At 31.5% G+C, this 113,279-nt stretch overlaps 16 protein-coding genes, 2 long non-coding RNA genes and 2 pseudogenes across 36 annotated transcripts; 15 read left to right on the top strand and 5 right to left on the bottom strand.

The window, feature by feature from the left end:
* Window positions 1-8,326: 8,326 nt before the first annotated feature.
* LOC110010508 (probably inactive leucine-rich repeat receptor-like protein kinase At5g48380) lies at window positions 8,327-9,858 on the bottom strand. Of its 4 annotated transcripts, none has more exons than XM_020683145.3 (2): window positions 9,708-9,858; window positions 8,327-9,423 (listed from the first exon to the last, which is right to left on the bottom strand). In XM_020683145.3, the coding sequence occupies exon 2, from the start codon at window positions 9,319-9,321 to the stop codon at window positions 8,644-8,646; it is 678 nt and encodes a 225-aa protein (XP_020538804.1). In that variant the 5' UTR covers window positions 9,322-9,423; window positions 9,708-9,858; the 3' UTR covers window positions 8,327-8,643. The 4 variants fall into 4 exon arrangements, with proteins under 4 accessions (XP_020538804.1, XP_020538807.1, XP_020538801.1 ...); XM_020683148.3 differs by having other exon boundaries at window positions 9,729-9,843; XM_020683142.3 differs by having other exon boundaries at window positions 9,671-9,805.
* Window positions 9,859-15,307: 5,449 nt separating this feature from the next.
* LOC149497380 (uncharacterized) lies at window positions 15,308-16,485 on the bottom strand (annotated as a pseudogene).
* A 1,290-nt stretch (window positions 16,486-17,775) lies between these two features.
* Window positions 17,776-22,798, top strand: LOC105643868 (FRIGIDA-like protein). Of its 2 annotated transcripts, XM_089718919.1 has the most exons (5): window positions 17,776-17,951; window positions 18,231-18,302; window positions 20,098-21,149; window positions 21,340-21,512; window positions 22,171-22,798. In XM_089718919.1, the coding sequence occupies exons 3-5, from the start codon at window positions 20,108-20,110 to the stop codon at window positions 22,570-22,572; spliced, it is 1,617 nt and encodes a 538-aa protein (XP_089575045.1). In that variant the 5' UTR covers window positions 17,776-17,951; window positions 18,231-18,302; window positions 20,098-20,107; the 3' UTR covers window positions 22,573-22,798. The 2 variants fall into 2 exon arrangements, with proteins under 2 accessions (XP_089575045.1, XP_089575044.1); XM_089718918.1 differs by lacking the exon at window positions 18,231-18,302 and having other exon boundaries at window positions 17,777-17,951.
* Window positions 22,799-23,556: 758 nt separating this feature from the next.
* ATSPO22 (Tetratricopeptide repeat (TPR)-like superfamily protein) lies at window positions 23,557-28,470 on the top strand. Of its 2 annotated transcripts, XM_012229121.4 has the most exons (6): window positions 23,557-25,186; window positions 26,470-26,659; window positions 26,772-26,804; window positions 26,920-27,540; window positions 27,711-27,944; window positions 28,048-28,249. In XM_012229121.4, exons 1-6 carry the CDS (start codon window positions 23,835-23,837, stop codon window positions 28,114-28,116), a joined length of 2,499 nt encoding a protein of 832 aa, XP_012084511.1. In that variant the 5' UTR covers window positions 23,557-23,834; the 3' UTR covers window positions 28,117-28,249. The 2 variants fall into 2 exon arrangements, with proteins under 2 accessions (XP_012084511.1, XP_012084506.1); XM_012229116.4 differs by having other exon boundaries at window positions 23,560-25,186; window positions 27,711-28,470.
* A 431-nt stretch (window positions 28,471-28,901) lies between these two features.
* LOC105643887 (Rhodanese/Cell cycle control phosphatase superfamily protein) lies at window positions 28,902-32,631 on the top strand. Its single transcript, XM_012229130.4, has 4 exons — window positions 28,902-29,574; window positions 29,952-30,054; window positions 31,328-31,573; window positions 32,329-32,631. Exons 1-4 carry the CDS (start codon window positions 28,952-28,954, stop codon window positions 32,374-32,376), a joined length of 1,020 nt encoding a protein of 339 aa, XP_012084520.1. The 5' UTR covers window positions 28,902-28,951; the 3' UTR covers window positions 32,377-32,631.
* Window positions 32,632-32,894: 263 nt separating this feature from the next.
* ATG10 (autophagocytosis-associated family protein) lies at window positions 32,895-35,366 on the top strand. 3 transcript variants are annotated; one of them, XM_020683424.3, is made up of 7 exons: window positions 32,895-33,144; window positions 33,469-33,639; window positions 33,734-33,784; window positions 34,208-34,285; window positions 34,459-34,558; window positions 34,745-34,842; window positions 34,992-35,366. In XM_020683424.3, exons 1-7 carry the CDS (start codon window positions 33,064-33,066, stop codon window positions 35,193-35,195), a joined length of 783 nt encoding a protein of 260 aa, XP_020539083.1. In that variant the 5' UTR covers window positions 32,895-33,063; the 3' UTR covers window positions 35,196-35,366. The 3 variants fall into 3 exon arrangements, with proteins under 3 accessions (XP_020539083.1, XP_012084529.1, XP_089575184.1); XM_012229139.4 differs by having other exon boundaries at window positions 33,460-33,639; XM_089719058.1 differs by lacking the exon at window positions 33,469-33,639.
* A 32-nt stretch (window positions 35,367-35,398) lies between these two features.
* On the bottom strand, window positions 35,399-39,243 carry LOC105643912 (bacterial hemolysin-like protein). 3 transcript variants are annotated; one of them, XM_012229158.4, is made up of 9 exons: window positions 39,071-39,243; window positions 38,796-38,877; window positions 38,283-38,362; window positions 37,648-37,750; window positions 37,388-37,544; window positions 37,098-37,226; window positions 36,819-36,905; window positions 36,131-36,175; window positions 35,399-35,867 (listed from the first exon to the last, which is right to left on the bottom strand). In XM_012229158.4, the coding sequence occupies exons 1-9, from the start codon at window positions 39,180-39,182 to the stop codon at window positions 35,694-35,696; spliced, it is 969 nt and encodes a 322-aa protein (XP_012084548.1). In that variant the 5' UTR covers window positions 39,183-39,243; the 3' UTR covers window positions 35,399-35,693. The 3 variants fall into 3 exon arrangements, with proteins under 3 accessions (XP_012084548.1, XP_089575182.1, XP_037496064.1); XM_089719056.1 differs by lacking the exon at window positions 38,283-38,362 and having other exon boundaries at window positions 38,796-38,873; XM_037640136.2 differs by lacking the exon at window positions 38,283-38,362 and having other exon boundaries at window positions 38,956-39,096.
* Window positions 39,244-40,290: 1,047 nt separating this feature from the next.
* Window positions 40,291-41,614, top strand: PSAL (photosystem I subunit l). Its single transcript, XM_012229165.4, has 2 exons — window positions 40,291-40,524; window positions 41,029-41,614. Exons 1-2 carry the CDS (start codon window positions 40,357-40,359, stop codon window positions 41,518-41,520), a joined length of 660 nt encoding a protein of 219 aa, XP_012084555.1. The 5' UTR covers window positions 40,291-40,356; the 3' UTR covers window positions 41,521-41,614.
* A 772-nt stretch (window positions 41,615-42,386) lies between these two features.
* On the top strand, window positions 42,387-48,083 carry LOC105643929 (alpha/beta-Hydrolases superfamily protein). Of its 3 annotated transcripts, none has more exons than XM_037640155.2 (14): window positions 42,390-42,702; window positions 42,785-42,839; window positions 42,919-42,974; window positions 43,222-43,322; window positions 43,481-43,550; window positions 44,323-44,392; window positions 45,111-45,167; window positions 45,302-45,369; window positions 45,475-45,555; window positions 46,098-46,175; window positions 46,283-46,438; window positions 47,266-47,418; window positions 47,658-47,753; window positions 47,893-48,083. In XM_037640155.2, exons 1-14 carry the CDS (start codon window positions 42,544-42,546, stop codon window positions 47,902-47,904), a joined length of 1,212 nt encoding a protein of 403 aa, XP_037496083.1. In that variant the 5' UTR covers window positions 42,390-42,543; the 3' UTR covers window positions 47,905-48,083. The 3 variants fall into 3 exon arrangements, with proteins under 3 accessions (XP_037496084.1, XP_037496083.1, XP_020538729.1); XM_020683070.3 differs by having other exon boundaries at window positions 42,397-42,702; window positions 47,654-47,753; XM_037640156.2 differs by lacking the exon at window positions 45,111-45,167 and having other exon boundaries at window positions 42,387-42,702.
* A 1,166-nt stretch (window positions 48,084-49,249) lies between these two features.
* LOC105644787 (major allergen Pru ar 1-like) lies at window positions 49,250-50,207 on the top strand (annotated as a pseudogene). Its single transcript, XR_016320161.1, has 2 exons — window positions 49,250-49,683; window positions 49,768-50,207. The product of XR_016320161.1 is annotated as a major allergen Pru ar 1-like (transcript).
* Window positions 50,208-54,536: 4,329 nt separating this feature from the next.
* On the top strand, window positions 54,537-55,440 carry LOC105643937 (major allergen Pru ar 1). Its single transcript, XM_012229183.4, has 2 exons — window positions 54,537-54,823; window positions 54,940-55,440. Exons 1-2 carry the CDS (start codon window positions 54,640-54,642, stop codon window positions 55,230-55,232), a joined length of 477 nt encoding a protein of 158 aa, XP_012084573.1. The 5' UTR covers window positions 54,537-54,639; the 3' UTR covers window positions 55,233-55,440.
* Window positions 55,441-59,080: 3,640 nt separating this feature from the next.
* On the top strand, window positions 59,081-60,034 carry LOC105643946 (major allergen Pru ar 1-like). The gene is made up of 2 exons (XM_012229194.4): window positions 59,081-59,369; window positions 59,488-60,034. Exons 1-2 carry the CDS (start codon window positions 59,186-59,188, stop codon window positions 59,778-59,780), a joined length of 477 nt encoding a protein of 158 aa, XP_012084584.2. The 5' UTR covers window positions 59,081-59,185; the 3' UTR covers window positions 59,781-60,034.
* Window positions 60,035-61,294: 1,260 nt separating this feature from the next.
* Window positions 61,295-64,038, top strand: LOC105644796 (GTPase Der (DUF707)). The gene is made up of 14 exons (XM_012230274.4): window positions 61,295-61,488; window positions 61,575-61,697; window positions 61,774-61,833; window positions 61,922-62,020; window positions 62,113-62,193; window positions 62,274-62,392; window positions 62,545-62,646; window positions 62,728-62,844; window positions 62,940-63,005; window positions 63,094-63,160; window positions 63,297-63,350; window positions 63,443-63,532; window positions 63,627-63,665; window positions 63,752-64,038. The coding sequence occupies exons 1-14, from the start codon at window positions 61,477-61,479 to the stop codon at window positions 63,869-63,871; spliced, it is 1,149 nt and encodes a 382-aa protein (XP_012085664.2). The 5' UTR covers window positions 61,295-61,476; the 3' UTR covers window positions 63,872-64,038.
* Window positions 64,039-65,401: 1,363 nt separating this feature from the next.
* LOC110010572 (uncharacterized) lies at window positions 65,402-71,804 on the top strand. The gene is made up of 2 exons (XR_016320017.1): window positions 65,402-66,688; window positions 66,763-71,804. It is a non-coding gene; the product is annotated as an uncharacterized LOC110010572 (long non-coding RNA).
* Window positions 71,805-72,478: 674 nt separating this feature from the next.
* Window positions 72,479-78,978, top strand: LOC105643952 (uncharacterized). 4 transcript variants are annotated; one of them, XR_016320015.1, is made up of 4 exons: window positions 72,479-72,936; window positions 74,046-74,108; window positions 74,191-78,551; window positions 78,669-78,978. It is a non-coding gene; the product is annotated as an uncharacterized LOC105643952 (long non-coding RNA). The 4 variants fall into 4 exon arrangements; XR_005178505.2 differs by having other exon boundaries at window positions 72,485-72,936; window positions 74,191-74,394; window positions 77,978-78,978; XR_016320016.1 differs by having other exon boundaries at window positions 72,482-72,936; window positions 74,361-78,978.
* A 913-nt stretch (window positions 78,979-79,891) lies between these two features.
* Window positions 79,892-81,993, top strand: OTP80 (Tetratricopeptide repeat (TPR)-like superfamily protein). The gene has a single exon (XM_012229205.4). The coding sequence runs from the start codon at window positions 80,014-80,016 to the stop codon at window positions 81,904-81,906; it is 1,893 nt and encodes a 630-aa protein (XP_012084595.1). The 5' UTR covers window positions 79,892-80,013; the 3' UTR covers window positions 81,907-81,993.
* A 2,446-nt stretch (window positions 81,994-84,439) lies between these two features.
* LOC105643970 (uncharacterized) lies at window positions 84,440-85,415 on the top strand. Its single transcript, XM_012229216.4, has 2 exons — window positions 84,440-84,580; window positions 84,705-85,415. Exons 1-2 carry the CDS (start codon window positions 84,573-84,575, stop codon window positions 85,285-85,287), a joined length of 591 nt encoding a protein of 196 aa, XP_012084606.1. The 5' UTR covers window positions 84,440-84,572; the 3' UTR covers window positions 85,288-85,415.
* A 3,115-nt stretch (window positions 85,416-88,530) lies between these two features.
* On the bottom strand, window positions 88,531-89,357 carry LOC105644806 (uncharacterized). Of its 2 annotated transcripts, none has more exons than XM_089719596.1 (2): window positions 89,248-89,357; window positions 88,531-89,154 (listed from the first exon to the last, which is right to left on the bottom strand). In XM_089719596.1, exon 2 carries the CDS (start codon window positions 89,133-89,135, stop codon window positions 88,590-88,592), a length of 546 nt encoding a protein of 181 aa, XP_089575722.1. In that variant the 5' UTR covers window positions 89,136-89,154; window positions 89,248-89,357; the 3' UTR covers window positions 88,531-88,589. The 2 variants fall into 2 exon arrangements, with proteins under 2 accessions (XP_089575722.1, XP_089575723.1); XM_089719597.1 differs by having other exon boundaries at window positions 88,531-89,143; window positions 89,248-89,351.
* Window positions 89,358-96,629: 7,272 nt separating this feature from the next.
* On the top strand, window positions 96,630-101,388 carry LOC105643984 (uncharacterized). Of its 2 annotated transcripts, none has more exons than XM_012229240.4 (11): window positions 96,630-96,939; window positions 97,024-97,124; window positions 97,219-97,333; window positions 97,442-97,527; window positions 97,742-97,790; window positions 98,492-98,545; window positions 99,472-99,602; window positions 100,413-100,533; window positions 100,633-100,700; window positions 100,844-100,879; window positions 101,111-101,388. In XM_012229240.4, exons 1-11 carry the CDS (start codon window positions 96,774-96,776, stop codon window positions 101,219-101,221), a joined length of 1,038 nt encoding a protein of 345 aa, XP_012084630.1. In that variant the 5' UTR covers window positions 96,630-96,773; the 3' UTR covers window positions 101,222-101,388. The 2 variants fall into 2 exon arrangements, with proteins under 2 accessions (XP_012084630.1, XP_012084624.1); XM_012229234.4 differs by having other exon boundaries at window positions 96,631-96,939; window positions 97,736-97,790.
* Window positions 101,389-110,045: 8,657 nt separating this feature from the next.
* Window positions 110,046-110,881, bottom strand: LOC110010602 (uncharacterized). 2 transcript variants are annotated; one of them, XM_089719681.1, is made up of 2 exons: window positions 110,758-110,881; window positions 110,046-110,666 (listed from the first exon to the last, which is right to left on the bottom strand). In XM_089719681.1, the coding sequence occupies exon 2, from the start codon at window positions 110,645-110,647 to the stop codon at window positions 110,102-110,104; it is 546 nt and encodes a 181-aa protein (XP_089575807.1). In that variant the 5' UTR covers window positions 110,648-110,666; window positions 110,758-110,881; the 3' UTR covers window positions 110,046-110,101. The 2 variants fall into 2 exon arrangements, with proteins under 2 accessions (XP_089575807.1, XP_089575808.1); XM_089719682.1 differs by having other exon boundaries at window positions 110,046-110,655; window positions 110,760-110,874.
* Window positions 110,882-113,279: the final 2,398 nt, after the last annotated feature.

Below are 113,279 nucleotides of genomic sequence, written 5' to 3'. Positions count from 1 at the left end.
CAGAGTATAATATTTGTGTCATAAGCGATTGCTTGTTCAACTTGCTGGCTATTCATGGTCACTGTTAGACATTCATGGTCTTTCTAAAAATTCGATCTGATTAACTTAACTGCATATCTAAATAATAAAAGACATTAGATAAAATTATCTTATTGATGGTGATAGCAATAATTCAGAACTAGATCTAAGGACAAAATCTCAATATATGGGTAACAATAGATCCCGATATATGGGCGACAATAACTCAAAACTTTAAACAAATCTGAGGATTATTTGCGAAATACCAAACAAAAAAGGAAAAAGGTTACCACCAGTGACTGCCTGTGGAAAAAGAGGAAAAGAGATGATTTAAGTTTTTAGAGAAAGAGGAAAATTAGCTTTCTATTACTTTAACACTTTTGAATTTATTGTAATTAACACTTTTAATCTCGGAGTTAATTGAAGTAGAAATGTAAATTTTAAAATATTTCTATATTATATATTTCCTACATTATATATTTCTATAATTTCTTATGAATTTTATATTAATTTAATATATTACTACAAGTTTTTTTTATCGGCAAAAATTTCTATCAATATATTACTACAAATAAAAGGAAAAATGTAAAGACTACCGTTAAAAGGAGAGCGAGAAGTATTTCATATTCTAAAAACTTTCATATAAATAAATATGTCATGAAAATTTATAGTTTTAAGATTATAACTAACATATTAATTTTTTTAATAAATCTAAGAAATTAAAATTTAATTTTAAACAATAAAGACCAAAGCATTCATTATGGTATATCTAAATCTAAAACGTTATAGTAATTTATTTGAAATTAAAATAATTAGGTGTTTAATTATTTTTTAGAATGATATTGACATTTGCCATAATATTTTTATATTGTTTAGAATCGGAATGTATTACCCTTTCGAACCATAAAGTATAAAACTTTTTGGCTCTTTATAAGTATGCTTCTTGCACATTGATCGACTTTATATTCTTATCTTCACGAGATTGAAGTATTTTTTCAGAACTGAAATGTTACCTTCGAACCATAAAGTATAAACTTAGAATCTATTGTTAAGCCATATGTGCACTTACTACTAAGCTTTGTCTTCGTGTGCAAATAAATAAAAGTTATTAAGCATATTGAATTTGAAGACTTCACGAAAACCGAGGCTCTACGGTCCTTCAATTTTCTTTTAAGGGTAATTATTATGTAATATTTAAGTTTTACTTAAATACAACAGTAAAGATTTCAGTTTTCAGAATTACACTATATAGTTCTTGCATCATAATTTCGTTAAAACCGTTAATATTTTCATTAAGTAACTATGAAATGTTAAAATATCCTCGAAGATAATTATTATATAGTCATTATGATTTAGTGAAATGCATTGATAAGAACCTTAATTTCCACAATCTTATATTATTTGGTAATTATTTTTAAGGGTATTTTTTATATATTATAATCATTTGATGGTAAAAACTAAGTATAACAGAATTATAATTCATGACTAACAGCGTAATTTTGAAAACTAAAGTCCTTATTGGTGTATAATAAGGATTTTTATTTAATAAAAACTTAAGAAAATGTATAATAATTACCTCTTCTTTTAATTTCTACAAAGGAAAAACAATTAATAAATAATTATTCCTAATTACCACAAAACTCGAAAGTCATCGACTCATAGTCATTGCACTTCGGAGATGAAAATGGTAAAATACATAAATTTATCTTTGAATTTTATAACTTAAATACTGTGATACCCTCAACTTTTATTTTAACTCGTCTAACAGTTCAATTTATAAAATTACATCTATTAAAGACTTCAAGTTTCAAAATTATTATATTGAACACTTCAACTTGCAAAATTTAAATAAATTAAACACTCATTAAAAATTAAAAATTTATGAAAATCATTATTGCAAAAGTCATGCTAACTACATATCAAATCGATATTTTACATATAAAGCCAAAAATCATAAAAATTATTGATATTAGTAACAAAAACAAAGTGATATTACCAAAATTTACAAGTTTAAATGTATAATAGGTCATTCCCAAAGTTCAAAATGCTATAAAGTCAAAATTGTAAAATTCAAGAGTGAAATTATATATTCAGCCAGATGGAAATACTACATCAAACTTCTAAGACCTATTAATTTCACCCAATTTGTCACACATGTTTTTTTTTTTAATTTTAATAATTATATAAATAAAATCTTGGAAAAACTTAGCATTTCAACTCCATCTAAATCCAACCATCAAATCCTCTCTTACGTACACTCAATCTAGGGCTAAAAATGCAACGTGAAAAAATTTGGAAGATGAACATCGGAAATTAAGGTAACATCAAGAAAATGAAGAGAACTCCTCCAAACAAATTGGCAATTTGAGAGGCTGCCGTCCTTGCAAGGAAGTGAGCTTCCATATTATTCATGTATGTTATCCCCTCCGACCGGTGAAATAAATATTTGATTTTTACACATAATAAAATAAAATAAAAATATATTATATTTAACTTATTAATACTTATTTATTTTTCAAATTTATCTCTATCTTAATATTAAATGTTTTATATTGCTCCTTTAAAATTAAATAACTCATACTAAATTAGATTAGTGAATATATACGTTTGGACGTCTACATCTTTCTGTCTTTCTTCTTGAGCACCCAATCGTTTCTTGCTTTCACACTAATGCTTGCTAGCTCTTTTTTTTTTTTTTTTTTTTTTTTTTTTTTTGTCCTTTCTTTATATTTGTTTTCACACGAAGAGTTTTGTGTATTTTAGTGTTCACATGTAAAAATTATGACTTACGAGTAAGTACTCACATTGAACAAGTCAAGACTAAAAAAGGAAAGAGACTTCAATTCTTATTATAAGACCATTTGGTTGACCCTAGTAAACAAATGAAAATGAATAATTAAATTTACATAAATTTATTCTAAGTTTTATTTTTTAAAAAAATCCAAATATAATTGAATATTCACTCTAAAATTTATACTTATATTTATATAATATATAAAAGTACGAACGGAGAACGTTGGGTTCTTAAAATGCCCCTATGGACTTTTAATTTTATCAATTGATTAAAAATATAATTAAGGATAATTTAGTCATATTTTAATTAAAAAAATTTTAACTTTATTGTATTTTATTAGTTGATTTAGTCCCATTTTAATTAGAAAACTTTTAATTTATTGATTTATATATTATAATAAAAATATCATTAAGTATAATTTAGTCCTATTTTAATTAGGAAAAAATTTTATTGACTAAAAAATTAAAATAAGATATAATAATATAAAATATTTTTTAGATGTTTAAATCTACTCGTATTAGTACACTAGAAAACGAAAAAATAAAAAATAAAAATCTTTTAATTCATTTATATTGATCCTAATTGTTAAATTATACAAGAAGCGGAAAAAAGTTATTACTTGATTATAAATTATTTATTTTAAAGAAAATCATTAAGAAATATTAAATATCAACTAAATATACAGGAATATTAAATCAATTAGGAATTCTAATATTAATCTAATTAACCTAAAGTCTCACTATAAATAGGCTTTTTAGAATTAATTGAGAGAAAGCAAACGTTACCTCCAGAGAATCAAAGAGTACAAGAGTAAAATGATAGTGTGATTTTCTCAAATTAGTTGGATTTTTAGTTAATAAATTTCAATAATGTAAGTGTATTTCATATCTTGGAATTCTAATGATTCACAATTTTTGATTTGTTTTATTTTATTTTATTAATTGATTTTCTTCTTCAATTTTTCACATTATAAATTTGTTATTGTTTGTGAAAAAATTTAGAATTAGCTTCAACTATAGGAATAATTTTATTAATGTGTTTACGTATATTAATTTAAAACCTACTAATTTAATATAAACTACACTTCAAAAATAAAGATATGATGAAATACACTATTATTTACTAAATAATTTTATTATTTAATATAAACTAACGATTATTATTGTTTTTGTTTGCTACACTAATTTTTTAAAAATTTATGCATTTTATAGAAACTAAAAAAGGATATTTTGGCTTCAATGAATTTATCATCATTTGACAGTTTTAATTAATAATACTTTTTATTTTTGAAGCGTAGTTTATATTGAAAATATTTGATTTTACTATATGATTTATTATTAGACTAATTAAGGTTTGTAGTCGAATAAAGTATATCAGAAATCAATTATTGCAGCTTAAAAGACTAAATATTCTTCTAAATACATATTTGTGACATGTTAGCTTTTACCATTTTATTATATTCATAACTTTTATAGTGAATTTTGATATTTTTTAAGTCCAATATTCATCATAATCGTAGAAGTATTAATTATTCTCAGAAGTATTAATTATTTTACTCCTAATATTTTAATTAAATTTTATAGTTTAGTAATAAATATAAGTTTACTAGTTTCTTATAGATTATCTTTAGTTCATGGTTGTAAATTTATTTTTTTCTCAAGTTTTTACATATTTTTAAATTAGAGGACCTAATGATTATTATTTTTTAGTTTTAACATTGCAATAGTGTTTTGATACCTTTTAGATTCATAAAGGACAAATATTAAATAATAATAAAATTAATTTAAGCACATAAAATAAATGTATTTTGTTTCATATATTCTATTTAACATTTTAATTAATTAATTAAATTTAATTTTGATTGGTTACATTAATTTTCTATTTGAATCTAAATTCTATTAGGAAGAATGGAGGAGAGGGAACACTAGGTTCCTAAACATTCTTATCAAGTTTATACATTGACAAAAATATCATTAAGGACTTTAATTTTATTGGTAGAAAAATAAAGGTAGTTTAATCTTAATTGGTTATGTTAATTTACTAAATTTTCATAGGGAAATATTATAAACAACCTTATTCGATTTATGATATTTTACTTAATAATAATAATAATAATAATAATAATAATAATAATTATTATTATTATTATTATTATTATGTGAATGTTATTTTTTATCAAATTAAACTGATAACAATCAGTAGTATCGATAGCAAATTTAGAGGCTGCAAATCAAATCATATAAAATAAAATCATAAAGCAAAGGATAATGTAGCTTTCTTTTATTTTTTACAACAAATACACATAAGTTCAAAATAAAAATTCTTTTTCCTGAATAGCAAATACTAGAAAAGAAAAATTCCAACATGACACACTGTATGAAAAAAATGGAACTTTTTTTAATCACTCGTTTATATTCATAATCAAATATCTTTCTATTGGGTAGAAGACATCTAGAAGATTGCATTCAGTACAAATTTTCCAATCCTTAGGGCAGAAATATGAAAACTGACAAAAATTAACCTTAAATAAGAAAGCATTTTTATTTATTTTGTAAGCAAAAACTAACGTAAGAAATACCAATTTACATAAGAAAAACCCTAAGTTCTTAATATTCTTAGGGCAAAAATATGAAAACCGACAAAAATTAGATAAAAATAAAGGAAATATGCAGTCCTAATTTCTAAAATTTACATATACAAACATAGATTTATATATAGCAAAACTATAGATTCTAGAGTTTGGGATACTAACCGGAAAAAGCAAAAGAATCAGAACAAAGAAGATAAGTTACAAATAATTTTACAAAGACCAGTCCCGATAATGTTATTAATAATAATTTTTATTATATATTTTATTTTTTTAGAATAATATATCTTGTTAATTTTTCAATTATAATTTTTCTAAAAGTTATATAATTATTAAACTTTTTTATTTTATTATTTCATAAATACTCTTAGATTTTTAGTAATATAAAATATTCATAATTTATAATATAAATTAATAAAATACATATAAATTAATAAAAAAATTATATATAGAAACTAAATTATTACTAAAAACGAGTAAAAATCAAGAGTATATACACACGAATATAAATAACAAGTACAAATAACGTGCAACGCACGTTCACAAAAACTAATATATATATATAATTTCAATATGAATTCATGTTATTTAAATATAAAAATATCAAATGTAGAAGTAGCAATATTTTACTCTATTTTCTTTTGCAATAGCTAATGTGATTTTTGTTATTACCCTATTTTAATTTTTCTAAAGAAGTTTTTTCTTTTAGTCTTTCCTATTTTTGTTAACTACCGTACCAAGACTATGGCATTATTTCACATCAGTTACTAAAGTGAACCAAATTGAAAATCGAAGTGAGGAAAAAACAAATAACTGAAATCAAATTGATTAATAGAATAATTGAATTCAGTCATGAACCAAAGTGTTTTAATTCAATCGAGGAATTTTAACTATTTTCTGACAGAAAAAAAAAAAAATTGATTAGCCTGAATTTGAAACGAAAACCATTTGATTACTTATATTAAAACCAAATTAAAATGGAACTATTGAAACATCAAATCAATCCAAACTAAATCGATCATTTCAGGTTGATTTTTCATTAGTTTCAACTTGTACTCAACCATGTCCAAGACTCATTACTCTATTTCTTTCCTCTTGATTATTAAGATATTAATTGCGCTACTCTTAATATCTCCCAATTAAATTTATGAATTAATTTTGAATTAGTACAAGTTTCCTAGTTTTTTAAGAATTTAATTTATTTAATGATTGTAATTATTTTTTATCCTTTACTGCTTTTTTTTGCAAGAGTTATAAAAATATCGCTCTTTAAAGTTCACAGCAAGAAAATAGTGGAATAGCAACGAACTTTTAGGAACAAACCAGTCAGTTTCTAATTTGCAACCATTAGAAATTGCATTCAAAATCTTTTACTAAATTTATAAATGGATTAGACACGATTTTATAAAAACAAGACTGGTTACAAATGGAATATTCTGTTGCCAAGGGTTGCCGGAAAAATGACACGGGTAATTTAGAAACGGAGCAACAGCAAATTAGAAACGAATATTGAAAATGAAAAGTAATTCATTTTTAAATTTAACAGAAAGTGTTAGAATAATTAGAAATAGATTTAGAAATTAATTATTAAAAATGGATTATAGAATCCATTCCCAAATTATATTTTTCAATATTTATTTTTATTTTTATTATTGTATTTGTTTTATTCTACCTTATAGAAAACAAAAAAAGAATATTTAATAAAAATATTATATTTCCATTTATTTGGAAAAAATATTTCAAAACAGTTTACTAAAATGATATTTTCTTAATGAAATATGTGCTCTAGTTAGAAAATAATAACCATTATTGTTTTACTTATTATTTTACAAGAAGGACTTAGAAATTCAAGCTCATGGATGGATATATGCACCCAATTTTCATACGTGGACAACAATGTAACTATCCCATGACCACACATTATAGCATTCAAACCACATTCTTTAAATACTCATAATGATAACGATGGTGATGCTACTAGTAAAGATAGATTTTAGCTCTTTTATATTTGTGACCCATAAACTTACTATCTGTGAGATAAATTTTGTATCTGAGAAATATGTTTGTAGTTGCAAAGATATTACTTTTGTATTAGTGAGATTTTGAATATAAATTTAATATACATATCTCTATTTAAAGTTCCACAATTTTATATTTATTTTTTTTAATTTTAAATTAGTTCATGAAAAATATAAATAAAGATTTGAAAATGGACTAGAAATGAAATAATAAAACATACCTAAAGATTTAGAAATTGATTATAAAGATTTTTTTTAATTTAATAACTTATTTAGAAATGATTTAGCAATGTAAAATGCGTCAAATTACAGTTTTTAAAGAAATTAGAAACGGATAGTAATGCAAAAAATGGATTTAGAAATGGAACAACGGATTTAGAGATGGAACAGAAACATACCCGAAACAAAATTTGTTCCCGACGACATCAAAAATTAGAAACGGATTGTGAAAATATTAGCATATATCCATTTTCTAACTTAGATCGTAAAACCGTATTAGAAACGAGCCAAGTTGGTTGGGATTTGTTACATATCTAATCTGTTTCTAAGCTGAATTAGCAACCGAGTTTGCACTTAGAAACGGAAATAATCCATTGCTAATTTTCGAATTTCCCGTAGTGCGAGTAAGTTCTCGATCGAGGAGGCCTCTTACTCTTGCTTACTGAATTATAAAGGAAATTAATTAAAATTAACAAATCTATAATCAGATAAATATCATTAAAAAAGAAAAAAACAAAACAAAAACCAGTAATTAAAATTCGAATATCTTCTTATTTTTAAATTTAAGAATTGTAAATTAACTGAAAAATATAAGCAGTGGGTTAAATTATCATTGTAACTATAAAAAATAAATTTAGCAGCATTCTATAATAATTAAATCAAACAAAATTACAGTATTTCAAAAGAATATAAAAACTGTTACTACATCTGTTCCTTTATTCATTAATATTAATATTAGAAGTACAAGTAATGACGAAATACAAGTAATATAACCACAACGTACGAGAAATCACAGTAACGGAATGGAATAACAATTTCTTTACAGAATGTCAAAAAAAAAAAAAAAAAAACAATTTCTTTACAGAATCATATGTTTTCTGTCTTCTCTCACCCCACTTTCTCTCTCATTTTTTGACCTAAGCCTAGATTTTCTATCCCCCTTTCTCCACCAATTTCTTCTTCTCTTTCCCTTAGAACTAATTTTCTGGTCTTTTGAATTTGATGATCTAGTCTTTTCTTCCCTTTGGAGTCCCAGGACAATCATCTAAAGGCTTTCCGCATAATCCCGTATTATTTGCATAAACATCTGCCCCGAAGCTGCTGGTGGTAAAATTTGGCACTGGTCCTGTCAAGAGATTATTAGCTACATTAAATGTTTTCAACCGTTTGAGCAAGGAAAGTTCTGCAGGAATTTGACCCGTAAACCGATTACGGTCTAGCTTGAGAACATTCAAATAGCTACAGTTTACGAGATCTGCTGGAATTGTTCCTGAGAAACTGTTGGATGACAGATCAAGTGATGTCAAAAATGGAGTGATATTAGAGATATTGGTTGGAATAGTTCCAACCAGGTCGTTGTTTGAAAGATCTACACCAGTTATACTTGTGCAGTTCCTGAGGCCAAGAGGGAACTGACCCTTCAGCTCCATGTCCGAAAGCCGGAGATTCAAGACCTTGTTCTCATCAGGATGCCAACAGTCAACCCCAGTAAATCTACAAATAAAACCTTCAGTATTGTTGTTAAAGTTCCATGAAGACTTCAAGTAACCAAAAGGGTCTTCAAGTGAAGCTTTTATACTCTTCAAGCAAGCAATATCAGTCTCAGTACCGTAGCTCAAACTACAGCTAAGCAATAACCAGAGGCAACTACTCATTAAAATCTTAACAACCCGTCCACCCAACATCGTTTTAACTATAAAAAGACCCACAAAGTTTGCTAGAAGAACCCCTTTAATTGCTATCTGTTGCGCATTCAAGCTTGGAAATATCTGTATTCACAGCAGAACCTGAAACAAATTCCAAAACAAGAAACAAAAGAACTAAAATTCAGCATCATACACAAAGATTTATTATACCCACGTGAATTATATATACTCGGACACAATTAAAGACAACAGTAACCAAAATAACTAAAGGAACATATAAAGCTATAAATAAACAAAGAAATGCAAAAACAAGGTGACCCAGGTGACTAAAGTAAATGAAATAAAATCAAGAAACAAAAAACCAACGTGAGATTTCAAGAACCCAAACCCAAGAGACAAAGGAGAAGTGGAAGCGAGTTACAGACACGATGGGGGAGAAGATTTGCCTTTCTTTTTATAGAGAGAAATGGAAGAGAAGACGCCCTTGCTATCCCAACACCAAAGGAAATAAAGTCTACGGTGTTGTTTGAATATTCAAAGCTATAATTAAAATGCAAACTAACCAAAGTAAACGATAGGTATTGTGAATAAAAATAAAAAGACGGGTATGAAAGTGAGAAGTAGAAGAAGTAGAGGGTTTTGAAGTTTGGTTCATTTGTTCATCGGGTCAAACAAGGAAGGCCATTTTTTCCACAGCTACGAATGGACTGCAAGGGAGAGACAAAGACCACTTCATTGGGTCATACTTACCTATTATCCTATTGTTTCTTATATGTTTAAGTTATAAATTTTAGTATACAAATACCTTTATAAAAAAAAAAAATAGTTTTACTATTTTTATTTTTAATTTAAATATTAATTGAAGTGTAATCAGTAATATTTTTAAGTATCTAATAAGTATTTAATATATCCAATTTTATAAATCGGAACATTAAATATAATGATTTTTGTAAATTAAAGTATTTTATAAATGTAATTTTACAAATTTTATTTTATGAGTAAAGTAAAAGTTGAAAGTGTTGAAATTTTTTTTAAATATTATAAGGGAAAATTTACAAATTTGACTGTTTTTGCTTGACTTGCTTTTTTATTAGTTGTAATTTAAAGAATGAATTACTGTAACATTTTTGAATTTATTGTAATTAAACACTTTGTTTTCTATGGTTTTGAAATTACCACTTCAAATCTCTGAGTTAATTAGCAATTAAAATGTTTCATTTGTACTCCTAAAAAAATGTTTTATTTGTAATTTTAAATTTCTAAATATCAAAGTGACATATAAATTAAAATTTGAAATATTAAAATGCAAGAGAAAATTTATAATTTTAAAAATTGGAACTCAAATATTAATTATTAAGAAATCTAAGAGAATTATACATATAATTTGTTGAACATTAAGTATTTTTAAATTTCAAAATTCTTATAAATTAAAATGTAAATTAATTAAAATTTAAGGCTCCGTTTGTTTCTGTAAAATAACTTACAGGAAAATATTTTTCACAATTTTTCATTGTTTGGAGCGTTCAGGAAAATAAGTCAATAGAAAATATTTTCTTAGTTAAAGGAAAATTATGTCACTTTTTAAGGAAAATAATTTTCCATTTTCGAGAGAGTAAAATATTTTCCGGACATTGACAAACCTTATAAATTCATATTTTTTAATTTATTAATTATTATAATCACTACCACTAGTCACCATTTATTACCGGCAGCCACCAGCAGCAGCCACCGACGGCTTTCATAATTTACTTTTTTTTTTTTTTTTGCATTCTTCTCATATTTAACAATAAATTTTTTAAATTATAAAATTTCTATTATTATTAATATTTTTAAAGGTATTATGAGATAAAGACGTTAATATTTTTAACTACTTTTCAATATTACAACCAAACAACAGAAAATAAGTCATTTGAAAAATATTTTTTAAGGAAAATATTTTCTATATTTTTCAGTAAGTCATTTTTCGGAGCATAAGAGTGTAAATTTTTAATCTTGAATCGAGGTTAAGCTTGAGTTTAAGTTAATAAAAATATGTTTTTATGTATTTTTTTTAAACAATAAACTACAAATAAATATAATTCAAGTTAGAGCCGAGCTCAGTTTTTTGAAATTCAAATCGAGTTTCAGCCAAATTTAAGTAATTTTAATAAAATTAATTCGAGCTCAATAAAATTAAATTCAATCCTCAAACCAATTTTACAAGCATTCAATTCAAATGATTTTATTTTGATAACTTTAATATTTAAAAATAAAGAATTAACTTATAGACAAATAAATTTTAAAATAATAGAAATAAAGTTATTTTAATTTTTAATATTATAATATTTGATTTATTCACATTAATTTTATAATTAAATTATACAAATATAATTATGATTTGATATGTAACGTTAGAAAGTTGGTTGAATTTCACTTGGCGTCTCTAAACTGTAGTACCTATCCCATTGTCCTCCTTGAATTTAATTTGTTCCATAAATATTCCTGGACTCTTATTTCTGTACCGAAAAAATGATTTTAAAGCTTTTTTTTCAGCCAGACCACAGCAAAGTGCGCACATGGACTTCCATGTCATTCAAAAAAACTTTTTTAAAATCCACATTGACATATAATCACGTTTTAGGAGAGAGGAATCAATGACCGGCTTTTTTCTCTTCTGCCCATTGTTTTGTTATATATATCTGCTGCAATCCATATATCCTTTCCACTCTACTTCAATTTTTTCTTGTTTCTCTTTCTCTCTCTTTCATAAGATTTGCTTCAACAGCTTGGCAATGGATGACCCATCGTCGTCGAGCGTAATGAGGAACATTGTGTGTGTTAAACTATATATGCTTATATAGTAAAGAAGAAACAAAAGAGTATGAAAGCTTGAATATTTTTCTCATGTTAAACTTACATTCATAAGCTCATTAAATAGAGCATAACATAACAAAGTGCTGCTAGAAAATAGGAACTTAAGCTATCAATCACTAAAGATATGGTAGATATTTTAACAGCAAAAGTATGAGAGATATGCTGTCAACAAACTCCTTATAACTAGGAATAAGAAAAACAAACAAATAAACTTATTTCTTAACATTATTCCTCCCTTAAACTGATGTTCTTAAACAATCAGTTTATACAGGTTTAATCTTCCATAGTGCAGACACCAAGTAACTTTCTGAGCTTGACAAAAGGAACTGCTTTGAGAAACTTAGTAAATATATCAGCAAACTGATCTTCACTTCTACAGTACACCGTTTGAATTATTCCTTCTTTGCTGAGATCTCTTAAAAAATGAAATTTCACATCAATATGTTTGCTTCTCCCATGCAAAACTGGATTTTTAGACAACTTTATGGCAGAACTATTGTCACAATAAATCATAGTTCCTTCTTGTTGCTTAAAATTCAGCTCAGCAAGAATATTTCTCAACCTAATAGCTTGTGAAGCACAAGAAGTAGCAGCCACGAATTCAGCTTCAGTTGTTGATAATGTGACAATTAGTTGTTTCTTTGTTGACCAAGAGACTACGCCTGAACTCAGTATAAAAACATAACTCGAAGTACTCTTTCGATCATCCAAATCTCCAGCATAATCACTATTAGTGAATCCAATCAATTCTGATTTTCCTCCCTTTTTGTAAAACACCCCAAAATCAACTATACCTTTTAGGTAGCGTAAGATCCTCTTTGCCGCTAGAAGATGTAATTCTATGGGGTTTTCCATGTATCTGCTAATAAGACTTACAACATGCATAATGTCTGGTCTTGTTGCTGTCAAATACATCAAACTTCCAATGATTTGTTTGAAAAGAGTGCTGTCAATCTTCTTTCCATCTTGATCTTTTGTGAGCTTCAACCCAACATCTAATGGTGTGGTGACAGGATTGCAATTTCCCATTTGAAATCTTTCTAATATCTCTCAAACATACTTCTTTTGAGAAATAAATATTCCTGCTGCAGATTGCACTACTTCTATGCCAAGAAAATAATGCAACTTTCCAAGATCAGACATGTCAAACTCAAGCATTATGGACCTTTTAAAATTCTCAAACATATCACCATCATTTCCAGTATAAATTAAATCATCTACACATAAGCATACAAATAACATTTTTCCTTCATCTCCACACTTTATGCAAAGAGTATGCTCATTTGGGCATTTTCGAAAACCTTCCCTTTGAAAATATGCATCTATACGACTATACCAAGCTCTAGGTGCTTGCTTAAGTCCATATAAAGCCTTTTTTAATCTGTAAATTGTATGCTCTTAACCAACTTTAATGTCACCAGGTGTTTGTTCGATAAATACCTGTTCTTATAAGTCTCCATACAAAAAAGCTGACTTTACATCTAACTGGTAAATGGGCCCTGAGTTTTGAGCAGCCATTGCAATCACTAATCTGATTGTATCAAGTCTTGCTATAGGAGCAAAGACTTCTTTATAATCTACACCAAATTCTTGCTTGTAGCCTTCGCCACGAGCCGTGCTTTATATTTATCAACTTCTCCGTTCTCCTTCAATTTGGTTTTATAAACCCATTTGACACCAATTTTTTTGTGTCCAGTAGGAAGATAAAAAATTTCCCATGTATCATTTTTTTTCAATTGCAGCTATTTCATGATCCATTGCTTCTCGCCATTTTTCATCTTTGACAGCACTTTCAAAATTTGTTGGATCACAATCTGAAAATAGAGCAAGATAGGTGAGAGGATCTTCAGAATTATCAATTCATGTTACCTCATAGTCTGACATCCAAGATGGCCTTTTTCGAACACATTGAGAACGTGAATTTGTTAGAGTTTCAGTTTCCTCCTCCATAATTGGCGCAACATCAGAATTTGGAGCATTGTCATTTTGGGAATTTCCAGAAACAGCAGTAGGAACTTCTTCATCATTTTCTCCATCAAAGTTGGTTGGAATTTGTACTTGAGTGGCACCTTTGTCCCATGACCAGAAACTATTTTCATCAAAAACTACATCTCGGCTAATGATTATTTTCTTAGTTTTAGGATTATAAAGTTTATAGGCTTTTGATTGATCACTAAAATACATTTCTCCCCTTTGTCATCTAGCATCTTTCTCTTTTGATCAGGAATATTTGCATATGCAATGCACCCAAATATTTTAAAATGATCTACAGATGGTCTTTGTCCACTCCAAGCTTCTTCCGGAGTCATGTTTTTAACTGCAAAAGTGGGACTTCTATTCAGAATGTGAATGCTCCAATTGACGGCTTCAGGCCAGAAATTCTTGGGAACACAACCTCTTTTTAGAAGACTTCGCACCATATTCATAATCGTGCGATTTTTCCTTTCACAAACTCCATTTTGCTGAGGTGAATAGGCTGCTGTTAGTTGTCTCTTTATTCCATGAAGCTCACAAAAATTTACAAATTCATGTGAGTTATATTCACCACCGCGGTCTGTTCGAAGAGCTTTCATTGGACTTCCAACCTCCTTCTCAATAAGAACTTTAAAGCTTTTAAAAGCTTCAAGAGCTTCAGATTTTCTTGCAAAAAATACACCCAGATTTTCCGTGTATTATCATCGATGAAGGTAATTACGTAACGTTTACCTCCATTGGAACATGGTGTTATTGGACCACAAATGTCGGAGTGAACAAGTTCCAGAACAGCTTTTGCTCTCTTTGATTTTCCTTGTGGAAATGAATTACGACGTTGTTTGCTCATGACACAGTCTTCACAAGTTTGAGAAGGTGGTGAAATTTGAGGAAGGCCAATCACCATGTTCTTTTGCTGCATGGTCTTTAATCCACCAAAATTTAGATGTCTGTAGCGAAAATGCCACAACCAAGCTTCATCTCCTTGTTTCACAAAAAAACATGAAAGAATAACATGATTCAAATGAAGAGGAAACATTCTATTTGCTATCATTTTAACCTCAGCAATTAAGCCCAAATTATCATCAAGAAGTTGGCATACTCCATTCTTAATTTGAATCTCATACCCCTTCTCTTGCAATTGACCAATATTGGGAAGATTAATATTTAAATTTGGAACATAAATGACATTAGAGATTTTTTAAGTAACATTCCTTCTAGTTTGAATAGTTGCCTGACCCTTTCCCATGATTGAGACTCTAGAATTATTTCCAAATTTCACCAATTCTCGATATGTTTCATCCAAAATGGAGAATGCAGACTTGTTCCCACTCATATGATTGCTGCATGCAGTATCAAGATACCAAATATTTTGTTTAGTATCCTCCTCTGTCTGATTTGATGCTTGGTAGGCCATTAGAAGAGTGATTTCAAATTCCTCTTCCTTTTTTGCAAAATTAGACTGCCTTCCACCATCTCTATTCAAATTGGTTCGACATTCCGATTGATAATGGCCATACCTATGACATCTATAGCATTCAACTTTAGATTTGTCGACGAACTTTGACTTTAAATGGTCATCATCTCTCCCTCTTTCTTGAAAAGAATTATCTTTAAATTTTTTATACGAGTGCCGCCCTCTGCCATTGTTGTAGCTTCTGCCTCTTCCTTTGGCTCGACCTCGGCCTCTACCTCTTCCTCGAGCACCTCCTCTTGATGCTGAAGAGTGATTGTTGGATGAGACGTGTAAAGCTTGCTCCTCAGTGTGTTGACGATTCATTTTTTGCTCATGAACTAGCAATGAGCTTTGTAATTCATCAATAGAAAGATCACTGGCATTTTTGGATTCCTCAATTGAACAAACAACATAGTTGAATTTTGAAGTCATAGTGCATAGAATTTTCTCAACAATGGTGACATCTTCCATCTCTTCACCATGTATACGCATCTTATTTGCTATTGCCATAGTCTGTGAGAAGTAATCTGAAACAGATTCTCCTGTTATCATTTTTAATGTTTCAAAATCTGCACGAAGTGCTTACAACTGTGCCTTCTTTGCCTTTGATGTCCCTTGATACTTCTTTTTCATAGAATCCCAAATTTGCTTGGAAGTGTCTTTACTAAGAATGGTTTCAAGGATTGAGCGATCAATAGCTTGGAAAAGATAATTTTTTGCCTTGAGATCTTTCAATTCAGTGCCTCAAGCTCTGTCTTTTGAGCATATGTTAGCACAAAACCTGTTGCTGGTTCTGCTACCCCAGACTCAACAACTGCCCAATATTCTTTGGACCTTACGAAATTTTCCATAAGCATGCTCTAGTGATCATAGTGACCATGAAAGCAAGGAATGGCCGGTTGAACAAAATTTTCTGCAGCCATGTGTTATCTCCTTTGTTACTGCAAATTCTCTAATTTCACTCCCTTACGTGTTTCACTCGAACCTCACGTATTTAACTCAAGCTCTGATACCACTGTTAAACTATATATGCTTATATAGTAAAGAAGAAACAAAAGAGTATGAAAGCTTGAATATTTTTCTCATGTTAAACTTACATTCATAAGCTCATTAAATAGAGCATAACATAATAGAGTGCTGCTAGAAAATAGGAACTTAAGCTATCAATCACTAAAGATATGGTAGATATATTAACAGCAAAAGTATGAGAGATATGCTGTCAACAAACTCCTTATAACTAGGAACAAGAAAAACAAACAAATAAACTTATTTCTTAACAGTGTGGTGCATCAATTGTAGATGCAGGCAAGCAGCCATCGTGAAGACTGCATGTATTGAGAATAATCTTGGTAAGAGATTCTTCTGAGCGTAATGATTTCCCTCTTTTTGCTCAATAAAGCAACAAGCGACACCATTTATGAAACTTTCGCTTTTCTTTTTCTCAATAATAGAAATCCTAACTATATCACCACCTCTAAACGCTCTCAAAAGGGAATGCATCTGATTGGTAGGAAAAAGATAGGAAATAAACATCTCATAAGCAAATTTTTTCAATCCAAATGAAGAGAAAAGAGAGAGAAAAATAAAGAAATTGAAAGAAAAAGGAAGAAACGCTCTTGATGAAAGATAAATGTTTGGGTTTCATTCTCAATCTTAGAGAAAGGGTTGAATAGGAGAGGAAAACATGTGTTTAACTTTGAATATCCCATTTTTCAAGATTGACGTGAAAAAAAATCAATAAAAATCAGTGATATGGAAGTCCACGTGCGCATTTTGCCATGGTTTGGCCGAAAAAAATATTAAAAATCACTTTCTTATTACAGAAATAGGAGTCCAGAAATATTTAAGAGATGAATTGAATTCAAGATATAGCAATGGAATAGATGCTACAGTTGAGGGACGTCAAGTGAAATTAAGCCTTAGAAAATTCTAATTTCTTAATTATGATTTTCTTCCTGATAGACGACAAGAGACGTGAGGGAAACTTTTCCCTCTAGATTAACGGTGTCTGCTTTGCACGGAGCATTAATAAACGGGTCGGGCCAAATAGTGGCTAATAGGCTTCAAAAGCCCACGTTAGATAACGTTGCGAGCACTCTTCGTTTTAACTTAAGTCACTCCAAGCAAGGAAGGGAATCCAAGAAACGACAGTTGATTTGTCAAATAGCAAAAACGAGAGTGCCCATAAAAAAGCAAAAGAAAGAGGGGCTGCGATGTCACTCTCTTTTGCCTCCCCTTAACTTTCCCTTCTATCCCTCTTTCTCTTTCTCTAGGGGTTGCAGAGCAGCAGCCACACACACACACACACAATCTCAATCCGCCATGGATTGATCATTTTGCTGCTGAAATTTCGACGTTTTCGTCTTCTATTTTGCTTTTAATTGCTTAGGTAACTTAATCTCACTCATTTCTTTAAATTTCTTTATGTTCTTTCCAGATCGGCTTTGTGTGCTTATCTCTACAATTAACTCTCATTTTGTTAGAATTTCTCCAATTTTTTGCTCTTGAAGCTTTGATGCAGTTGCTTGGAGCTTGTTATATGGAAATACTTCCCTTGAAAGCAAATTCAATTTTTCGTGTTTTAGATTGCTGGTTTTAGTTGCTTCTTTATGTGTGTTTGTTTTTTCTTCAACTTTGTTTTTCTGATGGTTTAGCTTTCTTTCTTCAGGGTTTCTAGACTTCCTCTCAGTCTAATTTACTAGATCTAGGTTTTGGTGAAATCAAGCTAGTCAAAGCTGTGGTAAGATGTTGTCTTTTGTAACAAAAAACTTGAATTGCCTTGTCATGCATTTGTATGTACCACTAGAGTTTGTGTGCTTCTGAGTTCTATAATGGGTCTTTGTGCTTGGATTATGCTAAACTTGGTATTATTATCTTAAGAAATTATAGTGGGCTAAATATTCAGACTAGTTGAGGTTCTGAAGTAAGGAGTCTGCCGGTTGGTATAAATGTTTAATTACCACCTATTTTACTACTAAAGGTGGTAGAGAAGGATCACGTTGGAAGCCTTTTTCAACATAAAGAAGTTTTTTTCTAGTTGTAAGTGCATTACAATTGGTACAGACATAGTTTTAAATGAAGTACTTAGCAGTCATATTGAGGATAACAGGAGCAAAATTTGAGTTCATAATTCATTATTCCTCAGACCAGCAATAAGGACAAATCATTACATCAACTATTGATGTGGTAAGTGACTGTTGGACCTCTTAACTTACAATAATTTCTTATAAAGGGAACTATTATGGAGAGTGTTTTACTTTCATATCTTATATTAGAATTTCTAAATGAGATAAAGTGGTTGCTGTTTCGTAACTGAAACTAGATGGGCATATCATTCTTTATGCCAGCTTCTTTGCTGGAAATATAAAACCTATGCCCAGTTTTGGTTGACTTATATTCCCAAACTAAATCTGAAAAAGCTAGTAGAAATTTGAGTACTTGTTGGTTTGCCGTCTTGTTGACAGTTGGCACTCACTGACACTAAAGCTAGATGGTTTTGGTCATCTCAGTTCAGTTATTTCTTGGAGTTCAGAAGACAAGAAAAGTAGGATTTGGAAAAGTGCTATACATGACTGAGCTCTCCTTCTCTTCCTTGGTGCTTTAACTGAGTTAAAAAGCATATTGTTTCAGATCTTGAAGAGTTATTAGCTAGAGTTTGATGCTTGCTTCTACTTCTCTAGGTTAGTCTCTGATTGAGAAAAAGCATTGCGGCTGAGATATTGGATCTCCTCCCTCTTTGTGAACTTCATGTGGGCATTAGATAATCCCCAAGACCACCTTTTTGTTTTATCTTTTGTATTTAATTTGCTTTTGGATTCTAAGGCATTGAGCATTTGCAAAATTGTTGTGAACCTAACAGGTGCTTAACTCTCCTCCTCCCCCCCCCCCCCCCCCCCTTGGGCCAGCCATTAGGGGAAGAAAGCAAAGTACTTATCTTCTTACATTTCTTCAGCATATAGCCAAATGTGGAAACTGTAATCATAAGGAAACCCTTAGTTCTCATAGTTTCATTTCATAAAAAAGAGTGGCGAGGAGGGAAAACGTTGCAAAAAGCTTAGTTCTGCACAATTTATCTAGAAGCCATGGCGTGCTCACAACGCAGTGTACATGTTATGTGTCTACCTTTGAGCCATTGCCTTGTCATTATTTTGGTGTTGGATAATGATTCTAACTTCATGTTTGATGTCTTTAGGTTTGCACGTGGCATGAAACTTAAGCTTTCAGGCTACGGGTTTTTGTGATGTATGATGTGATTTTGGACTTTGGTCTTGAGATTTTACAATACATGCTGTTGCTGTTGTCTAATGATGAGCATCTTTATTCAGATAGCTGAGTTGTCAGCTATATTTAGCCTTAATTTCACTGGTTGTTCAGTTTATTATCACACACTGTAATTGATGATGCCATGGCATTGCTTTCTTGCATTGTGCATGCCAGAAAGGCCATCTGATTTATCTAAAGCATTTCATAGGTCATTATATTTATTCTTTTTTTCTGCCTTATGTAATTCCCTCTATCCTTTTTATGGTCGCCAGCTTTCCTGCCATGGAAAATACAGAATCAGTTGCAACACTCATAGACTCCACAACCTCAAAGATACAACAACTTCAGAAAGCATTCGCTGAACTTGAAAGTCATCGGGCAGTAACACTCAACTTGAAATGGAAAGAACTTGAAGAACATTTCCATGGACTTGAAAGGTCCTTGAAAAGACGTTTTCATGAGTTGGAAGACCAGGAAAAGGAGTACGAAACCAAAACCAGAAAAGCCCAAGAAGTATTGGAGAAGCGGGAAGCTGCTGTTTTGGCCAAAGAACAAGCTTCATTGGGGAGACTCCAAGAGAAAAGAGATGCTGCTGTCTTTGCCATTACTAATGCTTTACAGAAGCACAGGAAGGTGTCGATTGTGGAACCTGCTGTTGTGACTAGTGATCTCCAAGGTGAGCTCTCAACAATTGAAGACCAACCACCTGAAACCTTGGCTGCTGAAAGTAACTTGGGAGAGACTAATAATAATGGAAATGTGGAGGCGATGTCTTATCCAGAGTTATTCAAACTATGTGAAGCAATGGACTCAGAAGGGCTGCACAAATTTATCTCAGACAATCGGAAGAACCTTGCTGTTCTAAGGGAGGAAATTCCACTTGCTTTAAAAGCTGCAGAAAACCCAGCTCAATTGGTTTTGAACTCTTTGGAAGATTTCTATCCCATAGAATTGCCAAGCATTGATGGAAAGAAGGATTCAGCTCTACTGGGTCTCCGTCGAACCTGTATCATGTTGATGGAGTGCCTTAGCATTTTGCTCGTTTATACAGACCTTGTTTCTATTTCTGATGTAATATCAGAAGACATTAAGGAGCAAGCAAAGGCAATCGCTGAAGAATGGAAACCCAAGTTGGATGCCCTTGATGTGGATGCTAGCAATGGAAACTCCTTGGAGGCACATGCTTTCTTGCAACTTTTGGCCACCTTTGGCATTGCTTCTGATTTTGATGAGGAAGAACTATCCAGGCTAATTCCAATGGTTTCTCGTCGTCGCCAAGCTGCTGAACTCTGTCGTTTTCTTGGCTTGTCAGAGAAGATGCCAGGTTTGTTATTCTATTTGCATGTGTTCCCAAGGCTTTGAACTTCTATTGTAATTTGGTAATATTGGCAGGAAATTTACTAGGAAGAAAATTTGTTATGTGAAGTATCACCTATCATTATTGAAATTAACCATGTTGCTAGTTTTCTAACATTCTGTTTCTTATTATATTTTCTTTCTCAATATTTCTTCAGGTGTGATTGAAGTACTAATAAATAGCGGAAGGCAAATTGATGCAGTTAACTTGGCTTTTGCTTTTGAGTTAACAGAGCAGTTCTCACCTGTACCTTTACTGAAATCATATTTGAAGGAGGCAAAAAAAACTTCACCTGTCAAGTCTGGAAATGCATCACCCACCGCTGTGCAGGTATACATTGCTGTCTCAACTGCATTACAATCTATTGTCCTCTTCTTACAACTTGCTTTTGATGCATTGTGCAGGTGTATAATTTGCCACAACTGCCGACTATAGTATACATTGTTTCCATATAATTTGCCTTTTTTTTAAAAAAATTTATCTTTGAAGTTAAGCTACAGTTGATGCTAGTCCCAGTCAACAAAATGAATTGTGAGGACATTGAACTATGATGCATATTATGGATGTGAGTGAGCCCGGTATTATATGCGGATAAGATAGAAGGCTAATATAGGTTTCCCACCTAGTATAGTTTCTGCTCATATCCAATCCTTTTTATTACATATGCACAAACAGGTTGACATTAGCACACACGCAGAGTCTTGTGCATTGAACACAAATATCCAGCATGCTTCTGATCATCAGCATTAGATTGCCTGTGAGACCTTTGTTTCTGTGGCCTAAACCCTAAACTGTTTATATTTCCCATAGATTTTCTGTTTCTTCCTCCATGATTATGCATTTGCTTCCTTGTGTGAACAGTATTCTATAAGAAAAGAGAGGTGTTAGAATGTTGGCTGTTGTTGATTTTGAATGAGGTTGTGTGAATAACAATTTGTTCTCAATGAATGCATTTACATGTTGATTGATGAAGTTGATATTGTTTCAGCATGAGGTCAATGAACGAGAACTGGCTGCACTGAAGGCTGTCATAAAATGCATTGAAGAGCATAAGCTTGAGGAGCAGTATCCTATTGATCCAGTCCAGAAACGCCTTAGTCAGCTTGAGAAAGCCAAGGCAGACAAGAAAAGGGCGACTGAAGTTGCAAAGCCTCAATGCAAGAGACCACGTGCCAATGGTGCTGGATGTGCACCCCGTGTCACTAACGTTGCTGTTGACAAAACCTTCTACCCTAGAATCACTGATAGGTACCCACAGTACGTGTACGACAGACCTTATGTTTACACTGGACCTACCGATCTTATGGGTTCTGCTACTTACAACTTCTCTCCCAATCATGGCAACTACTTCGGAAACGGCTATCAGTACCAGGCCCCATATCTCCACTAGTTAGTAAAGATGGCAAAAAAAGAAAAAAAAAAAAAAAAAGGTGACTGATCTGATTTTAACTGCTAGCCTTAACCCTTCAGTCCGTTGATGTTGTATGAATGAATTTAATTATCTAAGAACACCAGAAAAAAAATTCAAAAAAAAAAAAAAAATGTCCTGTTAATTTTTAATCTTCTGTACAAGAGATAATTTGATCCTCTAATATATGTACTCTGTTTTCTGTGTATTTGCTGATTTAGAATTTGTTCTTTATTTTCTCTTTTCTCTGTACACTGTTGCCCTGGTAAGTTTTTGAATGATCTTTGATCCTCCTATGCACTTTTCTCATAGTTCATATTGAGGTTCATTTGTTGAAACTTGAAAAATGAAGTTTTATTGCAGCAGATGAGATGAATTTATCTTGTAATTAATTGTTCAGCTTGCTGAATATCTTCTGCGGAAACCAGCACAGCCGTCAACTGATGCTGATCCTGCTACTGAATGATGGTGAAAGAACTCGTGTTGCTTCCATTTAATCAGAAAACAATTAAAGCAGGCTTTGCTTTATTTGCAGTCAATTTAATCTTATTGTTTTTTCGCATTGAACTGATGATGTTCAGTTATTTGGTACAGTTTTGGCAAAAAAAATTTTGGTTAACTGAACTGAAGATTTCATACGGTGTCGTTTTGCAGTGAGCCGGACCGAACTGTGTCCGGTTCTTATTCTAAATGGTTTGCATCAGTTACTAATAATACAGAACTTCGATTATTCAGTTTTGTATTTCAGAACTGAATTGCTTGAATGAAACAAAATTCAATAACTGTATTTTTATTGTCAACATAATCTAAAATTATTCTGTTGAAACGCAATTTCAACCTAACACCAAATATTATTTTATTGATTAAAATATTTTTAAAGTGAATCTCATATATTTTAATCGTGAAAACTATAAAATAAAAACAATGCACAATTGCTTGTTCTCAGTAATATTCAAAATAATTTTAACTATAATGCAAATAGGCTCTAGTAATGGGACCAAGTCTGCATTGGCCCAATAAATGAGCATTGGGCCGTTTTTATCAAGTTCGACTTGTGACCGAATATAATAAATAAATATAATGTCGATTTGGTACCAATGTTCTCAAAAATCCCCATCTTGTCCTCTTGGCAGGACAAACAAAATCTTTCCCTCCAAAGCCCATAACGATTCACACTTTCGCTCCTTCCTATTCAAAAATTTCAAATTTCTCTCTCTATCTCTGCAAACAATTTACCGTGGAAAATGAGGATTTCAGAGATATCTTCGCCGGACCTCCGGCGATCCAACCAAGATGGTCAATCCAATCACAATGAGAATCACCATCACCATCACTTCGTCTCTCAAATCGAGTCCCTAATCAAACAGACCGAAAACACCTCTCCTTCCAACCCCCTCCCAGAAGCCATCTCTTCTGATCTCCGTCGAATCCTTTCTGAGCTGAGTCAATTCGGTCCTTTCCCTAACTCGCTTAAGCTCCAAATCTGGAAGCTCAGCTATCGTTTATGGAATGCCTGTGTCGACATTTCCAACGCGGCTTCCATCAAGCCTTCATCCTCCGCATCCATCACCGAACACCACGCAGTTCTTCGACATATCGCAGCCGACATGCTCTCCCTTGCTGGCGACGTCGTAGGTGTTCCATCTCCAGCAATCAAGTCCACCTCGTTCTACTATAAGACTGGCCTTGTTTGGCATGATCTAAGAAAGTTTGATCTCGCTTCCACTTGCTTTGAAAGAGCTACAGATATTGTTTCAAAGATCGATATAGCAAGAATATCGGATTCAGGAGAGAGAAAATTACTCTTAGATTTGAACCTCGCGCGATCTCGAACTGCTTGGGAAGTATCGGACCGAAATCTTGCGATTACGTTATTAAATCGGTCAAAAACTCTGCTTTTCGGGTCGTCGGATCACTACAAGCTGCTAGCAGTTCAGTACTTGTCATTTGGCAAGAGCGTGTTATCCAAGAACGAGAGTAATGCTTTCAGTGAAGCGTTGAAGCTCCTGAACGAAGCTCTAGATCTATGCGAGAAGGGATGCAATGCATCGAGAAGACGAGAACAAACAATGGAGCTCAAGGAATTGAAGTCCAAAGCACTCCGGTTCATCTCAGCGGTACACTTGCAAAAAGGAGAGTGTGAGAGTGTGATTAAATGCGTTAGGATATTGAGAGAAGGCAGTGACGGTGGTGAACAACACGCTAGTCTCCCTGTATTGGCGATGAAGGCATGGTTGGGATTAGGGAGATTTGAAGAGGCGGAAAAGGAGCTGAGGGGCATGGTTGTGAATAAGGGAATTCCTGAAAGCGTTTGGGTTTCGGCAGTGGAGGCATACTTTGAGGCGGCGGGTACAGCAGGGGCGGAGACCACTAAGGGATTGTTTTTGGGTCTTTTAGGAAGATGCCACGTAAGCGCTAGCGCCGCAGTTAGGGTTGCTCACAGGGTAACTGGAGATGGGTTTGGTGGTGGAGAAGGGTCAAGAGTGAGGGCCAAGGTGGTGACGGAACTGGCGTCTGATGAGAGAGTGCTAGCGCTTTTTGCAGGCGAGGCAGCGGCCAAAGAAAGGAAAGCAATGCATGCTGTTCTTTGGAATTGGTAAGCCACAAGTCTCCTCCAAAAAGTATACATGCTTTTTTTTTTTTTTTTTTCTGTTGCTTCGCCATTCCAATTTATCCACTGTGGAACCTCATGATATTTGTTTTTCCTCTCAATATATTATTTTATTTAGCAAGATGTGCGTCATATCCTGTTTATTAAGCTTTAAGGTACTAGAGGCATCCGATATATGAATCAGATATCGCAAAATAAATGTAATTTAACCTAAAATATGATCAATGGCTGTGATTTTTCTAAAAACAAAAGAATAATAAAAATAAATCTTTTTTTGGTGGTAGCAAAAGCAATTTCAAATTGCTTTCACGGCACGAATGAAATAAAATCTTGCACAGGTACGGCAGAGGTACTTTTCGTGCTTAGTGGCATAAAAATAGCCTGGGATAATGTAATCAAGCTTCCATCTGCATCCTAAATCAGATATTTGAATTCTGAAATTATTGCTTCTTGGTGGAAGTCCCATGAGGAGTTTGCACAAATTTTCCATTGGTTGGCTTCCTTTTTGGTTTATCCTTATCAATTAACTTCTGACATTTGGCTAGTGACTTCGTCCCATTAGTGTTGGTACTCAAGTTGGTTCCTGTGCTAGCAGCTCGCGACTTTATTGGTTTCAATGTGGATGGTAGCCATTGATAAGATTGGGAGAAAGATTTGGTACTGTGCACAAAATTTGTTTTGTAATACTTGTTCTTTATGAAATGTTTCCTGTCATCAGTAACCCACTTATAAAAAGACTAACGATGTTAAAACCTGGAAGACTGTCGATTCATCCTATATTTTGATGGGATCATAAAATCATTATTGGCTTCATTCTCTACAGGTTTATTTCTGTTTTTGTGGTCTCATATGCTAGTCTAGCTGTGTGCATGTGGATTAATGTCCAACGACCTTCATAATCCGTTTGAGTGATATTGTGACTTAAAACCTGTCTAGAACCCTTCGCTAATTAACCAAGCATAGGTTACACCACACTTTTTGACTTCTCAAAATCTTCTGACTTTTGCCTGACCAAAAACTGTTCATGCCTAGATCTTAACTCATGCTGGTGCTGTTGGGAATAATGGTGCACTTCTTATTGATTTTATTAAATTGATGTGATGGACTTTGTTCAGATATATAATGTTTACTATGGGATAAGATGTTAAATGGGATAAGATGTTAAATTGGTTTATTTCACTATAAAATTGATCATTGAGAGGAATAATTTTTATTTAGAAGGCCTTGTAGAATCAGATGTTTTAACCATTTTCTAACTGTCTTCACAGCGCTTCAGAGCATTTCAGATCAAAAGATTACAAGATGAGTGCAGATTTGTTCGAGAAGTCAATCCTTTACATTCCACATGACATAGAGAACAGAGTTCTCCGAGCCAAGGGCTTTAGAGTTTTGTGTCTCTGCTACCTTGCACTCAATCAGCTTGATAGAGCCCTGGAATACATCAATGAAGCTGAAAAGGTATCTTGAACAATGGCAAACTGGAGTTGTCTCTACGCTCACTAAGACTAGACCTTAACATTGCAAAAATTGAGTAACATGTCATCATTTTAACGCTTTTCTGTTATTGCAGCTTGAACCCAATACTGCCAGTGCTTTTCTCAAGGTGCTCTTTTGTCTCTTTTTGCGTGTGTGTGTGTGTATATATATCATAACAGACATGGACACACATCTACAAATGCATTGATGGTTGCAACTTGATATTTCTTTTTGTTATGCAGTTCAAGATCTTCCTGCAACAAAACAACTATACCGGTGCTATCAATCAGATACAGGCAATGAAAACTTGCCTTGATTTCACTCCAGACTTTCTTTCCCTTTCAGCCCATGAAGCTATTGCTTGTCATGCTCTTTCCGTTGCAGTTGCCTCTTTATCCAATCTCCTGAATTTCTACAACTCAGGAAATCCCATGCCAACAACAGAGGTTGAAGTGTTTCGAACTTTAATCACAATCCTCTCTAAGGAACCTGATAATGAATCAGAAGTGCTCAAGTTCATGAAATGGGCTCATGCCAGAGCATCTGAGCTTGGGAATGAATGCTTTTTTGGAAAAGGAGAAGTTGGCAGACGAGAACAAAATTGGTTTGCAGTAACTTCATGGAATTTTGGTATAACTTGTGGGAAGGAGAAGAAGTATGAATTATGTACAGAATTTTTAATACTGATATCAGAATTCAGCGCTGGTCTTATTGATGGAAAAATGGAGGAAAACAGTGTTATGGTCTGTAAATCACTGATATTGACAGTATCTGCCATGATAGCATCGGAGAATCAAAAGAAAGTTGCATTGATGGACAGTGAAGTTAAACATGCTGTTCAACTGTTAGATAAAGCAGGGAAGGTATGTTCTGTCAGTTCAATTTCTCAAATGATGTTTGTACAGTGATTCATAAAAATATAAACAACAGGTGCTGTTGGTTGCTTGTTGAAAATGGAAGATGCCCAAATGAATATTTTCTGCTTCTGAATATTTCTCTTTAACCCTGTTTAATGCTTTGTGCGTGGATGCAGATGCTAACTTCATTGGGAGCTGGATTTACTGACGATAAAATTACTACAATCGAACCAAAGTTTTACTTCATGTACACCTTCAATGCTTATAATATACATGGAAGACTCGACAATTCAGGGTCGCAACAACAACTCCACCTTGTAAAGAGTTTTGCCAACTCAAAGGCTTGCAATCCAAAGTATCTTCTCCAGATTGGCCTTAATGCTTCACAGGGTCCACAGTCTAACCCTGAGGTAGCCATCTTTGCTCTAAATGAGTGCCTTTCAGCTCTACTTTCGTCTCCCTCAACAGATTATCAAGACATTGCTCTTATAGTTCGAACACTAATTGTTGTAGCAAGCATTCACAAGGGTGATTCAGATGATGATGTTGTGTATAATATGTACAAGCAAGCATATAGGATAATGGTCGGGTTGAAGGAAGGTGAGTATCCAATCGAGGAAAGAAAATGGCTTGCAATGACTGCATGGAATCGAGCAGCAGTGCCAGTGAGGCTGGGGCTTGTTGATGCTGCAAAAAAATGGATGAATGTTGCACTGGAGCTTACCAGGAAGGTTTTAGGAATGGAGACTTACATGGCATGTATGGAGGATTTTGTTGCTGCTTTTGGAAAGAAATTTCATTTGCAGAATAAAGATTAACATACTTGCCTACTAGTATAATGTGTACATCTTGTAAAGATTATTGACAATATATTGCAGGCAGAAGTACTGAAGAGTACTATTTGTATAAGATGAACTTTACAAATTGGAAAGCCAATGTTATTAGGGTCTATCTGCAAAATTAACTATTTTGATGAGGTTTAACGATAACGGTTCGAGTAACTTTTTAATGAAATGTTAAAAGCTAAATATTGTATGAGTTAACTTTTTTATAAAAGACTATTTTAATTTTTAAAAGTTAATTTAACGTTTTAATTTCTATATTTAAATTATAAAAATGTTTAAAGAGAAAAATATTCTTTGAAAAAATTATTAAAAAAGTTAAATTAAAACTCTTTAAATTTATTTTTTTTATTCACTGAAAAATACAATAGGCCGAAATAACTTTATTCAATTTGAGACTTTCCATTTCTCATATTATCCGAAGGAACAATCAAACTAGACTTGATCAGTTATATCCCTTCATTTTACACATTAGCTTTTTGCAATTTGAGATTTATAATTTCCAGCCCAGCCAAGCCCAAATCAGCCCAACACATTAGCGGTAATGATTATCGTCCCTTTCTTCCACTCTTTCTATGTCTCACTTTCATATCATGGATTCTCTTTCCATCATCCTGTCTTCTTCTCCTCCCATCCGAATCCAAAACTGCTTCAAAACTCTTAAATTCTCCACTTCTAAACCTTGTTCTTCGTCTTCTCTTCCAATTCAAAACCATCTCCCAAATATCAGACCCTCTCTCTCAGCTAAAAACAGTTTTCTCTCTTTAACTACACTTCACCTCCTCACTTCTCTTCCTTCTCTAGCCTCTGAATCTTTAGCAACTCCAACAACTGACAAAATAAACTTGGAATCAATTTTAGTCTCAATTGATGACTTCTTCAATAGATACCCATTTTTCGTTGCTGGGTGTACTTTCATTTGGCTTGTTGTTATACCTGTAACCAAACAGTTATTGAGGAAATACAATTTCATTTCTGCAATTGATGCGTTTCGAAAACTGAAGGATGATAAAAATGCTCAGCTTTTGGATATTAGGGAAAAGAAGAGTATGGTGGCTCTGGAGTCTCCAAATTTAAAGATTTTGGATAAAACTGCTTGTCAGGTTGAATTCTCTGAAGAAGATGAAGATGGGTTTGTAAAGAATGTGTTGGAGAAGTTTCCAGATCCTGCAAATACCATTTTGTGTATTTTGGACAAGTAAGTGCAAGAGTCAGTGCCCCTATCTAGTTCTTTACTTGAATTTTACTGTTAATGTTTGCTTCAATTAGGAAAATAGGAGTTGGGCGGTAATCGTGCAATTCCTGAAGAATGAAAGTAGTGAAAATTGATGGCATTTATATTTCATGTAATTATTAAGAACTAAAATCCCTGAAGAAACAAACATCATTTTGAGCTAGCTAACCTACTCTTCATTTTGTATCATTGTAAAATCCCTGAAGAAAGAATTGGTTAGTTTCAGTTTTCTTTTTTTCTTGTAAAAGTATGTCGAATTGGTTAGTCAGTTTCCTTTTTTTCTTGTAAAAGTATGTCTCTTTAATTTTTTTCCTTGTTTTCTCCTTTTGTGTGTAAGGTAGTTTTGATGGTAATTCGATGAGAGCGGCAGAGTTATTGTTCAAGAATGGATTCAAAGAGGCCTATGCAATAAGGGGCGGGGTCAGGGGCAAAAAGGGGTGGTTGGTATGGTTATTTTCTTTATGTTTTACTAATTTCTTTTCTAATATCAGTAATTTAACATGTGAAGGCCTTTACTGATCCATAGAATATAAAATGAATAAAGGTGGAATATTTGAGCTTAAGCTTGAGAAAGCCTTATATTTCAGTTTATAATCTGGAAAGGAAAATCTTGCTAAATTGAAGTTTGGAGAAGAGTTGCCCTGATTGGCATCTTAAAATATTATCATGTTTGTTGGCTGATAATTTATTGAAAATGGTCCCAATTTATAGACTAGTTTTTGGTCCTGATTGGCAACAGATTTTAAGGTATGAAAACACTGCCTTTGTTATTCAATAGTGTTCCGAGGTGCAATGCTTATACTAGTTTTTAGAGGTTGAGAAAGTTTATTATGAAACATTACTCACTTTAACATTTGACGAAACACTCATAAAATAGTTAATAGCTACTAGGATAACTAATAGCTATTAAAACAGTTAATTTTGCTGAATAGGGCCTTCAACTATTTGAGAGGAGAGAGGAAAAAATAATCACCTGAGATTAGCGGTTTACTTTCATGATTGAGGTTATAACATTAACTGTCATCCTATACGCTACATAGCTTTTCAGAATTGAACTCGGCTTACAATAAATAGTAGCTTTCCCCTTCCCATAACTCCTCCCACCTCACCAAGATTTGAACTTGGGACCTTCTAATAGGAATCTCAAGTCTTAACCATTGAGGTGTCCCTTTAGGGACTTGCAATATAACTTCTGAACATATAAAATTCATATTCATTTTGCTGAGGTTGTTTGTTCTTTTGATGATAAACTTATGGATTTACTTTACATAAGATGTGATGCTAATAGCAAAATCCACACAGCAATAAAATCCCATACCTTGTGAGGTCATGAAAGAGGGTGACAGAAAGCATTTGTCTTTGACCCATCTTTCTGGGTTTGATTCTATTTCTTGTGAAATTAGTTTAAAGGTTGTCTTTTGCACTATGAATTATTATTGGTAATTCTGAAGGCTATTTGGGGTGGGGGGGAGGGGTTGTGTGTTATGTGTGTGTTTCTTTTTCAATGGGCTCCAAAAATGTCATACTTATGCTGCCTAGCAGTACATATTATGTGTATACAGGATTTTTCTTTTCTTAATTTCTAAAGTGAAGCCAGTTTGCTCTTATTTGTTTATTCCCCAAAGAGAAGAAAAGAAAATAAAAGACAGGAGAGAAGATGCTTCCAGCAGCTTTTGTAATTTTTAATTTGTTATTATTTGTATTTGCATTACTGCAGGCAATTCAAGAAACTCTTCTACCGCCTTCCGTCAATATGTACCCCAAGAAGAAGAAGAAGAAGGATAAAATCTCACAACTGGGAACTAATGGAGGAGTTGGTATGCAGAGTGAAGAAAAGAATAACAGTGTCTCTTCTGCTGCTCCTTCCATAGAAGAAAACCAAAGAGCAGACAACAGACACATAACCAAGTTCATAAAATCCACATCTCATATGAAGATTGATTCCAGATCTCCTTACCCTCGTGTATCTCTCTCTCTCTCTCTCTCTCTCTCTCTCTCTCTCTCTTGTGCGTGTGGATGAATAAGCATGTCTCCTATTAGTTTGTAATTTGTAGATGTTAGTCTGGTGTTTGTGTTCTAGCTGTTCGCGCTGTCTAATACATCATAAATCGTGATTACAGTGGACTGAGCATAGTGGAGTGGAATAAAATTTATCTTGGCCTCAAATGACTATAAGTTCAGGTGGTTGTGGTGGGGCAAGGGTGTGTACGTTCTAGTGTTATTTTCACTCTAGGCCGGAAGCTCAAACTGATTGTTGGAATTTTCAGAAAATTTAGGAGAGAATCCAAATCAGTGGATTTTTATGTGAAGTGCCTTTATTGTAAAGGAGCTTAGAATAACAAATTACGTCAATATAGAGAGTAGTATTAAGAATAATTGCCATTATTGCTGATTAGTATCATTTCTGAACCTTATATGAAGTGCTTTTAGGTTTCAACATGGTATGTTCATGTTTGGTAATAACACAGATGAATGATTTCAAATAAAAGAAGAGAAACTATCAAAAATAAATAAATAAATAAAATAAAATAAAAGAAGAGAAAATGAAAAGAAGGGTTGATAATTGAAATGATTGGTGGTGCTGTATTATGTTTTTATGCTTATCAAAACAATGTTAACAGCCCAGAAGCATATTTTATTACTGCAATTTGCACATAGACTGCACTTGAAACAAAGTGCTAACTTTTTTTTTTTTTTTTCTCTAAATGGTTTATGCAGTACCCAGATTTGAAACCTCCTTCTTCTCCAACCCCATCAAAGCCATAGCTGCAAGCCGACTGCTTTGAAGTATCTTCTTTTGGATTGAAGCTCCTGCTTTTTCATGATGCAGCTTTAGTTTGTGTATTGTAATTGGTTTATTTTTCAATTTCGATAGTTGTTTCTATAATCCGAGTTCATGAATTAGAAGTAGAAATGCCAGTTGTTTCTCCTTTGTAGGAATTTGGTAAGCAAATGGTTTGGTTAATCAAAATTTGAATCAAACCAATTTATTTCAATATTTCAATTTTCAATTTTATTAAATTTTCGGTCATTTCAGTTTTAATATTAAAAAGAAAATAATCAAATTGAAATAAATATTTATGTTTTTGGAAATATACTTATATAAAAATTTTTCGTCTCTTTCAAAAAAAAAAAAAAATGTCAACTTTAAGTGTTTAATTGCCATGGCTTCAATCACGCGATGAGATTATTTACTTGAGCTTGTAATTTAAGTGGGATCTTAAGTAATTATAACAAAAATTAAAAAATGATATTTTTTCCAAAATAAATAAATAAAATCCTATTTGTTATCTTTCCTTGCGTTGCTGTCGCTTCTAATTCATCCCTCTCCCTCCGCCTCCCTCTCTCTCTGCGGACTCTAGCCGGAAATTTGACGCTGTCGCCGTTAAAATCTTGCATAACTGGAAAGGCAAACATTTGAAGACAGAAAAGACGCCTCTTGTATTCTCCACTATGTTAACGTTGAACACTGACTTGCAGCAAATAAGAAAGAGAAACCGAATCCAAGTATTATTCTATTCAATTCAATTACTGGTACGTAATTTCACTAAAATCGATCTAATTAATTAGTTGTAATGAGATTACGCTATTCAGAGCTTTCAATAAACCAACCAGATGTTCCATTTGACCGTCTATGCCTGTGCTTGGATTGCTGAAGGTTAAAGATACTGCTTTTAATTGCATTCAATTTCCCTAAAAGGGCAAATTAGAAGTATATGGACGGAATCGCAAATGCGTGCAAAACTTGGACTTCTTTTGCCATTTAGCTTTATGTATATATAATCTGATAGTATTGTATTTTTATTTTTATTTTTTTTCATTTAGGTTTAACAGTTGAATTTTCTTCAGCTATAACAGATTTCTGAGAGGGCATTAATGGATGTTTCATCTTGGGATGGAACACTATCACTGAATGATTTTTCTATTGCTGCCTCTGCCTTTGTGGAGAAGTGGAAAAAGACCAACTCTGCTTTCCCTCCTTGGTTATGGGTTGATGGCCCAAAACCACCATTTATTGCTTCTCAACAAGTTATTAAACATTTTTACCTGTTGCAGTTCTCATATTTTATAGGCTCTCTAATTGTTTGTTTTATTCATCTTCTCTTTTTCTTTGTCTTGCTAGGTTGAGGGATTCTTGTCATTGGAGAATATATGTCTTTTCGGATCAAGTGAGGTACAATCTTGATGTTGTAATAAATCTCTTGCCTCTCATCTAGTATAAATGCATTTGAAGTATACAGGGATGAAATGAACGTTTTCATTCATACCATATATGCAAAGATGAAATTATAAATAAATTCCACAAAATTTTGTGGACTTCATTCATGCCAAATCGTATGTTTTTTGTTTCTCAAATACAAATGACTCTGTTATTAAAATATATATTTTATTTCTTATTTGGTGTCTCAAAACAGAAAATCAGGTTTGCACAACAAAGAAAAAACCGCCAAAAAGTGGTTTTTGCTTGTTTTATGAATTCCGTTTTCAAGATACAAGCTTTTATCGTAAGAAAACAGAAACGAAAATTCAAAAACAGAAATGATATCAAACACCTCATTAATGATTTTGTTACATGTATTGTTAATGTTTTTCACAGGACAATGAAGTGAGTACCGCTGGGGAAGAAGAGGCTGGTTTTTTTGAGAGAGAGGAGGCAATTGATGATGCCACATTGGTAGTCCCTGCTTTTCACATATCCTTTAGTGGGTTTCTAGGTCTCAAGACATTTTAGCTTGTGTGACTAGAATACTAGAAATAGATCTTAATCATGCAATCGAAGTCATATATTTCAATTCATTCTCATTTTCATTAACATATCATCTGATTTTTTTTTTTTCCCATTGCAAGGAACGTCGCGATAATAATGAAGTGCATTACTACGATTTCCATATAATCTACAGTGCTTCATATAGAGTTCCAGTGCTATATTTCCGCGGGTATTGCAGCAGTATGTTCATCTCTGCACATTTTCTAACATTTGTCGATTGGTGTTCTATTTTGCAAGTTTTGATGTTTTAAATTTCTCACATCATCTAACTAAATGATAACTGCACAATTAGATTAAGTCTTAACATTGCATTGTGTAAATTTGTCGTTTTAAGTATTTGCTGACCTCAATTTATTTATTTTACAGATGGCCAGCCTTTGCAGTTGAATAAAATTGAGCAGGACCTTCCTGCTTGTTCTGCAAATGTGTTGCTACAGTCAAAATGGACTTTTATAACTCAGGAAGTATGTTTTTCCTTGAATGATGAGTTGGAATTCCTTTCTGCTTTCTTTTCATTATTGCATTACTGCATTACTTCGGAACTATATAGCAGATAGTAATTGAATTCATGATAAGAACTTCGAGTACTAACTAATAATGCATTTGAATGTAGGAGCATCCATACTTAAACAGGCCATGGTATAAGTTACATCCATGTGGGACCAATGAATGGATGAAGTTACTTTTCCGTGGCGAAGCTGCAACTGCAAAAAATAGAGTGCTGATTGAACTATATCTGGTATCTTGGTTCTCAGTTGTTGGACAGGTGATTGGTCTTAAGGTTCCTATAGAGATGGTGAATGATCATACTGTTTAATAGCTTCGCTTTGGAGAAAGAAGCCGACGAAACCTGACATGAAATGTTCAAGGAATTGAACTAGCCTCCTCGACAAAGAGACTTGCTGTAAAGAAAAATTGAATTCTGTATTTTTTTGGGAAATAAATCTCATTGATATATATTTAATGCATGGATGAAATGGTTCCAACAGCTAATTATGTATTATCCTCTAGTCATTAATATTATATTAACTGCAATAATATCTAATTTTTCATAAAATTGTTATGCGTAGACACTGTCTGTAGGCATATAAGCAAGTCAGATGTTCAAAAAGTAACAACATTGATTTCTCGTTGAGTGGGCTCAGGTTGCTCATATTTCATTTCTCAGTGTCTTCAACTATACAGCAAATTACAGTCTGGCTGAAATTTACACACAGTAGAAGCAACCAAGCTTTCTTCTGTTAAGATGCATGCCGAACTGCACATAACATATGATCCATCCATTCGCTGGCTTGAGTGAAGTTTTTCATCCAGCCTAATGCGGAGCCTCTTCCTTCACTGGAATATGTGGTTCTGTACTTTTCTCCAGCATTCGACTAAAGTAAACCAGAAACTCTATATTACCTTCAGCACCTTTTAAAGGAGACTGAATCCACCCTTTGCTGTAGAATCCGAAATTCTCCACACCCTTTATAATCTTGTCCAGAACCTACATAACATAATACCAAAGTTATAACAAACTGTCATTCGTAAAGTATAAAGTTTAAAATAATATATGCAACAGTCTTCATTTCCCTCTACAATAATTATGGATAATCAGCAAATCTAGTACAGCATAACATGCTCATATTTGTTAATCAAAGTAATTTTGAATAGAAAAAAATCCATAATTATCTTAAAATAGCACAAAGTTTGGTCAGGGTTGACCAAAACTGCTTGACATTATTGGAAAGAGGGGAGAAAAATGCATACCTCTTGGTGAACTAGCGGATCTCTTACTATGCCACCACCTCCTACCTGAAATGAAGAACATGGGTCTAAATTTGTATTTTTGTTATAATGCACCCGTGCTTAGGTAACAGCATTTGCCAACAGGCAGCAGAGCCAAGTTGCATATTACTAGCCATACAAGTACAAAGAGATATTGACAATGCATAGCTGAGTCAGTTTGCAAGTACTAACTTTTAGGCATCTTTAACAATAACTATAATGACAGCCCCACCAAGAGATGATGAATTACTATTTGACTAGGGCACTTATAGTTCAGCGTGAGCAGTGAAAAGCATACTGTACATAGAATATCTGGTGTCTCCCCATGCTATCCAAAAGCCCATTATTATAATATTATAGATTCATTATTATAATTGAGAAAATCTCAAGACAAAACCAGCATAACTCCATATTTGTGTACACTTCAGTATTAAAAAAAAAAAAAAAAAAAGAAAAAAGAAACAGACGTGTCTCAAATTCTATTTTTTATGTATCTTTTTACAGACAAGTGGTAAAACTTTCTCTTTTGCTTAGCTAGAATGTCACGAACATGCAAAAGATGGTACCTATTATGAATTATTCACAGTTTTACAGTGCTACATCCAAAATAGGAAAGAAAGGGAAGAAGCGCGGGGCAGGGAGGAAGGAAAGAAAAGTATTGGTTTCCTACTTGTGATCTGCGAGCTTCAAACTGGGGTTTAACCAGGGTGACTAATGCTGCATCTTCCTTCATAACATTGACTACAGCAGGCATGACCTGCATAGAAGAAATAGATGAAGAATGTTAACCACCGCAAAGCACAAACCTAGGAACATTACAAGATGCTGAATTAGGATAAAGTGACATCAAGAATGTAAGAAGAAAAAGCCATAGAAATTGTTGAAAGTAAGCAAGCCGAAGTTCGTAAATGAGGCACCATAAAAACTTTACCTATAAGTGAAGGCTTACCGTGAGAATAGAGATGAATGAAAGGTCTAGAGTCACCAAATCAACTTTTTGGGGGAGTTCAGATAGGTATCTTAGGTTAGTTCTTTCTACCACGAAAACACGATCATCTCGGCGAATTTTGTCTGCCACCTGATGAATTCATTGCCTAAATTCCATCAACAACCACTCTAAAACCAACAACTAAGACATTACTGTCTGGCCTCTACATTATCATTTTCTAAAGCAACCAGAATAATCATGATTATGCAAAACATGAATTTGTCAAATAAAAAAATGAAGATTAAGCATACCTGTCCATAACCTACATCGACTCCATAAACAAACGACGCACCGTGCTGAAGCAGGCAGTCAGTAAATCCTCCAGTTGACAGCCCTGAATCAAGAGCTACTTTGCCAGCTACATCAATACCCAATTGTTCGATGGCAGCTTCTAACTTATATCCTGCTCTGAATTAGCAGACAAATAAAGTCAACATTTCTAGATCACCAAAGCAGCAGAGACAGATTGAGATTTCATTCAGCAACAAGTTCGTTCAGGGGAAGTAATCACCTACATACATATTTTGGAATTTCAGCCATTATCTCTACAACAGCTTTGTCGGAGACAGGTGTGCCTGCTTTGTTCACCATCTTTCCATCCACAAATACTTTGCCTATGCAAGAAGTGTCCAACAACTACATCAGTTTCAAATATACTTACGAGTACACTTTGATGAAGAAAATTGACAGTTGATGGTACAGGTTGTTCAAGCTGATACTGTTACACAATAGCATATACACAAAGTATTGATTATGTTCAAACTTGTACACACACAGAGAACCAAAGAAGTCAGAACAACACATGGAAAATGTACAATTGTTAAATGCCACCGGCTATGGGCCATGGCCATGTTTTCCAAAACATCTATGGGAGAAAAATAAGATTGTTTAGATATCATTGTCAAAGTGACCTTCTGAACGTAGCAATTTTCACCGAAATTTTGCCAACCATTTTTAATACCAACCTAGTTTGTCCGAAGAAAATCTCCTAATAAACAACAAAACCAAAAAGTTGAACGATTCTAAAGGAGAAAAAATGTTGAAATATAATTATGCTACCTTAACATTGAGTATACAGGTAAATTGTGTAGCAGGCAGCAAAGTAGGAAAAGGAGAGGCCGTTTGCAATTGAAGAATACAGCTAACCTTGTAAAATCCATGACTGTATGAATGTTCGGCTGTATTGCTGGAACCTTTCAAGACATATTTCATCCAGTCTTCTTTTTCTAAAAAAGGTTCAATGGTAGAATAAAATAAGATAATAGGAACATACCTAAAGAGCTAAATGCACTGTTAACACCAATTCTAGATGATTTTCAAACAAATAATCTTGTTTTTTTTAATTTTATTATATGATTTAGAGCGTCATTCAAATTTGAGATTAAACGCTAATTTATTATAAATGTTTGTGGGCAATTTTATTATTTCTAAGCTGCAACTGATTATATTTCAAAATCTTAGGATATTAGTCAACATTGCTAAACTAGTACTATAGTAGCGATTAAATGTTATTTCTAAGTTTAAACATATTATAATGAAATTGTGATAGCTATTCTAGCTGCTTAAAACTCAATAAATTAATATTCAAACAAAACTGATGGAATAAGCAAGGAAAGGCAAAAACTTTAACAAAGTTACAAACTGAAAGGAGTAACTTACTTTTTAGGTATTTGAATCTTTCCTGCCTTAGCAACACCAAAACTCCTGAAAGAACAAGGCGTTTCCAGTTTGACCCATCTAACTAAAAATTTCAATGATTAGAACACTGTAATAGGTAAATGAAAAATACATTGAAAATGGACTATTCTATTATACCCACCAACTGTTTATGAAAAATACGCAATGAATTCTTCACCATTGAAGAAAACAATGAATTGAAAGCCAACCAAGGCCTTATACATATATTAGTGGAGAATGAGAGAAAGACAGTATACCGGTAAGATTAGAAGGGTAGGATTTGGATAATAGCGAGAAGCTGTGATTGATAATATTGCAATGTCTACAATAGCAAGAGATGATGGGAAGCTTAAGAAACTGAGGCGCCATTTTTAGGGTTCTTTTTTGTATATCTGCGCAGCAGTGCCAATGAAAGCTGAGAACCCGAAACCCTTTTACCCGCGTAGACCAGAGTCAGTTCTATATAGGGGTGTTCAAAAACCGAACCAAACCGGCCAATCAGAACCAAACCGACAAAAATAGTGTTTTAAAAATTGCATGGTTTTATTTCATTTGAAAAAATTGAAAACAAAACCATCAAAAAATATTATGTCAGCTCCATAATTTACTTTTCATATTTTTTTCTCTCTCATATTTTCTTCATTCACAACTAAATAAAAAAAAGAAAATTCATTTATTTTCAATCTTAATTTTCATTCTTCTCAGATTTTCTATCAATCCAAACATAATGTTAATTCGCATCAAACAATAAAAAAAAAAAATACTCAAATTAATTTAGTTTATTGGGTAAATAGAAACTCACACGTATGGGTTAGGGATAGAACACACTTTCATAAAACCATGACAATTTTATAAAAATATACTAATCTATTTATCCTCCCCTTCATGGACTTTTCATAACTAATGAGGGCAAAATTGTCAATTTAGTTTGAATGGTTTGACAGTCTATAAACATATTGCATATTTTTTCCCTTGAAAATAAAATTAAAAACTATTTTTATTTAATTATCCAATTTTGACCGGGTCATTAAATTAAGCAATTTGTTGATTTAACATTCAAATGTTAACATTGCTAGCCATTTCTTTATATGGACCATAAAAAAATTATATAATTTATTTAAATAATCTGAAACTATAGTTGAATTATATTTTTCAAACTTTATAAATTAAAATAAACCCACTCAATTCTTAAAAATTATAATTTTAGATCGGTTTACATGGATTAACCTTTGCTTGATTTGGACAAGTGTATCAATTGAAATTATAAACTTATGAAGGTCTTAATTAAATCAAATATCATCTTCAATCTGCTTAGATTGGAGCCTTACACATACATCAAAAAAATTAGCACATATGGATAAGCTGAGGATAAGGTTACTCAACTACCAAACAACAACTATCCAATGAAAATCTCACAAATTGGACACCTCATCAATCACAACCACAAGTTAGCAAGCAATAGATACTCTTTTAGCTTTAGCTTTACACACAGAATCTTAAATTCCTCAGCCTTGTACAAGGCCATTTTACCAAAAGAAACCAAATGGCAGCTGCTTCTGCTTCTCCAATGGCTAGCCAGCTCAAAAGCCGCTTTTCATCATCCATCACTAGAGGACTTGTTATTCCTAGAGGCATTTCTGGTGCTCCATTTAGAGTTTCTCCTACCAAGAGGAGTTCTTGTTTTACTGTCAAGGCCATTCAATCAGAAAAGGTAAGAAATATATATTTCTTTCTTTGTCTTGCTTATTTCAAGAACTTGTCAGTTTGGTTAGTTGGACTCCGATTGATTTATTTTAGCTTTTTCTTTCTTTGTATGCTTGTTTATTTTGACACAATTTTCTTTAGGTATAATAAATAATTTAAATTAGCTTTTAGATGTTAAATTATTCTTTTATAAAAGATTAGCTCTGTAACCATTAGTTTTTAGCATTTTATAAAAACCAATTCAAACACCTGAACACAGTTAAAACAGCTACTAAAACATTTAATTTTACCAAATAAATTCTAAGAAACATTGATGAGCTAAACTTGGGATCAGGACAATATCTATTGATCATTTAAGCTAATGAAATGAATAGTGGAGAAAAGATTTGAATTATGGGATTGAACATTCTAATACATAAAGCAATGAATACGAAATTTCCCTTTACATATTGGAATTTTGAATGAGCTTCATAAAAATAATGTTCCTATCTTGTTTGGGGGAATATTGCAGCCAACCTTCCAAGTGATTCAACCAATCAACGGTGACCCATTCATTGGAAGCCTTGAGACTCCAGTAACATCAAGCCCATTGATAGCCTGGTACCTCTCCAACTTACCTGCCTACAGAACAGCAGTTAGTCCACTTCTTCGCGGTGTCGAGGTCGGGTTAGCCCATGGGCTACTCCTAGTAGGCCCATTTGTGAAGGCAGGTCCATTAAGAAACACAGAGTATGCAGGAGCAGCAGGGTCACTGGCAGCTGGAGGTCTTGTTGCGATACTAAGCATTTGCTTGACAATGTATGGAGTTGCACAATTCAATGAAGGAGAACCATCAACAGCTCCAAGCCTAACTTTGACCGGAAGGAAAAAGGTGCCTGACCAGTTGCAAACTGCTGATGGATGGGCTAAGTTCACTGGAGGGTTCTTTTTTGGTGGAATTTCTGGTGTCATTTGGGCTTATTTCCTTCTCTATGTTCTTAATCTTCCTTACTTTGTAAAGTAGAAGGTTTTTGTATTTTTTATTATCACCCTCTCTCAAACCTCTTGTCAATTTGTATCTACTATTTCGCTATGAAAACTGCATATTTCTGTCTCTATTGCATATTTACATGTCAATTACCATTTTTCTATAACAATATAAACTTCTTTTGCCAATCAAATAATTGCCTTCCCACTAATAATCAGAAAAAAAAAAAAAAGAACTCACATATTTAGTTAAATGATGGTATATTCTTCGAGTTGGAAATAAATTTTGTTTCAATTTCCTGTCCAAAATAATTAAAAATATAAAATAAACAGGATAATGCTTGGCCTTTGCTAGAAGCAAAATTGCATGTATGATATCTTAATATAGTTCTAAAAATGAAGTATAATTTCGTCCCTCAACTTCTAATTCATATGCATTTTGTCCTATAAACTCTAAATTCTCACAAGAATTTAGAATTTTGGTAAATTGCAATAGGGGCCTTGCAAATCAGCAGTTTGGTAAAAACTGAAAATAGTTTTTTCTTGAAACCCAATCAAATTTACATTGGTTTGAAAATTGAATCAAACCGATCGGTGCAGTTTGATTTATTTGGAAAATAAACGTTTTGTAATAATCAATTTAAAGACTGAAAATCAAAATTATAAAAGATTGAAAACGGAAGTCAAAATTAGAAATCAAATAACTAATCTAAAAATAGAAAATAATTCAGTTCGATTGATTTTCGGATTTTTTTTTTTTTTTAAAAGTTTGCTGAGCTTAAATGGCATGAGAATTTGAGTTATAGCTTTTTTTTCAAAGGTGCAAATTAGACTTTATTTCTATTTTCTATTAATTTCCTAAAAGCCGAAGAAATAATTTAAGCCCATCCTCAGCTAAAGGCCGTAACTTGTAAATTTCCCCTTAATCTGCAGAAAGCATGAAATGAGGAGAGCCAGAGGATGGCTATCCTCAGCAAACCATATTTAACGGTTATAACGGTCTCATTTGTTTAGCACAACTTCTCTCTCTCTCACTTTTCCAAGCTACAGTAATAAACCAATGGCAGTTCAAGCTAAAACCCTTTCCTCTCTTCACTCTCACCATTTCCAATTCCCTTTTCGCTCTCTAAATACGCCTCCATCATCCATTCTTCGAACGCGGGCCCGAAACTTCCCGAGAAAATCTCTCAGGCTCACCTGCAGATCCAATGCCGATGACGTAAGCTTCCAATTTTGATTTCATTGATGATTTGTGGTTTTATACCTACGTATAAATGATCGGTTCCTTGAAATTTGAGCAGGAATATTTGATAGATGCTCCGGTTTCTGCTGGAGATGGCTTTTCATTCAGCGGAGGTATAATATTGACTTTATTTTTCATATGTTTAGTGAAATATTAGAGCTTTAAGAAGTTGTGGTGGTTTAATTTGGACAGGGAAATATTCAGATGAGCCTAGCCCAGCGGATGAATGGTTTAAGCAAGGAAAGATAGTAAGTTTTGTTCCTTAATTTCATTACTACTAGTTTAGCGGTATGCTAATTATCAATTGAAATTGGGTTCACTAATATATTTTTGCTCAAAGTTTTAAGTATTTAACATTGTTTATCTTCAAATTCAGAATTTCAACTATTAGTTTTTGGATAAAAAAAGCCACCATGAGGAAAGAGCGCATGCTAGATTTTTAAATTATTGGTTGCTTAGGATTAGGTTTGATCCCAAGGTTTTTCTTTCTTCCAGGTGAAAGCTCACCCTGTTATGGGTTCTGGTGGGAAGGCAAAAGATCCAATATTTGGACTTAAGATGGGTGCTGGTTCTCAGGCCTCAGATGATGTTTTCAGGTGCAAATTTGGCTATAAGTTTTGGTTTGACTACCAATCCTAGTTCATCTGGTTATTACGGTTCTTTTAAGGTTAATAAAATATGCTGGAATTGAGATTTGATTATTTGCAGGGTTTCCGAATGAAACATGCTCTATCTATTTGATTTTGTGCAATAGATGGTTTTGTGTTGAAAGTGGAAATGCCAATAACCCCACAGTCGTGTTAGTCCACGGTTTCCCTTCACAGGTAAATTTCTTATTCAATGCTAGACATTCTATGTGATACTCTTGCTTTTCGTTTCATTTTCATAAAATATCCTAGAATAACTTGTGCCTCTATTTGATAAGTAATATATTTTCCCTTTTCTTATGGACATGCAATTGTAATCTGCTTTCCAAACTATCAAATATTATATGGCAGTTCAGCTAACTATCTTAGTAGGTTTGCAAACCATGATGGTATTTCCAGTAAGCTGCTATATGGGAAATAGAGATTGAGACTAAATTGGTGCTTTGTTTTTAACATTTGAGCTTCATGGGTATTTTAGCATTCAATGTCACATGTTAAATGGACAAGATACATCTTCATGTTTATCTTTCACAATTTGATAAACATTGTAATTCAATATATATTTTATAAAATAGAAGCCATTGCCAAGGTTTTTGTCATTTATGATGTTATAAAAGCATCTAGCCCTTAATTCTCTTCTATCCAAAATGCTGTTATGCTATTCAATGTATTTTTTAATTTATTTTAAAATATCTAGTTCCATGATGTTTATGAAAGGCTTTTATATGAAGCTATCCTGTATAATTTTTAAACCTGCTTTACGTCATGCAGCTATTTGTCTTGCGGATTTCACCTAATTGCCAACTTCACTCATTAGCTTATTGTTCTTGAAGCATATATCAAAACTTTTTCAACATTGACATTATTAACTTTATTGATGAATGTAATATCATTGACTAATCACTGTTTATGGACTTGATATATAAAATAAGTTTTAATTCTGTCACAGGCATATTCATATCGCAAAGTTCTTCCCATACTATCCAAAAACTATCATGCAATTGCTTTTGATTGGCTAGGTAAGCTCATAATTTTGTTCTGTTGCAAATTTGTTGTTATTAGTTCATTGCAAGTTTCTGTTTTTTGTGTTCATTTTTTGGAAAATTATGGACTAAATTTTTCCATCATCTGATTATCAATAGTGTAAATTATCAATAGTGTAAGTTGATTAGGAATATATAAATGAGTACACAAGGGAACAGCACAGTGGTTAAAACTGGAACTTCCAAGTTCTATGAAATAACAAATAAGAGGTAGGTTTATGAAATAAAGAAGGGCTTCCTTTTGTTGTATGGCTCAAGGTTGAATAAGTCCCTTGATGAATGACAAGAGCGGAGCCCAAAATAGGTTATCAACTTGAAATTGAAAGTAAGGTAACAGAATGCATAGGTTTTCCCATTGTCAGTGATATTTGGGAAACAAAAATAATGACTTTGATGCTTGAGTTTACTTTAATGAGGTTCCCCTTGAAAGGCAAGTAGCCAAGTACACATGACGAAAAGTTTGTTTAACTATTGTACAAGAACATTACAGATTTATTCTATGAGCAGCTTTAGGGAGTTATATACTTCTAAAGGTGGTTCAGTTTGGCAACTTTTTAAACATTCTTGAGCTCCATGTGATTTTTCATTCTTCAGGAGTCATTGAATCTTCTCACCATAATTGCTATTGAGTACAAACTAACATGGGAAACTTTTCTGCCTCGTTGCCCCCCCCCCCCCCCCCCCTATTTTGCAGGCTTTGGATTTTCAGATAAGCCTCAACCTGGATATGGATTTGACTATACTCTAGATGGTAATTGTTTTAGCTTAATGATGCACCAAAAAGTTTAATGGTTGAGTCCTATATTACAATAGCTTACTTCTAAAGATGTTGTTGGAAAAAGGAAATGAATGAGCTATGGTGTGTTTTTTTGTGATGATTCGCAGAATATGTATCTTCCTTGGACTCCCTTATTAATGAAATTGCTACTGATAAGGTCTCACTCGTTGTGCAGGTACCGTTGCCTACTCTCAATCTACAAAAGCATCATTATATACAAAAATATATTTATCATTTGACATATATATTAAGTACGCCTAATCTTTGATCTACTTCTCAGGGCTACTTTTCGCCAGTTGTTGTTAAATATGCTAGCAAGCATCAGGAAAAACTTAAGGACCTTGTACTCCTTAATCCTCCTGTATGTATTTCTTTAACCTTTATTTAACTCTTTTAAGTTGCTCTTCACCATAGTTTTTCTATCATTTTCATCATATTAGCATTTTAATTATATCAATTCACTGCTTTTTCAAATGGCCAAATTGTAGATCTCTCTTTGAAATATTAAATATTGGCAATTTCCCATGAGGTTTGAAGCAACACTGAAATTTTTGTCTTCTGGTCCAAGTACTTTGGCTAAACAATTGGGATAATCCTCCCTGTCCTGCTATCCATCCCCTCTTAAATTTCTCTTGGTGAGAACGTGACTTGATCCCATATACTAAAAGACTTTACCAGCCAAGTGTTCACCTCTTTATTCTGTTTATTGACCAAATACTTGTTTTCTCTTTCTTCAACTTTTGTGTGAAAGAGGGACATTAGTTTTGTTTGCTTGAAAACGGAGAAATATGTAAGAATGTCAAGTTTTGCTGTATGTACATCATAACAATAGAATGATGAAAGAAAAGTTGTTTTCTGGATGATAATAACTTACATGCTTTTCTTTTTCCTGTTTCACTTAAGCTAATTGCCAGACATGCCAATCTTCCATCAACATTATCTATATTCAGCAACTTCTTACTGGGTGAAATTTTTTCTCAGGTAGGAAAGATTTGTTTTGGATGTTTACAAGTGATATGGGATGTTTGTTTTTGTTTTGTGTTTCTATTTGCTATGTTCTCAGTTTGGTTTTTCCAATGACAAAATAGGATCCTTTAAGGGCCAGTGACAAAGCCTTGACAAGCTGTGGTCCTTATCAAATTAAGGAAGATGATGCAATGGTATATAGAAGACCATATCTCACATCTGGTTCTGCAGGATTTGCGCTGAATGCAATCAGTAGGGCCATGAAGAAGGAGCTAAAGGTGAATTCCATTTATTTTTCCTTTTCTGTACTTTTCTATTTGTCAACTAGTTTTATGAGAAAAGGAGGTATATTTGACTATTTATTTTCTCATATTCTCTTGAGTGAGGCAGCTTTTTACCATTCCTCCTCATACAAATTGGCAGTTGCTTCTTGGATGTGAATTTGGTCTCAATTTGCCATAAGTTCTTTTACTAAGAAATCGATGCCCTCTTATTTTAATGTTTAATTTAATCTGGTGAACTAAACTGAATTTCTATTCTCAAGTCTACTCAACAAAAGCAATTTGTTACCTAGCTCAAATGGGATGGGCTGTTTGTGCTACTTTTTTTTTTTTTCTTTTTTCAATTTTGTTTACTTAGGTAGTGGGAGTTTTTTTCCTAGCCTTGAGTATCCCACATTCCTTGTACCGTTGCATGGATAAAAATTGTGCAATTACAGGCAATGATCTTTATATATGAAGAATCGATGTTATTAACTAACTCAATGTTGAATCTGCAAATTCTTGGCACCGTACCATAAAAAGAACTTTCTTTGGTGGACAATGTGAAAATCTCTTGGACCAAATTTGTTTACATTACAGTAAGAGTTTAGCATAGGAATTTCAATGGCAGAAAATAAGTTATGGTTTATGCTTCAAACAACCGCACTTTAACACTTTCAGAATAATAGATGGAGGAAAAATTGTCCATGCTTCATTTTCAGTTTTGTTCATATCCATGAAGAACTTTTTTGTCGCTGCCTATTAATTCTTGTCATGAGAAGAGCTTTTAAGTTGCAATGTTTGTTATATTCATTCGTTATTCTGCTTTCAAATTTATTGTATAGGCCTATGTGGAAGAGATGAGATCAATACTTCTAGACAAAAACTGGAACGTTAAAACCACTGTGTGCTGGGGCCAGAGAGATCGTTGGCTGAGCTACGATGGAGTTGAAGAATTCTGCAAGGAATCAAAATACAACCTGATTGAGCTTCCCATGGTAGCAACTGTTCTCTCTTTGCATTTACGGAGTAGCTTAAAACTTCTTAACATTTTGCCCAAGGAAACATTTTAATTGTAAAAATTTTTTTTTGTGAAGAAATTTTTGGTTTTTTTCAGTAACGGTTCAGGGCAATAACTTTCTTGTCATCACCTTTTAGCTCACTTTCTATAATTATGCTTCTTATGCTGGTGATAATTGCAATCAACTTGTTGCATTTTTTTCCTTTTTGAAGGCAGGCCATCATGTACAGGAGGATCGCGGTGAAGAACTTGGAGGAATCATTTCCGGAGTTCTTAGCAGGAGCTGAAGTTGATGATGCAACGATATACACGGTAGTTAATGATCTAAAGACCTATGTCATGACATACTTGTAATCATATGCATCTTCGTGTAAATTTTGGTGTTTTGAGACATGCTTCAGGTGCATTTTCACCCTTTAATAATGTATTCTTTTTTTTTTTTTTTTTACAGGACATGTTATAACTGTACAAGCCAAATGAGCCGAGTTTATTAAATTGTAAGACCAATGGTGATTCTGTTCCTTTGGCAAGTTGAGTTGTCAAACTGTAAAACTGCCTTTTACCTTGTTAAACATACACAATGTGAAGTCCTTATTAGCCTCAGGGCTTCAATCCTAAGTTAGGATGAGACATTTTGGGGCCTCTATTTCTTTCAAGTATAATTTCTGGTAGAGGTACTAGAGTGAATGTAGGGAAGTGATTTTGCAAACAACAAATGGAAAAGACTTTGTTCCCGGAACAAACTGCAAACGACAATAAATATCAAGCAAATGAATAAGAAGTGGCTTTTTTCAGTCAAACGGAAATGACTGATGATATCTCTCCTTTTTAAACATCTTCCAAATATAATATAAAAAAGAAAAAATAATAAAAAGGAAATTTGATTGGTTGGCAGAAAGATTTGTTAATTGAAAAAAAAAAAACAACAGGAAGTTTTTCTCTAGGACGGAAAATTTTCCTTATGATTAGAACCAGTGGAGGGAGGACAAAACCGGATGGGTAAAATTTATCAAGGTTTCCTATATTTTTTATTAAATTATTTTTTGACTAAGAAAGATAAATCGATATAGTTATCAATTGCAAGCAAATAATTTTTAAACAAAAGAAAAATAAAATCAAACAATTTCAATTGCTAATTCACTAATAAACTCATAATAAAAGATTTGTATGTTGTTATTTGGTGGTAAGAGCAGTAAATATGATTAAATAAAATAATTTCAAATACTCAACAAATGAATTAAGAATATTCAATTTTTTAGATGGAATGGGATATCGAATCAATATGAATTGGCTTTAATCAAAGAACCATTCCAATTCTAAAATTAGCTAGAAATAAAATTCCAAATAGGGCTATTAAATTTTTTTTTTTTCGAAATGAAAATTTTACGACGATTTTCAAGAACTGAGTCAAGATTTTCATAATCTCATGCACACAGCTGTTTCTGACCAGTGGAATGAAACAACTGTTTAAGCCCATGCCTACATTGAACAGTATGTTTGAAAGAAAAAAGAATGACATCGTTTACATCGTCTTCTATATTTACTTGTCATTGTCAAAATGTTTGAATATTGGAGCAGTTTTGCCGTTGAATATGTATTAAACATTTTCAAATTAGTTAATTATCGGTTTCTTTTAACTAATTAATAAGTTTCTCCGATACTCTTTGTCCAACACTACAAAGCTAATTGTTGTTAAGTCAAAATAAGGTTATTGTTCTAGTTCAGTGGTTGTTCTAAACTTCCACTGCGTCAAGAAAGAAGAGCAACTTTAATTCATAAAATGATAATACATATATATGTTTATATTTTGTTATGTAGTCAAGGTAAACAATATCTAGAAGGCAAAGACCATATCTCGAAGGTAAGAAAATTCTATCCATTGCTTGCTTTCTTTAACCTTTAAAATGTAAATATACTTTTCTACTAAATCTTGACAGCTCAGTTTATCAATAAATACCTTCCTTAGCTCCTGCATTTTGCAAACACACACCAAAGAAATATACTAGCTGATATCTTCATATCTTGTTCATCGTTTAGATTTTTTCCAACTTATTAAGAAATGGGTGTTTTGATTACTGAGTCTGAGCATGTTAGTTCAGTCCCTGCACCAAGTTGTTCAAGGTTGCTCTCTCTGAATCTCACATCTATGCCCCTAAGATTCTGCCTCAAACCTTCAAGAGCATTGAGATTCTGCAAGGAGATGGAGGAGTTGGAAGCATTAAGCAGACAAACTTCGCAGATGGTAAGCTTGATGAATCATGCAATGTTATTAGTATTATTTTGCAGAATCAAAATTTTTAGTTAATAATGGGTGTTTATATTGCAGGGTTTGGAGTGAAATATTTGAAGTACAAGATTGACACAGTGGACAAGGAGAATTTCATATTCAATTATACTGCATTTGAAGGTGAACCATGGCTAGATACGCTTGATAAAGTTGTATACGAGACGAAATTAGTAGCTACTCCTGATGGAGGATCCATAACCAAGCTCATTAGCAAGTACTATCCAAAAGGTGATGCTGAGGTTGACACTGACGTTATCAAGAAAGGAGAAGACAATGCCTTGGGAATGTTCAAGGCTATTGAAGCCCACATCCTGGCAAATCCTGACGTTTAATTTCCTCTTATTTTTCGGTTTAATATTTTTTTCTGCTTAGTAATAAACGAGCCTGCAGTTTGTTGCGTTGAATGAATGGCTTGAATTGTATTGTCTTCGGGGTAATTGAACTAAAATTGATAAATATATTAAAATTTTACTTATTTCCTTTATGGCGTACTAATAGATTTGTGATGTATGGATATGCATTTCTTGATTTTTGCATCCTCAATATATATTTTGCTTCCTTACTTTTAGATCCTAACTTCGTCCTATACCAGTAAAAAATAAGTTTGTTATGGCAAAATTTTCATAAGAAATTGAGTCAAGAAGCCTTTATTTATTTAGGAGTTTAATGATAAAAACCTGGAAAATCCAGGATTTTGCAATGTGTTTACCATTATTTTTAATTTAAAACAGTTCCAATAATCTAGAAAATAAAAAACGAACATCTAGAAGGTTTCTCGATCGTGAAATCACAGTGTCTTCAATCTCTTCCTAATAGCCTCGTAATCCTAAAAAGAAAATAAAACAATAAAGAGTCTTAAAGACACATTTAAATTTAGCAAGTCACCTCTGTAAAATTAAAGATTATAAAAAGTATTTATGGATTTAAAATAGTTATAAAGTCTAAAATCGAGATTAGCCTCGTAAAAAAATAGAATATTGATTATAATTTAAAAAAAAAAATAGAATTCCACATGTAACATTGACTAAATAATAAAGGGCAGAGCTAAAATTTAAAAGAATGAGAGCAAATTAATATAAAATTTTAATTAAAGAAAAATTGCATAAAGATGGAAGGGCAAGATGACTGAAGATGGAAGGGCAAGATGATTGAAAGTGTTTCATAATTTTTTTAGCTTAAGGCTTAAACCTTGGTGTTATCAAAGAATTTAAAAAAAAAAAAAAAAAAAACGATCCAATACATAGTTTCGCCGCTCTTCAATTTTAAAAAATTCATCCAAATAAAATTTTAACTTACAAATTCAGATAAATAATTTTTTGACTTACAAATTCAGATAAAAATTCATCCAATAAACACTTTTATATTCCAATTTTTTCTTTTCTTTTTATATATAATACTATTTTTATAAGTTATAGCACTCAATATGGTAATCTATATAGTAACTTTTAAAGGTTACGAGATCATTTTTGAAATATTATCCCACTAAATATTTATTAATTGATAATTATTTAACACTTGTACCTTTTACTTTTTTTTTTTTTTACAAGTTAACAAGCCTTACCTGTAATATATAAAACTAATTCTTTTTACTTTTTTTTTTTTCATTTTAAACTTAGCAGCTAATATCAAACAATTAGTTTTTACCAAACAATTTTCTTTAAACCGCTAAGGATATAACTTATTTATATAATTTTCCTATTATATTCATATTAAATAATACATAAATAATTATTATATTGGAATAATAAATAAAAATTAATGTAAATTATTGAAAATAAGATAAAATTTAATTAAAATATAATAGACAATTTAAAAATTAACTATAATGTAAAAAAAAAGACTATATTTTAAGGAAAAAAAAAAAGAGCTATCTTTTGAGACCAATGAGCATTAGAACACCAAGAATTGCGGGATAATCACTTGGGAGAAAGAATACGATTATTTGATGGCGATGTTAGATCTTAGAAGTATTGACTTATGACATCAATGGAGTCCACCGCAAGCTGCCACGCCCATTCGTTGATTGTCACAGTTTGAAAATTTTTATGGGTTGTTTGATAAGTATTATTGACAATTGACCTAATATTTTAAAGGTACAATTCAAATTCTAATCGGGTTGATCTAAATAAAAATATTCAAATTTTTTAAATAAAAGGTCAAGTATTTTATTCTTGTGAACGAAAAAAAAAAATATATTTAAAGTGTCTAACGCTGAGTGAGTAAGATTAGATTCACTCTAATGAATTGAAAATATCTGTAGTTGAACACCAAAGAGATACCGTTGTTAATTTTGTAATTATTATTAAATTAAACACCATAAAATTTAAATTTAAAGCTAAGGATCAAATTCTTAGAAAAGTTAATTTTTAAATCTAAGGAAAAGTTTTTTTTTTTATATATAATTTTAATTATATAATGTCCAAATCATCCAATAGAATCATAAATTTTCTTTTAACCATTACGCTTTTTATTTAAAAAATATTGATTAATGACAAAGAAAGCATATTTTTTATCAATTCTAGCCAGTTTTTTTTTAATTTTATCAATCAATACCGCATATTTAGTTTTCTATATAAATTCTAGCCTCCGTTTATCTTCCGTCAATTTCATGCTAATACGGCAATTATCTCTCACAAGTGGACCCTACAACATCCAATGTCAGCGCCAAGTCATATATCTACATATATTAAAAAAAGCTTGAACTTTAAGAATTTTTATCAAAGCTGGTCAATTCTTTTAATTTTATCAATTAATATCACGTATTAATTAATCTCTATCAAATGATTCGGTTATATTGATGTTTATTCAATTAAATAGTTTATTAATTAACTATGTATATTAAGTGTCTAATGGCATTAATCAATTAGAATTCAATTTTACTACATTTAAAAATGTTATCAATTAGTATATTTAAAAATAACATTTTTAAAAGACTCTTCGGTAAAATTGAATTCTAATTGATTAATCCCATTATATACTTAATATATATAGTTAATTAATAAATTATTTAATTGAATAAATATCAATATAACAAAATCATTTAATAGAGATTAATTAGTATGCGGTATTGATTGATAAAATTAAAAGAACTGGGTAGATTTGATAAAAACCTTAAAGTTCATACTTTTCTTAATATATGTATATATATAACTTGTCGCTGACATTGGATGTTATAGGGCTCACTTGTGAGAGATAACTGTCACATCAGCATGAAATTGACGGAAGACAAACGGAGATTATAATTGATATAGAAAATTAGGTACATAATATTGATTAATAAAATTAAAAGAACCGGCTAGAATTGATAAAAATGTCGAAGTTCAGACTTTTTTTTATCATTAAGCCAAAAATGTTTTATAATCTATAATATCAAGTTATATCATTTATATTAAATTAATTTATAAAATAAAAGTCATCATCCATCAATTTATAAGACTCATTTCAATTCCAAACGTAGAGAAAAAAAAAGTCATCCATTAACTTGTTTGTCAGGTTGGATGACCACAGAAATAAAAAAGATATTTTTTATATAATATATAATACCACACAAGACTAGAAAATTAGGACATCAAAATTGACCATTAACTAACTATTAAAGGCAGATATTATCACATCATCTGTTTATATATATATATATATATATATATATATATATATATATATATATATATATATATATATATATATATATATATATATATATATTTATTGAGTATTTGGGAGAGACGAATTCGAAACTAAATCTATTGTCCAGTCGTATATGAACTTGGATTTTTTTTTTTTGGTTTTTATATTATCTTTTGTCAAAAAATGAATGGTATATGATTGGCTACATATTTGATAATCCGATAAGATTTGCCTATTTAGTGTATACTGAGATAATGTTAATGTAATTAAGAGATTGAATTTTTATGGTTCCCTAAAGTAAGCTTTATCATAATTGATCATTTAGGCTCCATTTATTTTTAGAAAATAATAGGTCTAGAACATATTTTTCAAATTTTTAAGAGTGGGGCTCAAGAAAATCAATCAACGGAAAGTATTTTCTTAGTAAAAAGAAAAATGTAATTTTTATGAAAAATGCTCGTTTTTAAGAGAGGAAAACAATTTTGAAATATTGATAAACTTATTTATAATCTTATAAATGCATATTTTTAATCACTAATGGTCATTACCGTCAGTCATCAGTCACCATCATCCACCACTATCGACCACCAATCATTGGTAACCACTTTTCACTACCATCAACCATGACCACCATCGATCCTCAACGACTATCATAATTCATATTTTTTTATGCATTTTTTCATATTTAACAATAAATTTTTAAAATATAAAACTTCTATAATTGTAAATATTTTATGGTCTTGTAATTTAAAAATTTTAATATTTTTAAACTAATTTTTCAATATTGTAACAACAGCGGAAAATTAATTATTTGAAAAAATATTTTTCAAACATAAATTATTTTTATGGTCTTTTTTTTCATAATTCAGTCAATTTGGCTTTAATTAACTCGTGATTCCAATCAAAATCTAGCGTTACTACCACAAAACAATTTGCTACAAAGTTAAATGAGAAGTAAAGCAATTTCCCTGGCAACTCTGTTAGAGAAAACCGCCAAAGTCTTCTACCGTCGACTTGAGGCAAGGTCTAGAAGGTACACAATTCAATGTCGATAGACTGAACTGGACGGTTGGGAAATTAATTCTATCCATTATTGCATGCATTCTTTGACCATTTAAATGCAAATCCTTTTACATCTAATCTTGAAAGCTCATTCCACCTATAAATACCATCTTTAGCTCTTGCATTTTGCCTCAGACACACTCCAAATTAAGCTATCTACTAGCTAATAGATCTTGTTCGTTGTTTAGATATTTTTCTTACTTAAATCCTTAAATACGGAAAATGGGTGTTTTGACTTATGAGTCTGAGGTTGTTAGTGCTGTCCCTGCAGCCAAGTTGTTCAAGGTTTTTCTGTTTGAATCCCACATCTATGCCCCTAAGATTCTGCCTCAAACCATCAAGAACATTGAGATCCTTCAAGGTGATGGAGGCGTTGGAACCATTAAAAAAACCAACTTTGCAGATGGTCAGTTTTATTATTCTTATACTACATGATGGACACTTATAACAATTAAGCTATTAGCAAATCTTGATCCTCTATAATTTGCACTGATTATAATAATTCTTGATTCTCTGTTGCAGGGTTTGAAGTGAAATACATAAAGCACAAGATTGATGCAGTAGACAAGGACAATTTCACATTTAAGTACACATCGTTTGAAGGTGAGCCATGGCTAGATACCCTTGATAAAGTTGTATATGAGACGCAAGTAGTGCCTACCCCTGATGGAGGATCCGTCACCAAGTTCACCACCAACTACTCTCCAAAAGGTGATGCTGAGCTTGACGTTAACATTGTCAAGAGGGGAGATGATAATGCCATAGGAATGTTCAAGGCTGTCGAAGCCTACCTCTTGGCAAATCCTGATGTTTAAACAAGAAAATCAAACCCCACGCCATTATGGTGATCTTGTGTGCTATTTTCTTGTTCAGCTAAAAACCAGCAATCTTGCTTCCCCTTTTTCTTTTCCTTTTCATTGCCAAAATTACTTTTGGCGCAGTTGTAAGGTTTGTATTGTGTGTGTGGATGGTTTAGAGCCATCAACTCATGATGAATATAATAAGACATCCTTTCCTTCTTAATTTTTATTTTTATTTTTTGCATTTTAATTTCGAAGTTTTTAGAGCATTTAAGTTTCAAACCGTATATATGCCAAGCAACATAGCTTTATGGTTAATGGTTTGGCTAGCTAGCTAGCACAAGTGTTTATTTTACAGTATTAAAGTTTATATATATTTATAATCTTAATCATGAACTTTGCCAAACTCGAATTTAAAAGTGGAGGTTAAAATAATATAAAATTTAATTAAATGAAAATCTTAAAAAGGATAAAGTTACAAGATGGTTGAAATCTTTTATTGGACAAGATTGGAACCTTAATCTTGTTAAGAAAAAAAATTGTTTTTCCTAAAAGAGAAGAGTGCAATTATCTCCTCTTAACAATGTAGTTTCGTCATTCATCATGAAGCTTAGAATTTATGAATCAAGATTGATTCCACTAAAAAATGTTTTAAAATTTTTAAGATAATATTTTGAATATATTGTATATTCGTAAAACTTGAAAAATACTTATATTGGAAATAAAAACTGTAATTCTACATTCTAAAAAAAGATGTAATTCTATATACCAAATAAAAAGACAAACCGAGAAAATACTTGCCCATATTTGAAAATACAACGTCATCCTTGTGCGCAGTAGATCGACAGGTATAGTACTGCCTCAAGGACCGTTGATGGTATGTTTAGTTGGTAAAATTTATCTAGAATCTATCTACAAGACTCATGCATGAATCAAACTAATTACAATATAAAATTTTAACTTTATTGTTTTTTTAGTGAATGGTTCAAATTACTTTTATTTTTTTAAAAAAAAATATAATTTCATTTCATAAATACAAGATTGTAGGTTAGGTCTAAGTAAGTCATACTCTCGTACTTGTGATTCACATAAGGTGCATAGGTACGATTGCACACGACCCATTTCAATTCGACTCAACCGGAGCAATTTAATTAAATTTAACTTAATTGACCAATTTAAGAATATAATATGTTGGACCGGATAAGTAACTATATGATTCACACGGATTTGGTACACTAGATAAACCAATAAATCCGTCCCAATCCGTAAACAGTATCAATTATATATACACACACGGTATACATACATATAACTATCGACTGTTTAAATAAATTTATTTTAATTTTTAATTTTTAATATAAATATTAAATTATACTCATGAAGAGTGAGATGGGATGACAGAGATACATTTTCCCTTAATCAGAAGTCTCAAGTTTAAGCCTTGGGTATGAAGTCCCTTTAAACACTTGTGAGGGAGCGGTTTACCCCCTTTTGTGAGCCTGTCCGGCGCGAATCTAGATTAGTCGAGTAAGTAGACTTTGGATACCTGATGATTAAATCAAAAATATAAATATTAAATTATTACAGTTTTTTTAGTATAAACTTGTTTTGAAATGTTACTATTAGAACATATTATAATTTAAAACTGATTGTATAATTATTACTAACTAATTTTGATTTTGTTAGTTGAAGCAATCTAATTTCTCATTATTGCTGCTTATTATTATTATTAAGAAACTTATTTTGAAATGTTTTTATAGGAAAATGTTGTGGTTTATGAAAATTGTTGTATAAGTATGTTTCTATTTATATTTAATTTTGTTGGTTACCTTATTCCTTTTAAAGTTATTTTATTATTTACCATTTATTTTATATGTGGATTTACATTGAATCCAAATGCAATTCAACCTCTTTTATAATTCAGGGGTTCACACATTTAATGGATGTGGTTAAAAAGTGATTAACCCATATATGGATTTAGTGCTTTAAATAGATAAACTTAACCCAATCTGATCCACGTGCAACCTAGACATAGACCTCGGACTCTCCAATTTTTTTTTTTTTTTTTTTAATATAAGCCTGGTTGCTAATATTTTATAAAAAAAAAATTTTTTTTAAAGTTAATGCTTTACAAAATATAATGGCTCCGGATGCTAATCAATATTTTGCAAACTTTTGAATATTTACAAAAGGTGGTTATTTTTTAGTAGGTGTTTCTCAAAATAATAACTTATGTTTGCCAATATTTTAATATTTTCAAATATTTTGCAAAAAATGATTATTTTTGTATAAAAATTAAGGAATTACAAAATAATAGCTCCTATTTGTCAATATTTTTATAATACTTTCTAATATTTTACAAAAGGTAATTTTTTTTAAAGATGAATAGTTTACAAAAAAATAGTTCAATTGTCAATATTTTGTTATAAAAATATGGTATAGAAGATGATTTTTTTTTAATTATCAGATTATAAAATATTACTCTAATTGCCTTATAATTTGTAATATTTTTAAATATTTTATAAAAATAGTTTTTTTTTTTTTTTAACTCAGGTAAAATTAAGTCATGATAGGAATTAGGAGTCATGCCCATTCACTGATGGTTACAATTTTAAAACTCCGATGGATTGTTCCATTAGCAGTTATGGAGCTAGAAATTAAAGTTAAGGGCTAAAAAGTTTTAAAAAATTAAAGGAAAACGAAATTGAAAAAATTTATTAGAGGGTAAAATAAAAAAAAATTTAATATTTTATATATAAATTCTTAAAAAAAATTATTAGGGGAGCAGGGCCACCCCTAGACCCCTAGCTCCATCAATGTTCATTAGTAACATTGACTAAATAATTGACTTAATATTTTAAAAGTATAAGTTAAATGCTTACATCCAATTATTGCTGAATTAAACTATGATTTCATTCTATCATAAAATTTAATTTTTAAGTCTAACTATCAAATTTATATATAAAAAAAGTTTGTTATGTATTTTTTAATTATATTTTAATGTCTATAGAATGGTCCACATATTTTTTAGCCATTACGCTCTACTTATTTATTTAAAAAATTATTTTATATAAGTTTGTGCTTTCACTGTAATACTAATTAAGTTATATCATATATTTTAAATTAACTTATAAAACAAAAGTCATCATCCATCAATTTATATAACTCGTTTCAATTCCAAAAAATAGAAAAACAAAGTCATCCATTAACTTGTTTCTTGGGTTGGATGACCATAGAAATAAAAAAGATATCATATAATTAGGATTTCGGAGCACATCAAAATTGACTATATATATATATATATATATATATATATATATATATATATTGTATAATTTTTTAAAATATTATTACTAGTTTATAATTTTTTTTTCAAAAATACATGCATACGAAATTATTTTTATTGATTTAATGTATAAGTAAATCTATATAGGGACAATACGGAAGTCATAATCTAGATGATCAATGGCAACTCTTATTGGATTACGCCGAAACAATAATAACATAATTAAGAGAGTGAATAATATGTTACCTTTGCTTTAAGTAACCATTTATTATAATTTGATCATTTAACTTTTTTTTTTTTTCTAAATATGTCAATTAGCCTTTAATATCATTTTGCTAAAAGGTTAAATGAGAAGTTATGCAATTTTCTTGTCAACTCTGTTATAGAACACCGCCAAGTCTTTTACCATCAACTTGTGACCATGTCTAGAAGGTCCACAATTCGTTTATGGTAGACTGAACTGGACAGTCGGGAAATTAATTCTATCCATTGCATGCATTCTTTGACCTTAAATGCAAATCCTTCTACATCTAATCTTGAAGCTCATTCCATCGATATAAATAACTTCCTCAGCTCTTGCATTTTGCCACACACACTCCATGTTAAGATTACTAGCTAATATATAGATCTTGTTCATTGTTTTAGATATTTTCTTTTCCAACTTAAGGGCTTAATATAAAACATGGGTGTCTTGACTTATGAGTCTGCGGTTGTTAGCGCTGTCCCTGCAGCCAAGTTGTTCAAGGTTTTTCTGTTTGAATCTCACATCTATGCCCCTAAGATTTTGCCTCAAACCATCAAGAACATTGAGATCCTTCAAGGTGATGGAGGCGTTGGAACCATTAAAAAAACCAACTTTGCAGATGGTCAGTTTTATTATTCTTATACTACATAATGGACACTTACAACAATTAAGCTATTTAGCAAATCTTGATCCTCTATAATTTGCACTAATTATATATAATTCTTGATTCTCTGTTGCAGGGTTTGAAGTGAAATACATAAAGCACAAGATTGATGCAGTAGACAAGGACAATTTCATATTTAAGTACACTTCGTTTGAAGGTGAACCATGGCTAGATACCCTTGATAAAGTTGTATATGAGACGCAAGTAGTGCCTACCCCTGACGGAGGATCCATCGCCAAGTTCACCACCAACTACTATCCAAAAGGTGATGCTGAGCTTGACGTTAACGTTGTCAAGAGGGGAGATGATAATGCCATAGGAATGTTCAAGGCTGTCGAAGCCTACCTCTTGGCAAATCCTGATGTTTAAACAAGAAAATTAACCAAACCCCACACGATCATGGCGATCTTGCGTGCCATTTTTTTCAGCTAAAAACCAGTAATCTTGCTTCCTTTTTTTCTTTTCCTTTTCAGTGCCAAAGTTGCTTTTGGCTTAGTAATAAAGGTGTGCGTCGTGTTATTACATAGAAAAAAGAACAGAAAAAAAAAAAAAGGTTTGTATTGTGTGTAAGGCTTAATGCCATCAATTCATAAATAAGATACCCTTTCCTTCTTAATTTTTAATTTCCATGTCTCAAGAGCATTTAAGTTCCAAACTGTGTATACGTGACTAAGCAACACAAATTTATGGTTAATGGTTTATATATATTTATAATCTTGATCATGAGGCTTAAAATTTATAAATCAAAATTGATTCCAACAGAAAGTATTTTTAGGTTTGATTAATTTCACCGTAAAAGTATCAAAATTTTAATTCAAATCATTTGATTGATCTTTTATGTTTCACGGATTGAATTGGTTTGGGTTGACAAGTTTGTCAAGTGATATAGGCAAGTGGAAAGCATTTAGATGTCCCATCGATTTGGCTCATTAATTTCAAGGACTCGATGGAACACCAATGTCATTCCAGAACGACAAACCTCCAACTGACTTTGACTTCGACCATATTATAAATTTCATAAATGGCTGCCCTCAATAGTTCAAAAGATGTGTGATAACTATGAGTGAATTTTATTTTGTCTTTCAATACTGTAAGCTGCCAGCCAAAATAGCATTAATTCCCCATTCAATTACAATTTTATTTTTATTTTTCACTAACCCCAATTCCAAATAATATTATTCATGTATTACAATGCGTTTTGTTGGCTTTTTGAGAGAGATTGAAATTGGGAGAGAAAGTTGTTAGCTTTTTGTTTAATAAAACACTGCGTTTTGTTGCTTGGGTTTTAAACCAAAGGTAACCGGTAGATTTCACTTTTATAATGTTTCATTTAAAGAGGTAGGTGAAATTGGAAGTGCTTTCTCTGTCATGTTTACTGGGAAGCCAATTTTACGGTTGATCATTTGGCTAGGTTAAGTTATTCTATCTCTTTCTATTTTCACATAAATTAAAAAGTAACAAGTATTATAGTTAAAGGACAATTTTATTTATATAACTTTTTTATTATCCTATCTTAAATAACACATAAGTAATTACGATATTGGAATAATAAGTAAAAATTAACGAGGGTTATTGAAAATAATATAAAATTTAATAAGAATATAATAAATAATTTAAGAATTAATTATAATGAAAAAAAGGGAAGTGAACTATATTTTAAGACAAACTAAAAGGAAAATATGGATTATTATTTTGGGACAGATCAGTCATTTTACAAGAGTTTTTGTGGATATGCACCTAAAAAGATGGTAAAATTAGGCGTTGATATTTTTGAAAATTAGATAGTGGAAAATTATTAACTTGTCAAAGTCAATGCAACGTAAGTAAGCACCATATGCACGGAGCAAATCCTGGCTCATTCATATGCAGAGGTGAGGTGATATTCACATTGTTACGCAAAGTACCACTTTCATTAGCACGCTTAAGAAGCAATAACTAGCTCAAAATTCAAAAAGAACATACAAGAAACGCTTGTTAGAACAGGCTTTTCGTTTCCTGATTCAAGATTCAGAGAGTCAGTCAAGTAAATTGCACTACCATTTTTTCAATTTAGCAGCATCTGAAAATGTCAGCTCCTGTAAGTCTTTCTCTATCTCTCTCACTTTCTGTTTTTCTGGGTTGTTTTCACTTTTCATGTTTATTCTTGATTTCTCTTGCTCTTAGATCATTTTGAAGGTTGAATCTGCCAAGCGGAAATCATGTGTTCGCTGTTTACTGCCCACATTGTTTTTGCTCTCTGCGGCTTTATTTATTGGCACTGCATTTGTCATCACAGATTATAAAGAGGTAAGCAAGGATTGGCAGCTTTATGTAGTAATTTTTATTCCAAATTGAATTTAAATTTTGATTGTTGAATGTGCAGAAGGTTTGGGAATGGGCAACATTTGATTTTGTGAAGGATAATACAATGAAAATTTGTGAGGTTTGTTGATATGATTCAAATGAAAAAATTGATACTATGATTAGCTCTGATAAAATGTGATTTTCTGTTTTCTGTTTTATTCATTTAGACCCAACAGAGGCCTCGTGGCACTGAAAAATTGCCTAGAGGTATCATTTCTGCAACTTCTGACTTGGAAATGCGACCTTTATGGGGCCATCGTGACAAGGTTTCACTAATACAAAACTATTGGATGCATATAAAACTTGGGTTCCCTGACTTTAGTACTGATGATGACTTGTTTTTGAATTTTCGTTTTAGAGCTTGAAGAAACCAAAGAACTTATTGGCCATGGCAGTGGGAATAAAGCAAAAACAGAATGTTAACAAAATTGTCGAGAAGGTGAAAATCAAAATGCTCATTTTTTTATTGGTGCCTTATATGTATGTACCTAATTTCTGTTTTGGACTTTCCTACCACAGTTTCTGTCAAGTGATTTTATTGTAATGCATTTTCATTACGATGGAATTGTGGATGAATGGAGAGATTTGGAATGGAGTTCTCACGCCATACACATAGTTGCTAACAATCAAACCAAGTGGTAAACTAGTGATCTTTATGTACCTATATACATTCAGAACTGTTTTTGGGCAATACTACCTGACTAGAAATGGTCTAAACCAAGGAATCCAAATTTGTTTGGCCATTAAATCCTGTTAAATCTTGAATATTTGTCATATCTTCATTGCTTAGGTGGTTTGCGAAACGTTTCTTACACCCAGATATAGTTTCGGAGTATGATTATATCTTCTTGTGGGATGAAGACATTGGTGTTGACTACCTCAATCCCAGAAGGTATATGTATTTTTAAGAACCTGTAAATTAAGGAAAGATTAAGATTTTTGCTCTTAAAGCAATTTAATGATTTACCTGTAGATATATCTCCATTATTAAAGAGGAAGGACTCGAGATATCACAACCAGCACTTGATCCTAATGTCTCAGAAGTTCATCATCTTATGACAGCCAGACTCCAGGGAACAACAGTACACAGGTTCTCCAATGGGAAAAAAAAAAAAAATTCATGCTTTGAAAGTTTTATTATAAAACCTCAATTGACATTAGTAATTTTTGATTTTGTGATAACAGGAGAGTTAACAAGAAGATTGGAAGGTCAAGATGTGATCAAAATGCCACAGGTTATCCATGTTCAGGGTAGAAAAAAACTAGTCTCCTAAACTATATTACAGATTATCAGTAGATAACTCAAAATTAAAACAAGTTGATGATAATATCTATACAGGTTTGTAGAAATGATGGCTCCTGTTTTCTCAAAAGCATCCTGGCAATGCGTCTGGCACATGATTCAGGTATATATGAACATGGCATATCTTTACTATATCTTTACAGTAACATAGGGAAAGCAATTAGTACTGTAAATGAAATGAGTGATTTTTCCTAATCAATAAGTTTCACCCATATCTTTTTTTTTTCTTTCTGTGATAGAATGACTTGGTTCATGGATGGGGTGTGGATTTTCAGCTTGGTTACTGTGCACAGGCAAGTAATTAAGCCATCCTAAATTCATCCCATTTTCTTTAAATGTCTTTATTCTGTTTGAAGTATTGCTTAAATGGAATATGCATTGACAGGGTGATCCAAATAAAAACATTGGGGTTGTTGATTCTGAGTACATAATTCATTACGGTCTTCCTACACTCGGAGGTTCTGCATCAGATAAGGTATTTTTCCCTTTTTAAAACTGCACATTCGATCAATATTTACTTCTAACAAATTTCGAGTAAATATAATGGAGATTGAAATTTCAATTTTCAGGCACAACCATTGTCCAAGCAACCTAAAGACAGACAAACGGTAAGCTTTCAAGGGAGACTTACATAGCTTGTTGAGCTCAGCATCAGCTATTGCTCAAAATGCTTTTACCTCTCTGTGATTTGCAGGTCAAAAACTGGTCACTCGTTGAGCTAGAGGTATTCAAGAACAGATGGAGAAGAGCGGTTAGCAAGGATAATTGTTGGACTGACCAATATCAACAATCGCCTAATCAAAAGAAAAGCTAGTTGCTTTGTAAGAGAAAGGACAAAATACACCAAATTAAGCTACATTAATTCAAATTCCTTGCAATGTATATAGCTTCAAATTACACTGTACTGATTCTTTTAAACAATAGTTCTTATGTAACAATAATTCAGGCTAAATCATTAAATAAACCTCAAATTTTGCGGAATTGTACCCTAAATCCAACTTTCTTTTTTTAATATCTTGAATTTCAATTTTAGTTACAGTAGCAACCTAATTTTAAATTTCATCCAATTTAATAAATAAAATATTATTTTCGGTGAATTGATCAGGTTTTAATAACACACTAACTAATATTGGTTAGAATTTTTTTTTTAAAATTCATAAAAGCCAAGTAAAATAATAAATTTCAATTAGTTATAGACATATAATATTAGTTTAGATTTTTGTTTTGCATTTTTTAAGCTTGGAATTTTAGTTAGGGTTTATTGAAATTATATTTGAGATAGATCTTTTATAAAAATAGGTTTTATTCATTACGAAATAATTTTATTTTTAGGAAATCACTACTTGTTGTTAATGTTATATAAATAAATAAAAGTATTTTTTATTTTTAAGCTGAATATATTATTTTTTTTATTTTAATATTAAGTATAATTTGAAAATAATATTTTTTTTGCAAGCAATTGAAAATAATATTTATTTGTTAAATTGAATTCATATTGAAAATTAGGGTGATATTATAACTAAAACTGAAGTTTAGAGTATTAGTAGAAGAAAATTGATTTAGGGTATTAAAACTATCCGCAAAGTTTAGAGTTTTTTTTTTAATGATGTAGCTCAATAATCATTAACTAATTTGTATTTGGCAATTGCAAGTATTATGTTATGGGCTTAGCTTGAACGAGCACATCGGCTTTTGATCCAGATAAAAGCTTGAGCTTTTTTAGCTGACTCACCACATCAGGCCTCGCATTAAATTGCCAATGAGGCTTTGATGGTTTTCACTCGTAGGACTAAACTCTAGCGGGCTGGGCTCTTTGCTTACCGGGAGGCCCATTTGCGAACAATTCAAAAGGAAAGAATAAGGCCCCAGGGTGATATACAGGATTAGCATGTATAAATGGTTAGTTCGAGTTAAAACTGAACCAAATTTAATAAATTTAAATCCAAAGATTTTGGTGGCATTTTTTTGGGTCAGTTCGATTTTTTAAGTTATTTTTTAGATTCACGAAAATCGAACCGAACGATACTTTGGTTCACCAATTTAAAATGAAACCCAAACTTCTTTTATAAGAAAACTGACCGAATCGAAATGGATGAAGCCCCTAATAGTAGCAGTAGTACATACAACGTCATTTTTACCATAAACCGTCACAGCATCCCCGACCAGGGGAGACTCCAGTACATGTACTGCGATCCATTTTGTATACGCGTAAATAGAAAATAACGACAAGGAGACACGTGGATAAATTTTTGACCAATAAGTCCCATCAAATATGTTTGCTTAGCTTGGTATATATTTTAATAAAACGCCTCTCTTACCTTTATCTTCTTCTTTTATAGTTCGTACAGAAAAAAGACAGAGTAGTGTCTAGTGCCTGTCCATATATCCTCCTTCCTCTTCCTTCAGACGGTGCTTTGTTTTCGGTCTCTAGTTAAATTCCATCCTGCGAGTCCTCAACTGTGCTTTTTCTTTTTTTTCTTTTTTTTTTTTTTTTTTAAATTTCATTATTTTATATTAATTTTGTGGTTATTTCGGATTGAATCTGATTTTATAGTCTTTTTATGAATTATTATGCTTGCAATATTAGATCTTTGGATTTTTTTTTTCCATAATTTACAAACCATGTTATTCTCTAAAGACTTTACCTTTTCTGATGTTCAGATCTCCTTACTCGCTGTTTGGTTGCTCAAAAAAATGAGAGGAAGATGAAAGAAAAATATTTTAATTGTCTTGTTTTTTCCACTGAAAATTTATTCTCTTCTTACATTTTAGTTCTACATTATTAAAATGGACGAGCATGATTAAATTATTGTTGTGACCCAAATTATAAGTTCTTCAATTCAGCCACTCATTAGGGTTTTTGGTGTGTCCTTCACTTGGGTATGGAACATGCTTTGCAAATCTTCCTAAGATTTTTTTTTTTTTTTAGTCTTTTTTGGGTTGTTATAATCTCCGTGTTGCTTTCTATACCTAGTTCAGTATTTGTGATATGATAACTGAATCAACACTCCATTCGTTTTCATTGTAATGCTTAGAAGAAGCTGGAATTTTGTGTTTGGATATACCTTGTGAGGTTTTATACCCTTTATTCTAATAATTAAATATCAAGATTGGGTTTTGGTGTGCCCTAATTATTAAGGTGTTACATGTTTCATTATATAGGATAATGCTTTATTTATTTGCTTTATTTATTTGTGGTTTTCTTTATTATGCTAAGTTTTGACGTTTGATGTTTCTTTAAGTGGTAATCAGTGAAAATTGAGTGTAGATCCCTTTTCTAGAGAAAAACAGTCCAGTGGTTTGTGATTCCATGTATAACACAATTCATGAAACGAATTAGACAAACTTTCTTTTTTTTTAGTAAATTCATGCTTTATATAGTCAGAAGAGTAAACTAGGATATTAGTAATTAGTTTATGAGCTAGATACACAGATGGTTTGCAATTGCTGCTGCTTACAACATTTAGATTGTGAATGAATGAAACCTTTGGCTCCAATTTCTCATTATTATCATGTGCTGATAGAAAGATTTATTTGTTGTTTCACTGTGTTATTGATATTGTTTTAGGTTGCTTTTGAAATATCCTATTCATGGGAGAATGTGAAGTTTTGGTGCCATCCCTTTCTGTTGGTGAGTACATCCCAAATATTAGTCTTTTGGATCCATTTTATCTGTGTTTCTTCTGATTCTGCCGATTCTTGCAGGTTGCCTTTAGATCTTCACATAATTGCTTGACGACGAGAGAGAGCACGCTGGTTAGCATTCATGCTGTGGGCATGGCTGTCGACAAGCGTGCTTTCTGTCGTCGTCATACAATATGCTCAAAGGAAGGTTTATTTTGATCCATTTATAGTTATTGGCACATGATTCAGCTGATGTTTCTAACATATTGCTGTAGCTGGAGCCCAGGTTTTGATTTCCTTCTGATTCAGACTTTTGTGTTACTTTTAATGGACTATATTAGTCAACACTCCATGGTGTGCTGATGTTAGAACACATTACAAATTCACGTATATCTTCTTTCTGATGCTTACTTTGGTATATGACCACTGGTATCTTGCAATAAAATGTTTTCAGTTCCTTCATGATCTAGAAGTGAAGAAATTGTTCTCAATCAGGAACATAAAGAAGAGAATATAATGCATTGGAAGACACATTAATTGCTTTGCTTATCATTTTGATCCAAGAAACTTTATTTATTGGGAGGCATCATCTAATTTCCATGATACTAAGGTTGGCTGTAAATAATTCTTATTTTATGCTTGTTGAAGCATTATGCGGGTCATCGTTAAGCAGTGGAAGAAGAAGGGAGAGGCGTAAAGGAAAAGATTTTAGAGGGAGCATACTAGAAGAAAGTCAATCTATGTATAGACACCAAAAATTATTGCTCTATATAAAATAGAATGATAGTAATCAATGAAAACTTTCTAATCAGCATCAAATACTAAAAGTAGTAGTATTTCTTGTTAAAACCAATTTGATCTAGGAATTATGTAGTCCTTTTGTGTTTTATGGGAAGTGGGCTTAAGAACTTCTTGGGAAGTAAGTGGAGCAATTGTGTTTGATTTGCTAGGAAGTGAAGTTTGAAAGGAAGTTGGACCTTCTTAAATTTTGAGCATTCAACTTCTTAAACCTTAAGAGTAAGGGTATCAATAAGGCAAACTTCCTTACTTGAAGTGAGATATAGTTTACTAAAACAATATGTAATGAACTTCCTAAAATGAATTCAGATTGAAATAGTTAGGACATTGTTCTACTCTCTAATATACTTGCAAAAGGTTTATGAGTGAATTAAACAAAAAATTAGTACATTGCTTGAACAAAAGTTTGTGAATTACACCATAATTAAAGTGATTGCCTAGTGTGTTCGAACACTAATTATGTTGCTTCTTGGTGACTAATTTCCTTTTAAATAGTGATATAGGGATGCCAAACAACATCCAAGTGATGCTTTTATGTTTTGCAAATCTCAAGTGACTGCAATTAGATTTCAAAATGAAAAAAGAGGGGAGAGTAGGATTAAGATTTAGGAGTTTTCCCTTTTCATGCAAGTTTTAGCGTGTATTTATGAATGTGGAGCACTATTTGGTAGCCATGTATGATAATTATAGTCAAAGAAGATCTAAGAATATACTTTTGAGGGCATCTAATAACCACCCCCAGGACCAAAAAAAAAAAAAAAAAAAAGAAGTAATTGTTGTGTGAATTATCAATTTTAGTCATTGTTTATTTTTACCATTTATATCACCAATTTTTAGGATTGGTTTTAATATTAATTTACCATTATCCTAAAGGGAAGATCTGATACACACCAAAAGCTCATTAATGTTGGCAAACCTCAAAGCATTTATAAGGCGTAATGTTTAATTCTATTTGTGTCAATGTTACTATTGTGCCAAAGTGGCTAACTATAATATCTACATCTAGAAGATCAAAATTATTGTGAATTTTGAGGATTCATCTCCATTGAAGGGCTATGAATTTGAGTTTTTGTTGTAGAGTAAAAGAATCATAGTAGTTGTCTAGTTTCAGGTTTCATATTTTAAGCATGGGTTGATGAGATGGAAATTTAATTTCTATTGAAGGAGAACAATTTTGGGGGTGGGGAGGGGATTGGGGAGAGGGAGGGACGAGGAGTGAGAGAGAAAAAGGATCAAATTGTTATTTTAAGACTTTGAATTATCTTATTTTCTAAGAAAATAATAGTTTTTGTTTTCTCAATTTCAAGTTAACCAATTCCAACGGTTGAAGATAGAATTGATAAAATTAAAAAGATTCGCTAAAGTTGGTAATTCGCATAAAGAATGTGATATTTTTGTTGTTAGGCCTTTTTTTCTGTGTAAAGACATGCATATATAGCTAGTATAGTGATATTCACCATTGTTTTGTCTATCTTTTGTATGCCAAGTCTCCATTTGCATCGGTGCATGCATGAGCACTCATGAGTAAGCTTAAAACATCCAACAATTGGAATGGCTTCTTTGTCTTCTGATGTTCAAAAAAAGGGAAAAAAAAGGATTATTTATATTTGATTAGGCATAATGAGGATAGATTTCATGTTTTTTTTTTCAAGACGTAGATCATAATACATGTGGCTATATATTTAGTATAATGTGATAGCTTATACTAATGAAGAACTTTGTTTTGTATGCTATTGCCGTTTGTCTCTAAGTGTGAGTGCAAGAATATACATGTGTGTGTAAGGCCTAAAAGAATTTTAGATGGAAGTTTTATTGTTGATGGCATGGTTTTGAGAACCAGATTGGATTGGCTAGTTCCACCGGTTTTAATAAGGAAAGGGACCATAGTTTGGTTCGAATTGGATATCTAAGACCGAGAATTAAAAAACCAGGTAAGAACTGGTGAAAATCAGGAAACCAAACTGGTTTTGAGTATGGTTCGATTCAATTTTCTTGCATTGAATTGAACTTTCTAGCTCTACTTTACATGACCATGTCTGCTGTTCCTATGACAGCCATGCTCAACTTGAGCGATGGTCCTACTGAGCTTGACTGCATATGGACCTACTAATCAGTCTTTTAGATAATAACTAATGCATTTGTTGTGTGTTAAATTGTGATTTGTTATTATTATGTATGACATTCCTATAGGTAATGCTTGTGATTTGGTCATTTTACATCATGTATTATTACTTCTCTTTATGAAATCTGAAAGCCATGTATAGTTATTATGTTAATGAAGACATAAGCGAGGATTTTGCATATTTTCATACCGCAATACATTCAGCTCAAATGCTACGCGCCCAAATATTTTCAACTCTAAAGAATACTAATCAAACTATTGAACTTTTCTCTTGATATGTTCACTCTCTTTTTCCCTTGGCAATAGCAGTCCTCTACCATGTTCTAACCTCATCAATATAGTGATTGTTATCTTTTTCTAGGATCTTAAGGGACCTGTAGAGTTATGGTGATGGAGGCACTATCGACATTCAGCATATTCATTACATATTCAAAATCTTGTTGAACATTGTTTTATCGTAGCATATAGATTAAAAAAATAGTTTTTTTTCCTTTTTCATATTCTAAAGCAGAAAAGATCTATATAGCATAATTATTTAATTAGTGGCCAATTCTTTAATTATTTTTCCTAAAACATATTTGTCTTCAGCAAAACAAAATGCTTCTCTTTTTTTTTTTTTTCAAGGATGATTCTCTTTTTTTAAAGATTGGATATTCAGCTTCTTCCAATCAAGTAGCAAAGTCATGCAGTTTCTTCTACTTCCAGTTACACTTCTCTCTCCAGCAATATGTTGGAGGTTGCTTCAATGCCTTAGCAGTTGTTTATGTCGCTAAAACCTTTCCATCATTTCCTTGAAGTTTATTTGAAATGTAGCCTAGTTTGGATCTATAAAGATGCAAGACAATGATATGATTTCGGGATTCTATTTGCAGCATAGATGGAATATAGCAATAATGAAGAGTAAATTCAATGAGAACTCATTTGACATGATCAAAATATAAGACAATACCTATGTGATATATGGCTTGTTTAATCGCTGAAATGGAATGCTTGTAATGTGGCACTGGGGAAAGGTAGGTGAAGTAGCTGATTAATTCTTAGCAATCACCTCTATTAGTGCATCTGTAATATTATGTAGCCTAATATTTATATGATTGCAAGTTGATAATTTTGGAAAGTTTAGGTTCTAACAGTGACCAAGCATTGGAAGTCTCAACAGACTGATTTTTCTTCACTACATCTAATCATTGAGAAAGTGAAGGACCCGCAGTGTCTAAGTCCTTTGCTGATGATATGGTTGTTTGGTTTGGGGAGGTTCCCCTTCATATTGAATCCGTAGGCAAACCAATATGCTGGCTTTCTTTCTCCTTAATGAATTATGCTTCTCACTAAATAAGTATATCAACTCATTGGAACCTAATATTTCAGTGAAAATACTAGGACTTTGGTCAAATTGAGTTCTATACAAGCGCTTCTTGAAGAGATGCTGAGCGCTTCAATCCCACCATTGGATTAATTGAATTCTTACACCAAGGTTTGGTAGGTATGTTATTAGTTGAAGATCTTATGTTACAAAAGATTGGATAAATGCTTTTCTGCATGATGATTGTCTGTCTTTAATGGGGTTTCTCAATGTTTCTTAACGACTACATGTTATCAATATCTATAGCATGAACTGGGAGTTGCATATATTTTTGGCACTGTTTCTCTATAGCAAGTGTGGTAGTTACTGACTTTTTAAGTTTTATGATCTCGCTTTTTTGGTATTATTTCTATGTTTCATGTACCTATCGTCATGATATGAAGTTAAGCATGTAGAAAGCTTGATGGTAATAAATTTCTGACCACCTCTCTTCTTGGTTTCATGTTCATTTGAGGTCCTGTATGCATTGTGGAGAAGAAGATTAGCAAACGACTATCCCGGTTCTTTCCTTGAGCTGGGGAAGTCTTTTGCTTGGGTTATGCTTCCCCAATGTGGATAACACCAGGTTTTCTGGCTTGGTATTTTCCATGTTTGTAGGTTTTGAATTATTGATTGAAGTTTGAGATGCAGAAATTCATAGTGAAGTTCTGAGACAGGTGTTGAATCTTGATCTCTCTGAAATTTTTGAGGAATGATCCCAAATGGTCAAATAAGGGAAATATAATTTATGGTATTTTGTTATAAATGAATTCTCAGTCTAAAGTTTATTTGTACATAGTAGAATTTGATTTAATTGTTTTGTTTTAAAGTCCATGAAATTGAAATTAAATTATTGTTCAAGATTGGTTTGTTCATTTTTTGATCAGTTTAAACTTATTCACAAGTTAGAAACAAAGGATTACAGGTCTATTTTTCCTATCTAATTGTAATATTTGATCTTAATATTACACATTGATAGTTACTTTATATATTAAAAATTTATTTATATTTAATTAATTTTTATTTCATAATGAAATAAATAAAATATAAAATAATATTAATAAATTAATTATTTTTTCTTATATTGTGGCAATTTGGGAACCCATTGTGATCCTAGAGTTACTAATTTTGATGATGTTACACATCTCTTCCCTCAACAATAACACTTTTGACCTAATTATAATTATATGAAGTTGTTATCAATACAATGATTTGTATAGTATTTTAACAAACGTGATTTTATAAGTTGGAAGAATTTATAAGTAATTTGAAGAATTTATAAGTAAAATAAAAGTTAAAGATATCATAATAATAATACATCTAATTACAATTAGGGATGGAATTATGAATAAAAAATATTTCTATCATTTTTAAAAATATTAATGGTTAATGATTATTTTTCTTGCTGAGAAAAAATTAAGAAGCTATTTATTTATAACAAATAAAATTTATTTATGTTGCATTAATTAGATAGACTAATGAAATTTTTTTAAAATTTTTATTTTTTAAAATTTTATCAGAATCATAGGAATAACTTTTTAATTTGGAATTATCTCTTCAATTGAAATTGAGAGTATTAGAAAAGGGTCGAAATTAAGGTGAAAATTGACAGAAACATCAAGATAGGGTGAAGTTGAATAGTCCATAAAAGTTTGGGGCACTTTGATACATTTGGATAAAGTTAGGGCATTTGGTTATTCATTAAACAAAGAATAATAATACAGTAGTACACAGTCATTTCCCCGAAATAACCGTCGGAGTACTCCGACCAGCCGGACTCTGGTACATGTACTGCGGTCGATGTGGGGTCTACTACAAAATTCTGGTTCTAGCTGTATATGTTTGCTTAACTTATCAGTATATTTTTAAACGCCTCTCTCACCTTTATCTTCGTGCTTACAGTTTATACAGATAAAAGACGTATTGTAATTTCTAGTATCTGTCTATAGCTTCTTCTTCTTCCTTGAGACGGTGCTTTGTTCTCAATCTCTAAGTAAGCATGCTGATACCGGTGCTTTTTTTCTTTCTTTTTTTTTTTTTTTAAATATATTTCATTGTTTTAGATCAATTTATATTTTTATTTCGGGTTGAATCTGGCTTTATTTTTATTATTTTTTTATGAATTATTGTGTTTGGTAGATTTGATCTTTTGTAATTTTCTTTCATAAAATTCGAATTATTTTATCGTCTAAAAATTCTCTCTCCTCTGATGTTCAGATCTCTTTACTTGCTGTTTGGTTGTTGAGAAATGCGAGGGAGATGAAAGAAAACTGTTCTAAATTTTCCTTGTTTTTTCCACTAAAATTTAGTTTTTCTCTTGGGTTTTTGTTGTAACTTGTAAATTAAAATGGACAAGCTTGATTAAATTATTTTGCGGTTCTAAATGCATTAAAGTTCTTATCTTATCTGCTCTTTAGGTTTTTTTGGTACGTCTTTAACTTGAGGTGTGGAACATGTTTTGCAAGTCTTCATTAGATTTCTTTGTTGCTACAATTTCTTCGCTTGCTCTCTATATAGCTCGTTCAATTTTTGTGATTATGATAACTGAATCAACACTTCATTCCTTTTAATCTGTAATGCTTGGAGAAACCTGCCACTTTTTGCTTGGATTACCTGGCGAAGTTTTGCCCTTTATTAAAATATTCATATATTAGAATTGGGTTCTGGTGTGCCCTATATATTAAAATTAACATAGGATGATGCTCTATTTATTTATTTGAATATTTTGTGTTTTTGTTTGTATTATGCTAATTTTAAGCGTTTCACGTTTTCTGGATGTCTACTTACTTCTAATAAGTAGTATGAGTGCAAATTAAATGTGTAGATCCCTTTTAAACAAACAGTTCAGTGGTTTGTGATTCCATGTTTAACAATTTAAGAAATAGATTAGACAAACTTTCTTTCTTTAAGAGATTCTCCCTTTATATAGTCCCAAGAGTAAACTATATATTAGTCTATATACATAGGTGGTTTTTTAATTTGTGCTGGTTACAACATCTAGATTATGAATGAATGAGATATTTAGCTCCAATTTCTCATTATCATCATGTGCTGATGGAAAGATATTGTTGTTATTTCATTGTGTTATTGATATGGTTTCAGGTTCCTTTTGAAAGATCCTACTCATGTGAGAATGTGAAGTTCTCGTGCCATCCCCTTCCCTTGGTGAGTACATCAAAATTTCCCATATATTGGTCTTTTGGATTCCTTTTATCTGTGTTTCTTCTGATTATGCCCATTCTTGCAGTTTGCCTTCAACTTTTGACATGATTGCTTGACGACGAGAGAGAGCACACTGGTTAGCATTCATGCTGTGGGCTTGGCTGTCTACTAGCGTGCTCTCTATCGTCGTCATACAATATGCTTGAGGAAGGTTCCTTTTCATCCATTTTTGATTACTGGCATGTGAATAAACAGGTGTTTCTAACATCTTGCTGTAGCTGGAGCCCAGGTTTTGATTTCTTTCTGATTCTAAATTGTGGTACCATAAGTGCACTACATTATTTAATACTCATGTTGTGCTGATGTTACAACTAGGGATGATTACTGGCGGTACTTATAAAAACATATTTAAATTGGGTTTAGATATTAGTTAAATGGGTTTGGGATGAGTATTAAATTATTACTTGTCATTGGTTTGGGTTGAAGGCTGTGGGTATTCGCTATCCACCGAAACCCACTTAAAAAAAATTAAAAATATATAATATTTTAAGTGAAAAATATCAAACAAATCAATTATCCGAAAAAATTTCATAGAATTTGCATATTATTAAATGAAAATCCCATATTCATAAGCATACAATTTCTAACCTGTTGTAGTTGTTTTAATTTTGAAGTTGTCTTACTGATAGATTTTGGAAGTTTTAATTGGATGTGAAAGGTTAACTTAGCAAAAAAATTGGAAGATTATGATGTCAGTATAAATTTTTAGTTTTTATGTGGATGTTATTATAATGAATTTTTTAATTCATACGTGGATATTGTTAAGATAATTATTTTTTTTGAAAATTTTCTTGGTTTATCTATGAATTTTGATATTTATGAATTTGAAATTTATTTTTAATTTTTCTAAGATTTTTGCTAGTTTTATTTTGTATCAAATGGACTTGAGTTAGCAATGAATACATTAGCAGGGTGGTCTTGCAGGTATGTATTAAAATTTTAAACCGGTTGGAGACTGATATGGGTATTAAAATTTTAAATGGGTAGTTCAGAATTCTTGATACCCGTACCACCTCTGAACCTAGTTATGACACATTAATCAGATATCTTCTGATGCTTACTTTGGTATGTGACCACTAATATCTTGTAATAAAATGTGAAATTTCAATCGCTTCATGATCTAGAAGTGAAAATTTTGTTTTTAATTAGGATTATAAGTAAAAGAATATAATGACGCATTAATTGCTTTGCATATCATTTTGATCCAAGAAATTTCATTTATCGAAAGGAATTATCTAAGTTCCAAGATGCGTGTTCGGCTGTAACTATTGTAAGGTGATAATTTTTATGCTTGTTGAAGCATTGTTATGAGTGTGAGGTCTCAGGCGCAAAGGGCTGCTAGAGCCTAGGCGCGAGCCTGAGTGAAGCGAGGCGCAAAGGAAAAAAAAATGAATTTAAACACAACTGAAAATTGTGTTTTAAGATAAAACAAATGAAAAAGAAAATTAGAAAAACATGGAAAGGAACACGCGTGAATCAGAAAAAAAAATAGCAACATGATAAGTTATATTTTAAGATATTACAATTAAGATAGAAAAGAATAGAATCAAGAAAATGGAACAAAAAGAAGATAAAATGCAAATATAGGAAGAGAAATTGAGAAAGGTATATCTGAATGGATATTGGCTAAAAACTAGACTGCACGAGGTGAGTGTTAGATAAAGGAGTGGAGGCTAGATGCTGGCTAGAAAGCTGTATATTGAAAGAAAACCCTACGTGACTTCTTCAGAAAAACAAAAAAATTAGAAAGGCGCGCCTTTCTTGAGCCGTAGGTGCAAAAGAGGCACACGCCTCGACCCAGAGGCAATAGCCTGAGTGAAGTTGCTCGCCTAAAGGCACAAGCCCTTGAGCCTTAAGTAAGGCGTTCCTTTAATAATACCAAGAAATATTGTTGCGTAGGAAATAGAAAGATACTAATCAATAAGAACTTACGAATTAGCATCCACTACTAAAAATGGGGATATTTTCTTGTTAAAAGGTAAAGCGTATTTAATCTTGGAATGATGAACCCTAATCTAGTCATTTTGTGTCATGAGAAGTGGGCTTAATTAAGGACTTCTTGAGAAGCAAGTGGAGCTATTGTGCTTGGTTTGCTAGGAAGTAAAATTTGAAAGGAAGTTAGACCTTATTAATATTAGGCATCCAATTTCTTATATCTTAAAGTAACTTATTGAAGGGTTTAATAAGGCAAACTTCCTTCATTGAAGCGAGATGAAGTTACTAAATGACATTCCTAAAATAAATTTGTATTGCAATAGTTGTATTTTCTAATACACTTGCAAAGTTTTCCTATTTGACCAATAAAAAAAGTACTTTATGAATAGATTAAACAAAATATTGGTGTGCTGGTTGAACAAGCGTTTGTGAATTAAAGCCTAATTGAAGTGGTTGCCCAGTAAGGTCATACATTAATTAAAGTGATTGCCTATGGTAACTTCTTGGTGAGTAATTCCTTTTAGATAGTGATATTATAGGACATACCAAGCAACCACCTGCAAATGCTTTTATGTTTTGCAAATCTCAAGTGATTGCAATTAAAGTTCACAATTAAAAATGATGGTGATTAGGATTAGGATTAGGATTAAGAGTTTCAGTTACAGTTGGTCAGAGCAAGAAAGAAAAGAGAAATAGGCAGCTGTATTCTCATTTTTAACATGCGTCAAATGTTGTCATCTTTTAGTCTTACCATACGTGTTATTGATATTTATGATATCATGGACACTAAAGGGAAGTTTCTATAAGAACCAAAAACCTGTTAATGTTGGCAAACTAAGAAGCAATTATAAAGATTTAATGTTTAATACCATTCGAGTCAATGTTACTACTGTGCCAAAGTGGCTAAACAGCCTAGCTATAATATCTATATCTAGAAGATGAGAGTTGTTGTGGATTTTAAGGAGGCATCTCCAACCTAGACTAAGTTGAGGAAGGTTAGTTTTGGGAGTGGGGGTTGGGGAGAGGGAAGGATGTTGAGGATTAAATTGTCATTGCAGGACTTGGAAATAATATCTTATTTTAATAAGAAAGTAATTTTTTTTTTTTCAATTTCAAGTTGGTGACTAATTTTAAAACCAATTCTAAAGATTGAGATGGAATTGAAAGAATGAAAATTTTTGCTAAAATTGATATTTCTTATAAAGATTGTGATATTTTTTTATCATTAGGCCTTCTTTTTAAGTGTAAAAGATATTGTAATTCACATTTGTTTGTACATCTTTTGTATGCCGCTTGTCTTTGCATGAGTACGGAGTAGGCTCAGCAGCGATTGCAATGGCTTCTTTATCTCTTCACGTTTAAAAAAAAAAAAAAAAAAACAAAAGATTGTTTGAAGATTGGATATTTGACCTGGTCCAATCAAGTGGCAATATATCAATATGGATTTTCTTCTACTTCTACATTTACACTTCTCTCCTCTCTCCAGCAATATATCGTAGGTTGTTTCCACATGCATTAGCAATTGTTCTATGGGACCAAAACCTTTCAATTGTTCTCTTCAAGTTTATTTGAAAGCCTAGTTTTAATATATAAAGTGGCGAACATGCCTTCGGGATTTTATTTGCAGCATTGGTAGAGTGTGGAATTAGGTATGTAATGACATAGAGTAAATCCAATTAGGACTCATCTGGCACAAGTAAAATGTAAGAGGTTGTCCATATGATATATGACAAGTTTAATTGCTAAATGGAATGATTTCAAAAGTATTACTACTAGGATAAGGTAAGTGAAGTAGCTAATTAATGCTTAGCAATCACCTCCATACATGCTTCTCTAATATTTCCTCTATTGAGATTACTAAAGCATAAGCATTGCAGCTTGCTATGGAGATGGTTAGAAGTTGATAAGTTTGGAAAGTGATGTTTTAACAGTGGCCTTCCATTGAAAGCCTCCAAAAACTGATTTTTCTTCACTACATCTGATCATTTAGGAAGTGAAGGAGCCACAATAGCCAAGTACTTTTGCAGACAATATGGTTGTCTGGGTTGAAGAGGTTCCCCTTCATATTTGGTCCATATGGAGGCTGATATAATGGCTTCCCCCTAATGAACTATGCTTGTCGCTCAATAATATATGAAATGTTTGGCTCTACTATTGCAGCGAAAATGCTAGAATTTCGGTCAAATTGAGTTATGTTTAAGCATTTCCCTGAGGAGATGGTGAGTGCTTCAATGCTGCTGTTAAATTAATGGAACACTTACATCAATGTTTGGTAGGTATATTGCTTGAAGATTTTATGTTTTTGAAGACTGGATAAATGCATTTTTGCATGACAATTTCATGTTTCTAATAGGGTTTCTCAATGTTTCTCAACAGCAAGTATTTGTTATCAATATCTATAGCATGAACTCGGAGTTGTATATATTTTTGGCAACCGTTTCTCTATAATAAGTATGCAGTACTTCTTGACCTTTTTAGTTTTCTGATCTAGTGTTGCGCATTATTTTAAGCATATAGAGAGCTTGATGGTAATATATTTCTGACCTCTCTTGTTGCATTGGTTTCAAGTACTTTCATCTTCGAGACCCAGGGAAATGTTCATCAGGGTCCTGTATAAATTTTGGAGGAAGGAAGTTATGGAGAAGCTTAGCAAATGAGTATCCGGGCAAGCCTTTGCCTTGGGGTCATGCTTCTCCAATGCGAATAACCTCAGATTTTCTGGTTCCTGTTGGTTTTTGCCATGTTTGTAGGTTGATGTAAGCATTGGCAACCGCTACTATGATGTTTGAGTAATGCTTTTTGACAGCTAGTTTACGTTAATGAACAACTTTTTATAGTGTTTTCTTTCGTATTTATCATTTCTTGCTTCTGCGATTCATATGGAAAGCCTCCCAGACGAGTATTAAGATGCATTGTGATAAATAAGCTTCTTGATTGAGAGGGGGTAGAATTCTAATCCCATAAGCATTGAAGTAAAGCGTAAGAAAAAGTTATGGCTTTTGTTTTGATTTTTTTTTTTTTTTCCAAAGGAAAATATTGTGCCAAATTACAGCTTTTCTTAGTATAGCACTGTTCATGTGGATACATTTATTCAGGTTTGATGTGTACAAATTCGTACTCGAGCTCAAGTCAGGTCCTGAATCTTGATGCCTACGACGTGAGACGATTCCCAAATGGTCAGATAAGAAAAATGTACCCGTATGATGTTTTGATATAAATGAATTTCAAAATATGGAGTGATTTTTTTTTTTTCCTCGGTTTAAACCACCCGGAAGCCGAAGTTGCGAGTCTGATTAGTCTGGATTTTGAGGATAGAATTTGATTTAGTTATAGTATATAAAATTGAAATTAAATTTTCTTTCACATCTAACATGAAAAATATAGAATCTGTAATGAATTTCATATATTTTTTTGAAAATCATATGTGTCATTGCATTAGATTATGCGGGGAAGCAGTTGAACATTATCTCTTATCTATTAATTTGAGCATGTCGTGATTAATTAAATTTTACTTTGGAATGCAAACATAATGAGAGGTACACAGTCGAAAACATCTACCTAGCTAATTGAGATTAATTTTAAAAATGCCCCTTTGTTTTAAATGTTTTATTTGCACCAAAATGATAATTTTAGATATTTTTAGTCACCATGTTGAAATAAAAATTATAAGCAAGTGATTTTTCATTTTTGACAATGTACCTGAAGGACAGACCATTTTTGTTTTTTTTTTTCTAATAAGAAAAATGCTACTTTTCTATTTTTTCGAAAGAACTAGATAACAAAACTTATTTAGCTTTATTTTTGTTTTCCTTCTATATTTTCTCTCTCTTATTTTCTTTCCTCTGTAATCCGAAGTACAAGCATACAGTTACCTTGTATTTTAGTCAGGCCAGCAAAGACAAAACGCGAAGGAATGAGTCATTCCACGCAGCCAATAGCTGCTTGCACAGCTTTCCCACCAAATATAGGCGCAAAGTCCAGAAACTCTCCAAATAGAAATCAATTTCTCTCTCTTTTGCAAAATTGCAAACACATTAACCAAATTCCAGTAATCCAAGCTAAAATCATAAGAACCAACCATGACCAAGATCCTTTTGTTATCTTTGAGCTACTTCGCGTTTGTTCCAATCTCAACTCTATTAACTACGCCACTAGAATCTTTTCTTACACACAAAACCCAAATGTTTACCTCTACACTGCTCTCATTGATGGGTTCGTATTATCTGGCTATTACATTAATGGGATTCAATTATATTATCAAATGATTAGCTCATCAATCTTACCTGATAAGTACGCAATCACTTCTGTTTTGAAAGCTTGCGCGTTTCAATTAGCGTTGAGAGAAGGCAGAGAGGTTCATTGCCAAGTTTTGAAATTTGGGTTTAGTTCAAATAGGTCAACGAGAATGAAATTGATGGAGGTTTATGGCAAATGTGGAGCACTAAAAGATGCAAAGCAGGTGTTTGATGAAATGCCTGAATTAGATGTTGTTGCATCAACAATCATGATTGATTCCTACTTTGATCGTGGATTGGTTCAAGAGGCAACTAATGTCTTTAATTTGATTAAGACTAAGGATACAGTGTGTTTTACTGCGATGATTGATGGGTTGGTCAGGAATGGGGAGTTGAACAGAGCATTAGAGATATTTAGAGAAATGCAAAGGCTTGATGTGAGGCCTAATGAAGTTACAATTGTTTGTGTTTTATCAGCTTGCTCACAAATAGGAGCATTGGAGCTTGGAAGATGGGTGCACTCTTATATGGGTAAGTGTAAGATAGAGCTAAATCATTTTGTTGGTGCTGCTTTGATCAATATGTACTCAAGGTGTGGTGACATCGATGAGGCATGGAAAATTTTTGGAAAAATGAAAGAAAGAAATGCCATCACTTACAATTCTATGATTATGGGGCTTTCATTGCATGGAAAGAGCAATGAAGCTATTGAGTTGTTTAGAGAAATGACAAAACAAGGACATAGACCAACCAGTGTAACTTTTGTTGGTTTGTTGAATGCTTGTAGTCATGGGGGTTTGGTGGATTTAGGTTTTGAAATATTTCACTCTATGTCCAGGGATTATGAGATTGAACCACAAATGGAGCATTACGGATGTATTGTGGATCTTTTAGGTCGTCTGGGACGACCTGAGGAAGCCTATGATTTCATTAGAACAATGAAGTTAGAACCAGATCATATTATGCTAGGAGCTTTACTAAGTGCTTGCACAATTCATGGAAATCTGCAGTTAGGCGAAGAAATCGCAAAAATGTTGGTGAATTGTGGAAATGCTGATTCAGGAACTTATGTTTTGCTGTCAAATGTATATTCTTCATCTGGGAAATGGAAAGAGGCTGCACAAGTAAGAGCAAAGATGAAAGAAGAGGGAATATTGAAGGAACCAGGCTGTAGTTCAATTGAAGTAAACAATGAGATTCATGAATTCATCTCAGGAGACCTAAGACATCCTCAGAAAGAAAAAATCTACAAAAAGTTAGAAGATATTAATCTAAAATTGAGATTGAAAGGGTATACTCCTGCAACAGAGGTAGTGTTGCATGATATTGAGAACTGGGAGAAAGAATGGGCTTTGGCAATACATAGTGAAAAACTAGCAATATGCTATGGATTAATTTCTACAAAACCATTTACTACAATAAGGGTTGTGAAAAATTTAAGGATATGCAATGATTGCCACTCAATGATCAGACTTATATCTGAGATTACCAAGAGAAAAATAGTGGTTAGGGATCGCAATAGGTTTCACCAGTTTGAGAATGGGATTTGTTCTTGTGGGGATTATTGGTGAAATAGACTCTTACAATTTTCAAGTATTTGGATTCATTGAAGTAATGTTGTATATACAAAAATTATATAAATAGTTAATTATTTTTAACTTTTGTATATAATATATACAATAATTTATGTTATACTCTTTAAATTTTGAGTGTTTTTAAGGACAGAATCCCTTAAATGTGGAGATGGAGGGCACTATTGTCCCCACTAGGATAAGCATTCAAGCATCATAATATTGCTTACAAATTAGTTTCTCCTTCTCTAATTTGATGTCTGATCAGTGAGTAACTTGTTGTCAAGAATAGCTGATGTAATCGTAGGAAACTCCTGCTAATATATACCTGTAAAGTTGTTTGACAAAAAGACTGATGACAGATTTCTTTCTCTCTCTATGGATTACTTCTCTTTCTTTAATTTTCTTTTGTTGTTCTTGGTACTAAGCAGTTGCAAGACCTTAATTTTAGAGAAGGAAAAAATAAATAAATTTAAAGCTGAAAGACATTAATTTTGTTCAATCGCAAATTTAATCTTTCAATACAAGATCAATAATAAATTCTCAGAAAAATAATGATTCATTAATAAATATACCTCCTAAAAAATCTACTAACATTACTCAAATACAAGTTTAATTTGACTAGATAAAAAACAAATAATATTTGATTACAAACTTTCAACAGTAAATGTAAATAAAAAGCCAATCACGTAATGATTCCGTTGGTCTTTTTGGTCTTTTTACCTACATAAAAAGTGAGAAGTTTTGAATTTGAGTATTCTCTACCATAGATTTTTCATTCATTCGCAATGTTAATTATTTTTGAAAAGTTTTTATACAATTGTTTTATTAGGCAACTTTATCAAATGCTTGATCACTGAAAGGCCACAATTAGAACCTGTTTGGTATTGTTGTTTATTGCTAATAACAAAATTTAAGAGAAATGTGTATAATTATTTTGATTTATTGCTCAAATATTCATAGCTTGGTTGGTCCCATGTGTAAGTTAGGCAGCTAATGTGTCACCAAGATTTGATTTAACATTAGTACTTAAGGAAATATCTGTTAATAATCCACTATCCAACACGTAATTCTTTTTTTAAGGTAGAGTAAAAACCGCGTTTAGTCAATCCGTTCTAAAAGTGATTTTAGGTAAAGATTTCTATTTTTGTCTTCTCTGCAATGTATTTTGATTATTTACAGAACCGGAAATTTCTATATGAAAATCCTTAGGCTTTATTTGGAAAGGTAGTGAAAGAAACTATTGGAAGAAAAAAAAAATAAAAAGAAATATATTTTACAGTAAATAATATAATTTTCTCAATTTATTCATTGTTATTTCTCCAATTTATAGAGATTTTAATTCTATAGATTTGAAAGAATAATGATTATTTTTCATTCTTTTCAAATAAGAAAAAATTCCTTTTTATTGATATTTTCCTTACACATTTTTCTTTTCTCTTGAAAAACCTCTTCTTTCTAAACAAAGGATTAAAGTCGTACCTTTAATTGTCATTTTGGTTTTTCCACTTTATTATCTATTTTTAATTTTCTTTTGCTTTACTAAACTTAGATCTGTTTTTGTACTCATTTTTTTTCCCATTTTTGTGGGAGTAATTCTTTCTTTGTAAGGATTTATTATTAAATAAAACTATAATATTGGGCTTTATTTCGTTTGAGACTTTAGATCTTAATTTGTAGGTGTGAATCTTCGATCAATAGAGTTTAATAATACGATTTGTTCTTCCATTGATGTTATTAAAGCATAGTGACGAAAACTCATCTGTATTCGTCATATGTTACAAATTCTCAGAAAAATAATTTAATTATAGAAGATCATGAAGAGTTATTTTTTTGACGTCCATATTAATTAACGGACTAATTGAAAGATGTAATATTATACTATTTTTTAAGAATATGAATTATTTTGTTTCGTTAAAAGATCAGCAAACTTTATTAGTTAATAATATTAAAGTTTATACTTAGTCTATATGATTATTTATAATTTTTGATATTATTATCGATGAATTATATTTTTTTTAAAAAAAGAATACAATTAATGTAGAAATAAGATGAGCAATAACTTTGCAATTTTGGCGCTCAGAAATACAAGTGACAAAATCCCAAAAATTGAGGTCTCATAATGGGTTTTGGTTTTGTTTCTATGAGGATGTTTATGGTATTTCCAATTTATTTTTGGTAGATAAGTTCCATCAACTTTTCTAATAATGGCATTACATTAGAATTAGAATATGGTTTCTCAATGACCAAAAAAGTACAAGCTACAGTTAACTTGCAATGATGAAGAAAAGGGCAAATACAGTCAATTTCCATTATCATCGTCATTCTCCACCTAGATAGAAGACTGATCCTTTCAAACAAACCCCACATGTTCTATGTTTATCAAGCTCCTTTCCCACACCTCTACCTATGTTTTACGACAAACCTTTTAAAAGCAACAAATGTAACTGAAAAGGCAAAGCATCTTTTTTTTTTTTTTTTTCTCTCTCCAAGAAAACGTATTCAAACCCCACAAGCAAATAAAGCAAGAAATTCTAGAAATAAGAAGGAAATTTCTTTCTATATACAGTGTTAAGCTCCTTCTTCAAGCCACAGCTGTCTTCCATTATTGCAGGGAACATAAACCCTACAAGCTAAATCCAAGATTCATTCAAAAAGATTAAACAATGGATGAGTAACTCTCTATCTATCTCTCTTTATTCTCTTCTCTATCATTTCTTGCTTTACTTTTATATTTTCTTTCTTTTTGTCTGCAGTGATTCTTCTCTAACCCATTTTCTTCCTTTCATTTTGCCCAGATCTCCAAAAGATCCATACTATAATGGAAACCCATCTACAGGAAGAGTACCATCTACTTCCTCTTTCTCCTCCACCTCCACCACCAGTGTCCATGTCACAGCCCTTGACGGTCTTGTCAATGTCAACTCGCTTTTCACTATTGCTGTCTTTGTTGGTCTCTCTCTCACCACACCAGGCCAGCGCAGTCTTGAGAACCGCTCTGCCTGTGATGCAGGCATCGATGTTGCTAGAAAGCTTCTTGTTTTTGAGGTTGTGTCGTTCAGTTTCTTCTTGTTCTCTTCTTTAATCGCTCAAGGTCTGAAATTGGCAATCAATTTATTAAATAGCAAAGATGTGGATGAGGCGTTTAGAGCTCATATTAATCTAAAGGTGTTGAGATTTGGAATGATGGGTTCTGCAGTTGGGTCTGTGATGGGTTGCATTTTCTTGATGCTTTCAATGGTGAATGTGATTGAAATACGGTTGGGGATGTTGTCTTGTGGAAGCAAGAATGCGGTTCATGCAGTTACAGCATTAGTCGTTCTGGTTTCTTCTGCTCTCTTGATTTATATTTCCACTGCTATTTATGCTTTTCTCCATTAATTATTTAATCTTGCTTGTAGGATTCTCAAATTTGAACTTAAAAAATTATTTGTAATATAAGCTCTCTGGAAATGAGATTATTGGGTAAGCTCATTGTGGTTCCCATTTTTGGTGGTTTGATTGCTTAATTCGCTGTTAAACTTTTTTCAGTATTCCTTAACAATTTGTTTGTGATTGCCTATTAGTTAGTATATGCTTTTACTGGGGAAATTGATATATATAACTTGGGGGATATAGTAACGGAATTTGGACGCTTTGGTACTTAAATATTGGGTATTTAAATGCGAAGTTTTGAACTTTATCTGAAAGCTTGGTGGGATCAGTACACAGTATTCATTGTGTGTGTAGAAGGAAATATTATTATTAGTTAAATTCGAGCGCTAATCTGGTCAGGTTTGTACAAACATTTTTCTGATTTAAGTTGACTCTGATCGGATATATGGATTATAGTTGCACATCAATCCAAATATTAGATTAGTGAAAGTGAACGGGCTGGATTTTGTCATGACCTGAATCTAATTCTTTTCTTGTCGACTCTCTAGCATATCATATGGTGGGGAGGGTACTTGATTTTGTCTAATCAATCACCTTAATTTGGTTCAAATCGACTGCTTTTGGTGATCTATAATGTTGGGATGCTATGTTAGCAAGATTCGTTGTTTTTTTCTTGTCTTCTTTGTTGAAATAAGAATTCAATTTAATCCCTTCTCCATATTTTACTATATGAATTTTTTTATTTATTTATTTTTAAAATTTTAACATAGAAGAAGCATGGTTTATTTTAGTTATTTGAACAGATTTTCAATCTATTTATGGTTAGTTAATTGGTTGTTCCTCAGTTGAATTTGTGCCTGTTGTTGCATATGTAGGTAATGAATCCAGTGCCTTTATATAATAACATCCTGCAAACTTGCAGGATGATAATTCTCTTTATGACTGTGTAGTATTTTTGTTAGTACTACTACCAGACAAGATTGATAAGATGAAAATTCTTTCACAAATATTAATTTATTTTGGTCTATATATCTGTTGGCATGAGATTTCACTAATTGTATCTATTCAGTTTGTCTTGTTTTCCATGTATCAGCAAAAATGTTTGCTCATTTGCATTTAACAATTTTGAATTCTGTTATTCTTCTCCCTTCCCCTCCCCTTTCTTAAAGAGCTTATGTGAAGCTTGAGGTGAGTTTACCATATGAGCAGCTTTCGACTCCGTTCAAGGTTTTTGATTGAGTTTCAGAGAAGAGTTACTTCACGGAAGAAGGGTAAAAAGACTGAGAATGGTGGCAAATATGGGGGAGACACTGATGACGAAGGGGTTATCCCAAATAACAATTTGCACTTGCTTTGAATAAAATAAGGTGAGAAAGAACATGAGAATGGTATCTCTTACAAGGGATGATTTCTTGTCCTAGTGTTAAGGGTTTTGTTGCTTGCTTTACTTTTCCTTGGCTTTAAATCCATGATGGCTTTTGACTTGTGTTCAATAAATTTAACTCGAGCAACATTGGTGGTGAACAAAATTAAAATTGTGAAGCATAAATGTTAAGATATCAAATGATAATTTTATGAGAGAGATTAATAAGATCAATTGATACCTTCTTGAGGAAGAGCAAAAGGCCCGCTGTACTCGTTTCCTTCAATTAACATGAACGCCATGTCACTATTGCGATCCAAAATGCCCAGACCTTATTTATTATCCTCTCATCTCTACCAGCAACAAAGAAACGTCAACGCCAAAATAACGGAAAGGCTGAGCAATCCTCACCCGAGACTTCAAAGGCGAGGGAGCCCCATCAACAAAAATTTAAAATGCGCCAAACTGCAAAAACAATTTTCTTAGTTAAAAATATTAAAAAAGCTTTGCTCTTCCAGGTAAGAAAGCAAAAGAGAGATATTAGAGGAGGTTGATTGTATCGAAGATAGTGAGGTAGATAGTACTGTCAAAACGGGCAGTCCGACACGGTCCGTGCGGGTTTGGTCCTAAAATGGACTGAGTCAAAAAAGCCCGTTAAACAACGAGCTTCTAATTTTGAGCTTCAGTAATCTTCACAGTTATGGTTTTCTCTGACCTCCTAAAGCGGGCAGTTCACTAACCCATTTGGTCCGGCCTGTGCAGGTTTGCTCTCAAAAGGGACTGGGTAAAAAAAATCTTTTTTGAAAACGATCCTCAATTCTCTTGTTCAAATAAAAAAAAAAAAAAGGGTAATTCCGAGCTGTCCACAGGCTTAAGCTCCTTTTTACAGTACTACGTAGGACTTAGATTACAGATTTGATTACAGTCTCATGTTGAACCATATAAAAAAATCGATTGTGACTCGTTTATCTCTCAAAAAATTGGATTTTTGGGCGTGGGCATAAGATTTTAAATAAATCCCAGAATTTATATCTCTCCCCTTTAATCTTTGCTACTTGAGGAACTAAAAACTGGTTTAAATGAGACATAAAATGTATAATTTATCTAGAGAATTTTAGGGATTAGGTTTTGGGGTTTTGAGGATATGGGGGATTAGGTTTAAGGGTTTTGAGGATTTTGGATGGAGAACTCGTCATTTTCATGGGAGGGAGGCGACCAGAGGGTTATTAAATCTATTTTTTTAGTTTTAATTTAATTTGAGTTAAGTTAACTCATGTGTCAGATAAAATTTATCATTTATCATTTTATTTATTTTTAAATCTAAATTTAAAATTAGGGTGCAATTATAATATAAAGTTTATAATTTGAAATTAGAGTATCTAAGAGATTAAATTGAAAAGAGAATACAACAATTACAACTTAGTAAAATTCAGGATATTTAAAATGAATTACTCCACACTAAAGGAGTGAATTGAGGAGGGGACCTCCTCTAATCACAAGTGTTCCTCTAACCCAGTGGATAGCCCAAACTTCCCAAGACTATGCAACTATATTACATTTCCTAAAATTATGAAAACGAGAAAAGGATAATAAAATACCAGATAAAAGCTTGCAATTGCAGAATTCAAGTGAAAAGGAGCAGCAGCATCCTTAATAATATATATATAACGACAAAATCTGCTTACGTGAGTGAGGGAGTCAAAATGGATTAGCTTGTTGGGATTAAAAGGAAAAAAACCAAAATATGTACAAGCGAATACAAATCAATATCTTGTATATAAAAGCCAAATCACTCTAAAAATTATTATCGTTAGTACAAAAATGTGTATAACATTATTAAAATTTATAAGCTCAAACAGAAAATAGGTCTTTTATAAAGAATAGGGTAAGATAAAATTGAATTTATTTATTCAGAGGGTTTTAAATACAAAAGATTTTTAAAACACTATACCATACAATGGCGTATAGCATGACACATTGAAAATAAATAAATTAACATAGCAAAACCCACAAATACGACTAACGGCACTACTGCCTGGAGAGCTTCGGTTCCACAGGACATCTTTCCGACCTTTATCTCCACCACGTAAGCCAGAGAAAATGCCAAAAGAACAACCCCAGCTATTGATGCAAGAACTGATAATAAAAAAAATAGACCCTGAACCCATTTCACTCTTAATTTATCACTTTTTTGACTTCCATACATGTTGATATAAATCTTGAGTGATTTGGCTACCTGGCTTGAAAGGAGGAAAAGACCAAATGAAATAATTTCGAAAACGATCACTCTCTTTCCCATTCTTCTGTCCGCCATGCATTCCGGTCGCTGTTCAAGGCTAACATGGTTTGGAGTTGCAGTAAAGGATAGGCCAATAAACACAGCAATTGTGAAAAGTGAGTTCACGTTAACAAGATCATCCAGTGCTTTTAAATTGATTTCCTTGCGCTCATCGTCCTTCCATTCAATTTGTTTATTTCCATCGGGGCACATTGTTATTTCTGAATGGACACTGAAAATCAAAATTTAGTTTAACATATAAACACACAAAGCCAACTCCGACACATAAATGAAGAGTAGTGAGATATAATATATATACGTACACCGTTACACGGTTATCATAGATCCTTCTCTTCTTCTTCTTGTTCTTTATTTTTTCCTTACAGCAAGGAGTTCTGTTGCAGGTCTCTCGCTAAGCGAGTTGAAGACCTGCAGTTGAATGCACAAAATTGTTGTTTAAATAAAATTGAGAAGTGGAAGGGCTCATAAAAAAAAAAAAAAAAAGTTGGATTGTTTTTTTCAAAAAAATAAAAAATAAAAAAATGAAAAGAAAAGAGAAAATTTTGTCCAAACATGCTCGAAAAATTACCACGCTTAAATAATTGTAAACGAAAATTCCTCTTTAACTTAGAAAAAATTCCAAAATAATTGAAATTTTGATCTGAGATAACCTGAAGTGGATAAAACCCAACATGTCCCAGCTAAACCAATTATTAGTCTCAGTTAAAAAATTTTAGGGGGCTGAAAAATAAGATTCTAAAATTAAAATTCTGGAACATACGAGCTAGGCTTTTTGTCTTGATCTAAACATAAGTCCACTGTCCTCCCATGATAAATTATTAATTTATACCGACCAAAGCTAAATAATGACTTCCGTCTTCTTACAATTCTTTATTGAGGTGTTAATTATTGATTCCATAAACATTTGATGTGAGACTAATTTTTTTTTTTTTTTTGAAGAGATGATGTGAGACTAATTAATAGGCTAGAGATGCTTGAAAAGGATTTTGATCATCAGTAGCTAATAGCTTTTTTGTCTATTTGTTATTAGTTAGATTTGTATTTTATACTATATATGTATGTTGTGGGTCCCTCCGACATATGGGACCCACACACATTTGAAAAGAAAAAAAAAAACACGTTTTGCAGTCAAAGAAGACCGCGGACGAAAGAAAAGAAAAAGGAAAGTCTATGATGGCATGCAACTTTTTTGAGAAAGCCGTGAATTAGTTATACACGGTTCTCTCGTAATCTCTCCTATCACAAGCTAAATCCACAACAGAAACAGTAAAAGGAGAGAAAATAGTGAGGAAATTATTATGGAGTGTTTTTGGGAAACACGTTGGTGCCACTATTTTTGTATTACGCGCGTTGTTTCAATAGTAAAAGCCCTAAACAGTTAATGATGAACTATGTTAATTTCTCTGTGTCTCAATTTTATTTTTCCGCTGCGTTAATTTTCTCTTAATTGATTGAAAGGGCCTAACAAGTGGTATCAGAGCAGATGCCCAACAACTTGTATCAGAGCTGAGGCAAGTGGTACCTGGGCCCAACAACTGGTATCAGAGCAGAAGGTTTCAGTAGGTCTAGCTGGTCAGATAGCGGTACCGGATCCGTGGATATATTTTGAAAATAAATATACCACGATGAAGAGAAAATTACAACGAGTCCATTGGTACTGTCCGCTCGGAAAGACGTTGCAGAATCGACTTAGTGATGAATAGTAAAATAGTAACTCAAAGCTGATGGTAAACAGTACTATTCGTGTACTGTTGCTGAGTTCGTTTCAAGTAAGCCCAGCCCTATTCACGCATAGTACTATTCACGTGTACGGTTACTATTCATGCATACAGTTACTATTCTAGTACACTGTTACTATTCACATGCACAGTTACTGTTCACGTATATTACTGTTCACGTATACGGTTTATGTTGGTGATGATTTTCTGCGCAAGTCAAAATGGACAAGCAAAATGATTAGTCTAAATGGCGGGAATTACCATATATGGAAAAATGAGCGATCTCCTTATGGTAATCAAAATACATTTGCTTGTGTTTAGTTCAACTAAACCAGAAGACAAGACTGATGAGGAATGGGCTTTTGAGCATGCGTCCAAATCTCGGTTGGTAGAATTGATAATGAAGGTTTCTGTAGCACCTTCAGAAATGGTCAGTGGAAGCTCACAAAGGGTTCATTTGTGGTAGCTAAAGACCGAAAGCTGTACGTGATGCATGTGAATGACAGTACATTTGAATTGTGGCATAAATGACTACGTTACATGAATAAGAAAACTCTAGCAAGAAAGAATGTGCTACCTGGATTGGATAAAGTTCACCTAGACAAGTGTCCTGATTGTATGGCGGGAAAGCAAAACAGAGTAGTTTTCAAAATTACCCCTCCTTTAGAATGAAGAATGTATTAGATCTAATTCTTTCAGATTTTAGTGGAACATTGAGGATGTCATATGGTGGAAATCGATATTTTGTGACATTTATCGATGACCATTCTAGGAAGGCCTGGGTATACACATTGTAGTCTTCTAAACCTGGTTGAGAGACAGACAGGCAAGAAGTTGAAGTGTATCAGGACAGATAAAGGTGGAGAATACACTGGGCCATTTGATGCTTTCTGCAAAGAGCATGGCATTCGAAATCAAACAACACCTCCCAAGATGCTGCAACTAAATGATTTGGCTGAGAGGATGAATAGAACTTTGATGGAGAGAGTCAGATGTTTACTCTCACATGCAAAGTTGTCTAAAAGATTTTGGGGTGAAGCTTTACTCACAGCAGTTTATCATTTACCCTGTTTCCCTTTACAGTATGATATTCCAGAGAGAGTATGGTTAGGAAAGGATGTTTCCTATTATTATTTGCTGGCATTTGGTTGTAAAGCCTTTGTGCTTATCCCGAAGGATGAACGGTCTAAGCTTGATGTCAAGACTAGACGGTGTGTATTCATTGGCTATGGGCAAGACTAATGTGGCTATAAATCCAGAAGACGATTAGAAGAAATCGTGATGCTGTATTTGTTGAAGATCAGACTATTGAAGATATTGAAGCAGAGTGCTAATAGATCTGATAAAGACTCAACAGACATATAAAGAGTCCCTCCAATAGAACGCAGATGAATTGGAGATGAAGAAAATGTTCCATAAGAACAAGTGCCAGAGTTAAAAAATCCAGAAGTTCCTAATGAAAATGAACCAGATGAAGATTATGGTGTTCATGTTCAACCACCAGCACCGGAAGGTTCCCAAACATTAAGAAGATCTAGTGGAGTCTGACAACCATCTAATAGATATTCAGTCAATGAGTACGTACTCATGACTGACGGGGGATAACTTGAAAGCTTTGAAGAAGCTATGGAAAATGAACACAAGAGGAGTTGGATTGAAGCCATGCAAGATGAAATGAAGTCCTTGCATGAGGATGAAACATTTGAGCTAGTGAAGTTGCCTAAAGGCAAGAAAGCTTTGAAGAACAAGTGGGTGTTCAGGATCAAGCAGGAAGAACACAGCTCGCAACCACGATTCAAAGCTAGACTGGTTGTGAAAGGATTCAATCAAAGAAAGGGTATTGATTTTGATCTTTTAAGCAGTTGTGAAATGACATCCATTCGAACAATGCTCGGAACGGCCGCCAGTTTTGAACTGGAAATCGAGCAAATGGATGGAAAGACTAACTTCCTATATGGAGATTTGGAAGAAGAAATATACATGGAGCAGTTAGAGGGTTTCGTAGAAAAAGAGGATTGTGTTTGCAAACTGAAGAAGAGTCTGTACAGCTTGAAGTAGGCACTAAGACAGTGATACAAGAAGTTTGAGTCTGTTATAGGGGAGCATGGCTATAGAAAAACTACTTCAGATCACTGTGTTTTTTTATGAAGAAATTCTCTGATGATGACTACATTGGTTTTGCTCTATGTGGTTGATATGTTGATTGTTGGTCAGAATTCTAGCTTGAAGAAACAGCTAAGTAAGTCTTTTGCTATGAAAGACTTGGGACCAGCAAAGCAGATTCTTGGCATGAAGATTACAAGGGATCGAAGAGCCAAGAAATTATGATTGTCACAAGAGAAGTGCATTGAGAAAGTACTTCAAAGGTTTAGAATGGAGAACGCAAAAGCAGTTAGTTGTCCTCTTACTAATCACTTTAAATTAAGTTCTAAACAGCACCCTCTACTGATGGAAAGAAGGAAGAAATGGAAAAGGTTCCATACGCTTCAGCAATTGGAAGCTTGATGTATGTCATGGTTTATACACGGCCAGATATTGCTCACTCAATTGGAGTGGTGAGTTGGTTTCTTTCAAATCCTGGAAAGGAACATTAGACTACAGTGAAATGGATTTTCAGGATATCCAATCACATTTGCAAGGGGAGCCGTGTCGTGGCAGTCAAGATTATAGAATTGTGTTTCTGTCAACAACTGAGGCAAAAGGAGAAGTCCGAGCTGTGTGTCAAAGGGGCAAGAATGGAGAGTCCCACCATGTCGTTGGGAGGGGAGAATTGTTGTGGGGTCCCTCCGACATATGAGACCCATACACATTTGAAAAGCAAAAAAAAAACACACATTTTTTTTGGCAGTCAAAGAAGGTTGCGGAAGAAAGAAAAGAAAAAGGAAAGTCTATGATGGCATGTAACTTTTTTGACAAAATGGAGAGCCGTGAATGAGTTATACACGGTTCTCTCGTAACCTCTCCTATAAATAGAGGTAGCGAAGCCTCAAGCTAAATACACAGCAGACACAACAGTAAGGAAGAAAAGAAAATGTAGAGAGAGAGTTATCTAGTTTTAGGAAGGGTTTCCTAAAATTAGGAGAGAGAAAAATAGTGAGGAAATTATTATGGAGTGTTTTTGAGAAACACTTCGAGTGCCACTATTTTTGTGTTACTCTCTTTGTATACATACTATTTTCAATAGTAAAAGAATGATTCGGAGTTGGTCCCGTGGACGTAACCCTAAACAGTTAAGAGTGAACCACGTTAATTTCTGTGTGTCATAATTTTATTTTTCCGCTGCGTTAATTTTCTCTTAATTGATTGAAAGGGCCTAACAAGTGGTATCAGAGTTGATGCCCAACAACTGGTATCAGAGTTGAGGCAAGTGGTACCTAGGCCCAACAATGTACTCTATTTATCTTATAAAAATAAAGAAAAATTATTTCCAAATCCTTGAATTTTTGCAAAATTCATTAGTTTATCCTTAATATTTATAGAAATAATTCCATAATTCCTTATGTATATCTCCGTCTAACTCTTTAATCATTTTGTCAAAAAAATTACATGTTTCCGTTAATTTTATATAAAAAGATAGAAATAATCTTATTGTTTCATGCAGCTGAGACACATAAACAACTTAAAATTCTATTGTGTTATTAGTAACGGCATGAAAGAAAAGTCAACAACTACAAAAATATTAAAATAAAAAAATTTAAAAAATAAAAACCCAAATAAGAAGTATTTAAATAAAAACAAAAATAAGCAGTAATTGTTTCAGCTCAAGTCTTCTCTCCCAAAACACTATCACCACCACCACCATAGCACCGCTGCTACTTAAGTTATTTCTGCAAAACCTGGTGAGTTTCTTGAGCAAACTCAGTACTGAGATGGGGAAACATGGAATCAATAAAATAGCTGAATGGAAATGAACGACAAATCCAACATGAAATGCATGAATTTTAACTCTCTCTATAATTTAACATTGATTTTTAATTCTCGTGAAATCAAATTTGATTTCCAATTACACTATCATATACTTCCTCAAATATTTTTAGAAATTCACAATTAATCTCAAAATATGATTAATTATCATGAATTTGTCACATAAGACACAAATTCGTCATCGAGTACTTCAACATTTTTCTAGGCATATATCTTTTATGTTTTAATCAATTTTTTAAAATCAGACCTGACTTTGAATTTGGTTGATGAGTGGCTCGCGGTTAAACCGGATGACTGATATTTACTTTTAAATTTTTATAATTATTTATAAAAAATTAACAAACTTTACTCATGAATAATTTTATAATAAAAAATAATAATGTAATTATAAACTTATAATTATTTTTCAAACCATTCATCATCTAATGTTTTTTAAAAATGTAATTCATTAATAATAATATTAACAATAAAATTAAATCTAAGATGAATATTTCAAAATACCAAATTAAATTCCCCAAACTACATGTATTCAGATTCAATAATTTGATTTCAATCGAGTATTAATTGATAATGGTGCTCTAATTTAAAGATTATGGATAGAGATATGCTTTTGGTTCACTTTGGTTGGGCATAAAGCCAATATGTCAAACATCTCCAGCTAGCTTGAGCATCCAATATGGTACTCGATTGTCTCTATTGTTTTATTTTGATAATGCACAGTCTCTCCCTGTGTTTGCATAGTGAGTATTCGTCTATTGTTTTATATAAATTGTCTATTTTATATCTCTTGGAGATATATTTATAACCTTTTTTTTTTTTTTTTTTTTAAACAGTGGAAGTCTTCAGTGCTATTATTTGTTTTGGATTTGTATTTCTTGCAGTCCACTCGATATCATTAAAACACGTTAGCTCTTTTAACTCCTTCGTAACATCATAAAGCAATAATTTTACTCTTTGGAATAAGTCAGAACATAATTGGCATTTTGAATCCTCAATTTTTTTTTTTTAACCTTGCAGTCAATACAATATTTACATGTCGATTTACCTATTTAAATCCATTTACCTAATTTATGCATACCGAAACTAAATTTTCTTAACGAATGAAACTAATTTATATATATATATATATATATATATAAAAGTTGCTTAGCATTGAATGTGGCGGCATCTTAGCAGCCGGCACAAATTGCATAACTTCACCCGCAGAGACACTGAGAAAGTGGCTGGAAAAATGCCCCACTGTCAGGTTGAAGCTTGGAATATACATATACAAATATCTATATCATGAAACCTGAATATGCAAAAATTGATATTATCTCCATCCACTATATATACCTAACTGAATCTTTATTTTTAATATAATTTTAAATACATTTTATATTATTATCAATAATATTTAAAAATAATTTATCAATTCAATCTTGAATTTGAGATCACTTGATTGAGTTTTTATTAAGGTTTTTTCGTCTTACCTTGATCACTGATGTGGTGAAGCAAAGGATTAAAAGTCAAAATTTTAATTGGACTACAACTGGGTTGAATTGTAACTTAATTAAATATATACCAAATATTATATAAAAAATTAAAATTAGTAAGTTTTACTAAAATTTATATGTGTGAATAAAATTGGTTTGAAATTCACATAATTTATTAAAATAAACTTATTTGTACATTATAATTATAATTATATTTTTGTTATTATTTTATTAAATAATAAAATAATTAATTATTAGTTATAAAATAAATTTTTTTTAAAAATTGAATATGGTGACTACACCATCAAAAACCATGAACACTTCATATTTAATCATAACCGTCCATCAAAAACCCTATCCTAAAATCATCACAGTGATTCATCTTTTGCTAAATGGAAGCCAAAGTCAAATCAAAACATAATAAGTCTGTGTCCTTTAATTAAGATGACAAATGACACCAAACAAAACTAAAAAAAGACTCCTAATTACATTTGATGTGAGACTAATTGAATAATTGCATAGCTGCTACATTTTCTAATTATGCATTTGTAACTTCATTGGCTCATTGAGCTTGAATTATTGAGGGGTGTTAGGTAGCACATGTCGGTAATATAAAGTGCTGAAATATAATTGGATTGTACTACAGCTACCGGAAAATTAATTTCGTCTTCTCTAATCAGACTGTAGCAGAGAATTTCAAAGCTTATTGAAGGATGGCAGTATTCTCTGAGGACACACAACTATTGCTTTCAGATCCTACAGATGATGAGAGGGTAAAGGAGGATAATTGCTTATTCTCGTGGTTTTTAAATTTGTTTAAAAAACCTCATAAATCTTTGGATAACTGTTCATTTGGTAATTTCCCATTTGATCCTGAAGGTGGGTAGTGCGAGTTATTTTAATTATTGGCTCCATATTCATTTATTTATTCTTTCTTTCTCACTGCGGCATTCTGTCATACAGGAAACTTACGGAAACGATTGAGATTGAAGGAGGTTAAGTACAAAGACAAACAATCTGGCAGTGGTGATAGCGTTGAGATGGTGAATGCTCATAAGCTGCAAGTATGGGATTGTGTTCATATTATCCCCATTTTATTTCTTAATCTTTCTGTAGCTGTGAACCAACATTTAAACTTGTTTTGGGTTTCTTTTCCAGATTAAATTCAACTATGATCTCTATAATAAAATTCAAAAACTTGTCCAAACTAATAAATCAGATTCTAGACGTCTTCCTGTAACACAAGACCTGTACCGCTATGAGTTTGGTCCAGGTGAGAAGAGATCCTTATTTCTTTTTTCTTTTGCAGAGTTAAAGTTAATGGCCAAATTAGACATTACCATCACAAAAAATAGTAATTAAATTTAATTGATTAATGCAGGATTTGTTGAAGGAATTCTAGGCATGAAAGCAGGAGGGATAAGAAGGATCATTTTTCCTCCAGATGGAGGACTAACCGTATTACAAGTCATTATCTAATTCAAAATTCCAATATTTTTTTTTTTTAAATTAAACTCTATTTGGATTCAAGTGCAGAAACCACTTCATCAATGTCAACAAGCCAAAACTTACTGTTCTAAGTTCTTCTATTCTCCGATACAAATTGTCTTTATCTGATATTATTAATTGATTATTTAAAGTTATACCATTCATTTTAATTACTTTTGTTTCTTAGGTGCAGGATTATGCAGTTCTAGATGTGGAGCTGCTTCAAGTTTGCCCATCCCCAGGTTCTCAGCTATATATATATATATATATATATATATTATAATCACCTATTAAATGGATGGAGGGATCCTTCTCTTTTAACCGGATGTCTCGAGTTCGAGCCTTTAAATACTCGGGAGGGTGCGCTTTGCTCATATTTATGGGTCTGCCCGGCGCGAATCCAAATTAGTCGAGTCAATGAATTTCGGACACTAGATGGTTGAAAAAAAGAAAATCAATGCTCCTCTTTGCTCAATAGCAAGCTTCTCAACTCTTTAGAATTCTTGATTTCTGCCTAAATAAACTGAAACATTACATACCAATACTATCACAGGTGTTCAAATTTCCCCCCTTGCACTGGAATTACCTGACAAAACTGGAAAAACATGAGAATTAAATTTTAGTTGATTTTTTACAAGAATATCATTCACACACACACACACACACACACACACACACACACACACACACACACACACACACATATATATATATATATATATATATATATATATATATATATATATATATATATATATATATATATCTTCCCAGAAAGAATTTGAAAGATTAACCGGTAATTAGTTTGCCCAGTTAATACAGTAATAAAGATTTTGATTAAAATTACTATTAGGATAATTTAGAATTTGTAACTATAATGATAATTCAGACTGTTGGACTTGGTTGTGCTGATGTTTCTTAGATAATGCTATGACTGATGCAGATGCTCCCTCCTTGGATTCTCATAATTTATTTGGGGAATTTCCATTTTATGAAGGTTTGTGTAAATTCAATGTTCTTCTTCTTCTTCTTCTTTTTATTTTTTAATAAATTGATTTTACTATCTTAAATCATGTAGATCATCTAGTACTCATTGTAAAAAATAATAATTAAAAGCATGCGTGTGTATATATATATATATATATATATATGCATCACCACCATTTCGAACTATGTAAAAAATTAATTAAAATAACTAATTTTATATGTAAAAACGAATTAAAATAACTAGTTAAAATTATGTAAAAAACAAAAGAATGCAGTCAGCATAGTTTGATCTCAAGTTCACACCTAAGCAACAACATCAATACCATTAAGCTAATGAATTGATAACAAATGACAAGCACATCACAAATTTTATAGAAAGCTGGTATAGCCCCCAGCCCTCTGGCTCTGTCACTAGACAAATCCAAAAATATAAATTTCTAAAATTGTAAAATTACCAATTTTTTATCATAAATTTGTAAAATCATATCAATTTTATAATTTTACTACTAAAAGTAGATTTTGATCAGATTTAGAGTTTATATATGTTTAACTCTATTTGGTATCTATTAGTCGTAAAATTATAAAATCGTAAGAATCTCTTGCAGCCAATTTAAAAATCAGGCCCAAACAAAGTAGCCGACCATGAAGCTCATGTAAATATTATAGAGCTAGAATAGGAATTATACAAACTATATAGCTAGGATTGTAAATATTCGAAAATATTATTTACTTTTTGGAGTGCACTCTTAGACTTGCAGAGTATTTTCTTTTTTAGTTATTATATATTAAGAGACTCAATGGATCGAAATAAAATTATAGATTATATAAAATAGGATAGTCATTCCCTTAGCTTAGCTTACTAGAAAGATTTTTTATTTTAATGTTTCAATTGGCTTTTTTCAGTAAGATCTAACTAATACATTCTCTTAAAAACAGGAAAACCGAAAGAAGAATATATTCGTGATCACTACACAAATGTTCCAAGGTCAGATGTTAAATACCTTGATGCTTTCGTTCCTGCACATAGTCATAATGCTCTTCCAAACCATGGTATTACGAAATTAAAGGTATGATCTAGTATTTGTTTTTATTTTTGACAGAATGGATAAAAGGAAATTCCATCTAAAATAATGTGGCATTTTATATATTATTTTTAGTAATATTATTACAATTTCATATATTACAATTTCTTTTTAAATATATATTATGTTCTAACGTAACTATGTTTTAATAGTAACATAATTGATTAATTTGAACGCAACATGATTTTGGTATTCATTTGAGTATTTTAAATGCATATATTCTTGAGTCTCATTTTAGTATATTTTTACTAGTATTTTTTTTCAACTGCATCTAAAAGCTGCTGAACACCACATGGTTATAAGAAATAACACGACGCCAAATGCCCAAATAAATCTGCATCTAAAAGCTGCTGAACACCAAAAGGCTAATCTTGAAACACTTAAACTCCAGACAGCTGAGAATCAGCAACCCCATTCACCTTATTTTAAATCTTGAGCACAAAAACCACCAATTCCCTCTTCAAAATCTCATTGCATTTCTCCACCAAATTTTTGACTCATAACGCAGCCTAACCACCTCCTAAAATCAATCCATAAGCAAGTTGAGAATCTACCTGCACCATGAGTCGATGCCAACCGTAATCCCAGGCAATTTGAAGTGCATAGACTATCAGCTTCAAGAGCATTACAAGAGCCTAACCCAGCTTGAAAACCAAGCATCCAGTTCCCTGCGACAAACTTGAAAAAAACTCAAAGCAAAATGCTCATCATCCTTAGTCTGCGATCTCCAACGATACTCTCTTCCCGTTTCTGTTCAAAATATATTATTATATCTACTCTTGGGGTATTTTGCAGGTTAAGTTCAAGTTTAATCTGTATTATGAATCCAAAGAACTTCATCGAAGCAGCAAAGCAAATTCAAATTCAGATTATTCTGCTGCAGAAGTGCACCTGTGCTCGCATAGTTTTGGTGAAGGTAAGTAATATATATATATATTAACTTGGAGTAAACTGGCAAAAAGAAAGAATTGTCAATTAATTTCAGATCCTTCTTTGTTTATGGGAATTACTGTAGGATTTGTGGAAGGAATTCAAGGGATGAAAAAAGGAGGAATAAGAAGGATTATTGTCCCTGTCTCAAAAGTCAGTATACATCTATTTTCTGGATTAGGATGCGCTTAAATATTAAATAGAAAAAAAAAAAAGATTTCTTGTTTATTTTATTTTTTTCCGACAGACTTATTTATTATTAATTAACTACACATTTCCATTATTTTCAATTTCAGAAGGATCAAAAAGACAGTTATTCAATTCTCTCCAAGGTAAAATGAAAGAGCTTGACTTGGCCTCTAGTAATCAAATTTCTATATATATAGCCGACAGTAATACTTTTTACAAAATGAAAAATAACTTAAAAAATTCCATAAAACTATATGATTTTGAGTTTGTAAAAATAACAACAATTGACATAATATGATTGTTCTTTTTTTTTTTTTTTCAATTTCCTTTTCTTTTGAATTGAATAAGGTCAAACTATTATCGGTGTTGTGCAGATGAAAAATTATGCTGTTTTTGACGTGGAGTTACTTGAATTTGGCCCCTCATTGGTATGCCACCACAGGGGACAAATTGCCGGAGAAGAGACGCCCGTATGCTTCTGTTGACTTCTGTCTGCTTCAGTGAAAAATTCGGATAAGTTAAATCAGTTTCCATGATTGAAAATTATTACTTTTAATAATAACTTATGTGTGGTTATTTATCATTTATATTTTTGTATTAAATGACAATGGCTTGAAAATTTTATGATAATTTATATTATTATGGCGAACAAGTATGTTTATAATCCTAACCGTTGAGTTTTGTTTAGATGTTTTGAGCTAGACTAGTTTTTTTTTTATAAGATGCATTTCACGTTGTTATTAATCATTATTTTTTACTTATTGTTTATATTCATTAATTTATTTTTATACAATATTAAGTATAATTATAATTTTTCTTTTATGTTTTTTAGATTTTTATAATGTTAAAATATGATTTGTGGTGTAATAATTTTAAATTAAAATTCGTCTCTATTTAAAGTAATACTCATATTCTAAGTGAATAATATTATTTTAAAACTATTTTTATATGATAGGATGATATTAAAAAAGTTAAATATATTTAATAAAATAATTGTAGATGATAAAATAAAAAATATTATTAATTATAAAATTAAATTTCAATTAACATCTAAGATTTCATTAAAAAAAGCATTTGATTAGAAATAAGTAACTATTAATAAATTGAATTTTATCGTTTCATTCATTTTTCACGCAATCAAAAGAGGAATAGCATAATAAATAAAAACGGATATATATATAAAAGCAATTTTAATATCTATTTATATTCAATTGCAATTTTAAAATTTTATAATTAAATAAAATTTTTTGGATGATTCAAAATAAATAAATTAAATAAAATAGATTAGATTATATAAACTAATATATATATATATATATATATATATATATATATATATATATATATATATATATTTGTGAACTGTTCAAAAATTTAAAAATTGCAATTATGTATTTACAGATTAGTTATTAATTTATAATAAATAAAATTTAAAAAAAATTAACAAAAAAAATCTAAAATCCAACAACTTGAAATTTATAATTATCTATTTATATATTCATAAATTCTCTACAACGTGTGTTGTACATCATCAGTACTCGTTTTTTATTACTCATTATTTAATTTCTTATATATAACTATTTATTATTTTTTGTGTATTATAATATTATAAATCCTCCTTCACAATTATAATAAATTACTTATTGAATCAAGTATTGAATATTATTGTGTATTATAATATTATTTAATTACTTATTGAATAAAAATATTTCTCCGTCCTAATTAGGAAAAAATAATTTTTTTTTTCCATCTGAATTTCTAATTGATTTCAAATATAAGTCCTTTACAGTAAAATAATAAATTTTTTCATTTACTTTGAGGATAATAAGTACTAAGATAATACTAATCTATTAACATTTTTTTTTTTTTTGAGAAATTTGATTCATTGATAATAAAATCAAGTATTATAAATACTCAATTAGATAAGACGTAAAACTTACTATCATAATTAATAGAAAGTTCATTGATCTTTCAACAACAAATGAATTATCTATATTCTTTTGAATAATAAAATTAAAACTAAAAAAAAATATTGAATTTTTCTGCTTGAAGATAACTTGACCAATATAACTCTTCATGTTGCTACTGGTCTTTTAATTGATTTAGACGATAAAATAACTTCTCTGGTTCTTCTATACTTGGATTGCCTTTCCAAAAACTTGTTGTGTCTGACGTATACAGATGAGTTCAAGCCACTATGCGTTAATAGTATGAATAAAGGAACAGGCTGCAGTACCAGACTCTATTGATCGAAGATACACATCAGTAAAATAATATCTAAATTCTCTAACAAAATAAAATAAAATATCATATATTTTAAGAACAAACCTTCATAAAGAAGGAACTAAATAATTACGGAAGAAGGGACAAAAGAACTCCAAATATGGAGACAAAGCAACAATAACAATCTATTAACTAGTAAAATATTATTAATTAATTTATTGCAGTAATATTGATAATAATATTAATTCAAAATTAATATAAAATTAGTACCAAAAAGAGCAAAATAATAAATACCGAAGCAATAAAAAACAGTTGTAGAGGCATCAAACATTAGTTATGGCTATAATAAAGTGGTAAGTTAATAGGAGATCTAATTGAATTAAAATTCCTAATTGAATTATAATTCTAAAGTAATAATTTAATAGAATTCTTAATTGAGTTAAAATTTCTAAATTAATTATAACTATAATTCCCTTAGTATTTTTAATTAATTTCCTTTGAGCTTTAGCTTCCCTTTATACTAAAAAAATCATCTAATAGTTTATTATTATTATTATTGAGTAAAATCTAGAACTAATCAAAAGAGAAATTTATTGAATTTAGAAAAAAAAAAAAAAAGGGATAGCAGAAGAGATAAAATGCATATATAAAAAGTAGAAAAAAAAAAAAGTAGGATCACAAACATAACATTAGAGTCTATCTCTAATATTGAAAGTGTCGAATTCAAACATAGGATCACAAACAATAACAAATTTATAATATAAAAAATTAAAGAAAAAATTTTTTTAAACAAATTAAAGATTACTAAGTCATCAACTTTGCAAGAGATCAGATACACTTGCATTAATGAAATTCATAGCTCTTCAATTTGCATAACTAATCAAAATTCTTACAAAGAGCAACGGGAAAAAAAAAATACCAACTATATATTTTCTAAATCAAATATTTAAAAATAAAATCAAATATTTAAAAATATAAAAATTTTTAAAATATCTAATTAACACATATATTTATTAAAAATAAAATTAAAAAATATAAAACTTAAAATTTTAAAATTCTTAATTATTTATATGTTAACTAATAAAAAGAGAATATTTTCCTTTCAAAAAAAAAAAAAAAAGAGATAATATAGAACAAACCTTTTATCCTCGCTAAATAAATCCTCAATTTTCCCTACAACCAGCCATTCGTTTGATGAGAAATAAAAAGGAATATCGAAAATTCGAGTGGTTGAAGCTGAAGCAGCTACTTTCGAAGTAACAGAAAGCTCCTACATAAAATGTTATGTATATTTTATTTGAAAATTTATGTTTTAAAAAACATATCCAATCAAATTATACAAATATAAACAAAAAATAATATGCTTTTTTCTCTTTTTATCTCTCCCTTGAATAAAGTATTTTAAATTATAATCAAAATAAAATCAAAATATTTAAATTCGGATGTCTCATCATCATATATATTTGTTAAAATTAAATTTAAAAAAGGATAAAGTTAAAATTTTGAAATTCTTAATTATCTATATGTATTTATTTAAAAAATAATTTTTATAAATTATATCCAATTAATTAATAAAATGTATTTTTTTAATAGACTATAACTAAGAATATTTTAAATATTTCAAATTTTATTAAGGACGATATTAGAAATCATATTATCCCTTCATATTTCCACATTTATATATAGTATAGATTATAGATAATTTAAATAATTATATATATATATATATATATAATTATATATATATATATATATATATTAAATTAAAATTTTTGGATTGGCCATAGCTAAAGGTATTTTATAATATCTCAAATTTCATTAATGATTTTTTTTTTTAAATCTCATTATTTCCCTACATTTGCACTTTTCTAGATTGAGTTTTTTTTTTTTTTTTTAAATCCAAATTCTATAAATTTCCTTTTGGCTAGCAAGTCATTTGAAATGAAAGTGTTGGTTTTTTATAATTTTACACTTAGAACATTCAAATGCTTAATCACCTGTGCGAATTTCCTAAAAGTGCCTGTATTCATCGCATTGAGCAATTATAGTCGGTTTCCTTGATCCCACTCAAGTTGAAAAATTATATTTATAATATAGGTTTAAATTGATAAAAAAAATTTAAAAATTACATGTTGTGTAAAAACTTTTTGGAGTTTTTAATCTAACCCCACTAAAAAATTATATTAATTTAATGACTCTACTGAAAAACATTTCAGACTCCACACACTGATTTTTTGGATTGATATTGGATAGAATATACTGAAAATGGGGAAAAAATATTTATGTGTTAGCTCCTTGATGTTTGCTCGTTAGTATTCTTGGCCAGAAAAATCCCAGAACTGCAGAAAATTCAAGTTTCAAACTTCAAAAGTAAAGGTTCTCCAAGGACTTGTGAGGTTACTTGAGGTCATCTACTGGTGGACTTGCCACCAAATTATATTTTAACGTATAAAGCAGGTAGCTAATACCATATTATAAAATGTCCCTGCAATATTATAGCTATATATAATAATAATAATAATAATAATAATAATAATAAATCATTTAGTAATAATAGGAATATTATCACGGGACTGCATCTCTTTTTTTTTAATATAATCACCGGCATCTGAAAATCTACTGGACTCGATTACGTTTAGTTCGAATATTACAAAATTTATACAGGGAACGACTTTTTTAATATACTAATTTTCGTACTCAAGATTTCAACTCGAAACCACACTGCATCTCTTCCTCTAATCGTAAAAGCTTAGTCAAAATTTAGCTGTGGTTGTTAAATTAAATCGCTCTTTTTGCTGGCTAAGTGGGACCTTAAATTGTACCCTTTGCCTGCCACTCCTGCGGGTATCATTAGCTATGGTTATGGAAAAGATATAAATTTTTTTCCTTTATTAATTATTTTCCCTTTCAAATGTCAAAAGAGAGTTTTGGATTAATCTAAAAACTACTAAATAATTAAAATCTGCAAAGCTTTCTTTTCAAAAATTTTCAGTTCCTCTCTATATGCATAATAAACCAAAAATAGGTCTGTGTGCACTTAGATTTTGGAGAGACCGGAAATTGGACGAAAAAGAAATTAAGAGGGAAGGGAGGGGACCATAAAGGCCAAAGGGCAAGGAGGACCATAGATACATACACACATACATATATATACTGCAAAAACAATCAAGATTATCTATTGAAAATTCCATGGATAAATTTTGAAATTCTTTCGGTAATTAGGAATACCTACAGAATAGCGGCAAAATTTTTTTATCGGCAAAGTTCTTGTTGCTAATTTTTTTCTACTAAAAAAATTTTTCTGTCAGTAAATCAATTATTTTTTTGGGTAAATTTGAATTCCAATTGGTTATAAATTTATCGTTCACTTTTTCAATAATATTCGGTCGGTAACTTGTCGGTATTTTTGCAAAAATACTCTTTATTATTTATTTTTAATTCTTTGAAATTAAATTATTCGGTCGGTAATTGATTCAAAAAAAAAATCGGTAATATTAGCTAGAATTGTAATTTTTATTTTTATTTTTAATTAATGAACTAATTTCATTTTAATACTGATTAAATTTTTATAACTAATTTAAATCAGAAATTTGAAAAAAGAACAAATAACAAAAATAAAAGAAAAGATGGAGATGGAAATGGGGAATATGAAAAAAGAAGAAAAGATGAGAAAACAAAACAAGATAGAGAAGGAGAAAATTTATGAGAATAAAAAAGAGAAGAATAAGAAAAAAAAAAAAAAAGAAAGAGGAGAAAACGAAAAAGAGATGGTAAGAAGAAGAAAGAAAAAAAAAATAATGAAAGAAAGAAAGAAAGAGAGAAACAAGAAAAAAAAAATGAAGAACAAGATGGTATTGAAGAAGAAGAAGAAAAAAAAAAGAAGATAGGAAGAAAGAAAAAAGAAAGATGATGACGAAGAAAGGGAAAAAAAAAAAAAAAAAAGAAAGACAACAAGAAAGAAGAAATGAAGAAGAAAAAAAAGGAGAAGAAAGCTAAGGTAAGGAGAAAAAAAAATGAATGAGAAGTCAGATGAGAAAAAAACACAGGGTTAGTATTTAAAAATAAATTTTCAGTATTTACCATTATTTTCTGAATATTCTTAGAAAATATCGTTGTTTCCTGCCTATTTATAACGCTTCAAATTCAAAATTTTTGTAGAAATTGATTGATAATCTATCGGTAATTAGTTAGTAATTTGTTGATAATCAATCGGTAAATTGTCAAACTATACGCAAATTTATGGCGCGCTTTTTACCGACAAAATACAAATTTATCAGTAAAATTTATTGGTTTTTTTCGGTAATTAGTTGCTAGAATTATATAATCTTTTCTCATTCTAAAATTAAATTTTATCAATAAACAAATGCTAATCTATCGGTAATTACCGACAAAAGCTGTCTGTCGGTAAAATCTATTACTGAATGCTGATTTTTTTTAGTGATGTATATATTAGTTTTTATAAACGTGAGCTACACGTTATTTGTATTCACAGTGCATACTCGTATTTTAATTTTTTTGTGTCTTTATTTTACTATCTTAACCCATGGTTATACAGATATAAAAATCTAAAAATATAATGAATATAATAGTGATTAGCTTGAAAAAATCAAAGAAAAATATATAGTATAAAACTTTATTAATATCACATAATATCTATAATAAATATAATATCAATTTTTATCATTTAAATCGTACTTAATTTATTATACGTTTTACGTTTTTCAAAATCTAATATAATTCTTTTTTGCATTTATATTAATATTAATTTATGTATCTATGAATTCTGTTATTCTTCTCCCTTCCCCTCCCCTTTCTTAAAGAGCTTATGTGAAGCTTGAGGTGAGTTTACCATATGAGCAGGTTTCGACTCCGTTCAAGGTTTTTGATTGAGTTTCAGAGAAGAGTTACTTCACGGAAGAGGGGTAAAAAGACTGAGAATGGTGGCAAATATGGGGGAGATGCTGATGACGAAGGGGTTATCCCAAATACCAATTTGCACTTGCTTTGAATAAAACAAGGTGAGAAAGAACGTGAGAATGGTATCTCTTACAAGAGATGATTTCTTGTCCTAGTGTTAAGGGTTTTGTTGCTTGCTTTACTTTTCCTTGGCTTTAAATCCATGATGGCTTTTGACTTGTGTTCAATAAATTTAACTCGAGTAACATTGGTGAACAAAATTAAAATTGTGAAGCATAAATGTTAAGATATTAAATGATAATTTTATGGGGGAGATTAATAAGATCAATTTATACCTTCTCGAGGAAGAGCAAAAGGCCCGCTATACTCGTTTCCTTCAGCTAATTTTGGTCAGAATTAAAAGCGTTTCAATGGAGAAACGTCAACGCCAAAAGAACGAAAAGACTGAGCAATCCTCGCCCGAGACTTCAAAGGCGAGGGAGCCCCTTCAACAAAAATTGAAAATGCGCCAAACTGCAAAAACAATTTTCTTAGTTAAAAATATTAAAAAAGCTTTGTTCTTCAAGGTAAGAAAGCCAAAGAGAGATATTTGAGAAGGTTGATTGTATGGAAGACAGTACTGTCAAAACCGGCGGTCCAACGCGGTCCGTGCGGGTTTGGTCCCAAAATGGGCTGAGTCAAAAAAGCCTGTTAAACAACGAGCTTCTAATTTTGAAGCTCGACCCGACCCTCAGCAGGCCCATGGACACGTCCTTTTTCTTTTAATTGTTTGCATTCAAACTAAAAGCTAATTAAACTCAAAGAAACAATTAATTAAATTGGGATAACTCAATAAATTAAAGAGTTAGAGTTGACAACCCACCTTAACTAGTTTAAATATAATTTTAATATAGAAAATAGGATCCATAACTTGTGGAAATTTTCACAGGTTTATTGTGAAAATCAATGTCCTATTTCTTTAAGATTCTGCCTGCAGTAATCCTCACAGTTATGATTTTCTCTTACCTCCTAAAGCGGGCAGTTTGCTGATCTGTTTGGTCCGGCCTGTGCAGGTTTGCTCTCAAAAGGGTTTGGGTAAAAAAAGCCTTTCTTGAAAATGGTTCTAAATTCTCTTGTTCAGATCCAAAAAAATACAGGCAATCCCGAGCCGTCTACGGGCTTAAGCTCCTTTTTACAGTACCATTGGTGGAGATGAGATCTCATATGTAGGACTTGATTACAGTCTCATGTTGAACTATATAAAAAATCGATTGTGACCCATTTGTCTCTTAAGAAATTGGATTTTTCGACGTGGGCATAAGATTTTAAATAAATCCCAGAATTTGTGTGTCACCCTATTAATCTTTGCTACTTTGAGGAATAAAAAACTGGTTTAAAGGACACATAAAATGTATAATTTATCAAGAGAATTTTAGGGATTAGGTTTAGGGGTTTTGAGGATTTGGGGGATTAGGTTTTGGGGTTTTGATGATTTTGGATGGAGAAATCGTTATTTTCATGGGAGGGAGGCAATCAAAAGGTTATTAAATCTATCTTTTAGTTTTAATTTAAGTTAGGTTAGGTTAAATCATGTGTCAGATGAAATTTACTATTTATTATTTTATTCATTTTTAAATCTAGATTTAAAATTAGGATGTAATTATAATGTAAGTTTGAAATTAGAGTATCTAAGTGATTAAATTGAAAATAGGATACAACAATTACAACTTAGTAAAATTCAGGATATTTAAAATGAATTACTCCATAATAAAGGAGTGAATTGAGGAGGGGACCTCCTCTAATCACATGTGTTCCTCTAACCCAGTGGATAGCCCAAACTTCCCAAGACTGCAACTATATTACATTTCCTAAAATTATGAAAACGAGAAAAGGATAATAAAATATCAGATAAAAGCTTGCAATTGCAGAATTCAAGTGAAAAGGAGGAGCAGCATCCTTAATAATATATATATAACGACAAAATCTGCTTACGAGTGAGGGAGTCAAAATGGATTAGCTTGTTGGGATTAAAAGGAGAAAAACTAAAATATATAAAAGCTAATACAAATCAATATCTTGTAATAAAAGCTAAATCACTCTAAAAATTATTATAATTAGTACGAGAATGTGTATAATATTATTAAAATTTATAAGCTCAAACAGAAAATAGGTCATTTATAAAGAATAAGGTACGATAAAATTGAATTTATTTATTCAGAGTTTAAATACAAAAGATTTTTAAGACACTATACCATACAATGGCGTATAGCATGACACATTGAAAATAAATAAATTAACATAGCCAAACCCACAAATGCGACTAACGGCACTACTGCGTGGAGAGCTTCGGTTCCACAGGACATCTTTCCGACCTTTATCTCCACCACGTAAGCCAGAGAAAATGCCAAAAGAACAACCCCAGCTATTGATGCCAGAACTGATAATAAAAACAATAGACCCTGAACCCAGTGCACTTCTAATTTATCACTTTTTTGAATTCCATACATGTTGATATAAATCTTGAGTGATTTGGCTACCTGGCTTGAGAAGAGGAACAGAGCAAATGAAATAATTTCGAAAACGATCACTCTCTTTCCCATTCTTGTGTCCGCCATGCATTCCGGTCGCTGTTCAAGGCTAACATGGTTTGGAGTTGCAGTAAAGGTTAGACCAATAAACACAGCAATTGTGAAAAGTGAGTTCACGTTAACAAGATCTTCCAGTGCTTTTAAATTGATTTCCTTGCGCTCATCGTCATCCCATACAATTTGTTTATTTCCATCCGGGCACATTGTTATTTCTGAATGGACACTGAAAATCAAAATTTAGTTTAACATATAAACATAGAAAGCCAACTCCGACACATAAATGAAGAGTAATGAGATATAATATATATACGTACACCGTTACACGTTTATCACAGATCCTTTCTTCTTCTTCTTGTTCTTTCTTTTTTCCTTACAGCAAGGAGTTCTGTTGCAGGTCTCTCTCTAAGCGAGTTGAAGACCTGTAGTTGAATGCAAAAAATTGTTGTTTAAATAAAATTGAGAAGTGGAAGGGCTCATAAAAATAAAAAAAAAGTTGGATTGTTTTTTTCAAAAAAAAAAAAAAAAAAAAGAAAAGAAAAGAGAAAATTTTGTCCAAACATGCTCGAAAAATTACCACGCTTAAATAATTCTAAACGAAAATTCCTCTTTAACTTAGAAAAAATTCCAAAATAATTGAAATTTTGATCTGGGATAACCTGAAGTGGATAAAACCCAACATGTCCCAGCTAAACCAATTATTAGTCTCAGTTAAAAAATTTTAGGGGGCTGAAAAATAAGATTCTAAAATTAAAATTCTGGAATCAAACGAGCTAGGCTTTTTGTCTTTTGCTAAACTTTAGCAAATTAAGATTCCTTCATCTATACATAAGTCCACTGTCCTCCCATGATAAATTATTAATTTAGACCGATCAAAACTAAATAATGACTTCCGTCTTCCTACAATTCTTTATTGAGGTATTAATTATTGATTCCACAAACATTTGATGTGACACTAATTAATAGGCTAGAGACGCTTGATAAGGATTTTGATCATCAGTAGCTAATAGCTTTTTTTTTTATTTGTTATTAGTTAGACTTGTATTTTATATTATATATGTACTCTATTTATCTTATAAAAATAAAAAAAATTATTTCTAAATCCTTGAATTTTTGCAAAATTCATTAGTTTAATTCCGTAATTCCTTATGTATATCTCCGTCTGACTCTTTAGTCATTTTATCAAAAAAACTTACATATTTCCAATAATTTTATATAAAAAGATAGAAATAATCTTATTATATCATGCAACGAGACACATCAACAAATTAAAATTCTATTGTATTATTAGTAAGGGCATGAAAGAAAAGTCAACAACTATAAAAATATTAAAATAAAAAAATTTAAAAAATAAAAACCCAAATAAGAAGTATTTAAATAAAAACAAAAATAAGCAGTAATTGTTTCACCTCAAGTCTCCTCTCCCAAAACACCGCTGCTACTTAAGTTATTTCTGCAAAACCTGGTGAGTTTCTTGAGAAAACTTAGTGAGATTGCGAAACAGGGAATCAATAAAATAGCTGAATGGAAATGAACGACAAATCCAACATGAAATGCATGAATTTTAACTATCTCTATAATTTAACATTTATTTTTAATTCTCGTGAAATCAGATTTGATTTCCAATTACACTATCATATACTTTCTCAAATATTTTTAGAAATTCACAATTAATCTCAAAATATGATTAATTATCATGAATTTGTCACATAAGGCACAAATTGGTCATCATATCTCGAGTAGTTCAACATTTTTCTAGGCATATATCTTTATGTTTTAATCAATTTTTTAAAATCAGACCTGACTTTGAATTTGGTTGATGAGTGGCTCGCGGTTGAACCGGATGACTAATATTTACTTTTAAATTTTTATAATTATTTATATAAAAAAAATTATACTCATGAATAATTTTATAATAAAAAATAATAATGTAATTATAAACTTATAATTATTTTTCAAACCATTCATCATTTAATATTTTTTTAAAATGTAATTCGTTAATAATAATATTAACAATTACAAATAATTAAATAGATCAGAAATTGAACTTTACTATTAATAGCTAATAGAGTTTGCTGATATTTTAACAAAGCAAAATAATTCATATTCTTTTAAATAACGAAACTAAAATAAAAAATTTAATATTTGATCTTTCCGTTTGGAGTTGATCTTGATAAAAGATATAATTCTTCACAGTAGCAACTAATCCGTTAATTAATTTGGACATCAAAATAATAACTCTTCATGATATTCTATAATTGGATTGTTTTTTTCAAGAATTTGCAATAATGACGAACACATATGAGTTTCCGCAACTATGCGTTAATGGAGGAACAGACCGCACTACCAAGCTCTATTTATCGAATATTCACACATGTAAATGAAAATATAAAGTCTTCAACCAAATAAAGTCAAATATCATAGTTTTATTTTTTTAATAAATCCTCATAAAGAATGGATTATCCTCGCAAAGAAGGGACAAAAAAAAAATCTAAATATGGAGAGAAACCAATAATAATAAAAACAAAAAGACAGATCTGTTATAGGAAATACATATTTGAGTTTATTAATTCAAAAGAAGATTAAAAGCAAAAGAAAGAGTAAAAGTAGGAGATAAACATTATCGCTGATAAACAGATGTAACCCAAAGTAAAACTAGGGTTAAAAGAAGACTAGAGAGAAAAGAAAATATGAATTTTTATGTCGTTCACTATTCAAACCAAATATTATATATTCAACATAATAATACACGTACCCAAATATAAGTTATAATAATTTAATTGTTATAATAATGTTTAAATCATCCATAAATCACATAAAATATAAGAATATAAGTTTA

The sequence above is a fragment of the Jatropha curcas genome, chromosome 3 (assembly GCF_041381405.1).
Source record: "Jatropha curcas cultivar XTBG-Jc1 chromosome 3, XTBG_Jcur_1.0, whole genome shotgun sequence".
In the NCBI taxonomy this organism is placed as follows: domain Eukaryota; kingdom Viridiplantae; phylum Streptophyta; class Magnoliopsida; order Malpighiales; family Euphorbiaceae; genus Jatropha; species Jatropha curcas.
Note: the sequence above shows the minus strand (reverse complement) of the source record. Positions and strands in the feature narration are given on the sequence as shown.

What these genes read in the sequence shown, in the direction of transcription:
- LOC110010508 (XM_020683145.3), bottom strand. Translation starts at nt 9,321, where the DNA reads ATGTTGGGTGGACGGGTTGTTAAGATTTTAATGAGTAGTTGCCTCTGG.
- LOC105643868 (XM_089718919.1), top strand. Translation starts at nt 20,108, where the DNA reads ATGGAAAATACAGAATCAGTTGCAACACTCATAGACTCCACAACCTCA. An exon ending in CTTGTCAGAGAAGATGCCAG is followed by an intron (nt 21,150 to 21,339) that starts GTTTGTTATTCT and finishes ATATTTCTTCAG; the next exon opens with GTGTGATTGAAGTACTAATA. An exon ending in CATCACCCACCGCTGTGCAG is followed by an intron (nt 21,513 to 22,170) that starts GTATACATTGCT and finishes ATATTGTTTCAG; the next exon opens with CATGAGGTCAATGAACGAGA.
- ATSPO22 (XM_012229116.4), top strand. Translation starts at nt 23,835, where the DNA reads ATGAGGATTTCAGAGATATCTTCGCCGGACCTCCGGCGATCCAACCAA. An exon ending in CATGCTGTTCTTTGGAATTG is followed by an intron (nt 25,187 to 26,469) that starts GTAAGCCACAAG and finishes CTGTCTTCACAG; the next exon opens with CGCTTCAGAGCATTTCAGAT. An exon ending in ACATCAATGAAGCTGAAAAG is followed by an intron (nt 26,660 to 26,771) that starts GTATCTTGAACA and finishes CTGTTATTGCAG; the next exon opens with CTTGAACCCAATACTGCCAG.
- LOC105643887 (XM_012229130.4), top strand. Translation starts at nt 28,952, where the DNA reads ATGTCTCACTTTCATATCATGGATTCTCTTTCCATCATCCTGTCTTCT. An exon ending in GGGGCAAAAAGGGGTGGTTG is followed by an intron (nt 30,055 to 31,327) that starts GTATGGTTATTT and finishes GCATTACTGCAG; the next exon opens with GCAATTCAAGAAACTCTTCT. An exon ending in CCAGATCTCCTTACCCTCGT is followed by an intron (nt 31,574 to 32,328) that starts GTATCTCTCTCT and finishes TGGTTTATGCAG; the next exon opens with TACCCAGATTTGAAACCTCC.
- ATG10 (XM_020683424.3), top strand. Translation starts at nt 33,064, where the DNA reads ATGTTAACGTTGAACACTGACTTGCAGCAAATAAGAAAGAGAAACCGA. An exon ending in TCTATTCAATTCAATTACTG is followed by an intron (nt 33,145 to 33,468) that starts GTACGTAATTTC and finishes CAGCTATAACAG; the next exon opens with ATTTCTGAGAGGGCATTAAT. An exon ending in GGACTTTTATAACTCAGGAA is followed by an intron (nt 34,843 to 34,991) that starts GTATGTTTTTCC and finishes ATTTGAATGTAG; the next exon opens with GAGCATCCATACTTAAACAG.
- LOC105643912 (XM_012229158.4), bottom strand. Translation starts at nt 39,182, where the DNA reads ATGGCGCCTCAGTTTCTTAAGCTTCCCATCATCTCTTGCTATTGTAGA. An exon ending in ACAGTCATGGATTTTACAAG is followed by an intron (nt 37,751 to 38,282) that starts GTTAGCTGTATT and finishes CTTCTTGCATAG; the next exon opens with GCAAAGTATTTGTGGATGGA. An exon ending in ATCCGCTAGTTCACCAAGAG is followed by an intron (nt 35,868 to 36,130) that starts GTATGCATTTTT and finishes TATGTTATGTAG; the next exon opens with GTTCTGGACAAGATTATAAA.
- PSAL (XM_012229165.4), top strand. Translation starts at nt 40,357, where the DNA reads ATGGCAGCTGCTTCTGCTTCTCCAATGGCTAGCCAGCTCAAAAGCCGC. An exon ending in AGGCCATTCAATCAGAAAAG is followed by an intron (nt 40,525 to 41,028) that starts GTAAGAAATATA and finishes GGAATATTGCAG; the next exon opens with CCAACCTTCCAAGTGATTCA.
- LOC105643929 (XM_037640155.2), top strand. Translation starts at nt 42,544, where the DNA reads ATGGCAGTTCAAGCTAAAACCCTTTCCTCTCTTCACTCTCACCATTTC. An exon ending in TGGCTTTTCATTCAGCGGAG is followed by an intron (nt 42,840 to 42,918) that starts GTATAATATTGA and finishes TAATTTGGACAG; the next exon opens with GGAAATATTCAGATGAGCCT. An exon ending in TTGTACTCCTTAATCCTCCT is followed by an intron (nt 45,556 to 46,097) that starts GTATGTATTTCT and finishes GTTTCACTTAAG; the next exon opens with CTAATTGCCAGACATGCCAA.
- LOC105643937 (XM_012229183.4), top strand. Translation starts at nt 54,640, where the DNA reads ATGGGTGTTTTGACTTATGAGTCTGAGGTTGTTAGTGCTGTCCCTGCA. An exon ending in AAAAACCAACTTTGCAGATG is followed by an intron (nt 54,824 to 54,939) that starts GTCAGTTTTATT and finishes TCTCTGTTGCAG; the next exon opens with GGTTTGAAGTGAAATACATA.
- LOC105643946 (XM_012229194.4), top strand. Translation starts at nt 59,186, where the DNA reads ATGGGTGTCTTGACTTATGAGTCTGCGGTTGTTAGCGCTGTCCCTGCA. An exon ending in AAAAACCAACTTTGCAGATG is followed by an intron (nt 59,370 to 59,487) that starts GTCAGTTTTATT and finishes TCTCTGTTGCAG; the next exon opens with GGTTTGAAGTGAAATACATA.
- LOC105644796 (XM_012230274.4), top strand. An exon ending in TATGGGGCCATCGTGACAAG is followed by an intron (nt 62,021 to 62,112) that starts GTTTCACTAATA and finishes TTTTCGTTTTAG; the next exon opens with AGCTTGAAGAAACCAAAGAA. An exon ending in GCTAACAATCAAACCAAGTG is followed by an intron (nt 62,393 to 62,544) that starts GTAAACTAGTGA and finishes TTCATTGCTTAG; the next exon opens with GTGGTTTGCGAAACGTTTCT.
- OTP80 (XM_012229205.4), top strand. Translation starts at nt 80,014, where the DNA reads ATGAGTCATTCCACGCAGCCAATAGCTGCTTGCACAGCTTTCCCACCA.
- LOC105644806 (XM_089719596.1), bottom strand. Translation starts at nt 89,135, where the DNA reads ATGTGCCCCGATGGAAATAAACAAATTGAATGGAAGGACGATGAGCGC.
- LOC105643984 (XM_012229234.4), top strand. Translation starts at nt 96,774, where the DNA reads ATGGCAGTATTCTCTGAGGACACACAACTATTGCTTTCAGATCCTACA. An exon ending in TGAATGCTCATAAGCTGCAA is followed by an intron (nt 97,125 to 97,218) that starts GTATGGGATTGT and finishes TTTCTTTTCCAG; the next exon opens with ATTAAATTCAACTATGATCT. An exon ending in TCAAGTTTGCCCATCCCCAG is followed by an intron (nt 97,791 to 98,491) that starts GTTCTCAGCTAT and finishes TGACTGATGCAG; the next exon opens with ATGCTCCCTCCTTGGATTCT.
- LOC110010602 (XM_089719681.1), bottom strand. Translation starts at nt 110,647, where the DNA reads ATGTGCCCGGATGGAAATAAACAAATTGTATGGGATGACGATGAGCGC.